The sequence below is a fragment of the Tachypleus tridentatus genome, chromosome 8, assembly GCF_004210375.1.
Source record: "Tachypleus tridentatus isolate NWPU-2018 chromosome 8, ASM421037v1, whole genome shotgun sequence".
NCBI lineage: Eukaryota > Metazoa > Arthropoda > Merostomata > Xiphosura > Limulidae > Tachypleus > Tachypleus tridentatus.
The window spans coordinates 6,443,114-6,587,292 of record NC_134832.1 but is presented as its reverse complement, the minus strand read 5'-3'; the positions used below and the strand labels follow the sequence as shown (position 1 = coordinate 6,587,292).

General features: G+C 33.8%; 2 protein-coding genes and 1 long non-coding RNA gene across 8 annotated transcripts; 2 read left to right on the top strand and 1 right to left on the bottom strand.

Annotated features, from left to right (window-relative positions):
- Positions 1-23,781: 23,781 nt before the first annotated feature.
- LOC143258467 (uncharacterized) lies at positions 23,782-44,418 on the top strand. Of its 2 annotated transcripts, none has more exons than XM_076517482.1 (2): positions 23,782-24,042; positions 43,907-44,418. In XM_076517482.1, exons 1-2 carry the CDS (start codon positions 23,785-23,787, stop codon positions 43,964-43,966), a joined length of 318 nt encoding a protein of 105 aa, XP_076373597.1. In that variant the 5' UTR covers positions 23,782-23,784; the 3' UTR covers positions 43,967-44,418. The 2 variants fall into 2 exon arrangements, 1 of the variants encoding a protein (XP_076373597.1); XR_013032299.1 differs by lacking the exon at positions 23,782-24,042 and adding an exon at positions 40,936-41,095.
- Positions 44,419-53,614: 9,196 nt separating this feature from the next.
- LOC143258461 (uncharacterized) lies at positions 53,615-133,075 on the bottom strand. Of its 5 annotated transcripts, XM_076517470.1 has the most exons (4): positions 132,865-133,075; positions 84,314-84,684; positions 63,228-63,727; positions 53,616-55,561 (listed from the first exon to the last, which is right to left on the bottom strand). In XM_076517470.1, the coding sequence occupies exons 3-4, from the start codon at positions 63,257-63,259 to the stop codon at positions 53,989-53,991; spliced, it is 1,605 nt and encodes a 534-aa protein (XP_076373585.1). In that variant the 5' UTR covers positions 63,260-63,727; positions 84,314-84,684; positions 132,865-133,075; the 3' UTR covers positions 53,616-53,988. The 5 variants fall into 5 exon arrangements, with proteins under 5 accessions (XP_076373588.1, XP_076373589.1, XP_076373585.1 ...); XM_076517472.1 differs by lacking the exon at positions 84,314-84,684; XM_076517471.1 differs by lacking the exons at positions 84,314-84,684; positions 132,865-133,075 and adding an exon at positions 108,211-108,308.
- On the top strand, positions 64,611-70,566 carry LOC143258466 (uncharacterized). The gene is made up of 3 exons (XR_013032297.1): positions 64,611-64,954; positions 65,167-66,876; positions 68,685-70,566. It is a non-coding gene; the product is annotated as an uncharacterized LOC143258466 (long non-coding RNA).
- Positions 133,076-144,179: the final 11,104 nt, after the last annotated feature.

Here is a 144,179-nt window from a genome sequence, read left to right as displayed (position 1 = left end):
CTGTGAGAGTAGTGAAAGAGGGTTAGTTGGCTAGATTCAGCTTCCACCCGGGAACATGGATCGGGTGGCATCGGCCACAGCCAGTCTCTTTTAAAATGATAGGAAAATGATCACTGCCTCGTGGGTTACTGCCTAGGGCAGCAAACTGAGAGATCATAAACAGTAAAGGACTGACTAGGTGCATGAAAATAAGTATAAGAACCAGTACTGAAAGAGAAGGGATGTGATCTGAGAGCATACGTTCTATGGAGCTACCCCTCTTATCAATATCAGCACTTTCCCAGAGAGGAAAGTCCCCTAGGATTGAAAAGGGAGATGGCAACTGTTCAAGGGGATAATAAAGGTTTGATTGTTCATAGATCTATTCAGGAGACAGATAGAGTGAATAAACAGTGATGGCACAACCCAAGAAAACATGGATGGCTAGACCCTTCAAGAGTGTGTCGAGTGGCAAAGACAGGGTGAGCACATACCGATCATTCAACAGTGCCACCCCTCCATGCACTTGTCCATCACACAATCTGCCATTTCTGTACAAAGAAATCTGCCGAAAGATTACTGTATTGGCAGGTTTGAGAAATGTTTCCTGTAAGGAAAGACATACAGAATGGTAGGATGTAATTAGTGCTTTGATGTCATTCAGATTAGAACGTAAACCTCGACAGTTTCATTGTATCAAACTGTCCATTTTTATTCATGTGTAGGCAAATTGGATGGAAAGCCATTCTGTTTACAACTACGTCTTTTTTCTTCATTCGAAGGAGGACTATCGACCTCCACAGATCTTTTCCTGGGTCGATTGGACAGGTGTCTGTTGTTGGAAGAGAATTCCACCGATGAGAATGTAAACGAATGATCGTTTTGCATCTTGGGGGTAGAGAAAAAGATGTAGCCGAAGAAATGCCTGTACCCGGAAACAAAGGAAGTGGATCTTGGGGTTTGCTGGAATGAATGTAAGAGACAGAGACGAGTGTTGACATTTATTCACCAACTTTCTAAACCATGGAGGTCAAAAGACTTTTTATATGGTTTGAGAATGATTCTTTCAGAGGCAAGGAGAGATCCGTCTGCACCTCCACCGTAGTAGTGGACTGTAATGCAGCAGCATATGTTCGAGGTGAAGTGGTGGACAGTAACTCTCGAGCTTCAGTATAAGTAATGTCTTGAATCGTTTTCAAACGCTGCAACTCTTTTTCTTCCAACTACTTAGGGCAAGGACGAAAGAAGGATGGGTGAGACCCATTACAATTAACGCAATGAGGGTCTGTTTCACACTCATAGGCATCATGGTCTTTGCCACCACAACGAGTACACGTCAAGGAATCACGTCTTCAAGTGACAAAATCGCTGACATTGGAAATGTCTGAGATAGTTTGGAATATTTAGCCGTACCTTGCAATTAAGATAACCTGCCTTGATGGTGGCAGGTGGACGCAGTGATGTAAATGTTAAAATAACATTGGTCAGCATCATAATTTCATCTTTGCGAGTGGCGATACATCTCACTCCAGAAACTCTTTTGGGTGGAGAAACCAGCGAGAATCTCCGACTCGGGGATGTTCTTCAAATCCCTCTCAACAGTAACTCCTCGTGACAAATTCAAAGTAGCATGTAGATAACCTCAATGGATGTATCCTCAATCACCTTGGAATGTAAGAGAAGTTTATTGTGTTTAGATGTGAATGTTTCAACCAATATGTCACCAGAGCGAAGCTTTTTGATGGACTTTGGAGAGACAGCAAGTTCCCTTCTGAATAAAAATGAGAGACGTTTGCCCTAAAGGTTTGTTTGAAAGAGAATGTAATATAAGAAAATGCTGATGCTGAAGATTGCTGCTCAGAATCTTCAAGACGTGATCGTTTACCTGTGAACTGTTTCTCACTGTTTCATTTAAGTTTTTATTTGGGGGATCCATAATAAAGAATGTTTCGTTGCCTACTGACCCCACCCACCATGGGGACTCACTACAATGCCAAATAAGGACACTGCTGTAACGCCAGGGTTTCGTGAGCACTATACCCAAACACCAGCATCAGATAGAGTGTCCACAACATCCTTTGAAAACATCCAACACTGGTACTTGGTTGACCCTAGCCCAAGTGGACCAGCCGATTGACCTTAGAGGGGCCATCCCAAGGCCGCCCATCTACAGGAATTCAAGGCCAAAGTCGTGTGTTAGAGTTGGACTCCTCAACCACCAGCATCTTCTCTTTCCCTTCAAGGGTCGCCACGCACGGCAAACACGTAGGTGGGTGTTTAGGTTCAAGAGGAGGTAAACTGAAAGAACAGAACCTTCTCTGGGAGGTCCCCTTATCACGTACAAGAATCCACATCGAGGGGATTTATAGGAAACCCATTCAACGCACATTACCTCAGAATGTAAATAATAAGTTTTGAAATAATACATAACTAATACACAACTATATCAAAAGCACACAGTGCAAAAATCCACAATATTATAAATAGGAAGGCCTGAAATCCATATATAATATTCAGCTATATTTAAATTATACTACACGTATTCATAAAATGTACAATATAAAGCATTAAAACAGATAGATAATTGATACACAGATATAATGAAAATCCTTGATATACATATCCACAGTATCTACAACAGGGATTTCTGAAATACATGTAATATTAATAAATAAAACACATATCCAGAAAATATACAATACAGAGATCTGAAATAGATCGATAACTGATACACAGCTATAACGAAACCACACCTTGCATGTATGTATATTGATAGGAACTTTCGAAACAGATGTTCGTAAACTTAAAGTAAATTAGTTTTAAATATGTCTTGAAAGCCACATTAAAAATAAAATTCATGTCAAAGGGTAAGAAATAAATAGCAGTAGATATGTAAATACTGATACTTATGAAGCGCCTGTTATGAAAGACATTAACAAGTGTTTAAGCTGATATTTTGTAATTATTTCACGCGAGACAAAAACGCGTATGACAGCGTTAGACGAGTTCCTGGTCGCTGTCTGTATTAAGAAGCTAGACACGAAGAACACATTGTATATCTTATACATGTAAAAACGGTTGGTTTTTACATATATATTTTTCTCTACAAGTGGGTTTTCTCGTCATCACATTGTATATCTTATATCTGGTAGTGTTTTTCACTTCCGCTCGTGTTTATCAGCGAGTTGGTTCACCTAATAATTTCTTCTGTTTTGCACTTTTCATAACCATTAATATTTCTATAGAAAGAAAGTTACGACGAACTAGAGCTTTATTACAAACCCAGTTAACGAAAAAACACGAAGAATAAACAAGCTAAAGAAAGTGTATATCTTTTCCTCCTTTATTTATATACACCAAGACTATCTTTGAGGTTATTAGATATACATATCAATAACCTAATGAAGTCTTTGTCTTGTGTTTAATTTTGGTGTTTATCATACTTCTTTTAAAGAAGAAAACAAAACAACGTCTAAATTGATCATAGTTAATTTTCAACGTGTTTTAAAACCTATTAATACATACACTTAACTCTTAACATTTACATTAATGCTGGAACCTTTCTAAAATTAAAATAGAGGACGCTCTGCGTCCTCGACTCGAATAATAAGGGTAGCACCCAAGGATGTTATGAAGCCCACGGGTGTTTAGTATAATTAAAATAAGATAATTTAAAATAGGAATTTTTTTCTGATGTACTTTAACAAAACGTCAGAGAACAAAAAAATAAAACAACATGTACTGAATAATCATCTTCTGATATAGAATACAGATGGTGTCAAGTTTTTATGTAAGGAAAGGATTCTTTCCATGATGCCCGTGACTTGTTGGCGATACATTTCAGTAATAAACAAAGAGCACACACAATCCACTTGTTTTAAAATAATATATTAACATAATTGTATCCAGAGCTTTAAATAATTGTCTGTTTTTTGTCAAAGTCTACACAGGTTGTTTCAGTTACTTTAAAACACAATTTGATAAGATAAACGATTCTTATCTGTTCTGTTCACTTTAACACTCGCCACTGTACGCTCTTTATGGCTAAACTCACAATCACATAGTCTAGAACTATCTATCTATCTAGTTATATAACTGACTCGAACTACATTTTATATGCGTATTTATTGTCTAACAACGAAAAAACTTTAAAAAAAGTTCTAGCAACATGACGCAGTAATACAACAAGCACCAATTCACAACAATTGAACTAAATAAAATATGATTCATACATAGTTACGCAAAGAAACCTGCGATAATCTGTTGCTTCTAAAATAACCAAAATTAACAATCATGCTATACTTAAATTATTTAACTCCTAACGCTTGTTTTTTTTTTTAATTTCGCGCAAAGCTACTTGAGGGCTATCTGCGCTAGCCGTCCCTGATTTAACAGTGTAAGATTAGAGGAAAGGCAGCTAGTCATCACCCCCCACCGCCAACTCTTGGGCTACTCTTTTACCAACGAATAGTGGGATTGACCGTCACATTATAACGCCACCACGGCTGAAAAGGCGAGCATGTTTGGTGCAACGGAGATGCGAACCCGGGACCCTCAGATTACGAGTCGCATGCCTTAACCCACCTGGCCGTGCTGGGCAAAATTCTAACCCTCGCATTAACTTAGGCAGTCGTGTATAACTCAGACAGTAACCCTAGTCTAGATACTGAATGCTTTTCACTGGTATTACAAAGAAAGCTGTGTTGTTCACATAATGATTTTCAACGATTACAAATAAAGTAGAATAGTAACACGACATTGTTTTAATCACTCCTATAACTTTATTCAAGAGCATTTATTTCGAAGTATTAAATACATACTTTTGGCTTATCAAATTTTTCTCCAAATTAAATGTGGAATGATTTTTGTTGAGTGCCGAGAGTGGCTTAGTAGTTTGTATGTCTGGAGTTGCCACTGAACATGTTCTAAAATTTCAGATGTGGGCATATTATAATTGTGACAGTCAACTTCGTTGTTAAGCTCAAAGTCCCTGTAGAAACGGATGTTGCTAATTGGTTGTCTTTGTTTTAAACAGTGGTTTCAAAATTAAAGATTGTCTTTTCTGCGCTTATGTATCTCTGACCTGATTGTTTAATCTATCGGCCCATAAGCTATTGTTCACGATAAAAAATTCTAATTTCTTTTATTTAGTTTCTCTTTAGTTATTATGCCCCCATTGATTTAGCGGTAGATCTCATTACTTATAGTGCTAAAAACTGGGTTTCAGCACCGCTGGTGGGCACAGAACAGACAGTTTCTTGCATTTTTGTACTTACCAAAAAGAAACAAACAAACAAATTAAAACGAAATAGTCGTTAAATGAATTAATTTGAAGCTCATTGGACACATCCGATTTTGATAAAAAAATCATGGACCATACGAGGCTGCTTGTATCAGGGCAGTTTCTCGTAACCTGACCCATAGTGGTACATGGACTTACAACGCTAGAAACTGGGTTTTCATACCCGTGGTGGGCAGAGCACAGGTCGCCCATATGTGTAGCTTTGATCTTAATTACAAACTAACTGGGACAGCTGTAAATCTTCGGATTTACACCACTAAAATCAGGGGTTCGATTCCCCTCAATAGACACAGTAAATAGCCTGATGTAACTTTGCTATAAGCAAAATACACGCATAAATAAGCATAACTAATAGAAGAGACTTAGAGAACACTACAACAAAGAAAACATATATTGATTTGTTTTGAATTTCGCGCAGAGCGACATGAGAGCTTCTTGCGCTATCTGTCGATAATTTTGCGCTAATAGACAAGAGAAAAGGCAGTAGTCAACACCACTCACCGCTTGGACTACGTTTTACTAATAAATAATGGAGTTTACTCTTACATTATAGCCCCAACCCCATATGGATGAAAAGGCGAGTCTGTTCGGTGACGAAGATTCGAACCTGCAATTCTCAGATTGCTAGTTTAGAGCCCTAATCACAAGGCCATTCCAGGCCTATGTACATGTATTAATAATAACGACTCCAACAATAGAATATTTTGTTGGGCTAAGTATACTTACAAGTTTGTACATATTCCAGAGAAGTACTTAGATTTCTCCTTCAATCTGTAGATAAAATGAATTTAGAAAACTGTTTAATAAAGGTGTCAATGTACTTTCCAAATAGGATCGCTTAAATAGTGACATATTGGCAAAGTGACAGTGAAAATAAAATTCACAATTTATGCATAAAATGTTGAAAAGCTAGATTAAAAGGCCCAAACAATTACTTCAACGTTTTTATTCTTTATTGCAAATTTTCAGATGCGTTTATATCAAAGTTTAGTTACAGTATAAACACGAAAGAGAGGCATCATTATAACAAATCACGTGCTCTATGTACTAGCGTTTTGAAGATTCGGTACGGCCAGGTGCTTTGGGCACTCGACTCGTAATCTGAGGGTCAAGGGTTCGAATCCCCGTCGTATTAAACATGCTCGCCCTTTCAGCCATGGGGGCATTGTAATGCGACGGTTAATTCCACTATTCGTTGGTAAAAGAGTAAGTCGTTCAAGTATTGACGGTGGATACTGGTGATGATTAGTTGCTTTCCCTCTAGCCTTACACTGCTAAATTAAGGACTGCTAATTTAGCAGTGTAATACTAGAGGAAAGGTAGCTAGTCATCACCAACCACCGCCAACTCATGGGCTAATATTTTACCAACGAATAGTGGGATTGATCATAACATTATAACGCCCCCACGGCTGAAAGGGCGAGCATATTTGGTATGACGGGTATTTGAACCCGCGACCCGTAACCACCTGGCCATGCTAGGCCTTTCACTGAAGTAGAAAAGTGAGAAGAAAATTGATGTTCGATTCATTAAGAGCAATAAAAGTTATATATAAATGTATTTCATACTTATAATACTATCAATCATGTCTCAACATCTTAATAGGTACAGAACAGATAGCCAATTGTGTATCTTTGTGCTTAACAACAAACAAAGAGATTTACTTTTTAAGTACATTTGTTTCTCTTTCATAACTTGCCTCCCGCTAGTACAACGGCAAGTCTACGGATTTACAACGCTGATGTGGTTTTGCTATATGAAAAAAACACACACTTTCATTATTTAAAATTTGTAAATAATACACATTATTGCTTTATGGCATTGCTTGACACCTGGTGGTTCGGCGGTAAGCACGGGGTAAAATTCGAGGCTCGATCCATGCACTGGGCACAGTGCACCTAGCCCATTGGGATGGTTTGCCCTTAAATAAAAATGTTAATGCAAGATACAAACTTGACATATGCATTCTTAAAAATAACTTTGGATAACTGAAGTCGAATTACTGAGGTAATCAAATTTATACATGTGATAATTGCCAAAGTCTTTGCTGTAATCCATTTTAGCCATTTATTCTAAACTGACCAACATATGACTTACCACACGAAATAAGTACTACAAAAATAGACGGTTTTTCAACTCCAGCACTGTATTGCTATACTGGCGCCATTCCAGCAAGATATTGAAGGTAGAGTAGGTGCTGAAAATTGAACCCTAATACATAAGCTTTTGACAAATGGGCACATTTAGGAACTCATACTTTAACTGTAATAATTACGGAAGAGCCAGTGAGTTACGAGAAAGAAAAACATCAACCAAAAGTTAGCAATTTCGACTTTGTATTTCGTATATACTATATATTAGTGATTTCCCATAAACAGCAGCGTCAAGAACCAGCACAGAATCTGGGAGAAACATTGTAGCTGGAACCTTGTCTCATTTTAAATAACTGAACTAAAAAGAAAATCCTAAATTAGTACAGCCACGAGATCACGAACAGGTAAATCATAACAGTAGCCATTTTTATCTCTCAGTGTAAACCTGAAAGCCTCAATAAAGTAACAACAAATATCTATTTAAATCTATAAAGTAACAAATACACATTAATTATTACTCAAATTATTGTCTCAATTATTCTTAATTATCAGACATCTATACATATAAAGAAAAGCCAAAACCTTTGCTTTTAATGATTAAATGAAGATACTAAAAGGGGCTTTGGGAACTTTAAAGCATAATCATGTTTAATTCATTTGGGGTTCTGGTCGGTTGCTTCATTTGCTCTCCTCTGTTGGCGACCCTGCCCATGAAAATAGCACATTAACCAGACATTTGACATTTCTTTCTCTCTCTCTCTCTCACACACAGAAAGATTAGTGTGGGGCGGATCCAAATACACTGTCAGTTTTATTGTTGTCGATAAGAAATGAGTTTCAGTTTTAGTGCCATAAAAAGCAACGTGAATATAAAGTTATGAAGAGGCTTAACTAATCAGATTTAACTCATTAGTTTCCTTAGACGCAGTAATTACACCTATATTTTTAAATACAATAGATGAGTTTCGTTTATGTTTAGTAGAGTTACTCAAGACATTCGAAGTATGAACTATTTTAAATTATTTACGGGTTAGGCAGCCTACGCAAGAATATTAATCAGAGGTTGACTGAAGGTGTTTTAACCACATAGTAAACGAAACGTGTCTGTTTCACGTCTGGTTCTCTCAACCCTTACTTGACGTTACTGGCTCGTCTTCTCACATGCAGTTTGATAACTTATTATGTACAAATAGACTGAATTAGGGTTCTAAGAAGATGCTAGTACAAAAACTAAACAATCAAAGAGGAATAAATTACCAAGACCACATAGAAGCATATCAATCTCAAAATTGTGATAAGATTTATATAATAACGTTTTTGTGTACTTACACAATACTGTGCAATAGACGTGATAAACATATATATATAAAGACACACACACACTCACATATGAGATGACTCCCTGGTGGCTGTTTAAGTGAAAACAATAAAAACATTAACTTGCACAACACATGGAATTGCATGGGTTTGTCCAGGATCTTTCGTAAACCGGTATACATGACTGAAATGTATTATCGAATCACATGTATTGTTGGGATTCGCGGATGTCTAATTAAAGTATAACTTTTAAAGTTATAAATATGGTAATACATAACATTTGTACAAATACTTAATGAGAAATGAATCCGTACTGATTTATCCCCCAGTAACACAGAGGTATGTCTGCTGACTCAAACCGCTAGAAACTGGGTTTTGATACCCGTGATGGGCAGAGTACAGATAGCCCATTGTGTAGATTTGTGCTTAATTCTAAAGAAACAAAAACCATACTTATTTAGAACTGTATTATTGTGTCTAAGATCACATGTGTCTTGTTACTAATCAAAGAAAAGAAATGACGCTGTATTGACTTAGATTCGGCTGTACAAAATTTCTATTAATTTTCGAAAACAATATATACACAATATAAAACTGTTTTGACAAATGTTTTTACTTTTACTTATTAAGCGGAAGCGATGTTTTAAAATGTGCATAGCAGTTTTTACAAGTATAATTTCAACAAACCATTTTTTCTATTCATTATAAAAAATACGCATTTCACTGTTTGATTTACCCTATTTTATATATCGTTATGGATGATAGAATTTTGTCATACGGAACAAGCTTTCTTACACCATGCTATTGATAGTCTCACAAGTTCTCAAAGAAGCAACTAGCTCGGGTTGATTGCTTGGTGAAGGTAGAGATTTGTTTCCTTATCCTCACCTAAAATTTAGTTTATTAATTCTCTACTTAGTCTGACACACCCTCATTCCCTTCGGTTGAGGGCTGTGGAGTTTCTAGATCGTAGTCTCCCCTTGTACTTCTCCCAGGCTCTCTCTTTTTTTGGAAACGTGGACTTCTCTGGAAGCCCTCATATCTCATGACCGTACTCAGATGCGTCGCCTTTCCCGAACTTTGGTTACATTTTAGTTATGATCATAAAAGTTTCACATAATAAATACAAATTATGTTCACATGATTCACAAATTGCTTTTAATACATCCTAATACATATAGTTTTTCACAACTTCACTAGATGACGAAGTATGCCCTACTTTGAAAACAATCCAAAAAGTTGTCGAGAAGCTTTTGACTTTCCCTGAACACTAATTATAGATTTTACATAGCGGGTTTTGACAGGTAGGCTTATAACAGGGTAAAGAAATACGATAACGGCTATCTTATCGTGCCTGTATGGAATCGTTATACTTCAAACAGATGGCCTGATTTACATTGTATGAAATTAACAACCCAGACAATTAACCACGTTGCAATGTTTACTTTAATTAGGGACGCTATGAAATACAATATCTTGGTTGTAGAGTATACAGTTATATCCGTCTCATTCCATGGTCGCTCAGTGTAACCTTGAAGACTTTTAACTTTGAAAATTGGGGTTCGATCCATGCGGAGTAGATAATATGCTTAAAAATAAATAACAAACAATCTTTTTGTTTACTTCTTAAAATTTTATCATAAAAATGAAGAATAAAGCTTTAGTTTTAAGTGTTTTATTATTTGTACATTTATTAAAGTCCCCGTCTTTCTGAAGGCTTAAAACACTAAGGATCAATATTTTGAAATCTGTGGCGAACACAGCACACACTACGTATCTTTATTCTTAACTACCAATAAAAAAAAAAAAAATTATAATGCACACTATCCAGAATATTTAAACTGCGATTTATTTTTCCCATCCCCGTCACACCAAACATGATCGGCCTTTTAGCCATTGGGGCGTTATAATATGATAGCCAATTCCACTATTGGTTGATAAAAGAGTAGCTTAAGAGTTGGCATTGGGCGGTGATGACTAGTTGCCTTCCCTCTAGTCTTACATTTCTAAATTAGGGACCGCTAGTGCAGATAGTCCTCGTGTAGCTTTGCGCAATATTCAAAAACAAACAAACCAATCTGTTAAATCGACAAAACAAATTCAGCTGTTTCACTTAGCATTGCAAGTGAACAAAATTCTAAGACGTTATATAGTTAACTGTTTGTTGTTTTGTTTATATATATCTATATTCAGGAAGTGTTTATAAACTGTGGTATTTTAAACTATGATTTGATAAGACACTCAACTTATCAATTGTTGGACAATGTTTAAAAATGTGATTCAGGACACCGACTACACTGTATGAAGATTGTGTACATTTTACAGATCATACGGATATTCTACAATACATTCGATGAGTGCTTGAAATACGAACAGTTTCAGCCAGTCACCCTCATCTACGTGGGTTATTCTTATCGTCTATAATAGTGGGATTTCATGTTTATCCTTCTTATAGCATCCAGGGACCAAAAGTACGTAGGGAATTATTTGCAACGACGAGTGGCGAACCAGATGTCATGCTTTTATCCAGTGTTGTTGTTGTTTTGAATTTCACCTTCAATAGTACAAACACTTTCATCTCATATTCTATAGTAAGGCATAGAATAGCTCGTTAGTAGTGGGAATAATAACTTTTATTCCAGATATTCCATGGATCACGCACAAAAAAACAAAGAAAGGACTCTTAACTTAAAATTACTCTAAATGAGAGGTGGATATTGGGTCCTCTGATGAACTAACCTATTCAGAGGAAGTTCTTCGTTGGTGAACGACCCAAAGTTCATCTATTTTAGAGAGTATCGGACATATCGTTTATATACTTCATTCTGCAAGACGAATGTTTCCGTTTTATGCTGTCGATACGACAAATACGTTTTCTACTTCGTTTGTTCTTAATTATTGTTTTATGAAATATTTAAAATAGTTTCAAGTAACAATGGATAAGAATTGCTAATAAAAAGGCTATTCCTTTTTCACGTCTAGCTGAGCTGCGGATCGGAAGGTCCAAGGCTCGAGACGCGCGGTGACGAGCCTCATAAGATACGTTACAGGTCTAAAACGTAAAACTTAATTTTTGTTACTCTGATCACAAAATGTATTATGTTCGATAAAGTATCTTACCTACTTCTGAATTTGTTTTCCTTATAACTCACACTGGGCGTGTTTCAAATATTTATTGTGTTGGGCTGTGACTCAAATAGTCCAAAGTTCAAGACGTGATGCCATTAAACATGCTCCACACTGTTAGCGTTATAAAATTGTCAGTCAACCCTTTATTTGGTTCATAGATCCAATGTCTATGTCGTGAATAGTGGTACTAGTTTTCTGCCTCCTCCCATATCCACGTTTCAAAAGTTATAGCTGTACTGTATAAATCTTTGTCCTGGTCGTTTAGACCAGGGGTTCCCAAACTTTTCATAACAAATGCGGAGCTTCGCATCAAAAAGAAAAAAAAAATACCGGAGCTTTAATAAAAAATACACTAAAATCGAAACAATCGGTCACTAGCACCAGATAAAGTTTACTTCAAACTTTCAGAACATAAATTTATTAAAAATTTCAAAGCCCTGCTACTTATTTGTGTAATTTCTTCCTGCTGAAATATTGTCTTTAGGGTGTAATCAGTTGAAATTTCTATAACCTGTTCTTTCTCTTTCAAAGACAAATCGTTGGTATTTGTAGAGTCAACAAAGAGATTTTGAATCCACAGTAATTTTTCTAAATGAGGAAGGAAGTACTCCCCAGTAGTTGTACACAAATCAGATATGTGCTGCAAGACTGAAACTTTACCAACCTCACTTAAGGAAATTTCATTCATAAGTAAAAAAAATCACTGAAATTTTCAAAGCAATCGAGTTCTTCCATAAGTATACATCCATCCCAAAGTTTTAACTTAGGTTGAAGCGCTTCCATTTTACTCTGAGCTTTAAAGTACGTTACCATTGTACCCTGCATTGTAGCATTCACTTCATTTAGATAAGGCAAATACGTCCGAAAGGTAAACCACTTTCTGTATTCAGCATTTGTCCCTTAACTTGTATACAAGTTCAAAATGGCATTCAGACAAAAGGAAACCTATCTCCTCACGCCAGTTAGTAAAACTGAGCAAGTCATCGGACTTCAGTTAGAAGCAGCAAATTTTTATAAAAACTTCCAATATCCTCAGAATAAACTGAAGATCCTCGCATTGAGTGGTCTTGATTTTATAAAATTAACTATTTCATCACATCACCCGATACCTCTTTTAAATCTTCTGGCATTCGTTTCATTGCAAGTGCATGACGATGAAGACAGCAGTGAATACTCTCGATGTCCGGATTTTTCTTTTCTATGCGAGCCACTGCGCCTGAAAATTTTCCAATCATAGTTGCAGCCCCATCAGTACAAATACTTGAGCAAAACTTTCATTGCATCTAATGTTCTTCCATAAATAAATCGATCACTTTAAATAGTTCTTTGCCTGTTGTTTGAGTGGGTAAAGGTTTGCAAATTAGCATGTCTTCTTCAAAATTAGCTTCGTGAGTACAGCGAACAAATACAAGCAACATTACATAACCTACTGCATCTGTTGATTCATCCGTCTGAAGCAAAAACGTTTAACTCGCTTTTATTCGCCTTATTAACTCCGTTAAGCAATTTGCTGACACATCCTTGATTTGTCAGAAAGGGGCACAGAGTTAATGTTTTTTAAGAAATTTCTCATCAATCGTACAATCTACCAAACATTTTGCGCATAACTTTGGTAAATCTTCTGCAATTGTATGAGTTTCACCTGCTTTTGCAATACAGTAACTAACACGATATGAAGGAATAAGAGCACCTTTGTTGTCCTGATAAACAAACGAATGAATGTATCTTTCCTTGCATTTATTGCAAACACTTTCTTTTAGAATACTCGGAAATTAGATTTTTTTAATTGGGAGTGTTAAGTTTCTAGATGTCGTTTTATTTTTGCTGGATGCAAACTACTGTTACTCAACGCTGTTCCACATTCAACACACAATCCACTAGGTCCATGTTCATTACCTGTTCATGTAAAACCGTACACAATAAAACTTTCATCAAAATTTCTTTTCTTTCTTGTTGCGGTACTTCTTGCATCATCCTGCGTTGAAGTGCTTGCACACGACGATGACGCCGATGAATTCATATTAGGCCTAGGCCCAGGAAGATTTTTACTCGTATCATATTTATTACTGATATTCAGCCACTTATCCATTATAATGGTGACACCTAATTATCAATTTGTCTAAAAATGTATTCATATATCTTTGACACTTCAAAAGTATTTTTACGGACACAAATTAACTTTTTAATGGAAACTCGTTCAAGCGCTTGGGTTTTATCATCATACAATGCAATGCTGACCAAAGATCAGTGTTGCCATAACTAAGTCAGAAATAAAGATTTGTGGAAAAATGTTAGTCCGCTAGAATAATATATTTTTCTGAAGAAAAAGGGTAACCTATTATTTTAAAATTTTCTTTTTTTTTAAAGAAAATTTTAAGCCAAATAACAAAATGTTAAGCCAGATCTGAAGTGCGTCTAAATCTCGAACAAATTGAAACATGACGTCATGCGATCGTATGACGTCATAGAGCTCATTGGTACCAAGTTTGTACGATGAATCTAACCTAACCTAACAATTACCGATTATAATTATCATAAATATAATTATACTTCATATAAGTATACTATGAAATTTAAACAATTGATACTGCATCTAATTGCATCACAATGTTTCAGATTTGGGCAAGGCTAAGCTATGACGTCATGTTTCATTTTGTTTCATTTCGTTGGGCATTTAACCGCTAATCCAGATCTGGCTTTTAAAAGACAGTTGGCATCACTACCCAGAGTTGACTGATGTTTCATACGAAAATTACTAGACTATCTTGTATCTCCAATGACGCATGCGATCTTGAAATGGTTCTATATCTACTAGCAACCAGTGGTGCCTCTGTCAAAGTTAATCGAGATTGTATTAGTACTTTCACTGTGAGAACTTCCCCTGAGCTAAGTAAAATCGTCTGGAGTTAGGTAGAATAAAATATTAAAAGGCCCAATACACGATAAACATGTTATATTAGAAATATGTTTTACTTTTTATGTTTTTGTACAGCGTATTCTGATTAAATTTTATAGTTTTAGGAAAAAAATATTAACATAATAAAATTTCCTCGCGGAGCCCCAAATAACTATGGCTGAGCCCAAGGGCTCCGCAAAGCATAGTTTGAAAAACCATGGTTTATACCACATGCGTATGAGTTGATCTCAGGTTGAAACTTTGAATGCATTTACACTTAGGAAGTATTTAATTTGCAAATAAATGTTTAATATCAAGTATAAACATGCAACTTCTTGTATCCAAGAAGGAAACACTTGTTGAATGTTCGTAACATCACGTCCCCTAGTGGCATAAGAGTATGCTTGCGGACTCACACCGCTAAAAACCAGGTTTCGATATTTGTGGTTGGCAGAGCACAGATAGTCCATTGTGTAGCTTCGTGCTTAATTCTAAATAAACCAACAATCATATCATTAGATAATTTACAGTTAACGGAACCTCAAAACAATTTATAAATATATGAGGCCCGGCATGGCCAAGCGTGTTAAGGCGTGCGACCTTGTAATCTGAGGGCCGTGGGTTCGCATCCCCGTCGCGCCAAACATGCTTGCCCTTTCAGCCGTGGGGGCGTTATAATGTTACGGTCAATCCCACTATTCGTTGGTAAACGAGTAGCCCAAGAGTTGGCGATGGGTGGTGATGACTAGCTGCCTTCCCTTTAGTCTTACACTGCTAAATTAGGGACGGCTAGCACAGATAGCCCTCGAGTAGCTTTGTGCGAAATTAAAACAAAACAAAACAAACAAAAACAATAAATATATGAATTCCAATTGTTACAAAGTTTTACACAAGTGATTAAAATTCTATTTTTATCGAGCCTGAAGGAAATACGTGTGTGCATGTATGTTTTTCTTTTTTTTGCGTATAACGAAGCCACATTGAGCTATTGGCTGTGGTCACCAAAGAGAATCGAACTCGTAATTTGAGACTTGAACGAAATAACTGTGGGAAATAATCGAGCAGAATAATTTAGGTTCTGAGAGAAAAACAACAACACTTCCTTTTAGAATAAATATTAAACCCATCAGTATAACTCCAACATTTTTTTTTAGTTAAGCTGTAAGTCACAGTAAATTGAGTGAAATACTGTTCTAAATGCTACATGATTCATTTGAATAAACTGAGTGACAGCAAAATTCGGGCTTCGATACCTCTGATTGGCAGTGAACAAATAAGTCATTGTGTAGCTTTGTTCTTAATAAACATAATGAAGAGATTTAATCTCGAACTGTAACGCTTCTCAATGACACGGCAAAAATTTCACTATGAAGACTCCGTTTGTTAATAAAGATCTCTCACCTTTCAAAACATATTTATATATCAGTTTACCTCAAATAAGGTGAGAAGCAATTAAAGTTACAACCCGTCAGTTTGAGTCCAACGTATAGTTATGAATCATCATAATTGAATTTGTTTTTTTTTAAAGACGAGATGAACTTAGGAGAACGACAAATCAACATTATAAGGAATTTTAACAAAACAATATGTCCTTTAAACGTTAATAAATTTTTTATAGTAAACTCTCTGTCAGATCATTCATCTAGATAATTATGTACCAAGTTCTAAGTAAATCCAACCAAGAAATGGATCAAAGTAAAGGATTTTTCAAGTTATAATGGAATGAAATGAACACAATGAATAATGTTTAAAGAAATCTTAAGGTTAAATAAGAGTTAAAGTGACTTTATGATAAAGCTTTAGAACTTGAACTTTAATTTCAAGTCATATTTCGAACGTTCTATTCTCTCCATCCAATAAAAACACGTTATAAGTTATTTACTTCTTCTTATTTGACTAGAGTGCTAATAATAAAACTGTAATATTTTTATGTGAAATAAGGATCTGTTGAGCCCATGAAACTTTATATGTATATATATATTAAAAATTTCTCTCTCATCCATTTAATACACTATTGTTAAACATACAAACTGGAGAAAACCCGTAATATTTGAAATAACCGTAAAATAAATAAAGTCGTAATAATTGGAACCAGGTGTGACCAGTGTTGGGTGTGCTCAGATTGTGAATATTTTCTTCCATTATGCACACATACATTTATACACGTGTATACATATCTGTGAAACATTGAGCCTCTTTGTCTAGTACGTTCCAGTGTTTGGTTCCATTGTTTAATGAGATAAAGATACGTCATACATTAACACTTAATTGAAGAATGAATGAAATCATGATATTTGTTCACACATACTAATGCTGCTACAGTCTGGTGATTGTACGGGGAAGTGCCGATATAGCTGTCATTTGTAATCCAATAACGCTCACTAAATCAGCGTTTCACAGAACTGCTAAGACTTCATGAAACTACAGATTCATTTATAACTTGTTTAAACTCGGTTTACTTGCAACTGAGACTTGTTGATATTTACAGGAAATTAGGTAACTTTACAATTTATCTGTTAAATCTAATCAACGGAACGTCTCCCAAGACACTGCCTAACGGGATAATATTAACGCACATCCAAATTCATCACATCTCTAGATACCAAAATCACACTTACTAAGCGTAACATCTTCCGACCGGAACCATGTTTTGAAAGTACGTTTTACTAACAAGGCTAGAAATTCTTCATGGAATTAAGTTAACGATGATGAGTGAAAAGTCTCTCATCAACATTCCAGATGAATTACTTGTCGCGTAGAGTTGTATTAGCACAGGTGTCACGAAGTTGAAATGTAACAGTGTTAAGGGTGGATTCCACTGTAGCGTTTTCGTAAGCTTTTAAACGCAAATACTTGAAGTAACATTATCGGAAAAGGAAGATCGATTTCTTTGTAAATCAATACGACATCTGAGGTACCTTAATTAGTAGCCAATCACCCGTTTCTTTTGGATCAATCGTTACTATTAGAGAACCAATGAAACTATTTCTTCTAATCGTAAGTAGCATGCACTGAGCGAGTTAAAAAATTCTAAAACAGAACGCTTGAGTCATATTAACATATTCTAGAATAAAATAGTTCATTACGAACTCATTACTTCACTTCAAAATATATTCTAAATTAACATAAGTTATTGAGTATGGTACTTTGAAACTGCTTTAACATAATTTTTCTTATTATGTTTAACGTAAACATAAATTATAATACTAATTATATTTATAATACATGTATATTGTGCAAAATGGGAGTAGAGTTTGCATAATTTAACTCTCAGTGAACCTTAAAGGATTGAGTATTTAAATCAGTGATGTCGAGAAACCCACTTGTTGAGAAATATATATGCAAAAACGGCTCTATGTAAAATATTTTCTCAACCCAAACGAGCCGTTTTTGCATATATATGAGTATTTAAATGTATGAATGTGTTTAATATACACTCTCAATAAAAGTTGTTCATTACGACTACCAGGGCATAGTCACGTTTATTTTCTGCTTTAGAGATATCGTGGTCGCTGTCAAATTGACTATCTAAAATGTATCAATAAACAAGATGAATATCATTTTGTAGTCCTGGATATGAAATTGACTATTAAGTAGTAACGATGATCTAATACTAGTCAGTTTGACTGATTCTTAGTCAGTTTAAGCAATTAGTCAGTTTGACTGATTCTTAGTCAATTTAAGCAATTAGTCAGTTTGACTACCTCCCAATCAGAATGACCATGTCCCAGTCTGTTTGATTACTTCCCAGTCAGAATGACCATGTCCCAGTCTGTTTGACTACTTCATAGCAGCACTGCTATGCTAGGCTTAAGGACTACTTTGTGGTCAGGAAGACCAACACCATAGTAAGCATTAACTCATGAATTGACACTCTTGATTTTTCTTATAGTATTAAGGTGCAGTTCAAACAGATGATTGTATACATGCATTTTGTTCCAGAAATGCAACAATTGAAACGTGACCAGGGCTAAACTATGCAAGAATTTATTTATTTACTTTTATTTTTATGGGGGAGGGAATAAATTTCTTTAATACAAAATAAATCCTACCTAAATAAATCTTATTTATTGACCACTATTATTTCTTTTCTGTTTTATTTGACAATTGTGTTTTTATATTGTTGCGTGCGTGTGTTGGAATATTCGAATATGAAATCCAATAATCAATACATTTATTATTACAATCCACAATGATCTAAGTTATGACTGAAATAAGCTTTCCCCACGTGATTAACACTCGCGCTGACACTACAAGTCCTGAAAATGCATCCGATTCGTCTAGTGGTCCGCAGCGCAAATCGAGTACAAATGGAAAGTAGCTACATTAGGCGCGAGCGAGACTATCTCTTTTCCAGAGGGGTGTACCAGGTCGAGTTTATTTGAAGGCGAAAGTTCCTTGTGCAAGGAGGATTGTAGCATTTATTTGTGGAGAGAGGTTGATCATTCCTCAAGGTGGTCGAAGGGGGGATTTAGGGGCTCACATGCAACAATACATACACAGGGGGGGGGAGTGAAGACGGCACGGTCCACTCCTTAGCGGCAGCCGAAAGTAGGGATGACACTAGAAACCCAAAGGGGGCGGGGGTGAGAAATCACACACAGCAATATTTTGTCGCACATTGGAGAATTACATATGACGTTTATAGAATTTATAATGACCGAAACTTGTACTGACATTGCACAATTGCCATGCAACAGCGCAGATGACGGAAAGAAGTAATCCAGGTAAATATTAATCGTTTATGTCTTATTTTCCTCTACTATGTTTTAATAAAACAATATAAGAAAACGAATGTTTAACTTTCTAGATTAGCTGAAGTGAATCCATCCGTATGTTTTTGTACAACTCGTTATGTGTAAACAAGGATGGTTGCCCGTTACATTGTGTAGGTCTGTACTACTATAGTCTAGTAGTAGTAGAGTAGGAATATTTAAATTTAGGTAATTCTTTGAAGCAAGTATGAAATCGAAAACATTCCCCAGTCTTGACATCACAAATGCACATATTTGGTATCTTGAATGCATATCCTGTGGTAGAATCAAAAGCCCGCAATGATCCATGTTGCTGTTCTGTTAAATTTAGCGCCAACTACACCGCTGCTAAAAAGATTTGCTACGGCCACCGCTACACAGATGAAAGTTGTATACTCATTAAAAGGGACCTCGTCTGTTATTATTTTATAGACCTTTGATCATGAAAGATGACATATGATAATACGTGAATAATAAATCCTTATTTTTAATAAATCAGCAAGAGCTACAAATGCTGAAGCGTACACACTTCACGCGACGTGTGTATTATGGCGGGATCCACTGACACAGCCAACAATGGAGTTACAAATAGGGGCGGCAAGGTAAATCATTGAAAACAGCGAAAAAGTGAAACATATATTGTGTTTAATATGTGTTTTTTTAATTTAATATTAGAAACTATCTAAAAATCTCTTTAGGTACAAAATGTATTTAAATTTTTAAACTCTATACTTTGAAATCGAATGGTGCGAGATAGGAGCCAGCGCTAGACCGTACACTATGAAGAGAAGGCCTGTGATCCTGCAAAATATTCCCCCAATCCCTCTTCTTTCTTTGCTCCCAGGGAACTTTCTCAGACTTTGGGTCCCTCCCATAATCCATACCACATCCATACCGATGAGAGAAATGTAAGATCCGGGGTATATTGCATCGAGTTATGAGCAATCGAGTTGTGTAGTTAAAATAACAAAAATTGTATACCCTTACGAAAATCAGGGGATACTATGGATCACGCATCAGCATGCGTATGCGTCTGCAGAGATTTTCTTGTGTTCACTCTACAGTCCACAATTCCTTTCGGATTTCTGTCCAGTTTGGTGAATATGTTAGTTAGGTTGAGGTCTGTTGAGAAATGTTTTTGGCCACCCCCAATTTTTTTTTTTGGGAGTTGTGGCAAGAATTTGCATTTTTAAGTATGTTTTTATTCGCTAGATTGAAGGCAAGTAAGAGGATACACCGTCGGTTCGCGGGCGACCGAGATTTGCTAGTTGTTATTGTTGAAATTTATCATTAAATTTAGTTAAATAAATGATACATTTTGCATTCCAGAATGAAAACCCGTGACATTTGGATGCATGTCTTGCATGATATTTATTAATAGACACTGTGAAGTTTGGTAAAATTTGGAGTTAAACATGGCAGAACAGTTAGAAGTTTTCAATATTTTCCCTTGCTTTAAATGTGATTATAAGGTTAGGCATTTTAGCAAGCTTCTTTCACATTTTTCTTTGGTTCATGAGCATGAGCCTTGATTTGTTGTCCCATGTGGGGTTAATGGATGTGAAAGACCATTCAAAAGCATCAGATATTTGAAAATACATATAAATAAAAGGCATGGATGGTTTGCTACTACCAGTATGCATGATAATGAAGCTGGTGGTGAATGTGCCGAGTACTTTATGGAACAGAGGTATAAGAACTCTGACAGTGATGAGGCAGTTGATGGTAATAAGGAGATGGTTGTCACAGACAAGCGAAGAACCTTAGCTAAAGCAATTCTGCAGCTGCGTGAAAATGAAAAAATTACTTATAAAACTACAAGTAATTTTCTTTTAATTTGTCCTGTTCTATTATGGCTGCCAAAGATGAACATTTATTCCAAACCATAAAAGGAACATTGTTCAGTGAAGGGGTTCTTAGAAATAGTATAGTTGCAGTGATGGAAGCTTGCAAGAAAGAAAGTCTTGATTTTCATTCCATAATTGAAAATGTCACTGATCACAATAATTTCCAGTCTTACATTGAAGGTAATTTGGCATTTGTAAAACCTGATGAGTATTACCTGGGAATTGCTGGTGATGGGAAACATGACACAATGCAGTATGTTTCTTTATTAGATACTCTGAAGTGTTTGCTCAAACATGATGATATTTTTAGCCAGGTTGTTTATCCTCGTCAGTCAGCTGATGATTGTCTTAGAGATATCGTTGATGGTGAACATTTCAAAAACCATTTATTCTGGCAAGAAACTCCCCGTGCCCTTCAAATCATTCTCTATTTCGATGAGTTTACAGCTGTGAACCAGGCTGGAATACGAGCTCCTGTTCACAATTATTCTGCTTTCTACTATCAGTTAGGCAATATTAAACCTGCTTTGAGATCTCAGCTTCATTGTATATTCTTAGCAATCTTGGTGAAGAGCCAAAATGTAAAAAAAACATGGGCTAAATACAGTGATGAGACCTATGATTGAAGAACTATCTGTTTTTGAAAACATTGGTATTGACATTGTCAAACCAGAGGGAACATTCAAATTCAGAGGTGCATCTGTAGTTGTTGTTGCAGGTAATTTGGGAAGCCATGCTATTGGAGGGTTTCTTGAATCATTTACTGCTCTTAGCTCATGTAGATTCTGCATGGTAACTCGGGATGATTTAAGAAAGCTGACTGATATTTCAAAATGTCCAGAGAGATCTATTGCATCCTATAATTACCAAGTTTCAATGGTCGAAACTGAATCGACTTTGTCAAGTACATATGGGATTAAAAAAAGATCGCCTCTGAACGTTCTGCAGTAATTTCATGTGGCAAATGCTCTACCACCTGATATATTACATGACCTTTTTGAATCTGGTTTGGTGTCAGAAATTTTAGTTTCATTCGTATATCAGTATGTCTTGTCTGAATACTTCAGTCTTCAGTACCTTGCAGGCAGAGTGAAGGAGTTCCACAACAAAGGAACTGATAAAATCAATAGGTCTTAACTTGTTATTTTGAGGGGGTTTGTACACATTAAGCACAAAGCTGTGCAAGTTTGGTGTCTCTTAAGGTTATTTCTATTACTGGTGAGTGATGCAGTGCCAGAAGGCAACAACAAACGGGAAGTTCTGTTGGCTCTGCTGGATATGGTAGAATTGATAATGTGTCCATCAATGTCATATGCAAGCATTAAATTCTTAAATGATGTGATACAACAGTTCCATTCTCTTTATGAAAAATAATTTCCAAATAGAACTCTCAAGCCAAAGGGAGATTTTACTTTGCATTACCCAAAGATGACCCTCAGATTTGGTCCACTGAGGAATGTGTGGACCATGAGATTTGAGGCCAAACATAGTTTTTAGTTGATGTTGCAAGACGTACCAAAAACAGGAGGAATCTAGCCAAAACAATGGCAATGAGACACCAGAATAAACTCTGTTCACATTTGGAAAGCAATGGAGTTCTTGGAAAAGATGCCTTTAACCTGACTAATCCTGTCAGATTGCCTGACCTCGGAAAAGAGAGAAACCTTGTCAGTGCATTTGTTGGGGAAAGCGATTTTGTCACTAAAGCATCAGGTTGTGCAGTCATCTGCCTCACATACAACACAGGGACAATGGTTGTCAGTGGCTATGAATTCGATAGTCTTCAATTTTCTTCAGTGATCTGTTGCTTTGTTCTTTCGGGAAAACCTTTTTTGTAGTGTCAAAGATACCAAACTGTGGATTATCACAGACATCTTCATGCTTACATTGCAGAGCCAATGAGAAGTTATGAACTCCTGAGCATTCCAGATCTTTATGATCATTACCCATTGCCTTGGTATGTAAACAAAGATGAAAATATGATCATCCTACATCACTACATTAGTGGCGACTGAATAATGATAAATTTCAAACAGAACTCTGTAATCAATTAATATTTTAACCTATTTTATGTAACTTGGTGTGTACCTTTCAGTGACAAATTTCATCAAAAGATTTGACATATTTTATGTAAATTTGTTTCTGCCTTTTTGTGACACATTTCATCAAAATTTTCAAACAGAGAGAACTTGTGTCATATTAATATGTGTCATGCATATTTGCACCAAAATCACCACTATCATCACCATCTATTGAGGTCAGACTACTTTTATATTTGCTTTCACCTCTTAAAGGCTGCTATTTGTTAGGGAAAAAACCAAATTACTTTATTTAACTGATTTATACCAGTTCTGCTGGAAATGTAATATATCTTTTTGGTGTTTTGTAGTTGTTCTTCAATGACAACTTTTCTGCATGTGTATGCATATAAATCATTTTTGATCAGTACCATACTTTTAGATTCCAGATGGCTTTATCCTACCACATTACCTACAAGGGAAAAAAAATTGTGGTGTCAGTGGATGATCTGGAATTGTTGCCCAGTAAGATGTCTGACAACGTAAATCTGGATGTAGATGCTACCAACTTGTCAGCTCAAGTGTACATGGAAGACTGGCAGGACTGGGTGGATGTTCAATGGTTTGACATTCCAAAACCACGAGCAAAGTTGCGCGTTTCTCTGGTTTCTAATGCTGGGGCCTCTGACGGAGAGATAGCTGTTGTGGTAAGTCGTTTGTAAGAATGCGCAACCCATTTAAATTTGAGTGATTATAATCTTTTATGTAGTCATTGGAAATCACTCTGCGGAAACTTTATTCCGAAGAAAAGAAGTAAAATTGTTCAATATACATTATTGAACATAACACAATTATTGTTGTTAATTTTTTATTACAAATTTAGACCTGTTAAGAATTTATTTTTGACCAGAATCCACCGAACTCTGAAGTGCCTTTAAGCAAGCAGAGTGCATCTTCACCCGGTCCCAGTACTGAACAAATTCAGTCCATATCATCATGGTAGGATATGTGCTAATGAATGTCAAACAGATCTTTCAATCTGTTGGAGAAACAGTTTCATCTTTCACTTGGGACAATGAGACCTTAGTTAGTATTTCATTGCAATCAGTCAACCCCAATTTGTAAGTGTTTTGAACTATTTGATATTTCTTTGGTCAGCATCTAAGCATTCAAGCCTTGGCCGGTACCCTTTAAACTGGAAAAATTATCAAGTCTGCCTAGATCTGCTGCTTTGCTGTTGTCGCAAGGGAAGCCTGTTGAGAAAGAAGGTCGCTTTCATTTGCTGGATGCAGTCTACACTGAGGTTTCCAACTATACCTTTTAAGTGCTGTGCAGTGAATACCATGTGTACCATTTCTGATTACAAGCGTGTAATTATATCTCTTCAGATGTCTTCATCTGTACTTGATAGCCTGCCCAACCTCTATTTTCCAGATATCCCACTTCAAGGCAGTATGACCAAGTAGTGGATGAAATATTTAAGTGCTACCCTCAGCTGTCAAATGCCCCAAACCTAACACTTGAAGGTGTTCGTGTAAGTACTATCCACATGTGCATTATGTTATATTTGTTGTGAAATATATTTTCATCACAAATATATTCTTTTATCTATACATTTGACTTTATGAGCCCAAAAGCCAATGAGCCCAATAAAATTCGCCCTAAAGTGCATAACAGGAATGACCATATCACCACTTGTAAGGATGTAAATGTATTCTGCAAGAAATATGTTCATTAGTAACAAAATAAATTAAATGACATTTTTTGTAATGCGTAATATTAGTGAAGAATTTTGTTTGTTTGTTTTTGAATTTCGCACAAAGCTACTCGAGGGCTATCTGTGCTAGCCGTCCCTAATTTAGCAGTGTAAGACTAGAGGGAAGGCAGCTAAATCATCACCACCCACCGCCAACTCTTGGGCTACTCTTTTACCAACGAATAGTGGGATTGACCGTTACATTATAATGCTCCCACGGCTAAAAGGGCGAGCATGTTTGGCGCGACAGGGATGCGAACCCGCGACTCTCAGATTACGAGTCGCACGCCTTAACGCGCTTGACCATGCCGGGCCAGTCAAAAAACATTGCAGCGGGAAATCTGTCAAGACGTCCAAAGGTAAAGAAAGAGGAAAGTGTTCAAAGCCATAAGGTTATATTAGATCTGGTAATAGTAACTTGTCATGTGTGAATTTGCAAAAACCAAGTGTAAAGTTCAGTTGTTTATTTTCAAATTGTTGCTGCATTTTGAATTTTATTTTCGTACATGTATATTGATATACACTTCTGTTCAGTTTGGAATAAAAATGGTGCTGCTAAAATGCATTATATATTTTTCAGGATGGTGGCAGGTTACTGGGACTTAGATTAAATCATCAGATGGCAGCAGGGTTGACTGCTCAGTGATGGTTCTGCTGACCACTACTGACTGACGATGGTCTCTTTGCCTAACAGTAACATTGCAGAGGTGGTCCTGACCGGGTCAACATGACTTATCTTCCATGGTCGTTGGATAGTCATAATGACAACAGTCCATTGTTAATGGATGGTCATAATGACAACCGCTCCTTGGACGAATAGGGCCACACTGACTATGTCATGACTACTCTGTAGTGGTTTGCAGGTAGGCAATGAGATTATTGTCAGGTAGTCAGAATTGGTCAGAATGACTACCTAACGAAAGTCATAACGACTATCAGAGAGCAGTCAAATTTATTACCTGCCAGGTATCCCTGCCACCATCACCAGACTATTTTCCGACTACACAATAGTAAAAATGACTAATATTTAATGGTCATGTTAGGTAGTCATTGATTTTAGCGAATACTTGGAGAGTCTTTTTTTTGGCACCGCTTGACTAACTGATTTATTATTCAAAAGTCGCTGCCTTGACTAGTTCTTATTTTGAGGTATATATGAGTGTGTTTTTTTTATTTTATATATGAATATGTTTAATATATATAGTATGTTATTATTAATAATATTAAGCGTTATGGCTTTCGTTATTATTAAAAGCCCTAATTTGTAAACTACTGAACGTTAAGTCAGTTACACTTGTTAAAACTATCCTTACATTACTCTTCATAAAATGACCTTACGTTTAATAGCTCATTCAAGGGCAAGTTGAACCTTTCTCATTCAATATTATACTAATCTTAGACTATAATCCATTTAGGCAAGCGTATGGATCGAATATAATTTGCAACTGACATTATTAGTGGTTACTCGGCAGTTTCATTACGACAACTAGATATAATCGTATGAGTTCAATTGTTGTGAATATAAACTAATTTAAATTATGTTAACATAAAACATTGTGTAGAAAGAGAAAAATGTTTCTTAAAAATTTTGTTTGAGACCAATTGACATCAGTGAGAGAAACTAGAATTGTAGAGCTTTGACGTTGGCAAAAGTGTGAACAAACTTTTGACTTTGTTTTTATTGAATTACAACATCTTCAAGGTTCAAAAACTCCACAAAAGCGTAAATATTTAAGGCGTTTTATAAAATACTTTATTTTAGACATTACGCCCGATGCATGGTATGTGATATCCTATCTGGGTTGTTGATATTTAGAATCTTATCTTTATTATTGCTTGATGATGGAGATCTCATCTTGTTTGATACTTGTTGACATGTGACATCCTATCTTGATTATTGTTATTTGGTATCTTACCTTTATTGATGTTTGATATATTGTCTTAGCTAATACTCAATATTTCACCTTTGGTGATATCTAATCTCCATTACTGTTGATACTCAATATCCTACATTTTTTGACACCTGAGGTTCCATCCCTTACAAACAAGTGAACCACTCTGGCGATTAGGAAAAATACTAAACTAAACGACCACCTGTTTATGAAGAAGTTAAGTAAATTTTCTTCCTAGTAAAATATCTTCTCAAGTGTGTCTGTCCTCTGGTAAAGAGAAGCAAAACATTTACTTAGTGTTCTGTTACGTGTGACATCCTTAATATGAAGTCATTTTACGTACTTACGGTAAGATTGTAACGATGGGATATCAGCTGTTGTCATGGTTAGTAGCCCGTACTTAAGACGAATTAATTAGTTACATTTTTATTACTAATTATTAAGTAGTTGATACCTTATGTTTATACTGTTAATCTTTCATTTCATTTTTATAAAGGAAGGCCTTAAAAGAGTTGTATGTGATGTTTGGGGACGATACTCTTCTTCTTGTTACAAAGGCTAAGTTGCTGACAACTATATTAAACAATGTGTTATATAAACAACTATATTAAATCTTTCATGGTGTAGAAACATAATGAACCGTGAAAATGGCAATTTATAATAAAGTAAATGTGAGGCTGGGACAGTGATAGATTATTGTATTAATATAGATAGCCACATGAACAGGTCTTCAGGTACTGGGATAGCCACATGAACAGGTCTTCAGGTACTGGGATAGCCAAATGGACATGTCATTAGTTATTGGGATAGTCACATGAACAGGTCTTCAGGTACTGGGATAGTCACATTTATATGTCATTAGTTATTGGGATAGTCACATTGACATGTCATTAGTTATTGGGATAGTCACATTGACATATCGCCAGGTGTTTGAATAACCACATGAACAGGTTATTAGATATGGGAACAGAAACATGAACACGGTGCTACCTATTTGAATAGTCACATGAACAGAGCACCAGTTATTAACTGGAATAGTCATTTCAATAGTCAGAAAGGTAGTGATGTAAACGTCACTCAACTATTTGGGATAGCCATATGAGCAGTTCTCCTGATACTAATTAATTGGAATAGTCAACTGAATATCACGATATTCATTTTTTGTTAAAGAGTCGCAGAAGGGCCATAAAAGTGAAACTGGGTATGACATTTTTTTTAAAAAAAAACCTCAAGTATTTTTAAAAGAAAATGTTATTGAGGATAATAAATTAAATTCAAGCCTAATCTGACTTCACTGATGACACACATAGAAAAATATTAGATGTATTTGATAGTTTTACGCGTTAAAAGAATACGTTGGCCCTGTTTGTACAAATGTTTCATACGTTTAAATTCCTCATTTCAAAGACAGGATATGTGAAACCATCCTTTCTTTCATTAACTCCAAGAAAGTCAGTTAATTACGATATCATAACAAAAATACTTGCAACTCGAAAGAGTAGAGACAGGTGAAAAACAAAAGTTCGATCACTGAACACCTTACGAAAGTTTTAGTTCTAATTTCTAGTTATAAGTTTGTGCGAACTTATGTCATTTACTGAACTTAATATCCGATCGTTCTATTTCTATTTTTTCTCGTAAGTAAAGTTGAACCGAAATCCCATAAGCTGAATGTCAAATAAAAAATCCCACAATCCGAATGCTTTCGAAAGGTGGACTTTTCTTCATTAGGGGAAAACTGAGAACGATGGCGCAAAATCCGCAAAATAATGATAGTAATTTTGATTTGAAACACTTAACCGGAGGAGAAGATATTAAAAAAAAACCTTTTCTTCATCCCCGCCTAGCATAGTCAGGCGATTAGGGTCGCAGATTCGAATCCCCGTCCCACCAAACATGCTTTCCCTTTCAGCCGTGGGGGTCTTATAACGTTTCGGTCAATCCCACTATTTGTTAGCAATGGATGGTAATGACTAGTTGCCTTTCCTCTAGTCTTGCACTTGGATGACTAGTGCAGATATCCCTCGTGTAGCTTCGCGAGAGATTTAATAGACAAACAACGTCTTCGTCCCCACTCACGATAAAAAATATTTTGGAACAGCTACGCGAAAAAAAAAAAAAAAAAAAAAATAAACGAATGACAAAATAATTTTGAGGAAGCGAGTGGAGGTTTGGCGGCAAGCAAAAGGCCGCGGACGGACTGTAAAAAACACAAAAAATACTCACGGATGTATGACTTAAGGTACAATGGAATGAGTGATATATAAAGAGAGTTGAATGACATCATGAAGGTTATCAGGTCTTCCAAGGAATGTTTAGCACATTTTTCCATGCGGCGTTGTGTGTTTTCAGTATATTGTGACCGGCGACGAGAGTGTTATATAATAAAGATTATAGTGATATTTTGCTTTAATTTTTTTTAACATAAAAAAACACACAAACAAACTGTGCTCTAATGTTTACGTAAAATAAAGCTGACACCTGGAGACTGATTAAAAAAGATATGCTGAGCTAATTAATTTATACAAAGAGATATGGAAAATTATCTTAAATAAATAGTAAGTTCCAGAAAATTTAAAGGTCGCACTACATGAAAGAAATAAGCAAATAATAAAAAACTATTTTTTCTGATGTAACGATACAGCTATTCTAAAGAATGTTGTGATTGTATCAGTGTATAAAAGAGCAAAAATCATGAATTTTCTGTCTGTGACTATTGAAATCTTTTTCATTAGGAAAAACAAAACGTGTTTATACTAATCAAGATTTTTTGCCTTCGTACAATGTATCTTTTCGACAAATAACAAACAGTATTAAAATAATACACGTATCAAACTGAGTTACTGCCATGTTGTTGCCATGAGCACAATTTGTTTGCACTTACTAAGACCTATTGTTTGATGGTCCATCTATCGGGTGTAATTTGAGTCCAATTTTCTAATTTTTATTTCTATTTTTCAACTGATATGGTTTGTTGGAATACAATTATTACCTAATAGTGATTATCTTTGTATTTATAATGTTGATTATTCACGAATTAAAATATCGGAATATAAAGAAATTAATTGTTTATCTGTTCAGCTACTTAGTTATGTTAAATGTGGCACTAGTTTTTATCAATTTGATGTCGCTTAAATTCTAATTTGTCTGACCAACAGAAAAATTCATCTACAAAAATGTATTTTTAAAGTATTATCAGCATCTAAACATCTACGATTTTTTAAGTGACGCTCATAACTTCTTTGCAATTTACATTTTTTATGATTTTAATGATTTTCTTTATCAACATAATCTCAAGTTTCCTTGGCAGCTTTCCTTATTTCTTTCTGCTATACTTTCTGCAGGAGGTCAATATTTGTGATTGTTACATTTATTGTAAGTTGCATTCTTATAGTTAATAGTCAGAAGTTACGTATGAAAGAATATTTGTGTTTGTAATGGTGGTGTTTTTCTTAAAGATATAATTTTTGCTGTATCAATCTTTTGTAAACGTAATATTTTTTTATTATTCCGACTTTTTAAAGATTAGAATGTCTACGGCTGCCGAAAATTTGTTTCTGAACAGAATATTTTTTTGGTTATCGTTATTTCCATATTATCTGAATATTTGCTATAAACCCAATCTTTTCTCTTTTTTTTTTACAATTTCCATAAAATATCAAGAGGCTGATGTAATTAGAAACGAAAAGATAGTTTTAAAAGATAAATATTTGAGTTCTTATAACTACAATATTTTTCGAAACGTCGTAAACTAGTTGAAATATTATTCGGAACTTTAGATTAAATTCAACTTCTTTATTTCAAACACTACCTACTCATCTGCATAACTATAGCATTCCTTATAAAGTTAGTGGTTCATCACTTGCAGCACCTGCGCTTTTATTTTTCGAACTTACCACTCACTCACGGACTACTTTTACACTATGCTATATTCATTTATCACGGCATTCTGCTACTAGGATCAGCAAAATGTAATGACCCATCCATAATATGTTTAGTTTTACACACAGCATTTCAAGCTAATAAAGCTATGAACATGGTACATATTGTAGGCATGTCGTGACCATTACCACTTCAGTCAGCCTGTAATGAACCACGTTTCAATAAATAACTTTCCTGTCTGTATGAATAAGACTAGTCATTTCTATTGACCTTTTTTTTTTATCATATCCAAGGTAAATAATAGAATTCTAGCGAAAATAATATTTATTAGCATGAGATATGTTATTATTTGAACCTTAAAGTTCAATACTGCGATTTCGTGTCTAATATATTTATTATTATAATCATTTTGTACATATAACCTGTTGTTTAGGTACGTAAATAACTTTGGACTGCTGTTTAACATTGATTAATAATTGTTATCCACTGTTTCATGCGTTTCAAATTGTTCTTAAAATATTTGTCATTGTGATAACTGTTTAATACGGTTTTTGGTGTGATCCAGTGTTTAATATACTGCTGCTGTTATTCCAGTATTTGTATGTGCCATTAGATTCTATTTTATACCCCTGTATATACAGCATTTATTCCACAAACGATTCTGTTAAACAACAATATATTAAAACTTAGATGCCATTTATATGGATATACTGTTAGCGCTTTTTCAGTTGTGCCTTAATCGATTCAGTACTATACAACAATGGTAAGGAACAACATATAATGTAGAAAGCAAATCAATAGATTTCACCTTTTGTATGGTGACCTGACTTGAAGAGTCGGAACTTGGTATTATAATATTTGTACATAGTTGTATAAAAACAATAAACAATAAGTCACTCGAAAAAAACACACAACAAAAACTTATAGAAGCTAGACTGGTTAAATGTTTGTAAAACGAATGACAGAGACAAAATGAGACTAAATAAAAGTTTTGGCGTGGCCCAATAGTTATTGTACCGAGCTATGGGTCTGACGGTCCAAGGTTCGCGTTTCTTTGTTGCAAAATTACTCTACGCACTTGGATGCCGTAGTTGCGTTATAAGAGTGACAGTCGAGTACTACTATTCAATTAGTATTCCCAGAGTTGGCGGTGGGTTTTAATTGTTAAGTGCCGAAAACAATACGTCGAGTTACAATAAAATGATAAATTTTATTGTAAAAATCTATGGAACCCTATGCGAGTGGTGAAATAAAACATGCCATGCACAAATAATTTGTACTTCCTGTTCAGTGTTCATATACAAATGTTTCAATATTGCAACACGATCCTTCGGCATTAAAACTCACGCATCAATATCTTTAGAGATACGTTTCTACTACATATATATATATATATACATGGATTCGTCAGTTTATTCGCTCTCATACATCTTGTTTTTACACACTATTGTCTTTGATATTACGGTTTCTTTCAATAAAAACCTTACAGCAAACACGATCCATAAGAAGACGGCTTAAGTCGTGCTCCAGAGAGACTAAGAATAATCAGTCAATCAACTGGGTATCAAAGCGTCATGGTGTTATCTTATCCTTATAAATCCACACTTGCTCCTGTCGATGAAAATATAGTCTTCCAATCTTTCAACTAATCTGAACTTTTTTTTATCCGTCCGTTTTTTTCTATAACGAAAGGTCGCAGAAAACTAAAACGACACTACGTGTTTTGTTTAAGCTGTATCAAAAAAGGAGGTAGCGCTGAAATCGTATCAATGATATTGATACAACGTGTTATATAATGTAAACAATGTTTACAGCGTAATTCATTCAAAATTATTGTTTGTTGTAAAGTACATTCTACGCAACGGTGACATGTGTTTTGTCTATAACGAGTATCGAAACCCGATTTTTTTGCTTTATAAGTTCTTTGACTTACTATTGAACTAGCAGGATACATTGATTTAAAAGGAATAAGTTGTGCTCTTTTTCCAATAAAAAATACATAGATTTTATTATTTTTTCAACATTGATCCACAAAATATAAACAAGAACCCCAGACTGTTCTGTTGTCGGTAAGAATATATTTTTTGAGAACATTGAAACAACAGACATTATTTTTTTCTCTCTCTCTTTAGCTACTTATCTGTAAAATAAGGTTCCTAATCTTTTTCCTGATTCCTTTATTTGTTTGTAAAATAATTACACAAAGTTTCAATCCAGTTATTCACTTTATAGTTAATAAACCTTAGCCAAAATTTCAATTCAATCACTCACATAATAGTTAATAAATGTTAGCCAAAGTTCCAACCTGACTACTCACTTTATAGTTAATAAATGCAGCCAAAGGTCCAATCCATTTACTTACCATATACTTGATAAATACAATCTGTTGTCTGGCAACTTTGAAAATTTAAGTGTTTTTCTGGCGGCTTCCTTATGAATTGAAATTATCGTATGTTTTTCTGTTATATGACTCTTGGAATTTCAAAGCTATTTGAAATATACAAATCCTTATGAATATAGTGATAGAAACAATAATGAAAATTTTTGTTGTGAGGTTACATCTGTAAGTATTAACCGTTATTTTTCTTGTAAAAATATTTACTATGTACTTTTTATCATCTTATAAAATAATTCAATGATCTTTACATTCTATTAGTAATATTACTTTCGGTTTTGTTTACTGGAGTTATCCCGGATAAAAGTTTTCTTAATGCGTAAAATACAACTAAATATGTTTTAAAGGACCCAGCATATTCTGATAATAAGAACACTAAACTAAAAAAAATTGCGTTTCCTCGTCACCTGACATTGTCGTCCCTTTTATGCGCAGACGTTATAATTTGACACCTCTATCCATTCATAATAAAAATTATCCAAGAATTGGTGGTGGTTGGTCTGAACTAGTTGCTTTCCCTACTTCAAAATTATAGACGTTTAGCACAGATAGGCCTCGAGTAACTTGAGCGAAATTCAGCAAACAAACGAATAAATATACTTTTAAATACCGTGTTTTATAAAATAAAAGCCTACTTAGTTGAAACATTAAACAAATATCAATGGAAGTAAAAACAAACAAACAAAAAGTACTTAAAACCACATGAAGCTTTATTTATAATTAGACTTTTGATGACCAAGTAAGCTTTCGTTCTACCAAAGTTATTTTAGAAGGGTACGAAATGTATATGATATTACGGAGTTTATCAAACTATCACTGGCTACTGGCTAATCTCTTTAAAAGAGTATCTGCATAGTTTCGGTCATCGATGGCTCTCTGGCGAATCTCTAAGCTTCTAGTACTAGAATTCGGGGTTATATCCCAACAATATTTATACCTATGTACCCGACAGTGAAAATGTGAAGCTTGGCGCAGTGCCTAACCCACTAGATAGTTTCATACAGATAATAAAAAATCACCCCTTGTTCGATACATCTAGCTAGATTCTTAACTGGTGGCTGACCTTTCTCCACACAAGGCAACTTTTATTTTAACCACGAAAAACTTATGTTAAAAGAAACAAAATACTGTATATTTTTAATAATCTAATATATTTCTGACTAGCATAAGGAAAATAATGGCTTAATATTTTGTGATTATATTCGAATTCCCTTTTGTTGTTACATAATGTTAAAGTTTGCGCCCATCATTAAACAACAACAAAACAACAGAAGTTAAGAGTTTGCTAACATAAAGCGTTATAAAGAGCTAAAAAGAAATTTAAATTTTTCTTCTGACTCTGATACAATGGAGACAAAAATAGCAACTTATTTGAACTTAAATATCCCTTAATAATTTCATTCATACAATAAATCCAAAGCTCACTGATTTAAGGTAAACTCAAATCCGAAGACGCCAGTCAATTCTTGCGAGTTGTCGATATAAAAAATAAATAGCTATTACGGTACAAGAAAAGCATGTTGTCCTTTAACCATTGATTTGAATGTTCAATGCACGTGCTTGTTTTTCGATCAATATTTTGTGCTACGTTCCTGCGATATCATCCAAGTAATTTTCACACAGATCACGAACCAACAGCACACGTGTTTCTCCGGTGATGAAGTTAATAATATTTCGTCCCTGTTTTTACCAAACGTATTATTATGTATATATATAACTATATATATATTCTATTCTATATATTCTATTAATTAGCTAATGATTTATTTTATTAGGAGTTTTAGAGGCATGGGATAAAGAATGCTTTTCTCATATTGAATTATTTGGGGCACTATTACTGACTGTCTATGCAGAGCGTACAAAACTGTGGGACAGCAGTAAATACAATGTTAAAATTAGGAGTTTGACTCCTCTCTGTAGGCCCCTCAGTGGCACAGCGGTATGTCTGCGGACTTACAACGCTGGAAGCCGGGTTTCGATACTCATGTTGGGTAGAGGACAGATGGTCCATTGTGTAGCTTTGTGCTCAACCTCAAACAAACATATTTCTCTGTGAACACAGCAGATAGCTCGACGTGAATTTGGTATTAGAAAAAAACATACGAGTAAGTACTTAAGAAAATATGACCCTGAGATAAATGCACACGATATAAGTACCCTTTTGTAAATTGGTTTGTTTTGAAGTTCGCACAAAGCTAAACGAAGGCTATCTGCGCTAGCCGTCCCTAATTTAGCACCAACCACCGCCAACTCTTGAGTTACTCTTCTACCAAGAATAATGGGATTCACCGTAACATATAATGGCCCCACGGCTGAAAGGGCGAGCATGTTCGGTGTGACGAGGATTTGAACCCGCAACCTTCAGATTACGAGTCGAGTGTCCTAACCAACAGGCCATACGGGGCCGAGTAGTTTAGTAACACACAATGCATAGATTTTTTATGATTTTCAGAGTAGTGTTAGGGCGGCAACACGAAACGGCTTTGCCTTGCGTTTTAAGAAATGTAACTTTGTATAAATAATTGCAAATTTATAAATACGGTTACTTAAAGAGTGGTCTAACAAAAATAGTAATCCTTAAGTTAATTCTAATACCAATATATATATTTTAGTTGGTATTTTCGAATTTGTAACTAGATTGATAGTCTAAAAGAATGTTCGAATGAGGTAGTGCATGTATAGTATGTAAGAAAATTATTACTCTGTGTTTTTAAACTTCACACAGATCATCCAAAGCTCATACGCGATCCAGCTGATGTTCTTCGAGTTGCTATACATCGTTTGTTTGCATTTTTTTATGGCAACGCCACATGGGGCTATCCGCTGAATCCACCGAGGGGAATCGAACCCCTGATTTGAGCGTTGTAAATCCTAAGACTTAACACTGTGCCAGGGGGTGACTACATCATTCCACGAGAACAAAAGCTTAAACTTTCGTTTCGGTTCTCTACACCTACAACGTGTAAAATAGGGGGCGCTGATATCTGTATATTCTACATTACAGCTTAATTGTCAGTTTCATGGCTTTAATAAGTTTTGTACGTCACCACGTTTAGTCCTTATGCAAATTGATCATTATGCACAATTTTAATATAAAAACTTTTAACGAACTTTGTTATAGAAACAATAAAGCTGTGTTTAAAAATGTTCTTGACTTATTACGAGAGGAGATAGTTCACAATGGGAGGAAGGGTTTATAGTAATTTTGAGTGAGATGATGAAACATTTCCGGTTTATTGTTTGTTTGTTTTTGAATTTCGCGCAAAGCTACACTAGTAGTCCCTAATTTAGCAGTGTAAAACTAGAGGGAAAGCAGCTAGTCATCACCACCTACCACCCCTTGGGCTACTTTTTAACAATGAACAGTTGGATTGAACGTTACATTACAACGCACCCACGACTGAAAAGGCGAGCATATTTGGCATGATAAGGTTTCGAACCTGCGTCCCTCAGGTTACGAGTTTAGCGCCATAACCAGCTGGCCATGCCGGGCCTTTCCGGATTAAAACCCTAAACGTTTTCATGTATGGAAATGTGTGTGTGTGTGTAAATATATAGAGATATATAGTGTTTTTTCTTCATTTTCGTTTTTGGTCAAATTAACAATTTTTTTTAGTTCAACGTATAGAAAACTATTTCGAACATGATACTTAATTAAAAAGTAAAATTTTTAAATACAAAGTGTGAAAACCAAGACCGTTGCCATAGAGGAATGAGCTTGGAGGACTTTACTCCTGAAGATTAGGTCCTGTGTCTCCCTCCAGTTCCAGATTCCAGTTACATATAAAGCAAAAGCGTAATACATATGTAAAAGGCAGTGTCTGTCTTTTCTTAACTTTGCATTTCAACAAAGTCTTTTATATTATGTTTCTTAGCAACAAAAGTGGTTTTCGTAAATATTAAGGAGTATTAGAGTGCTTTAATCATTGTGATATGCTACTTAATGGTTTTAACAATTACTGGATGTTATAGAGTGTTTTCGACTAGCATGGGATGTTATAGAGTGTATTTTAATAACCATGGGATGTCACAGGTTGTTTATAACTATTATGGGATGTTATAGAGTGTATTTTAATTAACAGGGATGTTATAGAGTGTTTTGACTATTATGGAATGTTATAGAGTGGATTTTAAAATTATTGTACAATATTATTTGAATGTTTTCTGAACTGTTATAGGATGTCATAGAGTGGTTTTGGAAATTATTATAGGATGTTATAGCGTTGCTAATTTAGAGACGACCTGTTATTGTTAGTCTATGTACTGAGAGTATAAAACGAAATGCTTAGACAGCGAAAGTGAAAAATAAAATCTATTAACTATTTGCTAATTTCTCAATTTATTGTGTGCGTTGATCAAAATTTTTGTTTTATTTTTTAATTTTTTTCAGAAATGACTCAGGTTTAAGACTGAATTAACATATTTTATTTCCTGAAAGACTTTAGGCACTTGGTCCTAGACTATGTGATTCGACACTACGTCTTAATTTTAGGCTTAATTAGAAAAAAAGTATTACCTCAGGCTTATTTATTGCACCGCGATAAAGTTACTTAAGATTTTGTTATTTATATTTGTACATTTGTTTGATGAAGAGCTTATGAGTTATAAACAAAATTAAAATAAATATTACCAAAAATTAAATGAAGTAATGCTATTTGTAAGAAAAAATGCATTGATTTTATTTTCAAGCAAGACAAGACAATACAAAACGGAATACGATGCATTGTTGGAAAATTTTTTAGTTTTTTTTATGTAATGAGAGAATCCAGAGACAAAAATCCTGGTGGCTACTTAGCAAAGGTGAGCACACTACTGTGTGTACACCCACTGAATAAATACTCAAACATTTTTCCTAACAGTGCCTTGTATTCAGTTTTATTTGCTTAAAAGCAGATGCAGTGCAATTCCTTTTTGGAGTGAAATGACAAAACACAACAAACAAAATCGGTTGTAAACGGCCCATTAGACAATTATATTGTATATGCGTTATTATCCAAACATTGGATTGACTGTACATTTTTTATTTATTTATCATTATTTCAAAGAAAATTACCTTTAAATTCTTTCAACAGGCATCTGCGAGTAATAATGATAATGAGTAGTTCAGAGTTCAACTTCAGACGCAAAGGTTTCTAATGACTTAATAATAATACTGATTTAAAAACAAATCTGGGAAAACTACATTTGTGTAGATGTTTCAGAATAATGTGACGTAATAGGGCTTATAGTTTAATGTGCAGTGAGTGTAACAGCAATGATCGCGAGGCGATTGATTTCCATTACTGTTTCAGAATCTGTCTCTTATCAATCCACATACCAATCCATAGAGCACATGTTACTGTCGGAAACGGAACACACAAAGATCAGGATTGTACTGAAGTATAGCTACACCTTTGTGCAAATTAATTGAAACAAGACGGAAAATTACGATTTTTTTTCAATTTTTTGCGTTTTATTTCTGAGAATCCAAAAATTACTCACAAATTAATACATGATATGACCGTCTTTATATTTCAGAAGATCATTAATCCGCTTTGACATCAAGTCCACAAGTTGACTGCAATCTTTACTAATTTTTGGATCGCGGTACCACACCTCAATAAGCTTATCTTTCGTAGTACAGTCTTTTCCCCGAAGTCTTTCTTAACAAATCGCCCAAAGATTTTCAATAGGATTTAAGTCCGGAGAGTTTCCAGGCCAGTCCAGCACCTTTATTCGCGTTGTAGTCATAAAATTCTTCACAAGTTTCAGATCTTGCTGAAAAATGCCAGATCCATCTGGAAATCTCTTTTTCAATTCTGGAACGACTCTTCTTTGCAAAACTTCGATGTACTGTGGTCCTCGCATCATACCTCCGACGCTATAGTAGCTGAAAATGCCCCAAAACATCTTCTTTAAGGGATGTTTTACGAACTGATTGATGTGAGATTCTCGAAGTTTTTCACATGGAGATCTGCAAACATGCAGACTTCTTTTACCCTGTACGAAGAAATGAGTCTCGTCACTGAATAACACCTTCCTCCATTGTTCTTGCGTCCAGTTCTTGTATTTCAGACCTCATTGATACCGTTTTTTCTTCATTGAGTTGGTAAGAAGTTGTTTTTTGACTGGTCTCCTTGCCATTCTAATGCAATTTTGAATGACGTAATATTCCTCAAAATTTCGTCATATATCCCAAAAATAGATCGACGATACTGCAAAACACAGTTAATGACGCCGTCTGTGTGAAAAAATGAATATTGAAGGAAATCAGCGGGTCCAGCAAGCCTACACCGGCTGCCATGCTGAAAATATTGTAAAATGACCATTTGTTTCAATTAATTTGCACAAGGGTGTACTTTCTGAAAATTTCACTGGGCTGATTGAGACTTAATTAGAAGTATATGTGAACAACAAAAGGCGCAAGGAAAAAACGTCCTAGGTTGTTTTAATAAAAGTGTTGTGATAGAGACCTCAAAGTGTTCTAATTTTTATGGTTAATTGAATATATTTTACACTTTCCGTGTTAAAAAGTGAAATGTTAGAATTATATAAGTAAGTAATTAAGATTCCACAGTTTAATAATAGTTTGCCGTTTTGTGCTCGTTAATTAACGAAGGCGATACAAGTATAATTTTGCAAAAATGTTTTTTGTTGGTGTGCCTTACTAATTTTTTATAACTGTGCGATTTTTTGAATTAGGTTAAGATGGACATTGTGTGCAGCAGAGAAACTGTTAAGCCTACATTGAAACAGCTAAGGTATTCGGGAAATGCGGTATACAGTATGGAAGCTACTAAGCCTACATTGAATCATGATTATGACATAGAATAGAACAATCTTCCGCGGGGAAGATATTTGGCTTACAGTGCCATGAGATTAACTAAGACAGGTTAAATATTACGCCATGTTAGCAAGCTGCTCGCCCTAGAATGTAACAGAATTAAGGTATTGGACGGACATTGTGACAAAGGAAAACTTGTAGGTCTACATTTCCACAGGATTAAGCTATGAGACGGGAAGTGTGTACCGCATGAAACCTTCAAGACTTACAATGTAATAGGAGTGGCATGACAGTGAAGTAGGTATAACTGGATCAGTTACTAGAAGGCCACGACGAACGAAGGTTTTCAAAGGCTTACCAAACTTTGTACAGGAATTATATACAAAAATGATATTAAGAAAATAACAAGGTTTGGCAAGGATAGGAAATAACAAACACTTATTCCTACATTAGAGCTTCTTTAGAGCAAACGAATGCGAAATGAACATTTTTAGAACATACTACTACGAATGCGCGTCAAGGACGTATTTTGAAAATAATTATGTCACTAAAACTATATAATAGTTTAATACAACGTAATATATCCAATTATATTTTCTATAAGACATTAGTATTAGGCCTATTATTATACATCTTTAACATTACATTCTTTATCTAGTCCCTTAGCGATTTTGAAAAATTAGAAAAGTGTATAATAATATTATTTTTATTAAACTACGTTCGCTGTATTCATTGCTGATAACATATTTCATTCAATCCAGAGGTCATAAGGGCAGCAGGAACACAACCAACACAGCAGTTATCGAAACGCTTTTTATATAAGCCATTTGTTAGAACAACAACTGATAATGGTTAAACGTCTTTCTCCAGCTGGCGAAGCATGATTATAATTAATCATACTTGTGATAATACATTAGTAGCAGGCTTATAACATTTTAACGCAGAGTTATTTACTTTCTCTTAGGGGTGTTCAAGAATTAGTAGAAGAGTGTGTGATAACAGTGTTTCAACCACTCTATGTTCGCTACGTATATTGTCGACGAAACGTATTGCTTAATCCAGAGCTCATCAGGTGAACATAGCGTATCATTTTTAGTTTACTCTTATTTTTACATTCTGAGACTATGGGAGAACTAGTATTAAAGTTTTTTTCTGACTTCATTTTCATACGTTATTTATCAAGTTTTCACGAAGTTATTAAGTATTTATTTGGTTGAAAAAAGTGGCGAAAGATATTGAAGAAATAAGTGGGAACTTAAAGCATTAGAAATAAATAGGGTAAAGATGAGAATTAAAGTACGTTAGAAAGATATAAAACAAATTAGTAACTTTCATATTCAAAATGTTTTGTTGATAATGTATAACTTATCAACATCGCTATATTTAACTATAAGAATTTTTTCAAGTGTTTAATGAACCAAAATTAAAAACATTTATTTATTATATGATATGTAATGCATATTGACGCACATCCAATGATGTAACTACTGACTAGGAAAATATCTTTCCTGGTTAACTTGGAAACACTGACGTAAAATCCATCTTCATGAAGTTAACCTCTCTATGTATTACTAATATGGGTGCTTCAATACCACATACTTCATTTTGTCCCTTTGCCTCCAACTGATTTGTTTGGTTGATATATTTGACACCCGCGTTAATAAAATAGCAATCGCAGTGCCAATATTAGAGTTGCACATAAGAAAACAGAATATCGTAATTCTGTCCCGATCAAACACTTAATCTATAAAGTTACGATATTGATATATAATTGTCAACATTCAGTTAAAGATTTCTTTCAATGGATGTGTTGTTGAAATTGTTTTGGTTTTCTTTACCAACTAGACATCTATTCCGAATAGCCTTTCCACTTTAAGCTTTAGTTGTAAAAGAGGGAGAGAAAAAAAAAATAGTGTCCTGTTTCAGGTAATGTGCTACATAGCATAATAGTGCACCTGTAATCATTAACAGACTGTGTTTATTTGTTTTTGATTTGATTATTGTTAAAGTACAAAGCTACATAATGGGTTATCTGTGCTTTTCTTATCACGGGTATCAAAACCCGGCTTTTAGCGTTTTATTCAGATCCTGCTGTAGAAATTATTATGCAATAAATAAGTACCTGTCAAGTAAACAACAGAAGGCTGATGAAATCACAAATGGGCTTGTTGTATATATCGTGCTAAAGTGTGTAATAGCCTACGTTCAGTAAAATTAGAGGTGAAACGAAAAACAAATTGTAGAAATGAAACAACATGTCAAAAATCAAACACCTCTTAACTGAAGGGTATAAAATCAAACAAAAGACAATTGCATATTCAGTTTTAAGGTAATGTTGCTGTTGTTATTTAACTTCGCTGTGAAACGGGAGACGAAATGTTATCTAAGTAGAACTTTTAGGGAGTTACAAGAGTTTGATCATATCAATGACCCAACTTATAAAATAAAGTTTATTGTTTTATTATTTTTGTAGAGTTAAGAGTGAAATATGTGTGTGAATTATTTATTCTGAAGCGTCTCCCGATGGCTTAGCGGTAAGCCTGGTTTTTATGACGCTGAAAAATCGGGTTTTAATATTTTAATACCCGCAGAGGAGAGATAGTTCATTGTATAACTTTTTTGCATGTAACAAAAATAGAAATGTATTCTGACGTTTTGGTTCCCATTAACACATGACTAATACAACTAGTTAAAAAAACAATCGTCCTGAAGTCCGAACACGACTTTAATAATACTACTAGTGAAAATAAAAAGTACCGCTGTCTGATAACTTAAAAAAGAAAAACGTAGTATTAATATCATTGCTGGTGAAATTTAACAGATGTCCTGAATCTTGACCACAAATGAAAGGAAAAAACAGACAAAATAATGATTAAATTATTCTCACGGGCTCAAAATTTAACTTTTCATTAACGATGGAATACGCTTATAAGTTTCCAAACAGGGTAAAAAGAAAAAAGAAAAAATGGATTTTAATAATAAAGTCTGGATGAGCTAAAGATTTAGTTTATTTGAAGTGATTTATTGCATGTTTGCAAAGTTCACTCTAAAATGTGACTAACACATTAGTTTTCGTTACAAGAATTGCTAATATTATTAAATAATCATCGACTCCTCCTTCCCCAGTGGCGCAGTGGTAAGTCTGAAGGATTATGACACTAAAACAAAGTTCCGACATCTGTGCTAAGCACAAAAAGGACAGCCCATTTTGCAAATATATGCTAAATAAAGCAAATACACGTCAAAATACAGTCAGTTACATTATCATTTTGATTTGATTATTGTTAAAGCACAAAGCTACATAATGGGGTATATGTGCTTTTCTTACCACGGATATCAAAACCCTGCTTTTAGCGTTTTATTCAGCATTTTAAATTTAGGCACATAGAATTTGCGGAAGAAATAATACTGTGTTATAATACACGTAATAAATATTAATAAATATTTTCTACTTGTGATAGCATATTTAGTAGAAACCGTGTTGGTAATTGGAATTAAAGTTCTTCTTTTTTAATTTTTAAGTATTATCAAGTGATAGTTATAAACGGTGCAGTCAGTGTACTGAGTCGTTTGTATTTGAAATAATTCATATTTATAATTACTCTTCTTTTTCTAAAAAAACAGAAAGAGAAGCTCTCAAAACAAAATGTGTGGTTTTAAAGTGATTTGTTGATATAGTTTACGTTTATCATTTATGAAACTGCAGTTCGATAAGTTTTCTTATAATCGTTAAGTAGAAACAATAATGGACGGTAGGTATCCACCACAAGCTGGTACATACTGACGTCCTCTAAATATGTCACCTTCCATTGGGAAGGTTAAAATTTTTCGTGAAAGGCTATTCATCATTTTCTGTCTTTATGTTATCTTTGAAATTCTGTAGTGTTCATGGACTGTTGAGGACCTACTACTGCCATTATTGTTCGTACATTATGACAAGTGACGAAATCTCGTTGAAACCCCAGTTCCAGTTGATATGTTCAGAAGAAGCAACTTTAACACCAAGTTCACTTCTTTAAGCATGGAACACTCATGTTTGGTTTGTTCAACTGTTCACAATTGCAATTCGAATTCTTATTCTTCATTTTGAAGACGCTGGACAATATTTTTCATTAATATTAATTATTCTACCTATATGAAATCCCTACACTTATTTTGGAGAACTCTGTATTACCCTTTCTTAATTACTTTACTTGTAATCTTTAACCATTTAATTATACTTATACGAAATATTTGTGGAATATAGATACATGAAATTATTGTAGTCCATGTTTTTATTATTTTAAACGTTTGTAATGTTTTTGTTTTTTCATGGCTAGAGGAAGTTTTCAACAAAGTTATGAGATCGCAGCTTAATGATTAGGATCTTTTTTTTTTTTGAGAGTTTAGGTTGGTTTTTTGGAATTTCGCACAAAGCTACTCGAGGGCTATCTGTGCTAGCCGTCCCTAATTTAGCAGTGGGAAGGCAGCTAGTCATCACCACCCACCGCCAACTCTTGGGTTACTCTTTTACCAACGAATGGGATTGACCGTCACATTATAACGCCCCCCACGGCTGGGAGGGCAAGCATGTTTGGCGCGACTCGGGCGCGAACCCGCGACCCTCAGATTACGAAGCGCACGCCTTAACGCGCTAGGCCATGCCAGGCGAGAGTTTAGGAAACTGTTTATCACCATAAGAACGCGAGTTACGATGAAGTAGAGAATCACCGGTTATTCAGTTGGTGAGTATGGTTAATCAGTTTGTCCGTTACGGTTAGAAATGAATATTAACATTCAAGTGTGATAAAATAAAGGAATTACTTCTTCAATTATTACTGTCTGTTACAGTTAGTTATTTCAGTTTTATAAATTATGAATTTATGTTTACAACGAACAGCTGAAGATGTGAGACAGTACCGCGAACGAGAGAGGTTAATGTTTTTTTGTTTGTTTGGAATTTCGCACAAAGCTACTCGAGGGCTATCTGTGCAAGCCGTCCCTAATTTAGCAGTATAAGGCCAGAGGGAAGGCAGCTAGTCATCACCACCCACCGCCAACTCTTAAGCTACTCTTTTACCAACAAATAGTGGGATTGACTGTCACATTATAACGCCCCCACGGCTGAAAGGGCGAGCATGTTTGGTGCGACCGAGATGCGACTCCGCGACCCTCAGAGTACGAGTCGCACGCCTTAACACGCTTGGCCGTGCCGGGCCAAGAGAGAGGTTAACAAGTAAATGAAACCCTTCTTATTAACGACAACTGTGAGCTTAAGCCAATCAGCAAACATTAATTAAAGCAACAGGTAAAACTTGAAGTTGAAAATCAAACAAATGTTATTTATAATTACTTGTACTAAACTCTGCAAAAAGTTATAATACTTATTGTTAGCTCTGTCGTGAAATAATCTACGGCTTTACTTCTTTTTGATATCGAGGCCTGACATGGCCAGTTGGTTAAGGCGCTCCACTTGTGATCTGAGGGTAGCAGGTTCGAATTCCCGTCAAACCAAATACGCTCGCCCTTTCAGCCGTGGGGACGTTATAAGTAACGATCAATCCCGCTATTCGTTGGTAAAAGAGTAGCCCAAGAGTTGGCGGTGGGTGGTGATGACTAGCCGCCTTCCCTCTAGTTTTACACTGCCAAATTAGGGACGGGTAGCGCATATAGCCCTCGTGTAGCTTTGCGCGAAATTAAAATACAAACATTTGTATAAATTAATGCATACTTATCCATTTTTCAAGTACCTGCAACAAGAATACTAAATTAAGTATGAAGAATAGAAGAAACAACAGCTTCGTGACTTCCCTATTTCATTTTGTACAATTTAAACAGAAGGTTTTGAAACTTTTAAATAATGATTATTTGTTGATATGCTGGGTTTCCTAAGAGTTTAGTATTTCCCACAACGTAAAGGCAGACATAAATTTCTCTTAAATAGATGACTTTATTAAAAAAACTGTTTTCTTTGTTTTAACGTAATTTGAATAAACTTTTTATGCTCTTCAACAAACTAATATATATCAGTTTCAAAGTATATCGTCTCACGTGGTAAACATATTAATTTTATTTCGACATGGTTTTATGTTCGACTGTGTATTTTAGGTCTTCAAAATGGTTGACAATAGTATTAGGCTTACATGTGCTCAGCCTAGATAATATGTATTATAGAATTACTATCGTGGTTATTTTAATTTTATATGACAGACCAATTGTTATTAAGTCTTTAAGCATTTACTGCTAACCACTAAACGTCAACCGAATAAAGAAGTTAAATAGAAAAAAAAAATCAAATATATTATCTCTTATTAATTATACCCTCCCTGTGGCACAGAGGTATGTCTGCGTATTCAGAACGCTAAAATCTGGTTTCGACACCCGTAGTGGGCAGAGCACTGCTAACACGTTACGTAGCTTTGTGCTTAATTTCAAAACAAATTTATTAATTATAATCAGTGATGTCAAGAAACCCACTTGTTGAGAAATTTATATGCAAAAACGGCTTATTTGGGTTGAGAAAATATTTTACATAGAAGAGCGAACTATGTAAAATATTTTCTCAACCCAAACGAGCCGTTTTTGCATATAAACTTATTAATTACATGCTTTGTTTATTATAGTTTTTGGTTTTAATCTTCATATGGGCATTATTTATTTCTGCTTCGTATAGCATAAAGTTGCTTTTCAAATGCTTCATTTTCATCTGCCGTAAAGCCGTTGGTAATTGTATGGTATAAATTCCATGTTATATGAAAAGTCTTATTATTAAAGTTCATTACCTCTTTGGTAATACATGTATCGTATAATGTAGACTAGGTTGTTGTAAATTCTTTTTCAATCTCATTCAACGATAAATCATGCGCAATGTAATATAAAGTTGAGTTTTGTAAGTTTTCCTTTAAATTTCCATTTCTTTGAGTATGTTTTTGATGTTAAGTTTGATAATGTAACACGTTCAATTTTGTTTGTACGAAGGTAAGCACAAAGTTATACAATTAGTTGCCTCCTAGTGGTACAGCAGTATGTCTGCATACTCACAACGCTAGAATCTGGGTTTCTATACCCGTAGTAAGTAGAGCGCAAATAGTCCATTGTGTAACTATGTACTTAATTACAAACAAAACTAATGGGCTATCTGTGCTCTTCTCACACGGATATCGAAACTGTTTCTAGCTCGGTAAGCTTACAAACATTCCGCTATGCCTCTAGAGGGGGCTACACGTTAAATAATATTTCTTATCACTAAATTGTATTGAGTTGATAATAACACACATCTGGTTCAAATCTATTAACATTCATACACCTGGGGCTATTCTCACATTCATATGCATCTGTGAAACATAATCTCACATTTTGGTAAAATGAACAACTTTCTACAACACATTGTGGTTGGTTTACTGACTGGATCAAGCTCAAACTTAGCTTCACGTTGATCCTGGAAATGCACTAGGTTCATCAAATGCAAAATTAACAACACGTAAAATTCAACTCGTTTCAAAATAATCACTGAAACAGATCACTAAAAGTTGACAGTTCTGTACTAATTTTATGAGTAAAGTCTTATGCGAGTTTCCTTTTGTATTCAACGCTGTGGTAACAAGAAAGTAATTATTAACACATTCTGGTACATTTATTGTTTTCTAATCGGTCATTAGTTGTTAATTAATACATTGCAATAAAGTGAATAACTAATATTTGGTTTACAGAATGAGAAAAGAGATAGTATAAGTGACTTAAGAACGTAGATCTACCTTTATCAGGCAATGAATTGGAAGTGCAACGTGTGAAAGTTAGTGATCATCAATGGCGTTACAACACCACCATCACCATGACAACACAAAAATAAAAAGGTTGGCTTTCATTGGGAACGTTGCAGATGTGACTGATTTTCACACTTATAGTCCCAAAACTTCATTAGGAGATAAGGCAATACCGTACCAAAGCAGTTAAATCATTGGTAAAGAAATTATTAAATAGTCTCCCAGTGGTACAGTGATATATATGCGGACTTATACCACTATAAATCGAGTTTCGATAACAGTGGTGGGCAGAGAACAGATAACCCTTTGTGTTTAATAACAAACAAAAAATTACTAAATATACTCTTCAAAACAAGAAACGCAAAAGGGATATTTTTGTTATTTTAAAGATAAATATATGTAATAACGTTACAAGCTCAGAGAATGTGATGTTACACGTGTTTGCCCGGCATGGCCAAGCGTGTTAAGGCGTGCGACTTGTAATCTGAGGGTCGTGGGTTCGCATCCCGGTCGCGCCAAACATGCTCGCCCTTTCAGCCGTGGGGGCGTTATAATGTGACGGTCAATCCCATTATTCGTTGGTAAAAGAGTAGCCCAAGAGCTGGCGGTGGGTGGTGATGACTAGCTGCCTTCCCTCTAGTCTTACACTGCTAAATTAGGGACGGCTAGCACAGATAGCCCTCGTGTAGCTTTGTGCGAAATTCAAAAACAAACAAAAAACAAACAGTTACACGTGTTAAGGCACTGATTGTCAGACCAAAATGGCAATAAAAGTTGTGCACTTTGAAAACGGAGGAAAACATCGGATTTTTCGCCAAAACGCATGCGTGTCCAATAAATTTGTTTGAGAGATCTGCATGTTCTGCAAGTGCAACATGTGCAAAATCCCTATAAAAGTGACGGGTTTTCGGTTTACATAGCTCAGTGTTAAGCCACCGACAAACAATACAGTTACGCCAAGACTGACTGAAGCACAACGCAACAACGCCATTGGTCGTTTAGAAGCAGGCGAATCTCGATCAGATGTTGCCAGCGCTGTGAATGTCCACCCAAGCACCATCACAAGGCTTCGTCACCAACAACATGGAACAACTCGTGACCGTCCACGATCTGGCAGACCTCGTGTGACCACGCCCGCACAAGATCGCAACATCTGGTTACGTCACCTTCGGGATAGGACCACCACTGCGACATCTACTGCCTCAACCATACCAGGACTGCGAAGGATTTCCGATCAGACCGTACGCAACCGTCTACGAGATGCAGGAATCCGACCTCGACATCCAGTCAGAGGCGTCATCCTCACCCAACAACATCGTCAAGCACGGCTGAAGTGGACTCGGGCACATCGGGTATGGCCTCATCGACGATGGAGACATGTTTGGTTTAGCGGTGAATCACGTTTAATGTTTCGTAGGCAGGATGGAAGGACCCGTGTTTACCGTCGCCGAGGTGAAAGTTTTGCAGCAAACTGTGTGCAGGATGTTGACAGATTTGGTGGTGGCAGCGTCATGATGTGGGCTGCCATCGCCTACAATACCAGAACAGACCTTTTGCACATTCGAGGGAATCTTACGGCTCAAAGATACGTCGACGAGATTCTTAGGCCCCATGTGCAACCCATCATGGTGAACGTCAACGACGTTTTTCAACATGACAACGCCCGTCCTCACACAGCCCGACTCACCACTGTCTTCTTTAGACACCACAACATTAACGTTCTTCTCTGGCCCTCCAGATCACCAGATTTAAACCCCATCGAACATCTTTGGGACGAGTTGGACCAACATGGTGATAATATTGTCATCACCACCCACCGTCAACTCTTTTAGCAACGAATAATGGGATTGATCGTCACATTATAATATTAAAAATACACATTCGCTAAGAGTTTTTTTTTTTAATTTCGCGCAAAAATACGCAAGTGTCAATTGCACTAACCGTCCCTGAATTTTCTGTGATAAACTAGAGAGAAGGTAACTAGTCAATACTATTCATTGTCAACTCTTGGGCATCGCTTTTATCAACGAACAATGGGATTGACCCTCAAATTATAACTCCTACACGAATAAAAGTACGATCGTGTTCAGAAAGGAGATCTGAATCCCCGACCCTCACTGTGTGTGTATGTGGGAATGGGGGTGGACGAGCGTCCTAACCAGCAGTTCTTGTCAGGTCTCTAAAAGTTCGGGTTACAAAAAGTAGATGTTGAAGATGAAAAATAAATGAATAAAATAGGTTTTTAACTGTATATACCAGGATCTGTTGGTGATTGTTTTGACTACAGTTGCGATGCAACCATTTCCAACGTTACAGTCAATAAGAAGATGACAGTCACAGATATACGCTCACCTGTAGTTTTAATCCTCTGATGGAACTATATATTGACACACATTTCCACCAGTTTCACGGATTTAAAATAAGAGTTTTTTTTCTGCTTATTTATTTATTAACATTCTCATTTTACATGACGCATGCAGATATAGAGTACCTTTATATTAAATCGACTTTCGAGCCTCACCACGTCGTTACAGTCAATGTCATCATGTCAAGTCATGCTTTATCTGACAACCATGAATTTTGAAAATTGTTTTGCAGAGTAGTTTCCATTGCAAAAGTTTCGGGCAGTAAAACTGTCCTGTCTAAATCTCATCATATCTCCTTGCTTGCCATCTACATTACATCTGATGTACGAAGACTATGATTTTCAAGTTTCAACAGTCCGATTTCATAAAAAAACAACATAGACACTGCGTCCAGCGACATAACTAATGTCTTTGTACCGAAGAATTTGAGTATTTATTTTATTATCCAAATGTCATGGATGCAACATGGTGTACTCGTGGCTTATGTTGCCTTCTTTATTATGTTGTGTGTGGTTGTATGATGTGCACGGGTGCATTTTACTACTGATTTTTGTGTTTGTGGATTCTCACTTGTTGCACTGGGTAGTTCTAATGCCGCAAGCTAATTGATATTCTTTTATTTCCGAATGTCATTACAAATGACTAAACTGTATGTATATATATATATACGATATTAAAGTATGAATATGTTTCACAGGAAAGGCCTGTTACATATCCTCTTCAAAAACGACCAGTTGTCTGTAACATTAAATTATCTACATATTCCAAACAGTTTGAAAATGCAGATATGATTAATGCCTTCTTACTGTGACCTTGCATCACTTGGATTTATCAAGTGAATTTCTAATTTAATTTTCATACATACTCAGCTGTCTGTGTATTTTATATAGAAATTCTCAATTCACAGATTTCTGTTCTTTTTTTTTTCATAATGTATCATGACCAAAGGGTTTTGTAGATCTGAAACTAGTCTACTTTAATAGAAACAGAACAATAGGGATGGTCTAAGGACAAATTAGTAAAATTGTTATTCTCATGACGTTATTACGCAGTTGGTAGGCTCTTACTTGATAGTGCTTGTAGGTAAATTACTGGTTATTCTGTGATCTATGTATAAGTGTCAGGAAAGGGGCTTCAGGTGATATCGATTTCGAACAGCAGTTAAATATTGTGTGTATAAGGCAGGAACTTTAGGAAACTGGTGTAGTTCTTAAAGTGAGGTAATCCACCCACAGTCACAATGACACTATTTATTTTCTAGGTGTGTATTTTTCTCAATTTTAGAATCACGAAAAATTTCCAACAATTAGAGAACCAAAAAGGTACAAAGTCAGCATAAAATACTAAAACATACTGCTGTAAGTTGCTAATAAACTACTTTAAATGGGACAGTATTTAACTGCTGTATATAGCTAATAAACTAGGTAAATTAGGTAGCATCAGTTGTTTTGAAAAGTTAAGAAACTAAATGAAATGATATACTTTTATGCGTTGAGTTTGTTTTTTGGATATTCAGACGTCTTTAAAATTTAAACGATCGACTAGAGGAGACGTTTGTCAACAGCGCTCACCTCATACTATTGGACAACTGTAGTCAAATATTGAGATTTGACAGTCACTTTTATAATGGACCCACGGTCCCAAAGTGTGAGGCGTGAACCATGGACTCTTAGATTTGCAGCTCGGCAAGCTAAGCACTAGATGATGCCAAACCTACCAATGTGAAAGGATTTCTTGTGGGCCGCTGTTGAGATACTTGTTAAAAGGTAACACATGAAAATAGTTTTAAATAAGCACATAGTCATTCTTTGAAAGGTTTTAATGTGAAGAGTCACTCTCTGAAATGTTTTTTATGTAAAGAGTCACTCTGTGAAAGGGTTTGATATAAAAAGTCGCCCTGTAAAACGTTATGATCTGAAGAGTCTTTCTGTGAAAGGATTTGATGCAAAGATTATCAACAATGAACCAAAAAAAATGGTTCTGACCAAAAGATAACCAGGAATTATTCAGAAAGGCTTTTCTACTAAACCTTTTTGAGTAGTTCATGACCAGGAGTTAACCAGAACATCTAGTCACTTGAAGAAAAGATTTTGAAAAGCTTTAGTTTCTTGAAGAGTTAGAGTAATGTCACTGATAGGCCTCGTCTCAGTTCTGGTTACATTATAACTTAGTAAATACTTGTATGAAATATAGATTTCTCAAATGCCACTATTTCATTTTATTTTATGTTTATGTTTCTTTTTTTTTACGTAAGTGTGAAATTATGCTGCATAAGTTAAGTACACTTACTGTGAATATGATATATGGTTAATGTGTGTTCAGTATTATGATCAAACTTTAAAAGAAGACAGTGAGTACGTCCTTTGTTGTTGAAAATATGAGAATTCATATTGTTAAAAGTATAAAAGTAGAGGAAATAAAAATTCGTACTCTTGCTACACACATGTAAAGGTATTAATAGAATGTGAATTTGAATGAATTTATAAATAGATAGGAAATAATGTAAATAGTACGTGAAAGTGAAAAACAAAACCAAATTGAGAGAATCATGTATGTTAATTTATGGTTAAAATATAATTCTAACATACGGTTCATCGGTAATGTTTAAAGGACTATGCTACACGTCCTGTTATCATTCGTTTCATTTACACAAAGCTATATGTAGTTCTGTAACCAAAGCTAGGGATAGAAAAGTTAAAAAATCAATTTTCTTTATGTTGTTACGAATATATTATGTATAATTATGTGTGTTACGTAAGCACACGTACTATACGTTTAATGATGGCATGAGATTCGACAATGCAATGTTAATCATTTAGATTAAATAGAATGATATGGTCTTATTATAAAATGTGTTTTTGCAATTATCGAATATCAGTAGGATTTGAATTCATACATTTGTTGGGTTTGTTTGTTTTTTTAATTTCGCGCAGAGCTACACGAGGGCTATCTGCGCTAGCCGTCCCTAATTTAGCAGGGGAAGACTTGAGTGAAGGTAGCTAGTCATCACAACCCAAAGCCAGCTTTTAGGCTACTCTTTTACCAACAAATAGTGGGATTGATGGCCACATTATAGTTCCTTACGGCTGGAAGGGCAAGCATGTTTGGTGCGACGGGGATTCGAACCCGCGATCCTCAGATTATAAGTTCAACGCCCTAACCACCTGGCCATGTTTGTTGGGTGTAGCTCATGTATATGTGCATATTGTGTGTGGCTCCTGTATTAGTGCTTTACACCCTTTCAGAATAGTTTTAGAATACATATCCCAGTTTCTTATGGTAATATTGTTAGGATTTTAAGGTTCATATTTTGCTGGGAATGGAATGTACATGTTAATTTCCAAGTACAAACACGAATTTTAATAAAACATGTGCATATTAAAGCTTAGTATATCACACCTCGAAAACTAAGAAAATGCAGCATATAAGCGTTTTTCTATGCTGAAAAATATTACACTTCCACGTAAAGTAATACCTCTGTAATATTTAATTTACGCCTCATATATCATACAACCTTCATCATACACTTTTGAGAAAATTAATCATACGCAAGAATAAAAATATTTCACAAAACAGCGAATAAGTTTGGCCAAATTCGTTCGTTTTGTTTTTCTCTAGCGGTAAAAATCATATTTAAGCAAACTGAGTGTCGTGTTGTGTATGTAGTAATTACCTCATGTTCAAGTTGAACACTCTTTAATGATTTAGATATACAATTAATATATATATAAGTATATATATATATATATATACGTAACCAGGCTATTTTAATACACATTTCTATCCTAACTGAAACGTTTAATTTTCATATTTTGTCTCATTTTTTTCTGCATTATTGATTAGCAAAACCCTTCTCCCTAAGCCGAATGGAAATGAGTATTTGATGTGCGATGTTTGTTTTCTGTATCATCTTCTGACGAGTTGACGTTTCTCTTGCCTAATCCGAAGTGGTATCGCCGTTTCATGAACTCTTCTAGTTCAGGAAAGGCGCCCGTTTCAAGGAAGACTGGAGTTCTTTTTCCAAACTCAAAAGCGTAACCGAAGCGATCTGAGGAGTCCCTTTTTTCAAGTCCGAAAGCAAATCGGTTATCTGGTCTCTTTCCAAGGCCAAAGCCGAATTGGTGAATGTGCCTTTTAATCCTCTCCGTTGTGGTTTCAGGTTTTGATTGGTTATCGTTTTGAGACTTCTTGCCCAAGCCAAAGGCGAAACGACTATCTGGTCGCTTTCCTAAGCTTAAACTGAATTGGTGAGAAAGTTGCTTCTCTTCATCAAAGGGTGATTCTTGATAAGTGGGGTTATTTACTAAAGATTTTTTTCCCAAGCCAAAAGCGAAACGACTATTTGATCGCTTTCCTAGACCAAAACTAAATTGATGAGAATGTCGCTTGTCTTCCTCAACGTGTGAAATGTCAGCATTAGGGATATTCAGTGAGGACTTCTTGCCCAAGCCAAAGGAAAAACGACTATCTGTTCGTTTTCCCAAGCCGAAGCTAGATTGATGAGAATTTCGCTTATCTTCCAGAAAAATGGAGTCGTCATCATAATTAGGATCCCTCGGAGAGGATTTTTTGCCTAAACCAAAAGCAAAACGATTATCTAGTCGCCGATTTTTTAGTCGATTTTCTAAGCCGAAGCTAAACTGATGGGAATTTCGCTTGTCTTCGCCAAGTAGTTGATCATCAAACGATTGGGCATTCAGTGGTATTCTTTTTCCTAAACCAAATGCAAAACGACTGTCTGATTTTTTGCCTAATCTGAAACCGAATTGACGACCTTGTCTTTTAAATTTATGCAGTGCAGCGATGGCATCTTTATCTTCAAGGAACTCTCTTTTTCCTAAACCAAAGGTAAATTGATCGTCAGGTCCTTTACCAAGATCGAAAGCAAAACGACTATCAGCTTTTTTACCTAAGCCAAATGCAAATCGGCTGTCAGGTCTTTTGCCTAAGCCAAAAGCGAATCGGTTATCAGGTCTTTTACCTAAACCAAAAGCAAATCGGTTGTCAGGTCGTTTACCTAAGCCAAAAGCGAATCGGCTGTCAGGGCGTTTACCTAAGCCAAAAGCGAAACGGCTGTCAGGGCGTTTACCTAAGCCAAAAGCGAAACGGCTATCGAACCTTTTACCAATACCAAAGCCAAACTGCTCTGGATAATGCTTAAACTTGTCTGTAACCAAATTATGTTCTCGTTGCATTTCATTGTCTGTGGATTCAAATGGGTAGACGTCTCCTTTTTCGAAGCCCAAACTATAAACGTATGATATGGGTTTATCTGACTGTTCGTTCTCTGGTGTATCTAAGCTGTTAGAAGGGTTGTCTTCATAGGACGTATTTAAGTCTTGAGAGCTAGACACTCCAATAAATGTTAGGAAGCTCAATAGAATCAAAACTTTAGTCGTAGAATTGAAGTGAGTGTTGAAAGACATAATTCTGAAAGAAAGACAAGAAACCTTATGATAACTTAAGAGTATAACACTACATTAAACATGAAATAAAACTTTAATAGTACATGTTAAAATGTACTCGTCGTTAATATTGTAAAATAATTGACTAATGCCTCCGTTCTAAAGCAACACACTGCACTGCAGATGCAAAACGTTTTTAATTTAAAAATCTTAAGGTTTAATGGCATAAAGTATTCAGCTTAGAATAAACAATAAAGTTACTGAATGCGGTGGCTATAGTAAATAAATGCTACACACACATATTTAATTTTAACTGTTTTGTTCCTTTAATGCAGTTAGCCTAAGGAGGCGCTATATAATCTAATTTATCTTACTTTCATCAATACGAACGATACAAGTAAGGTAAACTGTTTTGGGGAAACTTTTAAAAATTTATTTGGAAAAAATATATCACTAGATGGCCACTCAGGGGCATAATCTCCGCCCCATACTTTTTTACTTTTTCAGTGAATAACCTAACATTTAAACCAAGGAATTTCTCTCCCCTACTTATATAGATATAGGTACAAAAATCCTTCTTGTATCACAATTTGTTACCGAGTTTGACTGTTTTTCAAAACCTCGGTTTGTTACAGTTATAACGAAAGTGAAATACCTCCACTCACTTTAACCTTGACATTTGAACTATATTAACTAGTATGTATATTTCGGGGACATTCAATCTTTATACTAAATTTGAGGAGTGAAAACAATACCGCTGTTCTCTGGGCAACAAAAGACGGAATAGTTTGTTAGTCTTATAGTTTTTGGGTAGAGCTACATTATTTTATCAATGATATTACATATCAGCTTTAAAGCTTTTACAAATTCATTTGCCAAAATTCAGTTTTAACTAAAAATATATAGATATTATATATATAAATGTTAAAGCTTTCATATATTCATTTGCCAAAATTCAGTTTTAATTAAAGATAATATATTAATTTAATGTCTATTTTAAACTGTGTGGTATCATCTTGAAAGTAACATTAACTATTTTGTTATTGTTATCTAACAACTGTTTATTGAATTGAAAGAAAAAACAACAACATCGTATTCACTCAAACCAAATTATTTTTCACCTTTCAAAATTATCTAAAGTGCAGCTACTGAAGAAAATACGCTCTGTATTTCCAGATAATTAAAAAAAAATAGTGTTTAAATGTTGATGAATTTAAGTGTTATATGTTTATGGTTATTTGGGTAAGCTTTTAGTCACTGTTGAATTTTACGAGTATCTATTTTATTTTAGAATAATTTTGTTGGAGTATCAAAATATCTTGCTTAAAGGTCGTGATGTTTGATGTTCATGTACCAAATGCTTTGAAGTTTATCAAGAAAGAGGAACAAGTTGACGGCTAATTTCGAAGTATTGCTAAACCATGTTCGTATTTTTACTTTTGTTTCTTTCGTTGGCTGAGTACGTATGAAACTTCACGAACAGAACTCTATCTAACCCCTAAATCCCTATATATTATCGCAAAGATACTTATATACACACCAAGACACCTTTGAACTTCCAGTCCACAGCATGGGGTCCCTAACCAATAGACACATGTAATGAAGTTTCTGTTTTAATAAAGTGTTTCGATTTCTAACCTAATATTTATCTGCTTTGTTGAAACAATATTAAGTAAATAAAGGCTCAAACTACACAACATGTACAAAATAACAATGATTAACATCAAATAAACCGCAGCGTATTGAAAAAATAAAACCTATTTTCTTTCAAAGTTGGTTCATGTTGTTTCCTGTTGTAATTTATTGTTCTCATTCATGTGTCTACTACAATAACAATATATCTTTCCTTACATGGTTACTTCATTAGACCTACACCCACCACTATACTAGTACAGGTGTGTTGATGATACAGTTTCTGGATTCACATCTACAGAACACACACTTAATTTTCTCAACCGCGTTAACTCGATACACCCCAACATTTAGTTCACCTGTGAACAGGAAAATACTATCCAAATAGCATTTTTAGTCTCAAGATCACAAAAACCGATACACAATTCAAAACAGAAATCCATAGAAAAATAAACAATACTGGATTATACATTACCCGGGACTGAGCGCATGAAACAAAACAAAAACTCAACATGTTAAGAAACCAAATAAACACAGCCACAAAACTATGTTCACGAGATAAAATTAATGATGAAATCAACAAAATAAAACAATACTTCATCAACATCAACAAATTTCCTCCATAAACTGTGGAAAAAAATTATACGCACATACCTAGACAAAACAACAAACAGGCAATAATAAATCCCAAGATACAACAAACTACAAAACCTTACACTGCTGCATACCATAATTAACCATTAGAAAAAACTTATAACAACACAAACTTTCCCGTAAACACCAAATTTATTCAAAAATCAGGTACAAAACTAAAGTCCATACTATGTAAAAACTACACTGACAAACACCACACCAACATAATTTATAAAGTACAATTAAACAACTGTCACGACTTCTATATTGGAGAAACAAACAGAAAAATGGAAACCAGATTCAAAGAAAAAAAACAAACACCATTACATGTTTTTGAACGCTTTAAATCAAATAAACACAGCATAACCATAGAAAACACCCAGATACCAAGTAGGAAAACAAATATAAACAAACACAAAATCAAAGAAGCCCTACCTAGATAGCAACTAAAACCAAAGTTAAAGCAATATAAAGGAACACCTCTATACCTATACTAATTAATAACCTAACATCCAATTGCAACGCCCCCAACAATACCGTACCCTTTTATATTCTCGTTCCCAAGGCATGTGGCCGGCAACGGTCAGTTGCAAACGATCTCTTTGTTAATCTGGAGCTGATTTAGGAAGGTCAAAACCTTGTTTTCTACTTATCAAAAAAGTGTTAATACCCATACTAGCTGTTCTGAGATACATTTTCACTAGATAAAGTTAAATTAATATTTTAAAGACTTCCTTTTCGTTTGACAGAAATGTTAGCGATAAAATACAATAAGCTTTGCTTTGTGGTAATATTAATTATGATACAAGTCTTGTGTGGTAATAATGTTACTTATATGAAGTATGGTACACCGCTAATTTAATAGGATGTTAGCTATAATAAATATAACAACTCTTCATAGGATCTTAATACTAGTTATAATAAGCATGATACACCACCTATCCAGTAGTTATATAAATTGGTTATGTTCAGTATGACACACACTTGTTCAATAATACCGGATATATTAAGCATTTTACACCTCTTGTCCAGTAACACCAGGACATGTTACGTATGACACATCACTTGTTCAGTAATACCAGTTACATTAAGTATGGTACACCACTTGTTCAATAATACTGATTATATTAAGTATGATACACTAATTGTCCAGTAATACTAGTTATATTAAGTATGATACACTACTTGTTCAGTAATATTAGTTATATTAAGTATGATACACTACTTGTTCAGTGATACCAGTTATATTAAGTATGATACACTACTTGTTCAGTAATATTAGTTATATTAAGTATGATACATCGCTTGTACAGTGACGTCAATTATATTAAGTATGATACATCACTTGTCCAGCACTATCGGTTATACTGAGTATAATACACCCTTTGTCTGGTAATTCCAGTTATACTGAGTGTAGTATATGTCCAGTAATACTAATTTTTTAAAGTGTAATTCATTTTCTGTCTGACGATATTACTAGTTATATACAGTAAAATACAGCAATTGCGTGGCGATACAAAATATATTTACTATAATACGTTTCTTCCCTGGTAATACTAATTTTGTAAATTATGTTACTAATGTTGTTTGGTAATGTTATTTCTGTGAAGTGTAATACACTCTGTGTATGGTACCACTATTTATATTAAATGTAATGCACCTCTTTCACGGTAATACCAGTCATATTACGTATGATGCAACATGTGTTTATTAAAGGATAAGGTATCTACCATTTTTAGTGTAAATGGTATTACTGTGTAAGTGGTGCATCATACGTAATATGATAAATATTATAAATAATGTATCATAAATACATTACGTCCGATGTTAATTTTGGAACAGTCTTTATCTAGTACGTGGAAATAACTTACACACGAACTTCTTTGTGCACTTGCCTTTATTATAAAAACTACGATATTGTGAGTAATGGGAACATTATAATTCTAGTGTAATGACTAAAATTTAAAATTACAGTGCCTGTTTACTTCAACTTAAAAGCAGATAATTTAATCAAGTGAAAAATCTAATTCTTAAGAGTTTGTGTACTTTTATGTTTTAACGTTCAAATGTAAGCTTAATTTGAGGGAGAGTTTTCTGAGATAAAAGAAATAAGTGGCTCGAAGTTTCGTTATGATGTAGAGCTATTATTAATATTAACTTTGACCAAAGATAGTTACTTACATAGATTAGAGCTTAAAATGTAGCCAGTAAATGAGCATAGCTAATTAGGTATGCTGTTCAAGTTATATTAATTTTAAAAATTTTAACTGATTGTTTCATTAGTTGAGTGCCATCGCTACTAACGATGTTTTCGGCCGTAAACCCAATAACATCTGAGGCTGATGTTAAATCAATATACTAAGCTAAGATACATATTAAATCATCATAATAAAAATAAAATTAAGGTTAATATAGCGTAGACTAATTATTATAATAAAATAATGAAGACAGAAATAAAATTAGAAATAATAAAAATAACAAATAAAAATAGCTATATAAAGTGTTCTACCAATCACTATATGTTCAAGTGGTATAGATTTCGGGTGTTTATACTGATAACTGACAATATAACTGTTCTAGATGATCTTTAGTCAATTAATAAGTTTTACTTTATTTTCTGCATTCGTCGGTAAGATGATTTGCTGAAAACGTCGATAAACACAGTAAATGTATTTTCCTTTAGGCATATTATAGCAAAATATTATTATGAAAGCAATATAATTACTTCTTATTCTTATTTTACTATGATCAGTGGGGCGTTATTATCAACTGTAATCGGCGTTAAAAACACCTACGCTAATTCTAAAACATAAAGCACCACGTTATATATTTTTTAATATACTAAATTGATAATAACATATTCTAATAAATTTTATGGCGTGTTTAGTATATCAAATTTGCTTCAAAATTAATTTTTTAATGTTACAGGTTTAAGAACCAACGGAGAACATGAACAACACTTGTTTGCATATTATCTATATAGACTAAACAATATTTTATTTAATCTATATTTTAAATTAATAACCTATTATACGAAGAATAAAATTCAATATATTGGGCTATTATAGGATTATACACGTAGGTCGGTGTATTTGTTCTTATCTTAACTAGAGTATGGTTCGAAAAATTTGATCCAAGTTCATTGGAATAATTGTTATCAATCGAAAATAAAGTGTTTGGCTTACGTGTACTTTAAGTTTAAATTAATTCGTTTGTTGTTGTTTGTTTTTAATATGGCAAGGATTTAGTTGTTATGGGAAAGGAATTTTCCCAACTGGGGTGTTATTGTTGCAATACAGTACTGTCGTACGACACAAACACCTATACAAGCGCTTCGCACTCTACTGTATGATAAACTACCACAGAATATGTATCTGACAGAATGTTAAAATAAAAAGCAAATAGAATACTGACTTTTTATTTGTACACATACGATAACTTGTGTTTCATGAATATGTACATATAATTCTGTATTTGGTCAGAGTAGAGCACGGCATTAGACCGAACATCATGTGCTATATTGCAGTAAATATTCATATATATACAGTGACTTGCATATTTAAATTTATACAGCTCTTGGTTTTAATATGTGATACTGAGGAAAAATATGCAATCTAGATATGCAATGTTTTCTTATATGTTCTATTTTATTTTTGTAAGCTTTTGCTTATCGCTTCTATTCAAATTATCGTCATTCCTAAAAGTAAAAATATTTAATGTGATGTTTCCAAAATTTACAAACGAACAAAACATTGAATTTAAACTTTCAAATACTCTCTTCTTTAATCTTTCATATTTACACAGGCAACTCCGTTTTATTACTAGCAGTATGCATCGAGAAAATGTCTCTGAATAGTCACGTTCCTAATTCTTTCAGAATTTATTGCTCTAACGATAAAGGATTTAGTAGCACTTTAAACTCTCCGTAGATTTAGGTGGGCTTGCTATAAGTATTAAATTATATATTTAAGCATATCGATATTTCACAGATAAAGCACGTGTAGATTTCAGAAGAGGACACTTCCTGTTGAATACGTTGCCATTTTATTTCTTCTGAACAATCAAACGAAGTAATATTGCTGTTTTTAAAGCTACATTCGGATATGAGAATACAACAAAGATAAAATTTAGTGTTAAAATAAGCCAACCTCGATAAAGAACAAGAAAACAAGTCTAGATGAATTTAATAATTTCATTACATGAGATTAGTTATGTACACATTAATATTCATAACAAACTGTCAATTTACTCGTAAGTGAAACATTTAATTTCCAGATATATTAATGGAAAACCTGCCTAATAATGATATATATTTCTTCGCTTTCGAAAATGTTAATTTTAAATCTGAAATACTTTAAACTCACCAACAAACACTTCAGGCTTCAAATGTCTTTCAGGACTAAACTAACATAAAGTTTTTTCGAATTTTCCTTCAAAGTTTTGTGAACTTGTTAGTTGCAAAGCGGCTATTAGATCTCTTAAAACTATATAAATATTATAATAATTTTAAAGTTAGTTCCAGCTGGAAGAGCACTCAGAGTAAGAATCAAAGGCATTGTACAGTTTTTAAATATGCATTCTTACTAAATCAAAGGCTATTGTATAAAGAACCCTGGATACCATGATATTCTTGCACTGTCATGAACTGTTCTTTGGTTTTAGTTAACATTTTTAAAATAGCATTTTCTGACATAAGGCGGCATTATTTTACATCTGTAATTGTTTTTATCTTTTCTAAATGAATGCTTTTGTATAGCTTGTCAACTGTTGTTTCGTAATAAATGTTTTTCTTCCAATATTTTTTAAAAGAAATGGAAATTATCTATGTATATTAATCACAGCGAACATGGAGAGAAGAATGCAAAGAGTTAATGACAGAAGTGTGATTGAAGATAATTTCATTCAGTTTTGAAAAACGTTGCTTTATGTCCTGTTATCTGTCTGTCTGTTTATTTATGAACAATATTTTAAAGTGATCCAAGGTTGGTTACTGTTTGAAAAGCTAATGCTCTTGATCGTTTTTTATTATTTTATTGCCTATTTTACGTAAACTGCTTTTAAGAAGTTGAGTATATATATATACATTCCACAGATTCAAATCGAGCTCGATTACAAAATCGAAGCTAACCTCAGTTCAAACCTCAGAAGCCATGGCTATTATTTCTCCCACATTTTATCATTATAACATAAATTAGTTGCTTAAAAGATATCTACAACATTTTCCTTTGTAAAAGAAATGTAAGAAACATATGTAACATATGTAAGAAATTTCATTACAACTAAATGTTTTATTAGTACATGAGTTATTAATACTTGTTTGCACTAATTCTAAATCTCACACTTACTGGTTTCATCACTGCCAGACAGTAATCGTTCTACTTACATCGCCTAAAAACAGTAGTGCTTTGGTTGCAAACTTCACTTACCTTATTTTCTTGTACACTGTTGCTAGTCTCATATATCGAAGACTCTGGATTCTATTACTTCTGGGGCTTCAGGATTATTGGATAGGCACTAATGCGCAAAGTATTTAAGTTCGTGTTCTAGTCCAGTGGGCGAGACTTCCTGACGTCACTACTCTCACGAACCAATCAAGGAAGCGCCTGTCACAACCATCAGAACTTTAGAAGATGTAGAATATTGAGTAGGCGTCGAGGCGTCAACAGGCTGAATTTTTCAGTCTGAAAGTTCGGTTTCTTCTCGAGTTTCACGTGTCCGTAATTTGTCTTTGTTCGAGATTTGTTATACTACTTCAATTAACATGGAACATAATTCATCCTATCAGAAAGTTTATCGAATGAATTGAATAGAATGACTTTAAACGTTTATTAAAATGTTGTTTTAATTCTTGAAATGAGATCGTTTCTGGGATTCCGATTCTCTGAATACAACATACAGAGAAAATAGATTCAGGAGCTCTGATTTGCTAGAAAAAAGAAAAAAAGAGACAAAATATGAAGAGATCTGAGTGTGTGAAAAACAAATTGCGGTGTGGTAGATGGCTGAATAATACGTTAAAACAACTAAACGTTTTGACGTATGTTACTTCAAAAGTTCAAAAACCTTGTAAATTTCTAATCCTTCCCATGTAATAGTTACCAACAGTTTCTTAAATGCCTCCTACCGCATTAAAATAGGATCGTAATGGTAAGAAGAGGCGAAAAGACGTTTCAGCGCTAAAAACAATTGCATCGGTTTCTTTTGAATTTTTGCACAACGTTACTTAAGCTTTGGTTTAGAGTTATTGGTAGTTTAATATAGCCTGTGAAAATGATTAATTATGAATATTTGTAATTTTTATTTTAAGCTGTTCAACAGGAAATGAGTTTTCTACTCTTCCTACTGATTTTTCTCGGCTTCGAGATAATGTTTGCAGATCTGTGCTGATTTTTGTTTACGTTTCTCATAAGTCTTAAATAAAAAGTCAGAAAGGCTCAAACGAAACAGTCGAGGCTGATAAAATAAAAAAAAAACATCACAACAATAAGGTTGTGGCATTCTTAGATCTAGAAGTTAAGCGTTTATACAGTTACGAATCTACAGTACTATGATATTACTGAAAGAAAAAAAAATTAAATGCATGCATAATTACAGATATGTAAGGATGTGATATTACTAAAAAACGAAATTAAACATTTGTACAGCTACGTGTATATAAGAATATGATATTACTAAAGGATGATGTTAAAGTTTGTGTAATTAGACTATGCAGCAAAAGATCTATTTTTCTTTTCAAACTTTGCTTTTGTGACCTCGTTAACGAAATTTTCAAATGTACCGATTTTCACGAATATTCCAGGTGGATTTTTTCGAAATTACAAGAATTTTCTAGAATGTTGTAGAACTCACGAGAATTTTCTAGAACATTCCATATACAGGGGCTCACCACTCACCATTTCAGTTTAGTTCTAGCTGCCTAAGTGAATACATAGACCTATCTGATTTTATCAGAGATGGCATCAAGAGGCTGCAAGCATTCTGCAGGCACATTCTGCAATGTATCTGGCCAATTTATTAAGACAAAAGCGAAAACATACTGTGTGACAGCGCCTGCTAAAATGTGTGAAGCCTACAAGACATATTTCGGCATGCCTGTTCAGGATCAATACAAACTCTGGGTACCTCATTTTTACCTGTAAAAAAACTGTAGAAGGTAAGACGGACAATTTTTGCTTGCTTAAATAGTAAGATTTTATATTATACAAATTTCAGACCTTTTAAAATTTAAATATCTTTTAATTTTTTAAATTTCCAATATTATAGAAAAAATATCACATATAAAATATTTTTCATGAACCTCTTACACATTAGTTGTGGATGAAATAAATTTATTTTTCATAATAATAATTTTATTTTGCTCTTCAGACTGGCAAGAATACATCTGTTATCATGTATTCGGACCTTCCATCATCCATTGCCCCAGTGCCACACTGCCCTGAACTCCCTGTACCCACTCCGCCAGAGAGAAAGCAGCCATCCTCAGAACAGAGCAGCAAATCAGAAGAGGAGGTAGACGTTGAAAATCCAGATTGCAATTTCAGAGGTGCAGCTGGTGAGAGAAACCCAAACTATCCCAACCAAAGAGACCTCAGCGACTTGATCAGAGATCTTGGTCTAACAAAGTCGAATGCCGAGCCTTCAATCACTTAATCCCAATCTATAGTTATCGATAACTTAAAAAGTATTGTGAAAACAATAATTATGATAATTTCTGCTTTTTATTTTGAGCTGTGACGACTAATACTTTATCCATGATTATAAGATCTGATAGCTTTAGTAATGTGAGTTAAACTTATAAGTATTTCACAGCTTTGGTAATGTGAGTTAAGCATATAAGGATTCCACAGCTTTGGTAATGTGAGTTAAAGCATATAAGGATTCCACAGCTTTGGTAATGTGAGTTAAACCATATAAGGATTTTACAGCTTTGGTAATGTGAGTTAAACATATAAGGATTCCACACCTTTGGTTTTGTGAGTTAAGCATATGAGGATTTCACAGCTTTGGCAATGTGAGTTAAGCATGTACCACACGTGTTGTTTTTTTATCTTTGTGTTTTTCAGAATTTTATGTTTTCAATCTAGCATATTCATTTCGTTTATCAAACACTGTTCCTACTCTAGTGCTTTAAATGTTTATAATCTATTTTCTAGTGTAACTTCAAGATAAAAAAGGATACAATATGATTTAAATCTTATCTTTCTAACGCTGTAAATCAAAGACCGGATGTAGCGTGAATGACTATAATTATGAGAGTTTATGGTCCAGTTGCTGTAAAAGTGTTGTGAGCTCTACTGCCAGACTATTAAATTAGGGATAACTAGCTCTGGATAAAATTAGGGGTAGCTAGCTCTTGGATAAAATTAGGGATAGCTAGCTCTTGTGTACTCTTGGACGAGAACTCTGAATAAATAAGCTATTAAACAAAACTCACTAACAAGGTTCTTATTGAATTTCTTTGAACATTTTTATTAGCCAAGAAGAAGGCATTTCCTGCACTCGTTAAACATTGTGGCTGCGAAAAGTGACTTGTAGTAGTAAGATGACTGAAATCTGTACTCGCATAGAGCTTAACGGTCAAGCACAAGAAGCATGGAAGTATCCAAATGATACACAGAGGTATTGAGAAACTATTTAGAACCGCCTTGTGCAGCAAGTCGAGTACAATATTATTCCTATAGTTATTTTCAAAGTGTTCCTGTCTGCTAATCCTACTGCTGACTATCGTGATGCTTCGACTTTCCCTATTGTATCTCAACTGAAAGCTAAATATCGAAAGCTGATAGCCGAAACTTAAAAGGATGACAATTACTTAATTAATGGTGCTGGGAAAATAGCTTTAATGATATATACTGAATTTACTCCCAGCGAGAGTACAACCTGGTATGAAGACTTGAGAATGACGTAGTTCACTTAAAAGGTTATCATTTAACAAATAAAAACTTGCCTCGAAGTTGTCTGAAAAAGATACGTCCAAAACAGCCCTCTTTGAGAGTTTGCGGATTGAGCTTACTTTTAACATTCAACAAGTTAACGTATAAAGATACACCCTGGCTCCTGAGGGACGTGCTAATGGTGAGCAAATTCTATACTATTTAAACATGTAACAATTTCACACTGGAATTAAAATTATTGTTTTAGGATTACTATTTTGGTCAAGGTTATAGGGTTTGGCAACTTTAGCAGTGTGAGTTAAACATATATCATTTGTTTGTTGGAATACAGCAAATCAACGAATAATGTTTTTTAACATTACTTTTGTGGCATACGTTCTACTATCACATAGAATATTCATGTTTAGCATAAATATTATTTATTTTATTTTATTAAAAACACAATATTTCTTACTAGGAGGCCTTACTAGTTCACTGAATAATGTGTGTACATTTTAAAGTATTTGAATTTTTTTATCGTAAGCTCTATCGTTGTTTCCTTCCTTAACTGATCTATTTTGCTAGTGTAGTGTTTTTATATCAAATGCGTGTTTTAATGCCTGTTCATCTCTGTCTTAAATGCTACAGTTTGTCGAACAGTCCAATATCTCTGTTTCTACAGTTTTTCTTTTTACAACCTAATATCTCCATTCTTTTCATCGAACAAGTTCTCTGTTTTACCATTTTTCTTTTTACAATCAATATATATATATCCATTCTTTTCATCGAACAAGTTCTCTGTTTTACCATTTTTCTTTTTACAATCAATATATATATATATCCATTCTTTTCATCGAACAAGTTCTCTGTTTTACCATTTTTCTTTTTACAATCAATATATATATATCCATTCTTTCTTATCGAACAGTTTTTCTATTTCTCCAGTTTTTCTCTTTGCAACCTAACACATCCGTTCTTTTTATCAAACATAATTTCTATTTCTACAGTTTTTATTTACAATGTAACAAATCTATTTTTTATCAAACATTGTTTCTCTAGTGTTGTAAATGCTATTAATCAGTTGTTTTTATTTTTCGTCTAATTCCTCAGTGGATCAGCGGTAACTACGAGTGTTATAATAACAAAACAAATAAACTAATAATCTTTCCTTCTAATGTGCTATTTTTTCATCTTTTAACTCCCTTCCTTTCTATCCCAACATTTGTCATTATTTAATATTCCTTACTTTAACTCCCTTCCTTTCTATCCCAACATTTGTCATTATTTAATATTCCTTATTTTAACTCCCTTCCTTTCTATCCCAACATTTGTCATTATTTAATATTCCTTATTTTAACTCCCTTCCTTTCTATCCCAACATTTGTCATTATTTAATATTCCTTATTTTAACTCCTTCCTTTCTATCCCAACATTTGTCATTATTTAATATTCTTATTTTAACTCCTTCCTTTCTATCAACATTTGTCATTATTTAATATTCCTTATTTTAACTCCCTTCCTTTCTATCCCAACATTTGTCATTATTTAATATTCCTTATTTTAACTCCCTTCCTTTCTATCCCAACATTTGTCATTATTTAATATTCCTTATTTTAACTCCCTTCCTTTCTATCCCAACATTTGTCATTATTTAATATGCCTTATTTTAACTCCCTTCCTTTCTATCCCAACATTTGTCATTATTTAATGTCTTATTTTCTGCTATCTTGGTTTCTCTGTCTTTCAAATGCATCTCATTCTTTACTTTCTCAGCTTTTACCATGAAATATTTATTGTTGTTGTATAAGTTTAATCGACTCTATAAAATTAATCTGTAACACGCAGTTTCTGGTTCCTAGACTGTTCTTAAGGAATGTATTGTATATATATTTGCATTACAGAGGGCGCATTTATGAACTTACTTGAAAATGTACGTAAAAAAAAAAATTAATAGTACGTCTTGTTATACATTATGATTTATTTACTTTTTCATTTTTCTTTGTTTTTTAGCTCAAAATCATCTGCCAAGTTATTACCCTTTCTCAGCGATTCCAAATTTCCTTTTTTTATACTCACAGTTCATAATTCAATAACCAGCTTCAGGGCACTAGTCATATGGCTCTGTTGTTATATCGGGTTTTTAACCAACACACTTTCTTTCCTTAACGATGGTCGAGAAATACGTTGTTGTTGTGTTTTCGTCACAGTTGTTCTGCCCTTGTTGAACTGTGCTGGAATTTTCCTTGTTTTTAACTTCCGAATACTGTCTTATTAGCTCTTTAAACACGTTATAGTGGAATTACTATAAAAACCTCTGTACGCAGGGAATTCATCATATAACACTTTGTAATTGTATAGATAGCAAAAAACAGCGTATTCGAGATTATAAAAATACGTCAAGTGATTAATAACAACAGGACAAAAACTAATGGTATACAGTGACGGAACGTGTCAAACTGTTAACGGTGGCTGAAGTAAGTATGGTTTTAACATACGAAAACTCGTAAAGTGATTCACGATGGTATACAGTGACGGAACGTGTCAAACTGTTAACGGTGGCTGAAGTAAGTATGGTTTTAACATACGAAAATTCGTAAAGTGATTCACGAGACAATAGAGCTAGAATCATTGTCCACTGTATCGGAAAACGTGAAGTAATTAACGAAAATAAGAGTAAGAGTCATTTTGTAATACGTCAAGTGATTAATGTTGAATGGGATAAGCATAATTATCTTACTGTATCATAAAACATTAATGATTACAAACTAATTTGTGGTTCTTTGTAACGTCATAAAAGACGGGTCTCATTTCAAAAAGCAATGGGGCATCATTTTGTGTGTTATGTTTTAATTATGAAATGCAACTGTGAAAATCACCTATCCTTAATAGTTATGAATCTCTTACTAAAGTTTTACTTACGGGCAACACAAGTAATAATATTTTAAAAATATTTCTAGTTTATTTTTGAAAAAATTAACGTTTTGCTAATTTTACTAGGAACCGACAGGTGAATACGTTTGAATAATTAAATAAAACTGTTAAATTCTAGTACCAAGGGAGATACTACATCGCTAAGCAAGTAAATAACTACGAATCAAATATAGTTGTTAATATACCTGAATGCTGGCTAATGTGAGGTTATATATATTAACTACGAATCAAATATAGTTGTTAATATATCTGAATGCTGGCTAATGTGAGGTTTTGTTGTGTTTTTTTAAATAAAGGAAACCTTCAATAATTTTTCTTCTATTTATTTTATATATCTCTTAATTTTTTAATATAAACAAATGTAAAAGTGGTATTATTTGGAGTCGTATGCTCAAATACAAAGGAAAGTGCTGTTAAGTGTTATTTAATCTTATAGAAACTGGAAGAGCGCTTTGTTCAAATATCATGCTCGCTATTTCAACCGTGAGGGGTATTATATAACGATAATTCCCACTATTCGTTGGTATAATAGTAACCCAAGAGTTGGTGGTGGGTGGGGATGACTTTCTTCACTGTTAAATTTGGGACAGCTAGCAGAGACAGCTCTCCTGTAGCTTTGCGCGAAATTCAAAACACAGCCTTCAAATATCTAAGGAAGCTCTTCGTACTTACCAAAGGTAAGCAAACATCTTGCCTAGCTGCGATGAAGATCAATATAAGACCTACAAAATAAGTTGTTCCGAAATGTTTTTTTCACCTTTTGACATTATTATAGCAACATAATAAAGCCACGAGAGCATCAGTGTAGCCGAACAAGAGTAAAATATTTTCAATCGCTGTTAATGCTATGTTTTAAAATTTAGAGTTTTTTTGTCTTGCAAAAAAGCTAGAGATTATGACTCAGTTCATTTTATACAGGGAAACCAAAGGTTATTACTGTATTTCTATTGTTTTTTCTTCGTTCTTTCTACAACAAATTTACCAATTGTAAAATGAAGAAAATAAAGATATTCTTCTTTAAAGGAACGACTTGTGTTGAGATAATTCTTTATTCTTATATTGTAAGTGGCAGTTTAGGAAGTTTCTACAGAATATAGCAGTACTATTCTTCTTTCTTATAAGTCAAGGTCTTCCAGTGGCGCGCTAGTATGTCTGTGGACTTACAAAGCTAAAATACCCGTTTCGATACCCTTTCGATGACAGATAACCCATTGTGTACCTTTCTGCTTAACTACAAACAAATAAATATCACCAATCAGCCACGTTCTTAGATAAGATAGCAGTATTCTTCTTCTTTTGTCACTAGTCAGAAAGTTTCTTCATAGAATAGCAGTAGCATTATAATTTTATTACCAGTCAGAAAGTTCTTGAATAAGATATCACTACCATTTTCTTTTCTAACTATAACTGACTTGAGTAAAGAGAGTACACCTTCTTCAATAAGCTTATTTTACAAATAATTATAACAATAACAACAGTTGAAATATGACTCCAAACATCAACTTGAAGAAATAAAGATGATTTTTGTTTTAGAAATAAACATGATACCTTGTTTTTTGGATTAAAATCCTTATCTCCTTTTCAAGTGTTTTAAGTGTTATTGGGTTTAGATCTTTGAAAATTAGGAAAAAACTATTAGCTTTTAGGAATAACTTTATAAGCAACTGTTTGTTTCAGTTGCATACGTTTCAGATCTTGGAAGAACAACTTTTTCATGATGCAAATATTTTCCCATGAAATCTTCAAAAGGTAAGGTAGATGAAATATTTATGACTGATAAAATCTTTCTGTATAGGTATTGCTGTCAAATGTGTATAATCTTGGAATGGAATGCAGTAAATTTGAAGATAATAGAAAAACAAAACATACAAAAAGATACAATTAATTTTAGTGGGGATATTGATAAATAAAACAAAATAATATATTTCCATCAGAAATTGTACAAAAAATCTCACTTTGGGGATGAACAACAAGCAACAAGATATTTGAATTGGCAAAAATCAAAAATAAATCCTATTTGAAAAGTTGAGTGGCAAACAACAATATACTTTCATTGCAGTATTGAAAAGTAAGCAGCAAAATGTTGCACTTGGAATGTTTTCCCGTAGGCAGCAGTATATTTCGTCCATTGTAAGTGTTCACTAAACACCAACGAGATATTTTAGGTAAGACTGTCTTTTTGTTGCTGTTTGTGGTGTTGTGAAATAGAGAGCCGCACAATTGGCTATCTCTGCTGTGCCCATCACAAGCATTGGATCTTTGTATTTAGTGGTGTGAGCTCTCACACATCCCGCTAATGCACTGAAGAAATACCTCACCTAAGAGGAGTTGTTGGATAAGAAACAGCGGAATGTTTCAGATGAAACGGTGACAAACAATTTATTGGGAAAAATATTATTAACTGCGAGTGCACCCAACTGATGAAATAATACATTCTATTTTTTATAAGCGGAGCATATTTAACTACTATTTATGCTCATTAGCAAGACAATCTTTAGCTTTAATCTTAGCTTGCTCTTACCAAATGTCAATTTGAATATGGTATTCCAAAATAGGCATTACTGTGAGACTGTCAGTCAAATTATTTGCGTGTAAAGAGTAGCCTGTCTAGTCTACTTCTTCGAATTATAGACATCTAACTCAGATAGGTCTCGATTACTTTTGTATTACATTCATTGAAAAAAACAAATCCTTTATGTGTGTTAATAAACAGGCATACTATACAGTGAAGACGGTTTTATATACTACAGAGGGTTAATCATACTTCATAAGAACGAATTGTATACGTAAATACAATGTCTTATATCGCGACATATGGGATCAATAACGAAATGAGCGACATTTTAAGCACATATATATTTATGGTGTTGAAGTTTTCACAATATGACCAAACAATGCCATCAAGGGTAGACTTATATCCTGAGAAAAAGATAAACATCGTTTCTGGGGAGAGATATTCATACAGTTAGATTGCTAAAGATGAAGGACACAACATTGGTAAATAAAAAAAATCTTCAATAATCTTTTTGGAAATGAAAAAAAAACATACAAACACTTGCTAACCAAAATGTTTAGGACAGTAATGGACTGCAAATTACTTCTCAAACTAATCCAAAACAACGTCTTTATCCAGCAAATGAAGACTGGTGTTACGATCAAGAAATACATTGCGATAAAGCTCATGTTATCTCCTGATGTTGTCAATAAGATAATGAACCAGGATTTGAAGTTGACGAAATTTCACGAATTAAAAGTGCAGATATTTTCGCGATATGTTGAAATAACGGCTACTTCAATTAAGGAAAAACGTAGTTAAGGCTAAAATCTCAGCAATCATATGTGATTACATTCATCAAGAGATCTGTATCTTTGGTCTATCTGAACTTTGTTTTGGAATACAATGGCTACATACAATGTAAAGCTTATGGAAACCTTCTCATGTGATATTTGAACTTGCTGACCGTACAGCAGCTTTTCACTATAAAAGTGAGGGACAACAGTACGTAAAAATGGTCATCAGATTGAGAAAATTGATGATATAGGCAGTAGGTATGAGATCACGAAGAAAACTGGAAAATTATACCTATAAAGTGCGATTAACTTCGGCATTTCACTTTCTAGCTGGCCTTAATTATAAAAATATTGCAATTCTAGAATTTTCAAAATAATTCAAATGACTTGTTTTACTTTACTAACATGTGGTTAGCTTACTTAAGAAATGAAACTGAAATTGTTTTGAAGTAAAAGTTATAACTTCGAAATCCAAACATGATTAATGGGTCATTTTAGTGCATATTTGTGTATTTATAGTTATGTGCATAATATGCCCAAATGAATACATATCTACATACATATAACATGCAAGTATATATATTTATATACACACATACACATTACATATAAGCCTGTATATATATACACACACATACATTTGCTCACCCCTGAATGGTAGTACCTTATTTTTATTTTTCAATTAATTTTTCGTCTTCTTTACTTTGGAGAGTAGTTACCTTCCCACAACTGTTTGCAGGCAGTGAAGGATGATATAGATGTGGGACGTTGTGGGCTTGGACACCCAATATCGCTCTCCCAGTTTCTAATTTTATATCTATTGCTACTCTTTTTTCTTATGTTAGACTGGCAAATGGAGGTTAAGAATGATAGAATGTATCCCCACCGCAATATGGGTCTTACTTCTCAATCACCTCCAAGACCTAGGATATATTTTATATCCGTGGGATCCTTTCAATTAGTAGAGAATTTTTCATTTCTTATTTTGTTCTTGTTTAAGTTTGTTTTTGGTTATAAAAACTGAGATATATATACACACACAAAAATACTTATATCATATAAGTTTATATATATATATGTAATACATAAAGTACTTTGCAAAAGTGAGCAGACCTAGGATTTGATGGATAAACAATTTGACAAATCAAGAGTTACTTCAAAAAGAAACTTTATGGGAGTATATTAGAGACGTCTGGAGTAAAATCCCAAAGGGCACTTTGATTAAATATGTTAAAACAATGCCTAGAAGACTTTTTGCAGTGGTTGAAATAAATGGGGGACAAACAAAATACTAACTGTTTGCTGAACTCAGGAGTTTCCACTGGGTGTCTGTTGTATTAATATTAATTCCCTTTTATACCTGTATCTTAAAGATATAGTGATATTTTTACAAGAACACTCATCTAGACGCTTTATTCTGATGGAGTTATATCTGATAGCTCTCTAGTTTGTATAAAAGTCGTAGTTCCTAGGGTTGTACTGATATCAGCACATTAGCTTGATGGTTTGAAAAGTTCATTGTGGTGAGTCTCTTAATTCTCTTGATGCTTAACTTTTCTTTATAGTCTAGTTTGCAATGACCATAAATGACTTGAAAAAAAACTTCTGGGACATGCTCTGTGTCATTTTTGAAACATTTGTACACCTGTAACGATAAAAAATTCTCAAAAATTTGCATACACTTAAACAGATGTGAATAGTCACATGCTTATATTTGTCACGTGCTAAGTACTGCTCTCGCAGCTATCTGCAATCAGTCTTCTCTTCAGCAGTGTTCCATAGAAGAAGCTTTTGTAAAAAGTTATTTTATTATCTTTGAACTTCTTGTTCATAGTTCCAAGATAATTTCTTTAACTATAATGGTGTGCTATGTTATGGGGTTACTTCTAGTGACAAGCCATTTCATTTTCTCAACTACTTCTGACATTATACAGTCTTGGAGTAGCGAGTCTTTTTTTGTTCTAGAACCACAAATACTTTTGTATTACGATACAGTTTAATTCTTTTTTATGTTAACATTTTTTCGCTCCTTCCTTGACTTTATAATGATGGAGCAAGAACACTTAGTGTGAACAAGTCCTGCAACGTAAAGTTGATATGAATAAAATTTTCAAAGTTAGGCGTTATTGCGTAATGGCCAATTATTCGTTGGTAAATAGTGACACAAGAGACGGCGGTGAGTAGTATTGACTAGCTGCCTACCCACTAGCCTTTCCCTTCAAAATTAGCTGCACTAGCTGTCCTTAATTTAGCAGTGAAAGACTAGAGAGTAGGCAATTAGTCATTACCGCCCAATGCCAACTCTTGGGCTACTCTTTTTCCAACGAATAGTGGGACTGATCGGTGCGTTGTAATGTCCCCACGGCTGAAAGGGCGAGCTTGTTTGGTGTAACATGGATTCAAACCCGCGACCCACATATTACGACTCGAGCGCTAACCACCTAGCCATGCCTGAGTTAAAACAAGATGTTCGAGCATTTAGTCTATTTAGAGCCACAGACTTTGAGGACTGGAAGCAAGAACTTGAACAACCTCTGCATATGTATACAAGTTTGCATGTATTAAAATATGTGTATGTGTTAAATAACCCTCTTATTACATTTGATTGATAAATGCCGTCGATTACATTAAGAAGATACGAGAAATAACGCGATTTAAATATTTAGAGAATACTTTAAAGCTAAGCAGGTTTACATCAATGCAACAATTTCTGGTATTCAACATTAAGTATTAGAACTTTGTTTTTCACGTAACTGTTAGGCTTAGATTAAGTATCGTACAGACAGCATTCAATAAAATTTTCGGTTTCACAAGAAAATAAATTATTAGATGAGTACAAGATTAAGATAAATATAGAGGTTAAAACGGCTATTCTGAACTTTAGAATCTACTTGGCAGTGGATTTGTTTGTTTTTTGAATTTCGCACAAAGCTAGTCGAGGGCTATCTGTGCTAGCTGTCCCTAATTTAGCAGTATAAGACTAGAGGGAAGGCAGCGAGTCATCACCACCCACCGCCAACTCTTGAGCTACTCTTTTACCAACGAATAGTGGGATTGATCGTTACATTATAACGCCCCCACAGCTGGGAGGGCGAGCATGTTTGGCGCTACGGGGATGTGAACCCGCGACTCTCAGATTACGAGTCGCACGCCTTAACACGCTTGGCCATGCCGGGCCGCTTAGCAGTGGAAACAGAGCTAAAACATATTGTACACTTTGGACAATAAGTATGTGGTAGTCTTACATTGGGTGTGTGTGTGTTTTCTTATAGCAAAGCCACATCGGGCTATCTGTTGAGTCCACCGAGGGGAATCGAACTCCTGATTTTAGCGTTGTAACTTCGTAGATTCGTCGCTGTACTAGCGGAGGACTCTCTTAAATTGGATTTACATTTTTTTTATTTTATCAGAGTAAAGTGTTAAACATTATTATATTTATTCTGTTGTTGGTTGCATTCTGATTGCTATTGGTGTTCTTTTTTTCTTTCAATCAGTGAACTAAGACTACTAATGGTCTGAATATAAAACGGGCAGAACATCGTTCCCGCCTAATTGAGACCCTGGAAAAATCGTTAAGAAACTGGAATTTAAGAAATTCTAAGTGAAAACATTAATAGCATAAGGCTTAGAATGACGCAAAATTTCAACATTAGATTTCCTAGGTCTTTTAAATAGTTATACACAGTGTTCAAAAGAATGCGATGATAACTAATTATAAATATGCATTGTCGGTTCTCATGAGTTTTAATGTTTAACTACTAGCATGCATAAGGTAATTACGTCAGTTTGTTTGTCAACCTGCCGTGACAAATGAAGGCTACAAATGTCCCTAGTTCACAGAATGAGCTATACCTTGTCGAGACTGACATATTGATCCACATAAACCATCTAGAATTATTCTCTCAAGATTAATACTTTTTGAAATTTTATAGCTAGTAAAATCAGTGCCATTTTGTGTCCGTGGTGAGTAATGTAATTTTCGCCATATTAGAAACTCGCATGCTTTCAAATAGCTCTAGAAGGTGTTCTAAGGATTCGGTTTCGTTATTCGTTGCTTGTTAAGTAGTCAAACAAAGGTCAACGTAACTAGTTGTTAATAATGTGTCCGTTTATAACGCAATTCGTGATTCTTAAACCGCAAAAGCGAAATATATTACTGCGATACGAGAGATTCGTCACTTGTTGTCTTCTGAACTCCGTGGATGAAATCAAGGGTGTTGGAGATAAAAACAAAAGCAGATATCTTAAGAAGCCTGGTGTAATTTGTTTAAAACGGGTGCAAATGGAGATTATCTTGGCTCATGCTGCTAAAGTTTCGAACATGTGCTTGGATTCGCTGTAGTGTCAGCATTTTTACTGTAGTGAAACGATTAACACAAATGTAACAGAAATTCTGATGATATTCCATGAGTAACGAGTAAAAGAATGGCCTATTGCAAAGAATAAAATTATATTAACTAATATTACACCAAAATTACGGATTATTACACTAGTTATGCTGGAAAAATAAGGGTTTCCAACAGTGTCTATCTTATGATTATACAGAGATATATAAATCTTTAAAATTTTTTATAAATTATAAAAAATAACTGAAATGTTTTCTCTAACAAACTGCAAATCTGGCGAGGTGGATGTCTAAGAACAAAGTTTTAAAACTTCGGTTCCATATACGCATTACTTGACGTTATTTGAGTTTAAATCATTTAGGCTGTTTGTTTTCGTTCATTCATCGTTTTAATTGCAACTAAAACTGGCGAAGAATTTTTACATCAAATAAAAAGTTACTTGGATATATCGGGGCTACGATTTTATCCAATTAATTATTTGGTTCCTTTAATATATACGACTAGCTATAATAGGCAATTTCATTAACGAGAAACGTATAATGATTGGAATTCAATTATATGCATTATATATATGTGTAATAAATATGTTATATATATATAATATATATTTAATATATATATATATATATATATTAAACGTTTTAATCAGTAACGTTAATGAAACTTACTTTAAAGAAAGAGTGGAATACTGATCGCAAGAAATGTATAATTACTTTCTTCCTTCATGTATCAGTTACAAAAATAAAATCAACATACAAAGATCTAAATATTAGATGTTTTAACAGGGTTCCGGAAAGTGTTCTGTTGCAAAAGTAAATAAAACCAGAATTAAAAATGACAAATATTTTTGACAGGTAAAACTGGAGCATATGGCGACATTATATATTATCGATTGTACATCAAAACGTGTTTTATTTAAAATCATGCATTGTTGATCGATTTTTAAACTTTAATGATCAAAGTAATTTTAAGAAAAGGCCAAATTTCGAATGAGCGTTTGTAAGTCGTCATATTTCAAAGTACATATCTTGTGTTTATTTTATATCTAGTACCATAAAGGTCCAGCTCTTTTCTTTGACAGTGAAACGTCAAATGAGTTTTACACACGATTAAGACGCTTTTCACTGAGATAGAATTTAGATAAAACAAACAACTATTCAGTTCGTATAATTAGATACACGCTTTATCACGAATAAATGTTAACCATACAGATAACATTTCATTTGTATTAATGTTCATTGACAAAATTTCTTTGAATATACAGAAAGAGTTATGTGTGGTAGTAACTGTGCACTGTGCAATGTTCATAAATATTATAATATCATCGACAACACTTCGTGACCAGAAATATAATGGAAATTCAATATTCCGCACGTTGATAACTTATGTAAATCGAGTGTAAGATAAAACCCGTGATACGTTCTTGAGAAATTCCTCTACATTTCAAGTTTAATTTAACTTCGCGTTTTCTTGGTAAGATTTGCAAAACGTTACCAAAATACTAATAGTCTAGTAAGCAATTTAAACTTTTATCTAACACCTTTGCATCAGAATTTTGTGCTTTGTCTCATAAGATGAAAAGCAATTGACATAGGAGTATTATTTAAATACTATATGCCACAAAAAGAGTCGATGTAATACGTTGTGAACGGAATATAATTTGTTTCAACGTAAAGTATTTTAAATTTTGAAGTTTTCTAAATGTCAATATACAGATATACACACACTAGCACTAATATGGAGTAAAGTATAGGGCTGCGAATGAAAGTGTCTTTTTGTGTGAGAACTTTGTGTTATTTATTGAAATCCAAGTGTAATGAAACAGATTATCAAACAATCATAGCGAAAGTTTGCATTTTGTTCAGGGCATATAATAGGTAACTAACTCAGTAGCCCGCTAGTGGCTAATAGGTAAATCTGCAGACTCATATCGCTTTAAAACCGGATTTCGATAATCGTGGTGAGTACAGCACGGGTAACTCATTGTGTAATTTTGCGCAAAACAAACAACCAAATAACTTAGTAATTTTTTTGTGAAGCTCTACACTTAAACAAACAGCTTCCATGCCTATCATCTTAATTATTTCTTAAGTATGTTATTGCAAAGCTTTCCTTTTCAAGAAGATCTGGTGATCGTATTATGGACCTGCTTTTAATGAATATATGGTAGTCATGTTTTAATTTGTACTGTCTTTCAACAAGACCTGTTGGTAGCATTTTGGACCTACGTTTAATGAATATCTGTTAGTTAATTTTGGTTTTACTGTATTTCAACAAAACCTGTTGGTCGTATTATTTCTCTACTGCATTTAGGGAAGATCTGAGGATTACAGTTTTTTGCACAGTTTTGTAAACAGTTGTTGGCTATACTTTTTTATACTGCCTTTACATGAAATCTCTTGGTCATATTTTGTCTGATCTATTTTTAAAGATTATTTGTTGGTGGTATATTTGATTTCATTCATGCTGTCCTTAAAGATTACCTGTTGGCCGTAATTTATTTGTACCGCCTCTACGTGGTTGTCCTGTTTTATTTGTACCGCCTCTACGTGGTTGTCCTGTTTTATTTGTACCGCTTCTACGTGGTTGTCCTGTTTTATTTGTACCGCCTCTACGTGGTTGTCCTGTTTTATTTGTACCGCTTCTACGTGGTTGTCCTGTTTTATTTGTACCGCCTCTACGTGGTTGTCCTGTTTTATTTGTACCGCTTCTACGTGGTTGTCCTGTTTTATTTGTACCGCTTCTACGTGGTTGTCCTGTTTTATTTGTACTGTCCTTCAAAGTTTGCTGACGATATTTTATTTACTATCTTCAAAGAAACTCCGCGTGTCGTATACTTCCAAGTTTAACATTGTGTTGTAATTATCTAGTTAAACGTTTATATGCCTAATTAATCTATTATTCATGAGGAAATTGCTCTTTCAATAATTTACAGATACTTTACGTGCAAGAAAATGTTCGAGTAGAAAACAACGCTTTAATATCACTAGAATTTCTTAACGGCAGCAGACATAATTTGTAATATGAAATATTAACACAAAGCAATTTTCGGGTTATAATAGTGTAAATATTTGTCTTAAATAACATTTTAAAGAAACCCATTATTGTGTCTTTCGTTTTCTTTCACTTTTTGCATCTTTATCATGTCAGAATAAAATCATTCCATGTTTTTTATTGCCTTCTAGTGGCACAGCAGCATGTCTGTGAATTTATATGACTAGAAACCGGCCTTCGATACCCGTGATGGGCGGAGCACAAATAACCATTTATGTAGCTTTGAACTTAATAGCAGACAACAACAAACAATCCATTTTTATATAATTATAGATATTTGTCACTTTTTGTTTTTCAAACATATCAACGTTATTTTTGTAACTTAGTTTTAAATGCATTAACTGTCTACCTGCCTGACTCATCATGTGTAGTAAGTTTCAAAGTTGAAGGTAAAATTTGGTTAACTATAGTTGTTTACTTTAAAATAAAGGTAAAAAAAAAAAAAAACACGTATTTTTCGATACCTTGCTCTTAAAATATATGAAATACATATATTTGGCAGGTTTTGCAAACTGTATTTTACACAGAGGAACTCTATTGGTTTGTTATGTATTTATTTGCACATGGCTAAATTACGGCAATGATCGCTAGCCAATCCTTATTTTGAAATGAAAATAGAGAAATATATTCTATCCTAAAACACTCGACGCCAACTCTCGGGTTACTCTAATCGAGTAGTTGGATTTAACCGTTACTGTTATAATTAACCCATAACAACCACAGTGTGGAGTACAATAATGCCGCAAAGAGACTTGAACCATAAACCTTAGTATTCACAGTCTGAAACATTTAACCACTTGTCCACAACTAGCGCAAGGAATTCTATACAGTTTAAAATTGACTAAGATATTTTTATTTAACACTTGTCATTCCCTCGATTAATTTACTGTCCACCTGCATTTAAAAATACGGAATAACATTCTAAATAATTTAAAATTCAAAACTAGTTCTTTTAAGAGATCTGAATTTCACTATAGTCATTTTAAGTCAGAAGTCTTATTTAGAAAAGTTTAAACGGAGCATATAATGTTTTCAAAACCGTCACAGAAAGTGTTCACATGCCTTCCATTTTTCTTAATCTCTGTATTAAGCCAATTCTTAAATGTAGCTAGTACAAGCATCATTAAATAATGTTCAATGGATCTTATAACATCCTATAAAGCGATACACATTTTACTCAACTCGCCAGTCTCGTATTGTCTCAAGAGAGAGAGGACGAAAAAAATAAATCGTCTTTTACGTTGTGCGAAAATTTTCGAATAAAACTTAAGATTCTCATGTTTTTAGTTACGCTTAGTTGCCTCAAGATAAGTGATGTTTAATGTTAATCATTCTAAATAATGGTTTTACTTTAAATAATCATGCATATGTTTGGAAAAGAAATCACACTGCTGATATGTTTTTGCCTCTATGTCGCCTGTCTTCGTGCCCATGTTGCATTTTAAAACAAATGCTTGCTAAAGTTGTGCCACTTTAAACTTACAATGGTTTCTGCAGTTACATTATTTTTCTTAGCAAGGCAATTTCTAGTATTTTTTTTTAAATAACTTAAACACGCGTAGTTTGTTTACTTGTTTTAGTGCAAAGCTACATAATGTACTCAGCGCAGACAGCCTTCGAGTAGCTTTGCGCGAAATTCAAAATGAAACCATATAATGTACTCTGCATATAATGAAGAATTGAGCTCGGACTTTAGCGTTGGAAGTCTGTAAACTTACTTCTGACACGCTTGGAAGCAATTTGAGTACAATAAAAACACAAAGTGAAAATTGTAATGTGTAAACAGAGATATGAGACTAACAGATGAAAACACTTTTACGAAATATTGAAATATACACAGCTAAATCCAACTCTGATGTGACAAGAAAAATGAAAATCTTTATTAGTCGATTACATCCAGAAAGTTAAAAATTAAACTTAACTTCAAGCATGTATAGACAGAGAGTACATATGAAATAAAAATCAAATTACTCTTTTAAAAACATGTACAATTTGACCCTTCCTAAAACCTTTTTAGAAGTACCCTTTTCTCGACAAGTTCAATTACATTATACTAGAAAGTGTCGCTCTTGGCACAACTTTGTGGAAGTTATATTGTTAACTGAAAGCTATATATTTCAGTAGAATAGGGGAATCAGACGCCAAATGATGAATATTTATTATACGACAAAAACATTAAACAATGCTCAATAAAGGTGAACTTTAAATAAAATAATAAAGCGACTACACTCTCCTTACATAAATCACATGTTACACAATAAAAAAGTTTTTCTTTACTTATACTTTTACAAATAAGTACGCTTTTGTCCTTTATTTTTACGTATCTTTACACTCTTTTAAATGTTGCATTTTTCACATCCAAAGCATGTGTATACCACAAATAGAACTCACTCAAAGCTACTATTCATCTTTCTTTGACAAAAACTGCATCCAATCTTTAAGGTTTAAAGTCCAGTCCCTATTCCAAAGTTGGAAATCGGGCTTAAGAGCCACTCTACCGCTAATACCATGTTTCTGTTTTAATTACGTGTCTCACGGTTAAAAGAGAACTTCGAATTCGACAAGTGAGGATCGTATTAATAAAGGGATTCTGGACCTACAGAATAATAGATTTAGCTAAGAAATTACACGTAAATTATAACAAGTTCTTTTAGCAATAAATTAACAGATAGAGATTTGCTACGCAAATGTATGAAGGCGTATTAATAACTTCAGTCGGACTGGTAACTACAAATCTAGCCTTTGTTTGTGAAATTATAACTAGTAAAAATAACAAATGAATCTTGGAGACAGAAACTCATAATATTGTACTGCTTCACATTTGAAACGATCCGAAACATTCTTGAAGAGTAATCGTGACTAGTTCAGAGTTGAGAGAGCCTAATGCTAATCACAGAAAAATTCCCTTTACATTCAGCTTACTTGGGCATATTAAAGCTAGATGTAAATTTCATTATGGCCCTACATTTTGAAGATGCCGTTTCACTTTAAAAGATTTCGGTTGACTTACGAATTATCAAACATGACAATATTTAATAACTTTGAAGAATCAACATGACTTCTAAAAAGATTTACCGGTGTTTTCCTTTTTAAAGCGGTAAGAGATTAAAGAAATAACATGAAAAACCAAAAGACATCAGAGATGGCTTGTTTCTAAAACTTAAAAATAATTGAAGTTCTTTAAAGGAATTTTTTTCTACAAATTGACTGGGCGTGAAATAGTGGTTATCATCCGAAATGCGAATTTAAGGGTTAGCGGTTCGCGTACCATTGGCGAAAACAAAAACAGCTCCGTACTTTGAAGTCGTGGGTGCTTTAAGACAGAAACTATTAAATGCTACTATTCGCTTAGAGTAGCTCAAGAGTTGGATGCTGTTGACTAGCCGTCTTCTCTCTAGTACAAGGATTCTGTCTTTATCTATTTATTTTTTGCTTGACCCCTTTTGAAAATATTTCAGGCAGTTTAGATCTTCCCCCAGAAACTGTTGTATGTACTCTAAAATATGCAGTATTTCAGTATTTATAATGATCTCACCCCACTCTACAATAACCTTGTGACCCTCTTTTGTGTCGAGACTCTCAGTTTTAGAAATGCTGCTCTAGTACATAAGTTAAACCTCAGAGACTGCTAGAGTAGTAATGATACTTTTTAACTTTTGATCTTGATATAACACGTGACATTTGACCTCAAATCTGATTGGTCTGATCTTTGATCATGATTTAACACTTGGTATTTGATTTCCGACATCAAATACGGCTGAAGATAGTATCCCATGGACGCAGCCATATTTGTTAACGACATTCATATTCATAATTACCTTCAGTATTACCTTCAATATAGTATTAATCCCTCTCCAACAACAGAAGAATTTCAAATATATTGGATAACCTCATTGATATCAACCATATAAACTAATGATACCCTCTGGATCAACACGATATTCTGACACCAGAACATCGTGCTAATAAACACAATTATGTATAGATAACGAATAATCAAAATCATCAGTCACTTACCGTTTCTGGATGACCTCATTATAACTGGCAGCATATCTACGAATTAGTCTTCATTTGTTTTGTATGACCAATTTGTTAACGAAGTTATTTTTGACATGGTGTGATGAATGTCAATATTATTGGATATTCCTATCTAAACTGTTTTAACACTTGGAAAAATTTATTAATATACGGAGCACTTAGAGTATATTTTCCTTAGATACATGGTCGTCAGTATTTGTTCTTGGCTCTGTTATAATATCAGCATCCATGACCTGTATATGCCAGATCAGGGACTGTTCTCGTAAGAATTCCTTGGTCTCTTCTTCTTTGAGATCCTTCATCTACATCAGATCTGTTACTTTCTTTGGAACTGGAGTCACTCAGCGCATCTTGAATCGAATAGAAACAAAATAATCGATAATACTGATGTTCGGGATTGGGGAAAATCTACAAAATCTTATCTGATTCGATCTGACTGCTCTCAAAACAAATAAGAATTTATCAAGGGTTTAACACCAGATGAAGTTCTATTATAATAAACATAACAGATTGTATTTACTTTTCAAGTCAGTACTATCGATTAAATTGTATCTGTTTTATAAATTCTGATTGCCTAGTGTCTCAAACAATCTATTACATTTGAATTTAAAGCTATTTCCTGTTGTACCTTCGATAAAGGTAATGTTTATAATGTTTGGAGTTATCAAATAAGTTTGTTGGGTTTGTTGTTTTTTTGCGCAAAGTTACAAATTTGACTACTAGCGCTCTGTCCACAGCAGGTTATCTAACCCATGGTTCTAGGATTGTAAGTCCGTAACCACTTTGGAACCTTTAAATTAATGATAAATGTATAACCATGTAATGCTAATAAACAGGGAACGATAATGGAGAGTTATTTTTGCTTGTTAATGAAAAGATTTGGGTGAAATAAAGCAACAGAAAATTATAGTTAAAGATTTTTACACCATTAAAATGAAAACAAACAATAACACCTTCCAATTAGTAACAATGTAATATATTTAGCTTTAACAGATTAGCAAAATCGTCGAGTGAATCTGATTATGTATTGATTTTATTGCTGCTAAATACACCTTCTATTCTATGTGAGTTGCTTTATGGTAAACAATCTTGTCTTAGAGTACTGTATGACGAAATTAAGGATGGTTGTAACTCCTACCAGGCAAGAATTGGTTTTAATAAAAAAATAATGCTTTATGACTAAATAAAAATACCCGCGAATAGCATATAAACATCTTGACTAATTTTACCCCAGTCTAAAACCAATGCTTAGAATAACTCTTATTAGTGACTTTCTTAATTTGAGTACACAGTAAGTCATTAAAGTATGTAAATGAACATAAAATTAGATTTACCTCCGCAGTATCCCCAAAAGAGTTCTGTTATAATAGTCATTAAAACCAATATTACTGATATTTTTATTTTTTGCATTTGAGGTTTGTATGTCATGCTGTGTTGTAGCCAACAGAGGGCATAATTCTTCTCATGATTCATAGCATGCGCACGTTTTACTGACGTCACAACAATATAAATTGCAATAACAAACGTTCCTTATGGGGCGTTATTTTAGTGTCTACTTAACTGAGTAACAGACATTACATTATTTTATAGTGAGGCGAATGATTAAAACAGTTACCACAGGCGGTCTTTGGCCCCTTTCGATGAAGTTAAGGTAAAAAATTGTTACATCTTTTTAAAATAATTCCAATTCTCGTGAGAAGGTCTTCTTGGTAATCAGATGATAGTTATAAACTTGAAACTAAACAGCAAATTGATGTTATGAGTATAATCGTGACATTTATATCTTAATTCAGTTACTGTACATTAGTCTAAGCTACCGGACATCTTATACTCTTGTTAAATTACAGAATATGAATGAAGTACTTTATACAAAAATTTAACTGTAAAACATACGGAAACATACTGACACATGGAATAGAAATACATGTTCCATTATAAATGACTTAATGAAAAAATAACACCACCAAAACAGATATTTTCGATAACGTAGCTGAAAAGGATACAATTTACTAGCTTTATGTTTCCGATGTAAATGAACTCGAAAATAAAGCTTCCATTAATGTTGCTCCAAGTGATATGAAGTCCAACGAAATAACATTTTGTAAAATAAGAAAATTAATACAAAATTAAAACGTTTGGCAAGACCAGGGTTCATCAGCGTCATCCAAAAAACTTGCAAGATTTGGAGGCCTTCTGTAAAGAAGAATGGAAGAAAATACCAGTCGAGTACTGTCAAACGATCATGGAGGGCTATGAGGAGAGATTGCGCCAAGTAATTCACCTGAAAGGCTACACAACTGACCATTAAAGTAGACGCACAAACACTTTCTGCCCCTCATATGTTTGGTTAATTGTTTATAGACAGTTTATTTGTCATTCAATTTACATAAAAATTTATGTAGATGTGTGTTAGTACAATATTTATAATATAGTATACTTTCATTATCCTAATCTTGATACTTTTTAAGTTATAAGAAAAAACTACTCATGACGCAGGGGTACGAACACTTTCTGTCGTAACTGTATAATAAATGCATTATGGTTATATCATTAATGATTAATATAACTGATACAGTAGTTAAAAAGGTAAACGTGTATTATAGTAAGTTATTGTTATTCTATCATTAGTGTTGAAAGAAAGTTTAAAGCTGAGTTTAGATTAAATATTTTGTTTGAATACGAGCACTTAAAATAACTATATATTTTGTAATTTCATCTTCACAAACCTTCTTATGTTTTTGTAGTGTTTCTTTTCCTGTGGTACTAATAGAGTGTTTTACAATTTTTCTCTTATTGTAATTAAAGTAATTTTGTTTTTTTACAAGTTTTAGCTCAAGAAAAGTTGCACTGGAAGAGTAGTAGCCCACATAAACGTTTTTTATTGATTGAGGGCTTTCATCAATGAATATAATATCTGTACATAATGATACATTAGTCAATACATTAATTGACTATTTTGAAGCCTACTATTTTATGTTTGATTGTTTAATCTTTTACTTTATATGGTAATACAGTAAATTACATCATATATCATTATTTTACTAGTTTAAAGTTGATTTAATCGTTTAGGGCATGGCATGGCCAGGCGGTTAAGGTACTCGACTCGTAATCTGAGGATCCGGGTTCGAATCCCTTTCACACCAAACATGCTCACTCTTTCAGCCGTAAGGGCGTTATAAAGTTACGGTCAATCTCACTGTTCGTTGGTAAAAGAGTAGCCCAAGGGTTGGCGGTGGGTGGTGATGACTAGCTGTCTTCCCCCTAGTCTTACCCTGCTAAATTAGGGAAGGCTAGCGCAGAGAGCCCGCGTGTAGCTTTGCGCGAAATTTAAAAACAGGCAATTTAATCGTTCAGGGGATAGAATACAAGTGAAGAGAAACATACTTCCCCAAGTTCGTACGTTTAGTTATGATGCATTCAAATCCTTAAAACTGTAAGGTACATCAGTCATTTACGTTCTTTAATAAACTTTGGAAAGACGCTTCATTCATGTTTTAAATCTTATTTTATTTCTTATAAAACGAACTTAAAACCAGATAAAATTATATGTACTAAATCCAGTTTTAAAGCTTCCGATGGCTTGGCAGTGGGGTTTATTATGCTAAAATTTGGGACTTGAACCTTTCAGAAGTCTCAGCACAGGTTACTCATTGTGCAAGTTTCTGTTTAATAAAAAAGAAAAAACGGAAGTTCTGGGCTTATAACACTAATATTAATTACTTTATGCCTTCAGGGGGCGCAGTGTAGACAATCCATTGTACAGTTCTGTGCTCAAAAACATGGAAACAAATCCGTTTTAAAATGTGTGGTGTTTCAAACGCACTTCATACATTTCCTGAACAAATATATTTTCACTAATGAATATTAAACTTTGTTTTTGTGATTATGATTTAAAGGATTTTTTTTTTTTGGACAACGGATTATCTGCGCTCTATCCACCGAAATGAATCAACCTTCGGATTTTAGAGTTGCAAGTCCTTAAGTTATCTCCCCCATCGAGACCCAACTATTAAAAATTAAGGAAAGTTTTGATAAACCAGTTAGATAGAAAGAAATACGGAATATTTACGTAACATTCATTTTCTACTATCGTTTCTTGTTTTAATATTTAAATGATATTTTGTATAATTATTAGTTCTCAGAGTGCGCCAGCTACAATAAGAATCATTGTTTTTATTTTCACTGATATTTATATTTTTCATGGCGCCTGACTGGCATGTTAAAGAAAAGCTGATGGTCTATTGGGGCGAACTTGGAGTATCATTCTCTAGACCTTAGCACCTAATAAAGAATAAACCTAAGTATCTAAAATGGCTTATGGGGAAATAGTTACGATCTTAAAAGAAAATATTTTTATCCATAAAACACGACTGTATTGTTGATGCATTGTATGTTCTGACTGCTCTCTGTTTAACAACTAAGATATTAAATATTTTAATTTAAGAAACCGTAAGATAACCAAATATAATTCTCGTATAAGCCGCTCATTTATTTTTCTTTTAGGAAAACAATTAGAAATACCCACATTGCAAATGCAATTAAGTAAATTTTATTCATAAGTATAATTTAAAATATTCTATTCAAGCCCGCGCAAAAAAATTGCTTTTAATAGAAGCCTTTCAAATATACGCAAATTATTGCTAAAGTTATAATCCGAAAACCACTTAAATACATCGGCCAGATTGTAAGGGACAAAGCTGTAGTGATTTTGATAGGTGGTTTACTTCTGCTAAAAAGACCCTCTCTAACACCAGGTGTGTCATCAAAAATGTCTGGGTATATAAAACATCGTAAAAATAATTATATAGCTCTTCAGAAACTATACCAGGTAATAGTTTGTAGTTTTAATTTCCACCAATAGTTGATTGGAGGATTTGACGTTCTTAGAGGTTTAGTTTGTTTTGAATTTCGCCCAAAGCTACAGAGGATTATTTGCGTTGGCCGTCTCTAATTTAATGGTGTAAAACTAGAGGGAAGGCAGGTAGCCATCATCACCCACCGCCAACTCTTGGGCTACTCTTTTACCAACGAATAGTTGGAATGAACGTTACATTATAACGCTCCCATAGCTGAAAGGGCGAGCGTGTTTGGTGCAACTGGGATTCGAACCCGCAACCCTCAGATTACGAGTCGCTGCCTTAACAACCTGGTTATGCCGAGCTGGTCTAAGTAAGACTGTCAACTAAAATAGTTCTTTTTTCTGTCTTTTTTATGAACGAAATGTGTTTATGGATATTTATCTAACTTTTTGGCTTCGTCCATAGTTTTGAAGAAAAAGGACCCTTGTCAGCAAGCAATGGCCACGCCTTATTTTTATTACACGGGTTTTAATATCTCATTAGTAAGTGTTCATTATTTTTCTTCCTTCCTTGGAATTGTAACTTAAAGTTCGTCAAGTATTTATGATGGAACATTTATATTGCCCAGTGTATCCGTCACCTAATCGATCGACCGTAGTAAGAAACTCAAACTCCTCGAAGAAATGTTTTATTAATTACTACAATAAATTGCTTTTGTCAGTTACTTCTCACTATCAAAACTCACACCGTAGATACTTATACATCTGCACGTGTATATAGAGAAGGAAAGTTAGTAAATTTACGAAACTTTAAGGCTGATTTTCATTGTTTTTCTTACACAAAATGTAATTATTCACAAATTAAATGTAAACGTCGTAAAACTAAACTTAATTATCATTTTAAGTCAGGCTAGCTGTTTATCGATTTAATCTAGTTGCTGATATCCACTTAGAAGAACTCTTTTGGACTTTGTACGAGAAGAAATGATGAACAGTATTTTGGTAAGCAGACTTTATCTGACGAGACACGAGATGACTCTGACAGAAGCTTTCATTAGATCTGCCAACCGTGATGGTAAGCCTGACGAAGAGACTGAGAAATTAGGCTTGAAGTAGTACTCCTGCTTGAAAACTGTACAGACAAGACTCACAGGTCCAATTAGGTAGTGTTGCCCTTTTAACATGAAAGAGAATCAGCCAGCTATGTTAATTTAGGATGATACATCGTCTGAGTATTATTATGGTCTGTTTGTATTCGCTAATTGGTTAAAATTAGAAACATGCCTTACCTTGATTGTAAAAATACGTGCTATCAGAAATAATATATAGAGCATTTCACTCTTGAGTACCAAACCTCTGTCGTTACACCTGTACGTACAATTGAACAAAAAAGTGATAACCTTAGTAACAGAAAAAATTGTACATGATTAATAAACTCGTGGAAAGACATTTCACAAAATCAACCGTTAGCAATACATTAATACTTGCTCTAACGTCTCAGCAGCTTTAATAATGAAGGAAGCTTCTATAAAACATTAATAATAAAATTTATTGTTATATGAAACATACTGTTATTATCTTCATAAGTATTAAATTTGGCAAAACGTTTATGTTTTTTTTAACGAGGGGTTATCTGTGCTTTTCCCACTGTGAGAATTGAAATCCAGTTGTTAGCGTTATTATAAGTCCTCAGACTTGCTTCTGAACTACCAAGGATGATGGACAATCCATGAATTGTCTCATATTTGCGATATTACCTTTATACATAACTCAGATTACGAGCTACCGACTGCTATATTATTGGTTTTATTTGTTTGTTTTTTTTTTAATTTCGCGCAAAGCAACACGAGGACTATCTGCGCTAGCCGTCCCTGATATAGCAGTGTAAGACTAGAAGGAAGGCAACTAGTCATCATAACCCACCGCTGACTCTTGGGATACTCTTTTACCTACAAATAGTAGGATTGACCATCACATTATAACGCTGAAAGAACGAGCATGTTTGATGTGACGAGGATTCGAATCCACGACCCTCAGACTACGAGTCGAGTGCCTTAACCACTTGGCCATGCCGGGCCTAGTTTTTAGCCACACCTGTACATCGATCTGTTTCAAAATAATAATTTATACTAAGGTCTCAGTCGTATTTTCCCTGTTGCATGAGTCCATGAGCACAAGCGTCACGTTTACACCAATCACGTAAGAAAAGTACTATTTATGGTCACGAATAAAGGATTATTCTAAGACTCTTTGTAATTTCTTTATGTTGCCTACAATCAAAAGAGAATATACAACCTTTATAAATACAGTTTGACATTTGATTACTTTTCAAAGTTTAGTTGTTCATGAATATTCTTCATATATATTTATTTATCAGGTATCCATTAAAGTAACGGAAGGAATTAGGTTTCCCATGCTTATTTCCTTTTAATTAAACACTGATCGATCATTTGTTAAAATATCATATTAGGATATTGAATAAAGCGTATTTTTTGTTTAAACCTAGGTTTACTAGCTATTTGTCTTAAGCAAAACCCACAGAGATTCAAACTAACACCAAGATATGTGTACATTTTCTTTTGTTATTACTTTACAGTTCTTAAGTACTTCATAATCTTGTAACGCAGATTACTCTTAGGTCCTTGTTCTTTGAAATTATAACTTAACATTAGTTTGAGAAGGAAATTTAATCTTCAATCGTAATAAAATTGATTGTAGGTATGTTTTGTGTAATTTGTGTATTCATTGGCAAAACAACGTAGTAAATTAATAAAGATCTCTTTTCTCTTCACACGCGTAAGAAAAATCCGGGCTTTCTCACTCATCAATGGTATGGCTTAGCGTTGATCAAAACTGGACTGCCTCAGTTTCCATGGGTAGTCTCAGAGGCGATGGAAACTGTTTGTTTGTTTTTGAAATTCGCACAAAGCTACTCGAGGGCTATCTGTCCCTAATTTAGCAGTGTAAGACTAGAGGAAAGGCAGCTAGTCATCACCACCCACCGCCAACTCTTGGGCTACTCTTTTACCAACGAATAATGGGATTGACCGTAACATTATAATGCCCCCACGGCTGAAAGGGCGAGCATGTTTGGCGCGACGGGGATGCGAACCCGCGACCCTCAAATTACGAGTCGCACGCCTTAACACGCTTGGCCATGCCGGGCCAACGATGGAAACTGAACTACCTCGGTCACCACGGGTGTGTCTCAGCATTAATAAAAAGTGGACTCCCTCAATCACCATACGTTTGCCTCACAGTTGATGAAAAGTGGACTACCTTAGTCACCATATGTTTGTCCCACGATTGACGAAAACTAGACTGCTCTAGTCATCACATGTTTGTTTCACCGTTTCAGAAAAGTGAACTACCTTATTCACCATATGTTTATGAAAATAGTTATATTTTATTTGAGAGAAACATTTCATCAAAATCAGTCAAAAACGCTTTTAAAAATATTTTAGCGAGTATCGAAACTTCACATTTATGTCAATACTGAAAGCTTCTGTTTGTTTTAATATAACAAGTATTTCACAACTAAACGTTCTTCTCTTGTTTTAGCACAAAATCTGGATCAGAAGTGTTTTACTATCACATGTAACTCATCAGTGAACTTTGTATTCTTACCTTAGATTCAAATATGAAGCTTTATTGAACTTATTTCTTATTTTAATATTCCACGTAGTTCATCACCAAATGTTTTTTGTTGTTTTAGCGTCAAAACCTGGCTTATGAAGTATTTTTATGTTGTTTTAATATTACATATAGCTCAATAGTGAACTCTTTTTGTTTTAATATTATATATAGCTTAAGAGTGAACTCTTTTTGTTTTAATATTACATATAGCTCAAGAGTGAACTCTTTTTGTTTTAATATTACATATAACTCAAGAGTGAACTCTTTTTGGTTTTAATATTACATATAGCTCAAGAGTGAACTCTTTTTGTTTTAATACTACATCACTAAATGTTTCTTATTTTAATAATTTAGAACGATAAATCGTTTGAGTTTTAGTACTGCATGAGTTATAAATTAAGAGACTTATTAATTCTATCAATAAATAATTTAAACTACACGTGCAACAAGTGAAAACATAATAATTTGGTTTTATAAGAGTATCAAAGAAGATAAATTAAACTATCAACGCCTAATGCTATCAGAAATATTTGATATAATTTGTGTACGAAACCTAACATCTGCAGGTCCCATTCAAACACAAAATGTTTATTTCAAATACTTACAGCAGTGAGAAGACGTGTTAAAAGTAATGTTTCTTATATTTAAACTAATATTCATAAATACCAATGTTAGGCTTAAAAAATAAAATATTTTCTATATTTACTATTTATGATACTCTATCCTTTTTCGTCCAATAATAACGATCGTTTTATTTTTCGTAGCATCTGCAAACCAGACTTTTTCCATTTATTAATGTTGTCTTCAAACCTGTTTTAATAATAATGAAGTAATCATTCACATTCCTTACAAATAAGGTGTAGTTCTTTGTTCCTTTGTAAATTAAATTCTTAAATTTTTTACACAGCTCTCAAAAATTCTTGTTCGCTGAAAAATACTGCAAGTTTTAACTTTTATTTAGGTTTATGATTGTATTATTTGATTATATACTTCATGAAACTATTATTCCGTCAATGTGTTAAATCTCTATATTCAATAATTAAACACAGCTTAAGTTTTACCATTTACACCTTATGTTCTGTTTATATTTCTGGCTGTCCCAGAAATCTTTAAACTATGCATTCAATAACTAAAAACCTAATAATATTGTTTTATAATTTCAAAGAAAAGAAATAAAACAATTAATGTTTATTATAAATATGCGAAATCCCGTATAAAGTTAAATTTTTATGGTATGATTTTCCAGTACACAATTCACGAACGTGATCTAGTAGTTAAAACGCCGGGCTAAAGATCGAGAAGTCCAAGATTCGAGACGTCACGCATTTTAAGTCGTGGGCAAATTATAAAAGAGTAACAGTGAATTACGATCTTTGAGTTAAAATACTCAGATAAATCTCGTATGACGAGTGTGCTGTTGGCTCCCCACCCTTCCTTTAGTCACTAAATAAAACGTAGAAGTGATTGTGCCTGAACATTAGGAACTCTAACCTTACCACAACTCTAACCACAATACCTCTAAGGTGCTCTTTAAGTTTAAAATTTCAGTTTCAAACACACAAAGGTGAATATATCACTTAAAAACAACTGTTTCTTTCTGTCGGGTTAGAGATAAAGAAATGTTAACAGAACTCATATATTACTCCAATGAATGGCATTGCACTGTTACATACATTTTCCATTTTTAAACAAAAATAAAATTTCCATATCACAACCTTCTTAAATTACTATACCTGTCATCGGACCTTTATCAGAAAATGTAATCTTACAATATTCAGTTGAAAGTTTGTTTGTTTGTTTTTGAATTTCGCACAAAGCTACTCGAGGGCTGTCTGTGCTAGCCGTCCCTAATTTAGCAGGGATGGCAGCTAGTCATCACCACCCACCGCCAACTCTTGAGCTACTCTTTTATCAACAAATAGTGGGATTGACCGTAACATTATAACGCCCCCACGGCTGAAAGGGCAAGCATATCTGGCGCGACGGGGATGCAAACCCGCGACCTTCAGCTTACGAGTATCACGCCTTAACACGCTTGACCATGCCGGGCATCAGTTGAGAGAGGTGACGAAATCAATGCTGCATAAGAACGCGTATAACTATAATTTTTTTTATATGAACAATAAATTAGTTAAATTTGATTTATGTTACTTTAAACCTGTCTTTGATTAAATATGCATATCCTTTTTTTTAAAGTCATTCCCATTTTCGATATACCAAATTAAAGGAAAACTGCGTTATCAACAGCATACAACAACCAAATAATACATTTCATAACGTTTTTACAAACTCATGTTATTTATAATCGACAATATAAATTAGTCATTGAATATCAATATTCTTCATTTATTTAAAATGCATTGAACCAGAGTATATATGTTTAAAATAGATACGTACCGAGACGTAATACCACTTTATAAGAATGACGTTTCATGCCCCGTTGGGCTCTTGGAACTCATTCATTATCGACCTGATGGCCACGATTGGACTAATTTAAAACAGCAATTCCCCTTATAACAGACACTCTACTGTACGTGAACGTCAGCTCTCAGAACCACGTTTCAGCAGACCAAAAACATAAAAGCACATTGGTGGAATCTTTTTGTTCTAACTTCAATTGCTTCAGGTATTTTTTCTCAAGAAATAAGCTGTTTATTTTGAAATGTCGCTGAAATTTTATGACTTTTTTGTTTGTTTGTATGCCTTCGTCAAAATCAAACACTTGTTTCTTATCTCGCAAACAGCGTTAGGGTGTATTCTTCATTGCAATGACGTTTGAGACAAAAGGTTCTCTTTCATAACCTTACCCCTCACTTTTTGAATAAGGACATTGATTTTTGTTAGCTTGGGATTTGGTTTAGACCTGTTTTAGTATTTTTCTGTCTCCTTTCCCCTTCTCAGCTATACTGTTTTCTATTTTATAATACAATAACAATTTACAGCTATAGTGTTTCTCTTACACAAAACAACACTAATTTTACAGCTATAGTGTTTTATCTTACAAGAAACAACAACAATTTGAGCCTACAGTGTTTCTCTTACAGAAAACAACAACAATTTACAGCTATACTGTTTTCTCTTTCATAATACAACAACAATTTTACAGCTATAGTGTTTTATCTTACAAGAAACAACAACAATTTGAGCCTACAGTGTTTCTCTTACAGAAAACAAAATAGTTTAAAGCGATAGTGTTTCTTTTACAGAAAACAAGAATTTAAATCTATACTGTTTCACTTACAGAAAACAACACTAATTTTATAGCTATAGTGTTTCTCTTACAAAAAACAACGATAATTTTACACCTATAATGTTTTCTCTTACAGAAAATGAAACAGTTTATAGCTATAATGTTTCTCTTACAGAAAACAACAACAATTTAAAGTTGTAGTGTTTTTTCTTACAGAAAACAATTTAAAGCTACAGTGTTTCTCTTAAAAAAAACACAAAAATTTACAGATATAGTGTTTCTATTACAGAAAACAACAACAATTTACAGCTATGGTGTTTCTCTTACAGAAAACAACAACAATTTACAGTTTTAGTGTTTCTATGAACAAGTGGGCGATTATCTAGAATCACACAATAATTGTTTCCAATCATGAGAAAGTAACAACTGGAGTACAACAGATAGTGTTAGAAAAAATACATATAACTGTATGAATACAGCAAAGTGAACGAGCAAGTTGATCTCTTAAAATGGGAAGACCAAGTATTATTTTCTCTTACTAGCAATTTGCATTTAAAACACGGAAAAGTATCAACTTTCAAGTAAGAAATGGATCAAAAATTAAAAACATTAGAAAGGAAGTGTGTGTTAAATTTTAAGAGTTGTTTGTATAAAAAAGCTGCTATTTCTACCCAGTGTTGTCCGCTATCACCATCTATCCACTCTGTTGCTCTCATAATTGACCTACGGCTCGAAATGCAAAAAAATATTTTGTGGATTTGAACCCAGCCCGCCAAGACTGAAGTACAGAGCTCTACCACAAGGTGTCGCTCGGTGTATATTGCAAAGTAAATGACATCGACATTGACAGAAACGTAGGTGCCTCAACATTCTGTGCTTGAATTTTCTTCAGTAGTTTTCGAAAATAGCGGGTAACTTCACTTCATATTAGTAGGGTTTTAAGATGTATTATACGGCACATTGTTCCGTATTTTGTCTGTGATCTCGTTAAAATAAAAAATTCCATCTAAAAAGCTATATTTTGTAAGCGCCAATAACCCCAACATTCACTATTAGAACTAATACTCGCTCGCCTCAACTGGTATTACCATAGCCACCAAAGAAGTTATTATCTCCTACGCACTGTTTAATGACAGCGGAAAGAAACATTTTCTTAGCAGAAAGGAAGCTAGTATCTCTACCGAAGTTGCACTAAAAAATAATTGTGAGTAATTCACCAAGTATTTATGCAGAGAATCAATTATGACCCTTTTGACTATTGCTTGTTTTTTTTTAAAGACGTAGAATGGGTTATTTACGCTGTGCCAAATACAGGGATATAACCACAAATTTTGACATTATAAGCCAATAAACATTGATGAGCCACCAGGAAGACATATTCTTAAAAAAAGACAACTTGTCATTTGTATCTGTTTTACATTTTATAAGAGCCCGGCATAGGCAGGCGGTTAGGGCGTTTGACTTGTAATCTGAGAATAGTTGATTCGAATCCCAGTCACACCAAACATGCTTGCTCTTTCAGCTGTGAGGGCGTTATAATGATACGGCCAATCCCATTATTCGTTGATAAAAAGAGTAGCCCAAGAGTTGGCGGTAGGTAGTAATAACTAGCTGCCTTCTCTCTAGTTTCACACTGCTAAATTAAGACAATTAGAGCAGATAGACTTCGCGTAGCTTTGTGCGAAATTAAAAAAAAAACAAATAAGTTTATAGCCAGTAAACGGTTTACACGTTAATAATTGTATAAAACGGAAAATAACGACATAAAGGTGATACGACACCTATGGGTCAAATTTCTTGTTTATTTTAGTGTTAAAGTTTGTGATACAATTCTAAAGTTCTATGTTATTCGTCTGGGTTTCAGCTTGTTTCTTTTTGCACGCTTTCTTCCTGGTGAAGCGTGTCCATTCTGTGTATAATTTCGTGTGACCATTTCTTTCCTCTCATATGATCGAATCATATTCTAAGAAGAAGTAACGAAACTATTCTGTGCTGTGGATGTGGTCAGTCCTTTCTGATTTCACCCCGATATAACCTAGTTTTCCAAGACAAAATGCCATTTTAATATCCAACCTTAGAAAGGTAAAACGTCTAAAGTGGTAATGTATGTTAAAACGTTTCGTTTCCACGCGTAATGCAAATTCATAATACATGTTATCTTGCTTTACTTTTCACACTCACTTTCATGTGGAGTTACAGTGTAGCGAGCTATGTTTCGGGTTAAGTCTGCAATATGGCAATGCTACTGAAAAGTGACAGTCGTTTCCAGGTCAGAATAACTATATAGGCAACGGATAGACCTTACTGGTTGTGTTTTATCTTGTCACCAGTTCTACATTTGGAGCTTCTATGTAAATCTCCTCTAACTGTTTAATCCGGTATAGTTTATAGTACGATACATTTAAACATTGAGTTTTACTTGAGGGAAAAAGGCAATCTATTGATTAAGTTTGCTTTGGCTTAACAGCAGCATAGATATTATGTCGTTACATAGTCCAGTTTAATCCAGATAATCGTGATAAAATATTTTATACTATATATTCATTAACTCTCAAGTATCGATATTACCCCCCTCTGCAGCATTGTTATTACATATAATATATAGTTAACCCCTCATTCTGAAATTTAACTGTCACTGTAGTAAGGTAAAACAACTAATATAATCAATATAAGTTTGTTTTCTTATATAAACTTGTAAATGACGCTACAAATGTACTATTTAGGTTTCATATTCAACGTTGAAATAGAAAATTACAAAATCGTGTTTGTCTCGTTTATTTACATACACACACACACAGATTAATTACACATATACATGAAGTGTGCAATGAGTTATCACGAACATTTTTGCTTCTTCGTTTCTAAGACACGTAGATCCTCGAATAATAATAAAAAATAATTAAATTAAAAAAATCAACGTTGGTATTGTTATATATATATATATATTCTCCATTGTAAAACAATTAGAAACGACCACAGTGTATAGAGCGAATTACCGAGTGAAGCCTTAGTAATAGAAAATTCTTAAATAGACGTTGAAAATTCCTTCTACAGTTAAAACTAAGACGAGATAAGGTTCCTTAACACACCAGTAAAGTGCAAAACTTGCCGACTTTAATTGAAAAACTGTCAAGCTGAAACTATGGCAACTTAAATCACCAAACGATCAAGTCTAGTGGTTTCATCAAAGAAACCGTGGCAATAAGACAATGGAATTAATAACCTTCCTTCGTTACAAGAGACAAATGCTGATAAAACTAATCCTTCATAAAGATGTTTCAAATAAACATCTGTCGAAGAAACACTTGTGCCATCTGATGGCATGCATATCAGAACCATTAAATGTTGGTAATATTCCTGCCATAATAAGAGAACATCAGTCCTATAGCCGTATACGTATATAATAATACTCAGAGTGTATATTCAATGAACGACCATGTTGTTTTAGCAATTAGTAGTTTTCTTGCGAGAAACATCGGTTGCTTGAAAAGAATTACAGGAATCATAAAAATGTAAAGAATTTTCCGATTTCTAGCAGATATATTTTCGAACAATAAAAGAAACCCAACGAAGAGGTTATTTAAAGTATTTCTCTATTTTGGATAAGTTCTGAAAAAAAAAAAACCCTGAAGAAAAACTCGTGTTATTCAATTTATTCCAGACATTTGTTTCGATTTTTATTTTTGTTGGCTCTAACGAAATGAAAAGTATTTTTTAAGAAATACTGTCGCTAGATCTGAATAGAATAAAAAATCTCGTGTTTATGTTCCTTGAAGTGATGGGAAAGAATAATAGTCCTAGGAAGTTCATTGACAAAAAAAGAGGAAAGAAATGGCTTTTATGGAAAGGTACTATTGTCTGTGTATTATTGTAACGTCGATTTTGTACGTCTTGGTTCTTAAGTGGTACTTTGAGTATGATATAATTAGTTTCTTCATGATTTTTCCTGTTTAGTTCACCAACTACCACGATGTTCATGAAGGTGAATGTTTATACTGGACGTCCAGTACACATATTCATCAGAACACTACCAGTTAATCTTGATCAGAACTATTTAACGTTCTTAAGCGTATGTGATATTTAGGCGTATTTGGAAACATGTTGAAGTACAGTCTGCGTTACTTATGCTTGCACCATTTATGCTTAGAACATGAAAGTCCGTGTTTCGTGCAGCATATTTCAGAGATAAAAAATTTCTGAACGTTAGAAAAAGTACACGAAGTAAAAGAACAAATCACTTTAGTTAATTAATGGCCTTCTTTCTTACTATAGACTTTCTCGTTATTACACGGGAAAATTATTCATACTTATTTCACAGATGTTATGTTGAAAATAGGACTAATGAAGTTTATACGCAACAATATGTACTAATTTAATAAAAAAATATTAAAGTAAGCTTCGAATAAAATTTTGGTATATTTTTGTTTTATTACAGTATTACATACTATATTCTTAACAAAACTTCAGTTGTGTATCCTTTATTTAAGAGAAACTTACCTAATTATATCAAAATTTCAAGAAATTCAAAATACATTTCGTAAATTATAGGTTTTTATGTGGTATGTTGTGGTATGAAAGGAATTATCTTATATACCAAACTTTTAAAATGGAAGCTACTTTAGTTTGGTCGTTTTCTATTTTGTTATTTATTATGGACCTCCAACAAACATTTCAGTATGTTCCACTTTAAATACTAACATTCAACTTGTATAAGGAATGAAAGAAATGAAACGTTCCATTTGATAATAATGTAAATGGATAATTATAAATAAAGAATAACTTTTGAAATGTGTAGAAAATAAACATACATACTTTAATCTTTAATAATTTTAGAATTAATTTTAAATTCCAAATCCTCAAAACATTCACGATATAAGACAATTAATCCAATACAGAACTGATACGTACAGCAAAACACTTACGCGCTGATAGAAATGTGAGGTACACTTAGTGTTTTCTTTTAGTTGTCTGTATCACATATTCTATTTATAGAGACGATAGTCACTTAACCAACTCAGAAAAAAAAAGCTCGATGGAGACTGAATAACCTTTGGCCAGGTTCGAAGATTTTCCACAGTTGTTTTAAATTAATATTAACTTTCAACCAGAGCGAGCTATCTATGTGGAGAAAAGTTAAAAGTCAACCTGGTAATAAGTAAGACTGGTTAAATGTACCTTTCTTGTCCTTTTACTTATAATGATTAGAATGCATTGTTAGATCATTTGGGTGGACTCGCTGTTCTACGTACTCGGCCGTAAAATGTTTCAGTGCTACCATATTATGTTTCTGAATAGAGACAAACATTCTTGTTGAGAAGGCAGAACATTCAGTAAACAAGGGAGTGAATACTATAATGCATTGTTAAAACTAATCTGAACTACAGCAGCTTCACAACTTTAGTATGTGTTAACGTTATTGATAATGTACTATTAAAATATTTTTCAACTTCAACAACTGTTAAAATTTGTAATAATATTGTCGAAAAGATAGCAGTACTAATAAACAGTATCTTTATTTTTATATTACCTTGATTAGACTAAAATACACCCAATAAAATCAATATAATTTATAAAGCAAAATTAATTAAATGCTTTTTCAGTTTAGATTAGCTGAGAAGACAAGTAAACAATTTGTTAAAAACAAGTTTTATATAAGTATAATGAATACATTATAATTAAAATCATGACTGGTCAATTTTTTTTGCTACTATTTTCTATTCCAGTTAAAAAGTAGAGGGGTCGCCCAGTTGTGTCTAGTTTAGCTTGAACACCTTAGCTCACTTATCTATTTATCTGTTTTGACTTTCGCGCAAAAGTTACAAGGACTACCTGCGCTAGCCGTCCTTAATTTAACAGTGTAAAGCAGTCAGTCATCACCACCAACCGCCAACTCTTAGGTTATTCTTTTACCTAGGAATAGTGGGATTAACCGTCGCATTATAACCCTTCTCGGCTGAAAGGAGAGCATGTTTAGTGTGATGGGGATTCGAACTCGCGACTCTCAGATTACGAGTCGAACACCTTAACCCACTTGGCCATGCCGGGTCATTTTTCTTATTCAGCTGTTTGTTTATTGTAAGTTGACTGTTTTTACATGTAAAGTATTGATGATATTTATAAGGGTGTACAATTAAAATTATTCAAGAAACTATTAGAAAATCAAATGAGAGCTAATACCCATGAATAAGACCTCTTCAGCGGGTTAGAAGTAAATTAAAGAACTTGAATCAGTAAAATTTGTGGTTCGATACCCGATGGTGTGTGGTGTAAATAAATCAAAATGATAAACTGCAATTTCAGTACTACTTAGAACACTAAAATAAAATATTTTTTCATTATGTAAAGAAATGATCAAAAAACATGTCGTTGGCCATAACTCAAGAATTTTAGTAGAAATATCACCGTTTTATTTTACATATAATGGTAAAAGAAAACAATGTTTACTTTCATCGTTATTCATTGCTGTGGAATAATTAATGAATATTTGTAAAATGGTTTATACTGGTACTATACAAACGGTTTTAAGCTATTTGTTAAATATGATATGTTTCGTATTATAATTTATCTCGGACAAGTCTCCAATTTATTATGTTAAGTATCACAATTTGAAATAGCTAAAACTGAGTTCAATTTTAATTTGGATTTGGAAGATAATTAAGTGTCGATATGTTTCAAATTTAAGATATTTATCAACAAGTTTGATACACACAATTTTCTTTCTTAACACAAATATATTTTAATATATACAGGTATTACTAATAGTTGTCTTAAATAATTAATTATATACAAAAATGTTACAAACTTACAAACATAACTGAATACTTTATCGATGGTTTACGATAAGCGAATTAATTATGTGTTGATACAGGCACACTCCACTTAACGCTAAGCTAGCTAGTTTCTTCACTGAGCACATGCGAGCTTCTCACCAACGAAGATATTGTAATATTCTCGTAGAAATACTAACGTCTGAGGTTAATTCACTAAAGTTAAAAATCTATAAAGATTCTTGGTCAGATATCTGTAAGTTTCCCGATTGATAAGCGTTAATCATAATTATAGCTTCCAAAGTCTACAGTTTACCAACTGTAGCAAACCAGCGACAATGGTATCTCTTGGCGCGTCGATTTATACTCTTTAAGGGGAGGTTCTAGAAATTTCAGTTGGTCTAAGCGGGAATTTCGCAATACACATTTAGCAGTATAAGGTATATGCATTTTAAAATATAAATTTTACTCACACAAATGTAGATATTTACAAAAATATATATATGAAAGTAAATTCGTTAGCTTTAAAAATGGAACAACATATCTTTAACTCAACTTTGTAACCTATCAATGTGCTATACCGTGGCTAGAGAAGGTCCGAGGTTTGAAACCTGATGCCTTTTAGTACGCTCCGCACTTTTATCAATGAAATATTGATATTTACATGCTATAATGAACCTGAATTACAACAGTTACATTCCTGTGAGTGCAGTGTGAGGAACTGGCTTATAACAACATGCAACTTAAGGTTTTTATTTGGATTTATACGTACACTTGCACATACCACTTGTATATCGTATGGTGTCTAGAATATGTTTTCTTTCGCCTTTTAACAGTTATCTTTTACCAATTCCATTTTATTCAGTAGTTGATAGCAGGAAACTGTTCATTGGAAAACTGGCGAATCGTTTGACAACAGCGTCAAGACAAGCTCACTTTGAAGAAGAAGACAGCATTGTGTATATTTTGTTACAAAATACACTGACTCTGTGTGTATTGTTACACAAAGTAAGGTCAGCTCTGATTTACAACTTACCCTCAACTTTACTGACAGTTTTTAATAACTCCTGATTAAAATAAGCTAAGAATATAGATTATAGCAAAAACGCAAAAATAAGCTATAACAAAAATAAACAAACTGACAAGAGGTATGTAATGATCAGGCCCTGTCTATATATGGATGGCTCTGATTTTAAATACCTTTTTAACATATCATCAAAGTTCTACAATACTACACAGTATTTATTTTCCTAATAATACCTATGTAATGACTTGTTTACCAGTTATGATAATGTCTGTAAATAACATAGTAAAAAGTTTGAATTTCTTGTTAACATTTCTTTGTTTCTTTTAATTACATGATAATTCAAAAATCAAAATAATGATGTCAACCAATTTTACTATAGTGACACAAGTTCATACGGAGTAGACACTTTTATAGTTGTTATTAATAATTAGCTATAATTTAAAAAATCATTATTCTGGTATAAACGATGCTATCATTAACCCTTCAAATTGGCTTCCTTACAGAAATGTACTGTTCTTTAAAAAACACAAGTACAGGGGAAAACAGGAATTATCAACCAATAATAGATAAACAATAAATATTGTATTTAGAACTTGGTCATAAATATAACCTTCGTATGTCTATTAAAATACTGAATAGCAAACAAAAACAAGTGAAGAAAAACTTTTCAAAAAAGGAAGTAAATGTAGTAATGGCTGATAAATGTAGTAATGGCTGATAAATGTAGTAATGGCTGATAAATAGGCACACAGTGAAGTAGAATGTTAACAAACAAAAAACAGGATAGATTAATTTCATTTGTGAGTTAGTAATTATATATGTTGTCATATGTCAGTTTTTGCCTGTGTCATTATATAGGAATGATGGAAATACCATCCCTGCAATTTTGTTTCTAATGTTTCTGAAAGATTGATATCAGCCATCCTTCCATTTACTTCCTTTTTTGAAATGTTTTCCTTCATTTGTTGAATAACCTTGATTCAGAAAGAAAACCCTAAACTGGTTATAAAAATATGTTTATAATTTTAAACATAATTGAGAAAAATGAACCTTGCCAGATTGAACTTTAGATTTGTATATATATAAGTATTTATTTAATGTCGGAGAGAACACAGTGCTGGTCTTTGATAGAGAAAGAGACAAAAAGACTGAATATATTTATCTTAAATATTGTTTTTAACTCATTCGTGTGAGACACTTGAAAGCCCAAAACCCCAAGAAATAGTTTGTTATGCTTATGATTAACGTCAATAATAGAGCATCTTTAAAGTTTGTTTCTTTGCACCGATCCCCCTCCTCTCTTAGTTCAGCGTAGGAACTAATTGAGGGCAATGAAGGAGTATGATCAATATAATAGTGTGAAGCATGAGGAGGACAAGGAGGACTGCAGTGGAGTGTTTGTTTGTTTTTGATAGCAATAATAAAGTGTTCTGCCATTAATTAAGCTACTTTCAGCTGTAAGGTCAGATGTTTTAAGGTTCGTGTTCCTATTCTACTTATACAACATTGTTCAACTGTGTTCAGATTTGATGAGTAACGGTATAATAAAGCTATCTTTCAGAGCATGTAATTATCTATATCTTTATCTATCTATATGATTACTGACACAGAACTGTATCTTAGTTTATGTACATTATCCAAATACCATTTGTATTTCGGTGTATACAGTTGTGATGTTAATAAAGACTTAAATTTTTACTTTTATTAAAACTATAAATGCGTGGTATACCATCACTAGCGACTTCTAGATTTTTCCTTCGCAAAACCTTTAATGAGTTATTTAATAATAAGGGTCGTAGACTAACCAATAGTTATAGTGACGAACATTCGATCTGAGGTTTAGTTGTTCGAACGCCGTTAGCGAAAAAAAAAAACAAACCTCGTCCCACTATTCGGTCTAACGAGAGTAATCCAATAGTTACCTATAGGTGTTGTTGACAGGAAGCTTTCCCTATAATCTATCACCTTCATATTAGGGGTGGGCAGCACAGATAGCCCTCTAGTAGTTTCGAGAGAAATTCAGCAAACAAACAAAAATTCTTGATTCAGAGGTTCTTAGTTTTCTTTTCTTGAACAAACCGTGGCCTGGTGTTAGCGCGCCAGACTGCGTATTGATAGGTTCGAGGTTAGAACCAACGTTACACTGATGAACACACTCCGCACTTGAGCTGTGAGTGCAATATAAAAATGTCAATAAATTATGTTATTGGGTAAAGAGCATTCGGATAGGTGGCAAGTGTTATTCACTTGTGAACAACTTCAAGTTAGAGACCTCTGTGTGAGACTTACGGTTGTGTCCTAACATCACGTAAGGTGTTATTCAGGTTGGATGCTCCAATTGTATCTGTCAGAAGAATTTAACTGCATAATTACCATCTCAGATAGTTGGTTAAGGAAGCACATTATGCTAATGTAATAAGGTAAGCAAGCAACGATTTCTAACAATAAGAAAGAATGTTATTGATGTTGAAACATACCAGATGTATCGACAGAACTCTGGTCTGAAGAAGACCTTGGTTACTTTGAGTTACTGAGTTAGATACGGTAATCTTTACTGTTTTAGTTTAAATTTGTTGTTGGTTTTTACGTTTCATTGAAAATTACAAATCTAAAGTTTTTCAAACAGATAGATAATCTGCAGATGGCAGAGTTTTCTTGTTTTGTAATCTATAATGGTTTTACAAGAGCTCAAAAAACTTCGTGTACCATGAGAAGGAAAAATTTCATTCAGTACTTATAAATTTATATCTGAACTTAAAGACTTCGAATAAACCTTAATTATACTTAAATTTGATTCCATAACTGTCCTTTAATGTAAGTCTTTACTAACGTTTAATCAAATAATAAAATTTATTAACGAAAAAGAAAACTACTCCTGAAAATAAAAATGAAATGTTATTATATGAAATGGTAGACGTTTGATGCAAACAAGAAAAGTATAAGATGACTGGAACGTTGTATTAAGATTCCATATGCCAGTACTGTAATATAAAATAATCAATATATATATATACTTATTTAAAAATCCATTTATTTCTGTGGTTATTTTGCACCTTAGCACTTGATTGTACCAGTCTTTTAAGTTAAACACTTTTGTATTTCGTATTTTTTACGATGTTCATACAAACTGGCCCCTGGCAGCCCAGTGGTAAGCTTATAGACTAATAACTCGATTTTTGCAGTGGCCACAATGAAGATAGATCATTGTGGAATTTTGCTCTTAAAAAAAACAAGTCATAGAACATGCTTTTTATATCCTAAAATTTAAATGCATACTTTTATGGAGAGAAGGAAAACTGACCCCGATTTATGAAGGTAATGACAGATTAGGCAAAATCTTTTTGTGATGTGGAACTGAAAATTTCAGTTCAGGATTTAAACTTTAAGTAAAAAAAATAGCATGTATGATTATTTTAATTATATCATTAGAAAACCGAATGCTATTGAGAATGAAAATCTTTAAATTCTTGATATGAAAACCATACGTTTTTTATGAACCTTCACTACTGTTATACTTTGTATTTTTGGTGTAATAACTGATTTCATCGTTTACATTATTTGTGTCTTAATTAACATAGAAGTTTAAAGTCTATAAAATTCGTTTTTTGAACACTTTTGTATCACGCCTGTCTAAAAACTATATCTAATTTTTTGTACAGAATTAGTCTGAAGTATAAACATTCTGAGAATATGAAACAACTGTTGATTGTCTTTTATTTTGTTTTCATTGACAAAAGCAGTATTTTTCTTTAGCATTCAAAACACGTGATGTACTATGGGTCAAAATAGACGCTTTGTTTTCTGTGCTTTTGTATCAAAGTCTATGATAATTCTCTTTTGATGTTTTTAATTGAAAGTACTGTAGGTTAAACAGAATTAAATAAAGAAGACAGTTTGGTTTGAATTTCGCTTAAAATTACTCTGAGGGCTGACTACGCCACTCACCCTTAATGTATAAGAAACAGAATATAGGGAACGCAACTAGCCAGCACCACCCAGTGCTAATTCTTGGACTACTTTTTTTACAAACGAAAAGTTGAATTGACTGTCACATCAGGGCTGAAAGATCGAACGTATTTGGTGAGGGAAATTTAAATTTGCGACTTGCAACTCAAGCGCCATGACCATCAAACTATATTAGGCCTAAGGTAAACGGAGTAAGTAAAAATGCAACACGTTTAAGTATCGTCAGCTGACATGTCGTTTTACCTCTTTGCTCTTTGCGTTAAAGATCAAACTATTTTACAAAGTTAAAACAAAAAGAGTAAAACTCGCAATGTTTCGTTTTAAGACCTTGAACGTTTAAAAGGGAAAACGATTGAAAAGATTGAAGATAGGATATGTGGAATGTTCGTTGTTTTCATACATAAAAGATTGAAGATAGGATATGTGGAATGTTCGTTGTTTTCATACATATGACTTTAAATTACTTTATATTTAAATTAAAAGTCAACTTACTGTTCAAGAGACATTCCAGGAACTGTATCTCTGCCACCACAGAAGTCTGTAACCTTTCCAGTTGGAGTTGAGGGTCAGAACACAAACCATTTATCGAAAAAAATGCATGCAAGCAACGTCGTATGATGGAAATTCTAATTAGCTTTCAGCGATCCGCGTGCTTAGTTTATTTAGGGCAGTACGGATATGCTAGTTAAAGCTGCTCATATTTGGTGACGTTACTGGAGGAAACCATTTAGTGATAGCTTTAAACTTAATAGTAATTAATGTGATACTCTAGACAAATTCCTAAGAACTTCTTCGAGCTCCAAGAGAAAGGATTGAGGTAATGTTTATCACTTGGCACCTTCCTTGTGTAACTTTTTACATTATTTGACTTACAAGAGGTTTTAAAATAGAATGACAACTTTTTGTTAGAGTGAGTATTACAGCTTCTACAAGTTGTCCTTAACTATTGTTTCGTTATAAGACAACGTAATTAAAGTTTACTTTCAGATTTATAATACACATGGATAATTTATGAAAGGCTCCGAAATTTATCTGCATCTAATCCTACTTATACATAACTTGTTCTATATAATCTTACTTAAACATGACTTGCTATATGTAATTCTATCTATATATAACTTGCTATATGTAATCCAACTAACATAACTTGCTCTCTCTAATCTTACTTATACATGGCTTGCTGTATGTAATCCAACGTATATATGACTTGCTCTATGTAATCTAACTTATATATGATTTGCTCCATGTAATCCTACATATACATGATTTGCTCTATGTAATCTTACTTATATCAAATATAAAATTTGAATATGTACTTAAAAATTAAATGCTATATTTCAATACGTTAAAAAACTCACCAACTCTAACATATAAAACATAGAAGCCATAGATACTCCAGAACTTAGCCGTACAAACAAATACCTAGATAACTTACACTGAACATTTTATTAAGAAAGCAACAAAGAAGTTCCGGTATGCAAGCATGACCAATTAACTTTGTTTGAATGAAATAGTGGGCGGTATAAACTTGTCAATCGATCCTCAGCCCGAAACGTTAACCGCTAGGCTACACTCGATTTCATTCTGTTGCTCAATGGTTGCGGTATTACTTCTCTTGCACATTTTAAGTATGTATAACGGAAGTATGAATTATGAAAACTGGACGATTTGGAATCTCTGAATTGAAACGAATATAAAATTATACACAGCATTTAATGGTATTCGACTTAAATCAATAGAGAAAAGATTTATTCTGCACAACCATTTATTAAGGCTGTTTTGATAAAGTGGTTGAAGTCTAAACTTACTTTGTATCTTACCTCATAAACATTTACCATTATAGTTTTTGATAATTTTAAAATAAAACCACCTGTAAACAATTCGCTTTTAATTATTATACTAGAACTGAAATCTTCAACCTAAAGAGCTTGGGCTAAGGGGCTAAGTGAGAGACTCTTAAGAAAGAAGTTTTATTTTTAATAAAGTCTCTAAAAGCACAAGCTTCTCGAGAAAGATGGGGATGTTGGGTCAAACTCGGCCCAATGGTTAACGATCTAGATATTGTATTGTTTATTGTCGAGTTTTGAGTGCAAAACTGCACAATAGCGTATCTGCACACTTTCCACTGAGGGGAATCTAACTCCGGATTTTTGCGTTGTAAATCAACAAGTGAGAAGGGTTAATGTTTTGGACAGTGGGACTGAGGTTCTAGAGTTCGTATTTCGTTATGGTCCTAAAAAAATCGCATCTGACACTTTCAAACTGTAGTGAATCGTGGTGATAATCGAGTCTAACCAGAGTAGCGTAAAAGTTGACGATGGATAGTATTACTGTCTGCCTACATCTTGCTTCAAAATTTAGGATTGCCAACACAGAAAGCCCTAGAGTAACTCTGTGCTAAACCCAACGAATAAAGAAGAACGTCTCAGAAAACCGAAATATCGTAAGGAATGAATCCTAGAATCGGGAAACATCTCACATATCACACCTGCAAGAAAGCGATCGAAGAAACGGGGTTATTATACGATCAAACTATGATTCCTTGCTATTACATCTGAAATATCTACAATACGTGCTTACCGGTCCCTTGCTATGCCCAGTGTTTAGCACGGCAATTGGCATGATATGAGAATAACTTACCAACAGCCGAGAGATTTGATCGAAAAAAACAATTCTTGAACAACCCGTTGTGATCGACAGATTCACCGAGAACTATTCTATGGGGATTTTACTGTTCTCTGATGTTTCTGTCATTTGTTGTTTTAAGATGCAAAGTGAAGAGTAGAAAAATAGCATCAAGATATAAGATTTCAGTTTTTGAAAGCTTTCATTGGGCATAAACGAAAGGTTGAAATAAATAAAAAAATTATATAGATAACAAACAAAATCGAGTCTATCATGTATTTAAAACCAGTCGTGTTGTAGCTCATTTCGTTGAGGTGATGTTCATTCAAACAAATCAAAATATTTTGTGAAATTCAAAGTAATGATATATACATGTGTTTTGAATAATTTTAGTGACATGATTTGCGTATGACCCTTAAGAAAAACATATTTGAGTTCAGTGACCTTTCTATGTCAATTGTATTATTATTTATGATTTCAAACAATAAACTTTTGGGAAAACGAAAACAAAACGTATTTTAACATTTAAGAAACAGTCTCCTGCATATATTATAGAAAGCCTAAAATCCATTAAAATAAGCAAGTTTTATTCGTATGTAAGATTTTTGGAGAGCTGTAAACGTCTAATGTCCATTTAAACAAGTGAGTTTTCATTCGTGTGTGGGATATTCAGAGATCTATAAAGATCTCAAGTCCATCAAAACAAGTAAGTTTAATTCGCATGTAAGATATATGGAGACCTGTAAACAGCTAAAGTCTATTAAAGTTGAATGTACTTCCGTTTCTGAAGTTCATGTGTTATGTTAGGTTGCAGCCTAGATATGTATAATCCTTTTTGAGATTCTTGGCATTGGCGCGTTTTACTTATGTCACGACAGAACAAACTGTAACGTTAAGCGTCCCTTATGTGACCTCATTTTAGTGTTTACTGACAGACAGACAGACAATACACTACAGTATAATGGCGCAAATGGTTAAAACAGGTAGCTCCTCCAGGAAGTCTTTGGCCCCCTTTCGGAGAACTAAATATGTTTCAATCAAGTGTAATATATTCAGTGCTCATCATTGTATTTCGAGTCAATTAAATCACCAGTTATTGAGGAGACTCAGTTAAGCATCAATAAAACTAAAATTGTAGAGAGTTCAAGTAGGAGTAATTGGTGTTTTCATTGTGAATGACACCTTATGTGTTAAAAACTCCAAAATTCAAATATACTCAACTCCAATTTAGAACTGTTGACAAGAGGAGAGGCAACCAGTCAACAGCACATCGCGCTCACACAGATGTTTTAGTTATTACTTTTAAAATGTTTTCACAGCTAAAAGTGTAGAGAGTATTCAGCGATATATCGCGGACTCGAACCTTTGACACACACTTACGCTAAACAGTAAGCCACCCTCTTCTTCACTGTTAGGCCATCGTATGCCTAAGTACTAACTCTAAATATACGTTTAGTTGTTTTTTTTTTGTTTTTGGAATTTCGCACAAAGCTACTCGAGGGCTATCTGTGCTAGCCGTCCCTAATTTAGTAGTGTAAGACTAGAGGGAAGGCAGCTAGTCATCACCACCCACCGCCAACTCTTGAGCTACTCTTTTACAACGAATAGTGGGATTGACAGTAACATTATAACGCCCCCACGGCTGGGAGGACGAGCATGTTTGGCGCGACTCGGGCGCGAACGCGCGACCTTCAGATTACGAAGCGCACGCCTTAACGCGCTAGGCCATGCCAGGCCAATACGTTTAGTAAAATTCAGCGAAATTTTCTATTGGATCTAAGGCGGAATGTCTTTCCAACTCACAGGGAGAAATACCAACAACCACATCAGTAGTTTCCATGTGTTTTTTTTAGAGTATTTCTTATAAGATTTTATGTAAACATTCACAATAATTTTAATTATTATCTTATTTTCTTTACACGCTTTCTTTATTTTTCGGTTTTTTTTTTCCTAATGGCTTTAGGAATCGTTTGAAAGTTAATTTCAATTAATAGAAAAAGTGGAAAGCAAATAGTCTCTCTTCTGAGTGACACACATACAAACACAAAAACAATTTTAAAGCCGAAGCATCGTTAACAAGCGCTCAAGGAACAGGGTTTCGAAACTAGCTTCTGTAATTTCACCGTTGCCGCTGCTAGGGCTAAGCGGCACTTCCTAACTATACATAAGAACTGTGAAATGGAGCACATTGTTAACAATAAACCTTTCGGGATGATGGCCGGCTATTATAGTTGTCGATAAATGTTATAGTATACTACAAATGTCAAGTACACCTGCCAAAAGCCGACAAACAAATAGGTTTAATAAGACTACAACCGACAAAGAGAAATATTTTTCGCAATAATTAGAAGCTTGCAGGAGCGCCTGTGTTCTTAACACTTCATTGTAGCGTTCCGATTCATGTTTCCATGCGTTACTTTGGCATTTATAATAGAACGTAAAATAATTTGGAAAGCAAATTTCTCTAGTAACCCAATTAGAAAGTTTTTTGTTATTTTTCGGTTTTCAGGGAGGTTAGTTAACTCTCATCCAATTCTAAGCTTTTATAATTGATAATTGGTACTTGAATCTGAGATTTCCTTACGTGACATATGGACTAAGCGATCATGCCAGAAACCACAAGTTTTAAGCATAACCATCTCTTGTTTAGAAACAACGGTCAGCAACACTCGCAGTTTATGTGGTTACACTTAACTAAGCACCCATTTGGACCACCAATGAGTTTCCAGCACTATAACGCTGAAATCCGGGTTTCGATCCCACGCGGTAAAAATAGTGCAGATAGACTATGTAACAATTAATAACCGAACAGAGAAATTGACTGCCACAATTACAACGCCCCATGGTTAAAAGTGCAGAACGTGTTTAGAGCAATAGCGCATTTTTGACCTTGGGCCTTCCATTTCGCATCCCTTATGCTAGCACTAAACCATAATTCAGTCCATTTTATAATTATAAATATGCATGTAATAACGACACTTCGAATTTCCTGTTTTCATAAACCACATCAAAACAGAAATCACCTTTTAATAATTTAAAGATACATGACTCGATGCTGTTGGTCAAAACGTTGTAATTATTGAAATCAGTAGTTTCCTTCTCTAAACGTTGTAATTATTGAAATAAGCACTTATCTACTCTACACGTTGTAATTATTGTATTTTTGAGTTCAGTTTTGTAGGTTCTTTACTAAATGTTAAGAAAGCTTTCGATTACCCTTCTCCCAGTGGCACAGCGTTATATCTGCGAACTTACATCGCTAAAAACCGCATTTTGATTTTGATACCCGTGATGGGCAGAACACAGAAAGCCCATTGTGTAGCTTTGTGCTTAATTTCAAACAATTGATCTTTCTTTCTTATACGTTATTTGTAATTTGTAAATGTGAATTCACACTTCATTTAGATTTATTATAATGTTTTCATAAGATGAACGTTTACTTTGGTTTTCCTTTCAAAGTCTCAGACAATTCTGGCTTCAAATGAATATATGTAGAGATTGATATATACATATACGGAGTGCTGATTTGGAAGACAACAAGAGACTAAGTCCATCATGGTTGTCTCACTCTCTGAGCCAATCTAAAAATATTAAGTAAAAAGAATTTAAAGCCAGTTCTTATCATTCATGCATCTATGAAGTTTTCTTTTTTTTTTCTGTTATCTTTTCTGTTTACAAGTCAAACAGATAACGTTTAACAAAAAGTAGAAATATAAAACCATGATGAAAGCTTTGAACATAGCCTGAATGTATATTCACAAAATAATATTACTATACTCATTGCTAATATGTATTGTATTTAAACATTCTTAAATGTAGTTCTCAATGAATAAAATAAAGTTACTAAAGAAATACTGCTAATTTACAAGATATATAAGAACATTTTGAATAATTTTTAACATAACTAGAAACCGATAGGTGATCAGCAATTCTCAACATGAACCTGACGGTGACCGAAGAAGGTCGAAACGTTGTTCGCTCCTCTACGTAAAATATTTTCTCAACCCAAACGAGCCGTTTTTACATATATAATTCTCAACATGATTTTGAGAACTAATTTCGTCAAATTACTCAGAACGAGTTGTGTGTTTTTTATAGTAAAGGAGAAATGTTTTTGTGCCTGGTGTAATTTGACCTATACAACATAGTTTAGGATTAAATAGTACAGATATTTCTTTATTTGTTTTGGATCTTCACAAAAAGTTACACAAGGGCTAGCTTTCCCCAGCCTTGAGCTGATAGGTTATAGAAGGAATACAAGTTTCTGATCCAATAGTGGGGCCGTCACTCTTATAACGTAAGCATGGCTCAAAGATCACTGAATAATTGGATTTGGAAAGCTACACGTTTTTACGCTGATTTCTCCAAGCCCGTTCCCTTGGCTGTGGTTTCGCTAGATAATAGATAGGGACAGTGGGAACAATTTTGGAACAAGCCCACTAATTTCGTCTTCTCGTCAGTATGCTCAAACGAACTGGATAACAGGCCGATAATACACTACATAAACATTCTTCAGTAAAATAACCCAACTTTCCAGCATTTATTCTTAGGGAAAACATTTGAGTATTATGACGGTCAAGGTACACTGACAACTTGTTAAATGTTTAAGTTACTATGTAAAAATTACGAAACAAGCAATAGGCGACATAGAAAACAATAAAGATAAACAGCTTACCAATTATATTTTTTTATGAAGTAAATGATGATGTTTCGAGTATCTGTTCGATAATTCCGTTGTATCACACACTGTACCTTATCCTCAGTGTTAGCACACGAAACACTAATAGTGGTTCTTTATTATATCACACACTGTACCTTATCCTTAGTTTTAGCACACGAGACACTTTTAGAGATTCTTTGTTATGTCACACACTGTATTTTATCCTCAGTGTTAGCACACGAAACACTAATAGTGGTTATTTATTATATCACACATTGTACTTTGCTCCTAGTGTTAGCATACGAGACACTAGTCGTGATTTTTGTTATATCACATACTAGTTATTCCATATTAGATCAAACACTAGTTTATTTTTAGTGCTAGCACATGCGACACTTTCAATGATTGTGCATTCTTGCATAAACTGTTTTTTCTTATCTGTGATACATGGATTACTTGTACAAACTTTATGTTACTGTTTATTGTCTATATCTACAGAAAATTCAACGATAAGCTTGATGGCTTATATATGTTAGTATTAAGGGTTTGATCCTCGCAGTGGACACAGCGCAGATGTAGATTGTGAAACTTTGAGCTTAACAACAACACATAAACTGTCCTCATATACTTGGCGAACGGATTACGCCAACTGATCCTATGTTACCATCTAGATTCTACTCATCTCCTTGTTTTAGTACTTAATGTTTTTTTTTAATTCTATGGGTTAGATGTTAGGTGTTCGGACTCATAAAAATACAAAATATATCTTTTATATGCATTTCAAATTTTCACATTTCAATCATAGTTTGACGTTAATTAACCAATGAATATTAAGACTTTCCTTTAGTTCACATATGATATTTTGACTCACTAAAACACGATTTGCCACTTGTTCGTTTCTATTTATCAATAACTTCTGACCATAAGTAAGCTAACTTTGTAGATTTGAACCAAAAAGTAACTTTCAAATGAAACTAATTTCTTACAACAAACTTTATAAACCAATAAACAAGAAAAATATAAACATCTGTAGTTATTCAAATGCATAATTCATTAGTTTTTACTCTATAGTTTCAGGTGTCAAACCAACATTATGTTTTATCTAGGTGTTAAAGATAAGCTTGTTTCTTGTAGTGCAGAGAAATACAATATTTTTTGCCGTCAATGCTTGGACTACTCTTGTCTGGTTGAATACCGAGATTTAGCCATCTCGGTGCTTAAAGCGCACTCACGCCACCAGGGTGCAGAGGGTGTCTTGGCACAAGAAAATGCTAACCATGAAATAAAATATATATTGTTTCATCATCGTATCTTTATTTTCCGACTGTTGTATAGGTTAGACGTTTATTATAGTGCTATATTATATCAACTAGTGTACTTTTATTGTCTGAATATTAAAGGTGAAACGTTCGTTATAATGCTATATCATCTAATGTAACTTTATTGTCTAAATATTAAAGGTGAGACATTCATTACAATGCTATATAATGTCCTCAGTGTACTATTTTTCTTAAGTGTTAGAACATGAAATCCTCGCAGTAATTATGTTTTATACCTTTTTTATTTAATAATATGTAGATTATTTTCTCCAAACAAAGTGTAGAGAGACAATGAAGAACATTATCTGTATAATTGCTGTACAATGTTGAGTTTACAAAAGAAAACAATAAATAAACATAGTTTATTAATTTATTTCCACTATAATGCTTCAGAACATAAAACATGAACCAAGACATATTCAACAGTCATACATTATACAATGGAAAAATTCTTACAAGGAGGAAAAGCGAATACATACTTTTTGTATTAATTTTCTTTTTTCTTAGTTAGCTCCATTTCATTTAATTCGCCTGAATCTGATATCAATGTTTAGAAGTCGTTCAAAGTCTTAACTAGGACTGCAACACATTGACTTATACTGTTTGTATCTCTGATTGCGTTTGATTTGATTCGAATTTTTATCGCGTTTCTACCTTTTCTCGGTAACATTTTATTTACTTCTCAAATTTTGTTTTTACCATATCCTTTCGTTATACCTTTCTATTGATAATTCCAGGGTCGAGAGACTTCTTCAGATATGTGGTTGATTCGAAAAATACACTTGTTTATCTTCAGAATAAATCATATATATGTGTGCGTATTTATCTTTAATTTTTATTTCTAGGAAAGTAGTTCCAATGTGTGACAGATTCCAACCACTCTTCATAATCTAGTTGCTTCATAGTTTATTGCTTTATTCTAATAAAAAATAAATAAAAGGGTCAAAATCTTCTATTGAGTAAAGAAGAATTAGGAGAAATCAGGAGTCAGTACCGTTTACATTCTTCACGTCTTCTCACGTGTCCCGAACATAACTATCCATTAGAGCAACTTCATCATATGTTAGCTCACGAAATACTTGTAACATATATTACATACGCTGTAAAGACTGTATATTGTTTCTAATGTATTAGTACATACGCTGCCTGTACTGATCCTCCTTTATCTTTTGTGTTGTATGTTACTCTTCATTTCAACAGTTGGTGAACAGGGTTCGAAATCGTACAATATCATAAAAAGCTCCCACACCTTAAGTTGTGGGCGCGTTATAAGAGTGACGGTCAGTTCCTAAGCATGGATGGTGGGTAGTACGGTGCAGGTAACTGGTCACCTTCCTTCTGGTCAATATTTTATAATTAAGAAACGGCGATAGCTAGACTTACTAGCTTTGTCATAAACACAAAATTACAATAAGATCCTTACGGTGTATAGTCGAGAATTATGGAAAGAGTGTTTTATAACAAAAATATATAATCCAGATCATATTAAAATAAATGAAGTGTTTGGCAAATTCCACGCGAATAACTAAGCTGTAGTAGGAGTGATTGTCCTGTAGAGAAGAGTGGCTCTTATCTGCAGAGACCTCTCTCCCAAGAGAGAAATAATTATTATACAATCTAGTGGCTATTGTTTTGCTTGGCCTCCTAGCGACAGTAAAACAAGTCATCAGTCACACTGTGCGATGTGAGATTACTCACACATTAAATAAAGAAACAAGAATCTGATACGGCTCAGAACAATCAACCATTGTTTTCTCAAGAAGGTATGGTATATCAGAATAGTAGAGGCGATGCTCTTACATTAAGGTAGAAATCAGTAAAAATAGAATCTTTCCTAATGTAGATGATATCAGAATGTGGAAAGATGTTTTATATCGCTATCTTAAGGGATTTCTCTGGATTTATTAACCAACATCGTAGACATAATTTTCTTTACGTTTTCTAGATGGATTCTTTTTTGGACATATTGCAGTCTTATTCTGAAGGAAGTGTAGAGACTGTCAAGAAACTAGTTAATTAATCAGTTTCCTTAAAAGGTCATTCTTAGGCCTATAAAACCCAGTATATATCAGTTTTGTAATTTATTTCACAACCTATATTGGTATTGTACATTAAAGCATGTATATATTATTAATAATATTCCTTGGTACGGTGTTCTGCATGAAAGTAATTATCCCCATAACAGTTGTTTACAAAACAGCCTCGTGATAACACAGCAGTTTAGAATAATTGGCGGGAATAGCAAGGTGCGAGAAAAGATATTAATTAACATTTAATTTGATAAACAGTTCTTCAATAACAGTGAATGGAGTTCTGTTTATAGACCTGCGCAGTAGAAGAAAATATTAAGAAAGAGAATTGTGACTCATATTTGACTCATTTTTTCGTCTCTGCAAGTTTTACCTCAATCAAAAGCGATGTGGTTATCAGTGGATTTATCAGTTGAGCCCTAAAAATAGAGGATATCCCAATGATAATTTACTATTAGCTGAGCATCCAAAAATACAGCGTACTCCAAAATCGATTGCCATTGTAACTTTGAGAACTTTAATATTGCTTTTACTGTTTATTTTCAGATTTTTTTAGATAATGGCACTGAACATTGGAGAGAACCTATCGGTCCTCCAAATTGAATGTCTTCGCACAGTATAGTTCGTACAATATGTTCTATATAGACATTTAGGGTATAACAATCAGCTTTGGGAAAACCTGTATATCAGAAGTTGATTCAGTAAACCTTATGAAATGCGCGACTGTGTACTCCTTTTTAAATAACGAAACAGTGTATTTTGTCTTTGGCGAAAAATATAATATACGCAAAATGTATTGCAGAGAATTTGGAAGAAACAGTTGTTGTTAAAGAAAGAAATTTAAGTTTAAAACTATTACATCTAAACTACATGTTATGTCAGATAAAGGTGTTGGATTAGAGTGAATGAGAATCAGATATAAACATCAAAGGTTCTGCTACATATTACAATTTCAAATAGCTTGAAATTGAGTTAAATTGTAATTTAGATTTAGAAGTTAAATAAAAGTCCATATCCAATTTACGACACTTGCTAGTAATATTGATAAACACAGTTTGTGTTTTTTAGTATATATATATATGTATGTATATTTTAATATATAAACAATAACACAATTTACAATAATGTTTCTTACAAATAATGAGCTGCAGTTAAAAAGTTTTACAAATTTAGAAACAATATCAGATTTTCTTTCTGATCTGGAACTTTCCTGCTGTTTTATTGAATGTTTGGGCCTGGCATGGCCAGGTGGTTAGGGCGCTCTACTCATAATTTCAAGGTCGCGAGTGTGAATCCCTGTCACACAAAACATTTTCGCCCTTTCAGCAGTAGGGGCGTTATAAATTCGGTAAATTGCATTATTCTTTGGTAAAAGAGTAACCCAAGAGTTGGCGGTGGGTGGTGATTACTACTAGCTGCCTTCCCTTTAGTCTTATATTACTAAATTAGGGACGACTAGCTCAGATGGCCTTCGTGTAGCTTTGCGCAAAATGCAAAAACCAAACCAAACCAATCAAAATGAGCGAGTTAATTTGCATTTGATGTATGTATAAATAATTCACTTAACAGGAAGCTAGCTAGCTAGCTCTACGTTCTTCGGTCTTCAATTATCATACGTCGAAGTTTAAGCCACTGAAGTTATATAATGTCTTCGTAAAATTGCTAATATCTGATGTGAATCCACTGAAATTAAACGGTTTGTATTGTTCGAAATTTATAAACACTTCTGATCAAATATCTAAAGTTTCACTATGAGCGTTATTCACAGTTATAGTTTTCAATGTTTATAGTACACCACCTGTAGCAAACAAATAATATACACTGTATCTTGGCGCATTGCGTTCGTTACATATGTAGGTGTAGGGAGAGTTTGTAGGAATTTCAACTTGCTCAACAATATAGACTATACACTTGTGTAACGTACACACATATATTGTTGATTCTTACACTCAAAACTCTTGTGCAACTTTGGTGAAAGCCAGGAATTTCATAACACAGATTTAATAGTATAAATTATGAACATTTCTAAATATCCATTTAACTTAAACAACATCGGTACTAAAATAGATGTATAATATTAAATTCATCACAGTTTCTGACTCTAGAGAGTTACTAACTACAGCGTACGTTTTCATCTCGACTGTAGCAGTTGTTGACCTTGGAAGTTCACGTTCTGTCTGCGACAGTGCTTATTTATACTTTGATGCGGTAGCTTTATATGTAATAAATAAAATGTTAGTTATGAATAATTAATATTATTTAAAATGAATTGCAAGGAAAAGAACGCGTGTGCTTAATACAGTTAAATTCATCTTAAATTTTACAGTGTTATAATTCTTAATTCTTGATTTCTGTGCAAAAGATTGTGGAGTTTTAAAGAAGTTATAACATGAATGAAGTTGGAACTAAAACACAGATTATAGTAGGTGTAATCCGGAATGGAGAGGATGATATATTAATGTAGGAACAACACGGGGAAGCTCAGAACTAAAACTCAGCTTATAGTAGGTGTAATCCGGAATGGAGATGATGATATATTAATGTAGGAACAACACGGGGAAGCTCAGAACTAAAACACAGATTATAGTAGGTGTAATCCGGAATGGAGATGATGATATATTAATGTAGGAACAACACGGGGAAGCTCAGAACTAAAACTCAGCTTATAGTAGGTGTAATCCGGAATAGAGATGATGATATATTAATGTAGGAACAACACGGGGAAGCTCAGAACTAAAACTCAGCTTATAGTAGGTGTAATCCGGAATGGAAATGATGATATATTAATGTAGGAACAACACGGGGAAGCTCAGAACTAAAACTCAGCTTATAGTAGGTGTAATCCGGAATAGAGATGATGATATATTAATGTAGGAACAACACGGGGAAGCTCAGAACTAAAACTCAGCTTATAGTAGGTGTAATCCGGAATGGAGATGATGATATATTAATGTAGGGACAACACGGGGAAGCTCAGAACTAAAACTAAGCTTATAGTAGGTGTAATCCGGAATAGAGATGATGATATATTAATGTAGGAACAACACGGGGAAGCTCAGAACTGAAACAAAGATCATACCTGATGCAAATGTATGAAAAAAGTGGTTGTTTGTATTTATTATATCGAAGCAAGTGATTTATATTCTATGTTCGCCATAATTCTATATCTTTAATAACTGTAATACCAGATGTAAGTTATTATAACGACTGTTTTATGGATACTTATTTTAAAGCAGGGTTTTACGCTTTAACGAATATTTATTGCCCAGTACATTGCTGCCCAATGAAGACTGCGGTACAATGTCGAAAGCTTAGAGTTAAAAGCATTTTAAAGTCAGTGTGTAATCCGACATCAGACAAAACTTTGGTGTATTTCTTGCAAGTATAATATGAGAGGATATGGTGCTTCTAACCTGTCGTAACGTTTAAGGCTTAGTAGACCTAGATGCTATTTTAATAGAACACACGAGAAACAACAACAGCTAAAGTGGCCAGTAATGAAAACAGAAGCTTATTACATACAAATACTTTTACTTCGAAACTGAGAAGGAAGAAACTGAGTTTATTGAGGTATGTGAACACTTTCTTTCTTAAGCACATGGTAAGGAATTTAAATTGTTAGCTGGCTATAAACTTTTGAAGTTCATTGACAAGCACAAGTCAAGAAATTCTGCACGAATCAAGTTACGAATTTTGTGAATGTAATTTTAAAAATTTAGGTGAAAAATTAGCAGTGCTTCTCTATCGTTTAAAAATAAAGGTACAAATAAAATACACAAAGAGATGTGTGTGTATATATGTATTTGTATAATTGAAAATGCTTTAGTAAATGTGATGTAAGCTCGCAGACATACCGCTGTGTCACTTGTGGGGAGGCGGAAAAATAAACCCCTCACCATTCTGAATTTTATCTTTATGTATTAAAAGAAGCGTAGAGAAATATTCAGTCAGAATAAAGTAAAGGTCACTCAATGTATCTGTGCAGTGCATATAGAAACCCACTTTTTAGCATCATAAGTTTAGATACTCACCTTTGGTGGGACATCAAGAGAAAAAGGAAAACTTTTAAAACGTCGTTATTTTAATGAAGTTTTGAATTCTGTTTTCAAGGGTGTAGAAGATCATTGTCACCTTGTTTTATAAGTTGCTGTAATATTTTTGATATTTATTTGCTTTAAATTAAGCAGAAAACTACACAATGGAATGTATGTGCTTTGCCCACCACGGGTATCAAAATCCGGCGGATTTCTGCTGTTGTAAGTCTGCAGACATACCGTTGTGCCACGGTGGGGAGAATTTTCAATATTACTACATCGTATTGCACAATGTAAATTTATATTAAATCATTAATAAAATACACTCCTACAACACTTCAATGTTACTTGCAATAACGTAAATATATGCATTATTATATTACTATAAAATCATTAACAGTCTGCTTTACAACAACGTATCAGTCATTAATAATATAGGCTACTACAACTCTTGCCCCAAAGTGGCACAGCGGTATATTTGCGGACTCCCATTGTTAAAAACCGGGTTTCGATCGATACCCGTGGTGGGCAGAGCACAGATAACCCATTGTGTAGCTTTGTGCTTAATTCCAAATAATCGGTAAAACTACTACAACTCTTCTTGTGCAGTAAAACACAGTTATCAATCTACATTTATCCACTGTTCACTCTGTAAGATCCCCGCTAGTACAGCGGTAAGTCTACGGATTCACAACGCTAAAATCAGGGGTTTGATTCCCCTCGGCGAACTCAGCAGATAGCCCAATGTGGTTTTGCTATAAGAGAACACACAAACACTCAGTCAGAAAATTACGTCGTTCGAAACTGCTACTTAAACATTATCCCATACGCTATTGTATCGTTTAGGCTAATATTATATTATCTTCAACCCACGTTATTGTACTACTAAATATATAAAAAAAAAACTTTTACATTACCACTGTCACACTGTGAGCTATAGAGGTAAAACTGTTGATTCATACTGTACTCCGTACAGCATGATCTAAATAATGTTTTACACATTTTTACACTTGCCAGTTTTCTTGTTCAGTACAACTAACACAAACTGCGTAATTCGAAATACAGATTAGACGAGTTTTTATGAATGTTAGAGGACATTCCAGTGGTTATACCAAAGCAACAGTTTTCAATCATAAGTACATTTTTCTTCTTTAAAGCTATAGTGTTTAAAATAAAAATAAATACAATTCAACAGTATTCGTACGAATATTAAAAAAGTCGTTTTTAACTTTTTTTTACTTTGTGCTAAAAGTCATGCAATCAGAAAAATGTGTTCAACTCCAGGTAACCAAGAGGGATATTGAAAACCGACTCACGACGTTATCTCAGCAAATAGGAACATTACCCTCTGCTACTCTTCACTTGCGATCAATACCTATAATATATAAGTATGTACCAGACTTAGCTGCCTCTCTCTTTCGTCACCTATTTTCTCTGATGTACTTTCTGTCGTATTTTTTATAGCCTCTCTTAAGAAATACATGATCAAATAGTAATTTTTAAGTCAATAAGGGATCATAAAAAAACCTTAATGGCCATGCGCATAAATTTGATTAATTTGGAAATTGTAATGCACATCCTACTTTGCCAGAGTAATTGTTAGGAGAACGGGGACAGTTCCTTACTCAGAAAACTATAGACTTGAATCTCAATGAAAGCCTCTGTGAAGCTATATAAGCCAGAACACTGTAATTAACTTATTTTGTACCCACGATGAAGGGTGTTTAAAACGTTTTACAGTGAGTTAGTTTAACAATGCACTTTCTTTCTTTTTATTACCAGCAACTACTTATCAGTAAAGCCATTACTCTCCTAGGTATTCTTTTATGAATATAAATTACGGCAGTGCTAAAAGTCACAAATTGAAACTTAAAAACTCTAACTGTTTTATGCGGAATCTTCGTTTGATGTTACTCAAAAACAACTTTACCTTTTTACCTTTCATACTAGTAGTAACGCTAGAATAAGTGCCGTGAAAAAAGAATTCACACGTATAATTTGGAGATGCTTTTAATTGTCATTGTTGTTGTTTTTCTTCTAGAAAAGTTGAAGCTAATATATTTTTATGATTTCGTACAGTAGCAATTGGAAAAAATAATATAGCTAAGCAAGTACAATTTAGAATATATGAGTATAATAAGAAAATGATATTTTTTAGCTGCTTTTTCTCAAAATGTTGTCTAAACATATTATATTCATCCACAACTTCCAACTTTAGCGTACTTTATGCCAATGCAAACAAAATCTGAGTTTGTTTTTTGAATTTCGCACAAAGCTCCACGAGGGCTATCAGCGCTAGCCGTCCCTAACTGAGCAGTGTATAGACTAAAGGGAAGACAGCTAGTCATCACTACCCACCGCCAACTACTGGGCTACTCTTTTACCAACGAATAATGGGATTGACCATCACATTATAAAGTCCCCACGGCTGAAAGGGCGAGCATGTTTTGTGTGACGGGGATTCGAACCCGCGAACCTCAGATTACGAGCCGAGTGCCTTAATCACCTGGCCATGCTGGGCCCGCAGTTTATATCATGGATTTCCTTGACAAAATTTAAGCAAAACTTTCGTATTAATTTATTCAGCGATGCAGTACAGCTTTAGGATTTTTCTCTGTTACACTCTGAAAAAATAATTTTCAAAGATGTAAATAATTACTATAAAATATGTAAGGCCACAATCTTAATGCGATTAATTTCAAATAGAAACGAATACTTCAATTAATTAAACTACGTTTTTTTTTTTCCAAATACTGCTGATGTACATTGGTTTTAGTGAATTTAACAGAAGGACATTCTTATTGAATTATGAAATACCATCCTCTTAATACTTTATATCTAACTTTATTTCATTATTACTATTGAAATTAATGATGGAAAGAAAAAAACACAACAATAAGATTTGATCGCATAATTTCATTGATAAAATTTAAAGTTTTCGTAAATACATAATTTATACGCAACAGTTTCAGCACTCCCTACACAATTATTATACATACAGCTCGTGCGAATTGGAATAAAATATTAATTTACATGGAAAAGTTTCATCAGCATTTGCGTAACATTATTAACTTCTGAACAAAACCATGAACTAAAATTAACCCGGTAATGAACATAGGTAATTCAATGTACTAATCTTGCTTATAATTACTGGAATGCCGCTATTGTTTGAGTTTGGGGAATTTCGCACAATGTTATTGATAGACCATCTACGCTAGCTGTTCCTGATTTGGAAGTGATAAAATAGAGGAAACGTAGGTAGTCAACACTATAAACCACCAACTCGAAAGTATTCTAACATATTGAAATGTACTGATTCATCAGCTGGATTACCTCGTCGCACCTTAGCGATATTTTCTGTCGTAATTCCAATAACATCTTACGAGGTACAGTCAGCTTTGAAGATATAGGTTATATCTAAATCCATATTTTAAGTTAAAAATGCAAAATAATTCTTGTATATTTCCGTCCATTATAAGTATGGCTGTTAGTTTAAAGTTATGAAAAAGAGATATACTGTTTCAGACATACAAGTACTCAAAGACCCATGAAAAGTTAAATATGCACTTGAATAAATAAACAAATGTTGATCATAATAGATTAAATAACGGCAAGTGAACCAGAGAGATAGTGTGCTAAAAATTAACAAGAACAAAAAAACTTATGAAGCATATTGTACTTTATATGCTTACTTATTACATCAAAATTGCTTGATGATGTAACGTAACCATTTCACTTAATAACCACTTACTCTTATATTGAATTAATTTAACTCAATCACTACCATGGAAAATATACTTTAATAGATTCGGTTCATTCTACTGGTAATCTGAACGTTTTTATCAGGTATTGTAAACTGTGCTTGTAGCCTATACTTTATGCTTCAGATTAATATACTTTTCCTTCTTATACGTCATCGGGAACCTAAGATCCTCATAAAATTTGGAGAGAGGAATAAACTAACGAAATATCTTTGTAGATTACTTTTCTTTCCGTTGCAACTATGCCCATTAGTTTAAAGTAATGTTAGTAACGAGATATAGCCCTTCAGAAATAAGGGTCAAAGACCCTTCAAAGGCGAACTGTGTGCGACAGAAATGATAATTAAATCCTTCGATCAGTCATGTAAAACAGCCATCTTTTAGATGAGTTTCGCAAAGTCGAGATCCTATCATTAAGTGAGTTTGACAAATGCTGGTTGTCTTAATAAGCAGGAAATTGGATTGAGTTTTATATGAGTTATTTATACCATAATGGGAAGAGTTCATTATCATACCCATGTAATTACCAGCTTCTTATTTATGATACTCAAGCGTTCTTTCACTAGTAAATGTTAAATGTATCTGCACATTGCTTACGTTTAGTTAAATCGTAGAACCTTACAAAATGTACGAGCCCAACTTGATTTCTTAACCTTCAGGGTAACAATTGTACTTCCTTTAGGCTATTTGTCAAAAGTTGGAGTTACTTCGTATAGAACTAGAAACATAATTCTGTTTGTCATGAGTTTGTTCGTGTCCACGCACACATAACCACAAATTTTAGGAACATACATGAAATAGAAAATAGAAAAATTAGGCACATATATGAAATATAAACAGAATTCTTAGAAAAATAAATTAATTACTGAGTGTTCGAAGTTTTCTCGTCTCGGTTAGCTATTTTCAAGGGCAATACTCAAAAACAGTTGTAATAAAATTGTGTATTTTTTTCTTATGTGTAACTAACAACTCACCCTCTGTTATTTATATAATTATCTTTATTTGTTTCTTATTGAAGATGGGACTGGAGATATTCCGGTTTGATACATCCGTAAACAGCTGGAAGCTCACGGAGTTTTCAACTGATGAAGGTCTGTTTGCCTTCTCGACAGAAACTTCCTGCTAACGAAATGAACAAACTACCTTCTGATTGTGCAGAGTGTTTTCCTGCTAAAAACACATGTGATTCATTCACATTATTAGCCCAGTGAAGAGGGTTTAGTGAAAAGAAAGTGTTGACTCTTTCTGCTTTGATGTTTACCCAATTCAGCTATTAAAGTTTTCCATTTTATCAATGACTAAAATATTCAATATAAAGTATATTCCCTATGTGAAGAACTGCAAAAATAAACCGTGTTCTTTTAAATACAACATTCTAAGTTGGATAACTTTCAGATGCATCTATAATTTTAACGCTTCTGCATTCGATAATCCCAATTAATAAGATATCAATTCTTTCAAAATCTTCCAGCCACATCTCGAAATCAGTAGTTGTTTTTTAGAAATTTCGAATGGCGAAAAAATGGAATCATAGCAATCCCAGTCAGACACATACCTGTTTTTTTTTTACCTTTTTTTTGCAAATCCAGTGGATTCGGTGCCTTTAATACACTTAGACGTCGTATTCTAATTGTCATCCAAGAGAGAGAGGACTTGGGGAATGAGTGTTAATATATTTGATCCAAGAATGATCTCGTTGGCTTTGGCAGGATCCTGATAGGATAGAAATTGTGTTACGGAGGTCAAAACGTTGTTCTCTACTTTATTTTAATAAACGTTTTAATACCCATACCAGCCTTCTTAAGATACATTTTTACTTTGAGTGGGTTTCTCGTCATCACGAAAATTGTGTTACGCAGTAGTGAATATTCATGAATATTGAACTATAGACAGCTGACAACATAAAACGTTATAGAATGTGATTAGCTATCAACATTTTCTTTGTAACGTATTTGTGAATTTAGATTTATCGCATTTTAAAGTAAACTTAACGCTAGTATTTCTATGATTAAGGCACGTTTGTATTTTGTAGTATCTTATACTGTACGTTACCTGAATTTTTTAAAAAGTAACTTTCTCTTCCGTTTACCGACGCAAGATAATCTGACGAGTCAGCACAGTTAAGATGGTGATCCAGAGCCCTCTGTCTGTGATGTTTGTTAGAGATTACTTCTTATAGGCCTGAGAAGGTCAGGTGCTTTTTTTTTTATCTTCCTCTCATCCTGTCATTTATAGCTTATCGAAAATTTTGCGTTTTAAAGCAGATAAAGAAAAAAACATATATAATAACATTTCCATTTAGACTGCTTTCTTTATCCAGCGTTAAGTTCGACCCCTGGAGAGTGGAATAAAGTAAAATTATTTTTTGAACTTTTGCAAAACAAGTCTCACGCGTTTGTACCTTCGTGACCCAAAACTACGTAGGTTTTCTTGGTTCAAACGTTGTGGATGACTAAGCAGATAAAACAGTTCTTAAATAGCTGTACAAAGATTTGGACTTTATTTTAAATTTTAGCCTACGTTGACTTAGTTGAACTATAATATTATTAGCAACGTTTTAGTGACCTTCTCTAAGCGTGTTTTTTGTATTTGAAAGTGCAAAATCCAGAAGATTATAGTTCTACTAGATTCGCACTTAATATGTTTTCCAAATGAATTGTGCACTTAGAGACCTACCAGTCTGAGTACTAGAGATCTGCGCGTGTAAGAAAATTTCTTTACAACATAATACACATTCACAAAAATCCAAGAAAACATTTTACTGAATTATCTGACTTCAATATGAAGAAGCCATTTTCGTAAGCCTTTTGATTTCGAGTATCAAATGACAGTTACCGTGAATAATAAAGACTTTGCTCAGCAAAGAGATAAATACATCAGTCGATTTGTCTTGATTTTAAAGTAAGAGGAAGTTTTGAAAATTTATTTCTAGTTAGATTTTTTGTTATATTGCAGGCAAGTAATTGTTAAAAGATTATTTACTTAAATACACGATATAAGACCCAGGAACTTTAAAATTTACTTTTTTATATCGCTAGGTGTGACTAAAGAATTACCGTCTTCGGACTGTGTATTGAAACTGCGAGTTGTTGGTAATTGTGTGTTTTTTCATAGTAAAGCCACATCGAGCTATCTGTTGAATCGAACCCCTGATTTTAGCGTTACAAATTCGTAAACTTACTGCTGTACCCTCGGGGAACGAGTTGTTGGTAAAAATGTTCCGTATATTGGCACAGTAGGTACGTTTGAAAAATGACAATCAAATCGCACTATTCGAGTGAACAAGAATAACCTAAAAATTGGAAGTTATTACACATTGTAGCAGAAATTTGGTAAAACAATTATTTAATACGTAAACAGTCTACAACAGATGTATTTAAATATTCAAAAGAATGCCCGACATATTTATAAATTTTACGAATGTGAAAACAAAGTATTTCTACTGACGTACATCACTAGAAACAAGATTTCTATACCCGTAGTTGGCAAGCACTGACAGACTATTTTATGCTTAACTAACAAACAATATCTTAAGTTAGTTATAAACAAGTTTGATTTTGGATTAAATTTAATTACATTATTTCTAGTATCTAGTAACTCTTATAATCCATCAGACTAAATGTGCAAGTTACAAGTTTCGGAATTCTTCGTTCCTTCAGCTGCAAGAGCGTTCGTTATAATGTGACAGTAAATACACTCTTTGTTTGTTACTAACTAAAGAGTTAACGGTTGAAGGTGTCAACTGTCTGTGCTCCCCTACACCCATCATTCTTAATTAGTGACATCTAGCGTAGATAGGTCTCGAGTAGCTTTATGCGAAATACAGCAAACAATTAAAACAAGGTGAATGTATTAAACCCAACATTTACAGCATTATCGTCCCTCAGTTGGTCAACAGTAAGCAAGCAAATTTACAACAATAAATACTGAGTTTTAATACCCGTGGTGAGCAGAGCAATATGTAGCTTTAGGCTTTGAAACAACCAAACCCACACAACACTATCCAAAATTATTAAATATTATCAATATTTCAAAAACTTTGATATGTTTATATTAATAAAATAGTACTTAAAGTCACATGAGTTTTAATTAATTTTGCTAACCCTAAATTGAACCACTTGTTTTTATACCGTTTATTAGCGGTGGAGTTTTCATATTGGTGTGAAGGTATTTTATGCGTCGAGCTGTTGAAACATTCATTGTCAAACAACAATGAATGAAAGCACACATTTTTTTGTGTAAAAGAAATAAAAAAAACAATAAATAGTTGGAGTAATTTAGATGCAGGTAATATTTTTGTTTAAAGTGTTAGTGTGTGTGTTATAGCAAAGTCACATCGAGCTATCTGCTCAGCTCACCGAGGAGAATCGAACCCCTGATTTTAGCGTTGTAAATCCGGAGACTTACCGCTGTACTAGCGAGGGGCAAAGTGTTAGTGTGAATATATGTTATCAGGAATCCTGTAGCTAACAAAGTAATGGACCCATAAACAACTTGTAAAAAAAAATGTGTTAAATATAGTTAATTTTAAAGTTAACCTGTTTTTGGGGTTGTTTCAGCTACAAGTCGGAAAAAAATAAAGCCATAATAATAAAAGAAACCAAACATTATCACCGTGGTGATAGGGTTAACGTCACTACATCATATTTAGTGAACATGAGATAGGATTTAGGCGTATGTCATTAGGCTTAAGAAAACTATAAGTAAAATACGTATACGTGTCTAATTTTTGTCTGGCTTTTCTGCTGCTAAATTTCATTAGTATAAAACTGGTGATATTTTTAATCTGGTTACAACTAAATTTATAACCAGATACGAGAAAAGATTATGAACTATTTGGTGAACTAATTACCAATCCAGTACTGTATTAATTTATGTAATTCCTCTTTTACGTTCTCCATGAGAAGTCAACAGTAAGTGAAGCATGTCCTTCGTGAGCTGCAACTCAATATAACTTCCAGAGAATTACGTTAACAAACTTAAACTATTTTGCTAAATTCTTTATAAAATTTAATTTCTACGACTTCTGCTTGTATTATGATTAATTTCAAACACAGCTCAGCAGGTTCACACAGTTCGTCAATATAGCAGGTTCACACAGTTCGTCAATATAAATAAATTACTGTAATTTGATAAGGTACTTCAGGTGCTGTGGTGGTTGTCGTTTTCTCTCGTGTTACCTTCACGTACAAAATGTTGTAAATGTAGGTTCTTAACATACAGGGTAGAAGGAGCATTTGCTCCCCTAACTCGCACTTCTGCAACTGGCGTACATATACTATTTTTAACAACCGTGATAGATTGACTTAGTTTTCAGGTTTGGCATGGCCAAGCGTGCTATGGCGTGCGACTCGTAATCTGAGGGTCGCGAGTTCGCATCCCCGTCGCGCTAAACATGCTCGCCCTTTAAGCCGTGGGGGCGTTATAATGTGACGGTCAATCCTACTATTCGTTGGCAAAAGAGTAGTCCAAGAGTTGGCGGTGGGTGGTGATGACTAGCTGTCTTCCCTCTAGTCTTACACTGCTAAATTATGGACGGCTAGCACAGATAGCCCTCGAGTAGCTTTGTGCGAAATTAAAAAAAAACACCAAAAGCCTTAGTTTTCTTTAGTTTTTTACCTCTCTCTACTTTCAAAGTTAAGCAACCATGCTTACTAAAACATTTCAAAGATATATTCAGTGAATAAAAGAAAAAATAAAGATACATTTTACACCTTATTATACACACACACATTTTCAACTACACGACTTACATTCGAAATAAAAAACAACACGGATTCTTCTTATCTGGACCTTACATCACAGATGTGATAATTACTTTTTGTCACTCAAAAATCGAACTAGTGTGTTTGACTTGTGTCAAGTTTTAAAGGAAAGAGTTTATGTTTGTATATGACTAGAATAAAATTTAATAGAATCCTGTTCGAAATTAATATAGTGTTCCAGATCAAATGGTTTTAAATGTGTATATGATTTGAGTAACAATGAATAAAGTCCCATCCAAAAAACTGTGGTCCAAAACAAATAGCTTTCACGTATACTTTACTTGAGTAAGATTCAGTAGATCCCTGTTTAAAAGGCTTTGTTTGAAAGAATAACAAACTGTAGTTATTGATTTAAATTAATAAGTTTAATTTCTATAAGTTATTTATCTTCAATACAACTTAGTTCTGTTTTTGCGAACTTTTCTATCTATCTTTACCTTATCTATCTTTCATCAGATTGCATCACCGTCCTCTACATTCTGCCACCTGATAGCTGAAGGGTAATCCACAGGATTTATAAAACTAAAACTTAGGTTTCGATACACGCGATGGGCACAACACAAATATCCCATTGTACTTGACAACATACAAACGAATCACCTCTACATTCTAAATTATTTTTATAATTGTGTGGCAGGTTCTCTTTTTTATTCAAGAAAGTTTTAAACATTTTAATTCGTAAGTTATGAGCTGCGTATTCAACGAACTAAAGTTTTAATGTAGAAATCATTATTACTTGTGGCATATCCTATTCTAACGACCGACAACAGAGCAAGAATTTCTGAGATTATCCAGAATACATGTTCAAAATTATACACGTTGTTTTAAAACGTAAACAATAAACTAGTTATGAATTTTTCATTATCAAAACTGACAGCAATGCTTTGTTAAGTTTTTCTTGATAGAAAATTAAAAATGTTTCACAACCCATATAAAGGAATAGAATAATTACCATTAATCTTATCAACAGCTTTTCACACCTTTCCATTGGAACTTGCTATAACAGTGTCCCAGTTGTCATCTGTTACGTCACATTTACAAAAAATATTTGTTATTGCGAACCTTTTACGACTGTAGCCAAACACATAGAACTATGTAACTAATGGACGCCATGAGGAAAACGTTTTTACTTTTCCTTAAACGAAAAAAGGTGCTGGTTAGTAACTGGAACTTCTTCGGCTTTTGATCGAGTGTGGTCAAAAATATGATTTGTATATTTATTTAAAAACTGCACACTGTAGTATATTTTCTTAATTCGTATGCGTCAACACTTCTGAGTTCAAAGATAAACAGCAACTCATGTTTCAGTGAATTTTTTTTTTAGGAATACGCATATCTTAAACAAACTTCGCATGTCAGCGTCTACTTTAAAAAAATATTTATGTTCTATATCAAATAGACAGCTGAGAAACATTTAACATGGAAGAACTTGCTTCTTTACCAGAGAATTTCGGGGTAATTCTTGTGATCCTAAAAATGTGATTTTATGAGTAAATATGAAAACATTGCTCTCTAGTCATATCACAATTTTAAACCAAAACTTTTTTCCTCAGAAGTGAAACTTGAAAAAATTGATTAAAAATATAGCATTAATAAAAATGCAAATAAAATTACAAATATTAAATTATAAACATTGTACCTGATTAATAAAAAATATTTGATTTAACATATCTTAGTTGAATAACAAAAACATTTTTTAATTTTAATATATTTTATTAATGATAACCTGTGCTGGATGTTTAATACATTATATGATCAGTAAAAATATCACTTTAGGTTTAATATGTGTTATTTGATTGGTGGAAAAAGATACTCGAATTTTAACAAATCGCACTTAGTTGGTGATAAAATATCTTGCATCATATTATTTAAACAAAACTATTTCTCAGGTTAATTTCTAAAGACATTTTAGTTGAAGTAATGCACGTTGAAATTATGTTATTTTAAGTAAATTTACACTGTATAACACTATTATAATCTTTAATATGTGCTGTTATGTCATTTCTCCCATAACAAACAACTGTGTAGATCGTGGAAAGTTGATTTACATTTTCGTATTTTCTTGGTACGTTGACGAATAAAATGTGCATTAAATGTGTAATTCCGAATTCCTTCTGGATTGAATATTTGAAGTGTTTGTAACTGTTGTTAAGTAGGAGTATGACAACACTTAGGTATTTCATCCAGTGATACAAAATGAATTAACTGTATTCTCATTTTAAAAATATTTCGTTTTTAATATTCAAAAGGCATGAAAAAAGGCTAACGATTTGTGTTTGTTATTAAACGAGATATATACAATGGGCTACCTGGGCTGTGCCAACCACGAGTATCCAACATGGATTGTAGCATTTTAAGCCTTCAGAGCTACTGTTAAGCCACTGGGTAGAAGGGACAAACGTGTGGTGATTAGGAACAAGGAATTATTTTTATTTGAAACTAATAAATTATCCAAAATTAACAACAACTGCAGATTAACAGCACCAGAAACCGGGGTTTCGAGACTCATGGTGGACAGAAAACAGGTTATCCATTCTATAGCTTTATGTTTAACTACAAATAAATAAAATATTATTATAATTTTCTTTTGCTCATATTTAGTAGTTACAATTATAAAATGCGAAATTACTGGGATAAAAATGAATCTGTAAAAATGGGCTATTATATATTACTTAAGCCCCATTAGTTTCCTTATATGCATCTTCGTTGATTATTAGATATAACTGTAAATGTTTTGGTAGATCGTGTTTGAAACAAAACAAAAGGATACAAATAAATGTATTATTTATGTTTAATGCCAAAGACACTTGGGTTTATTTACTGTGTCCACCGAAGAAAAGCAAACCTTTGATTTTTGCGTTCTAAGTCGTTCCACTGAAACACAAAAGCGACACAAGTAAAAGTAATAGCTTTTGGTTATTTGAATTTCGCGCAAAGATACTCGAGGGCTATCTGCGCTAGCCGTCCCTAATTTAGCAATGTAAGACTGGAGGGAAGACAGCTAGTCATCACCACCCACCGCCAACTCTTGAGCTACTCTTTTACCAACGAATAGTGGGATTGACCGTTACATTATAACGTCCCCACGGCTGGGAGGGCAAGCATGTTTGGTGCAACCGGGATTCGAACCCGCCACCCTCGGATTACGGGTCGAACGCCTTAACACGCTTGGCCATGCTGAGCCGAAAGTAATAGCTATATTCTTTATAAAGTTAATGGAAGGAAAATAAACAAATAATTCAAAATGATATATAACCTGATTTGTACTTATTACGTTAAGAACATTTATAAGTTAATGTTTATGGTAATGATATAAATATCTATAAGTTATTTTTATGGTAATGATATATATATCTGCTTTCAAATCCACATTTTAAGTCATCCCGCGACATGATTTTTGTATTGTATTGTATTGTATAAAATTTTATTTATGATATTAAATATGTTTAATTTGTCGACATATGCTAAATAAATTAAGGCACATAAATTCAAAATAGCCTAGCTAGAAACCTAACATCACGTTGAATGATTATACTGAATATCTAATATTTCGTTAAATTAATAATTGAAAATATTTAGTATCATAATTAAAAGTTTATAAAATATGATATTCCTCCATCTAAGTCTGTTTGCTTGTTGTTAATCGTAAACCTGTATGATTGACTACCTGAGCTGTGCCACTGCAGAAATCGAATCCAAATTTTAACGTTATAAGTCTCAAGCAGCTAAGACATTGAGGGCGCTTTATTTAAGAATTAAAATAGCTAAAATCATCATTGGAAAAATTTATCTTACAGTTATCAGTTCATTAGCATAGAGGTTTTATCTTATAATTCTGTGTATCACTACTTCCGAATGGATATCCGACAGTAGATCAGCAAGTTTACAGACTTACACGGATTTTATCTGGGGTTCGATTTCTCGCGGTAGACACAACATATAGCCTAATGTGGTTTTTGCTCTTTAAAAAACAAATAAACATTTTCTTGGGTCAAATCTCTACTTTTTAGTGACTTAACAGTAAGCTCAAGAGGTTATAACATTGAATATCAAGTTTGGATCCCTGCAGCGACATATCTGTCGAATATCAACTCCGTTTAAAAAAATGTGAAATAATAGATGCCTCTTAGCATGGTTAAGTAATTATAATAACAACAATAAATATCGTTGAAATCAACTTCGCAAAACAAAAGGACTGTAAAGTGATACTGTGAAATAAATGAGGACCGGTTCCACTAACGTTCAAAACATCACTCGTGGCGCGTTCATGCACTCAAAATGCGTTAGGTTTACGTCTCAGAAAAATACAGTATTGATGTGATCCGTATTTATATTTTGTTATTCTCGGAAATAAAACAAGTTCGTTTGTTTTTTAACATACCTATTCTTGTTTTTCATTAGCACTGAACCAATGTGAAATAATCTTAATGAAAGCATACAAAATTAATCATTAATAATTTTCATTTTACTTAAATTGTGATACAAATCGAAAAAATACAGAATAAAGACATTGTAAAAAATCAGCCTAAACACCTTTTTTGTGGAAAAAAATGTCTGATTCATAATATTCAAAGTACATCGAGACTGTTAAACTGGTTAAGGCGTCATTTTGTAAGTGTGGTAATTTTCAAGTTTAAGAAATATGTTAATATTATGATATTTCTTTCGTCCTTCGTTGTAGACGTCGCGGAGAATAATGCATCAAGTCGTGAATGTTTGCATTTCGGTTTTATTAAATGGAGAAAGAATGCTTAAAACACAAACAACAACGAGAAATCTGAATTAAAGTATTAAGAATTGAGAGTGACCAGAGCTTACAAACACTTTGTGTACCAGATGTTTGTCGATCAGCTTATGATAAATGTTATTGCATGCCTGCGTCTGGTACAAAGAAATCAACGACTGTAAATTTTCTAGAGGTATCGCAAGCGAAAGATAAAAATACTTGTATTTACTGAACACTTCACTTCATTTAAGTTAAAAGCAATGCAAGCAAGAAAAATCTACTCGTACATATATCATCCAACAATCTGAAAGTTCCTCAGCAACAGAATGTATTCATATCTAATAAAGGTCAACATATATGCTGTTCCACGAAGCTTGCTATATATATATGTAATATGGCCTACTTATCTGTTTGTTAGCTCATTCATTCATCTATCTTTATATATTTGTCAAAGATACAGTTAAAACGTATTGTTAGGATTATTGTCAGGGTCACATTAGTGAAACGTCTAAAACATTTCTCCTGACGACTGATAACGCAAACATTCGATCCTTGTAGTGAGCACAGTACAAATGCCTCATTGTGCAGCTTTGTGCTTATTAAGCAGACACTCTTGCAAAATTCCTGGTGGCTAGGACACTTATCTCACAATCTGACAGTCACGGGATCGAATCATGTCCCTGAGCACGCTCACTCTTTTAGCCTTGGGGACGTTATAATGTGACTGTCATTCTATGTATTCGTTGGCAAAATTGTTTCACAAGAGTTGGCGGTGGATGATGTCCTTTAGCTGCCATTCCTCTAGTTTATCACTTCAAAAATAGGGACGGCTAGCGCAGATGACTCTCGAGTAGCTATTCACGAAATTTAAAAATAAACGAACAAACACACAAACATGACTGGTAAATTACTGTATATTACATGATTTAATAACATATTTAGTAATATTTAAAAGTACACGAGAGTTAATATCGTGCTTTTATAATTATCCAAAAATGTACATCGTACACTGGATAAAACATAAATTATCAAGTTTTACAAAAACCTTAATGTTACACTAGAACTGAGTTTCGAGACGTACTTAAGCTAACATACGTTTCAGCCATAGAAATGCTTCATAAGTCGAGAATAGTTCTATATGCAAACATAACTTTAAAGTACTGTTATACTAATTAACGTTGATATTAAAATATTTCTTTCTACGTGTATTAGTAAACAGTGATTCTATCACAAAGTCATGTGTTAAAAATGATGCCACGCATATACACACTTCACACAACTCTCCTAGAGGGCGCAACAAACCAAATTAACCAAACAAGTATAGCCAGTGGCTAATGATTTTGTCTCGAATTAATGTTAAAGTGTTATCTTAAATTACATGTTAAAGTAATATCGTGCAGTAATATATATGTAGATGTTTACAATCCTCCCAGAGGGCGCCACATATCGAATTAATATAATTGGTCTTATCATACTTACTCGAGATTGGATAATCAAATGTGGCTGCGTATTTTGAACAGGACTACGAAAACTGATAGAACATTTTCTTGCAGGTTGTGTTATAGACTAACAAAACTGAAAACTGTCTAGCCTCACTGGAAGTGAAGAGGCTCACAAACAGAATTTTGTTAATCCCTGAATATTTCAAAATATAAAAGAATAAAATAAGTTATAATTTGATAAAAGGTCGCACTAAACTAAACTCGCACGTAGAGTTTCATAAAGGTCACACCGATGTACTTGAATGTATAACTTGGTAAATGTCGAACTAATCAACTTGACTGTAAAGTTTGACTGATCCACTTGAATATAGTTTTTGATTTAAAAGTGTGTTTACACTTGCATGATATTTATTTACTTGGTAATGAACATTAGTAAATATAATTTGAGTAGGAAGTTTCTTATATCTGATTAAATAAGATTAAAACATCTTTCGACTAACAATACATTTGCGCAAGTTAGGATAAAAAGTGGAAGTAGTCCACAAACACACGAGATAAAATAAAAACGTAGTAATGAAGCTAGCCGTAACACATACAACACGTAAAGGGAAATGAAAGTACACAAATTAAGTAGCTGCAGATAAAAATCACTTAGCCGAATAATTAGTGAACCATTGGAACGTTATGAATTTATGTACCAAGTGTGGGTGCAAAACTTTCGTGAATAAGCTCCTTGTATTTTTCTTAATAACATTAATTACAAACGTTCATGTATACTTTTTGTGTCTCCAGGTTTTCAAAAATAAAATAGGGAACATGATTTTGGACCTGTACTTGTGTTTTCGTAAAAACGAAAGCAGTCGTAGCATCCTTTGCACAAAGTGTTCTGTAGTATGAGAAAGCAATCAGATTGTAAGTGTTATAACGCTACAAGTGTCGTATAACTTGGTATACATAGACGTTTAACCGCCAAATTACCGAGTTGTTTTCATACCACTCCAGATGGGATTTATATATTTCATCACAGTGAATATTTTTTGTGACATAACTGGTAAATGAAAATTTTTTAACACCCATTCTGTGAGTTAAAGAGAACTAATTCTAAATATTGGATATTTTTTTACCCAAAATGTTGATTTTTTTCTTTGCCTTTTGCTGAGATTGATTCGGAAAATCTCATAATATTTTCTATATTAATGTTATTTTTTAAACATATGCTAAACCTAATCTTCCAAGATAGTTTATAGTTTGCAAAAATTTCGCAAGTATTGTAGTATTTCTTTATACGCTGAGAATAAAAGGTTCTGGATTAATTTGTATTCCAATAATATAACGAGCCTATCCGCAAGTTCCAATAATCTTTCATTGCTTCAAACTTTTTATTCGCTCTGGATACAACAAACTGACCCTCTAATAACACAACAGTATGTCTGCGGTCTTACAACGTTAGAAACCTGGTTTCAATACCCGTAATGGGTAGTACATAGTAATTAAAGTTTACTTGCATTCTCAAATTAAAACTCTTTTTTTTTCTATATTTTTGGTACCCCAATGTGTCACTAGTACATATTTGGAGTTATAATGCTAAAGTCCAGGGTTAGATCCCCCGGTGGGGCAGCGGTAAGTCTACGAATATACAACACTAGAAACATGGCTTCGATTGCTTTAGGTGGACACAGCAGATAGTCCGATGTAGCTTTGCTATAAGAAAAAACACACACACATACTTCTGGGTCAGATATATTGTTATTAGTTACAAATTTCATGTAGAATGAATTACTTGTCGTTGTTACAACTGTGTTTTTTATGTTCAAATTACTTAAAAGTTATTGTTTCTCTGATATCAGTTTTTAATCTGAAAGTAAGAAAAAATCAGGTGTAACTGACAACTTCTAGTTTCTTCAGACATAGATTTTTCTTAGTAATTGTTTTGAATATTTTTGGGTTTTCGAAAACAATCCACTCAAATGAAAGTCAACATAAACCATGAAAAGTCTGTTTCTATTTGTGAAACAACAAGATTAACGGAGAAATATAGTTGCTGTTATTTTCAACGATCTATGTACAAACCGTAAAAGCCCATTTCCAGAGAGCGAGGAATTCTGTTCACCTCTCTCTCTCTGTGATCAATCACAATTGTTAATCCTTACGTTAATCCTCTCGAGGTGTTCGAATGTTCTTCTTAAATTTATCTCAGTATAAGGTAAAAATAATCTTCGACAAATATATTGTTTGTGATATGTATTAAACTCTAATCCAGGCCTACAAACTCATATTTTATGCTATTTTAGGAATTATCCTAAACAAGTAATTTCAATATTTGATCTTGTAAACTAGGAAACAAGTCATTATGTATGTACATAGATGCACATAATATTTACATTTTCGTAAATGTTTTTACACCGATTTAATAAATATTCCGCGAGCGAGACGAAAACGGTTCTGGTTTGTTTCGAATTTTGCGTAAAGCTATACGAGGGCTATCTGCGCCACCCGTCCCTAATTTAGTAGTGTAGGACTAGAGGGAAGGCAGCTAGTCATCACCACTCACCGCTAACTCTTTGGCTATTCTTCTACCAACTAATAGTGGGATTGTTCGTACATTATAACGCCCCGACGGCTGAAAGGACGACCATGTTTGGTGCAATGGGGATTCGAGCGCCTTAACCACCTTGCCATCTCGAGCCAGTTTTAATGTTCTGCGAGATTTGAAATTTTAACAACAGTTAGCCTGGATAGTTTGAACAGTTTTCAACATTTCAAAAGATCCTCAGAACAACTGTTATCATCCTATGAGATTCACAGAACAAACTTGATGGGAGTGGAGCATAATTTCACAAAATGTGTAGCTTCTTAATGTATTTGTAGGAACACACCACGTTGTAATGAAGCTTATAACTTGTTAGAGAAGTCTTGATAAAGAAAGACGTACTGGGATGCACATTGCATATATTAATAAAGTAGTGTAGGAATGAGAACATGCTGTGGATTTTGATACATGTAGTGGACAGAAGAAAGATTATCATCGCGTAGCTTTGTGCTTAACCAAGTAAGTTAGTAGGAGGTCACTTTAATAGTTTGTTACATCTTTGTTAAAAAGGATCACATAGTATTAATTTTGTTGTTGTTGTTATTAGGCGCTAATCTATCTTGTGCCAATAATGGGACATCAAAACTCTATTGTTTTTGGCATCGTAAGATCTTGCACTATTGCTTCCCATTGAGTCAGTATTGCGTCTAAGTATTGGTTGGAGTGAACACTGTGATAAGGATGGTAGCTTGTTTAGGGGTGTTGTGATAAAGTTTGTAATTTGTTAATTGTATTGTTTTGATGATGTTCATAACCGAGACTGTTAACGAGCTAGATATTAAGTATCGCTGTTTTCATGTTTAGATTCTTCATGAGGTCTATTAGAAATATAGGTTTCCTTCCTTCTTATGTGACGCTTGTGTGAAAGGGAAAAGTGCAGTTTTATTGATTTTTTTTTAATTCTACTTTTAAAAAGTACAGTCGTATGTCATTCGTTCATTGGTATCAGTTTCATTTTTCGGATAATTATTTTTCTGTTTTAGTTTCCATGACAACACAAATAATTGATATCCTCATTCTAACAAAAATTCTGATTGGTTAACAAATTAGTGGCAGCTTGTATCGTGGACTGAGTTAGTAAATATCCTCGGTTCTTTCGATGAAAAACTGATTTGCAAGCTAAAAGAGGTATACACTGCTGGCCCAAAAAATTAAGGCCAATGAACATAAAGAAAAAAATATGCATTTTGCGTTGTTCGACTCAACCACTTATTTGAGTAGAGCGTCAAAAGAAGAAAATAAGAAAAGGGAAAATAAAAATAAAAAACCTTTTAGCATTTAATAGGGAAAATGTGAACACTAAGAAATTAGCCTAAATACTAGCTGGTCAAAAGTTTAAGACAATACTGAAACGAAGCTTTAATCGGTAAACACGTAACGAAATTTAGTCATTTGTGTTTAAGCATTAGCGTTGTCAACATTTCCCACTGACATCTCCTGTGCTACATTGGGTAAAAACATGGCAAAGGTTAAAAAGTTAACAGAGTTTGAACGTGACAGAATTGTCGAGCTGCAAAAGCAAGGTCTCTCTCAACGTGCCATCGCTGGTGCGATTGGGCGTAGTGAAACTTCTGTTGCAAATTTCTTAAAAGACTCTAAGGGATACGGAACGACAATTTCAGGTTAGTGGCCCAAGAAAATTTCGCCGGCGTTGATAAGAGGATTCGACGGGTTGTCCGGCAAGACACCAACCGATCGTCGACCAGATTAAGGCCCTTACGGACGTAGAGTGCAGCTCAAGAACAATAAGACGGCATCTACGAGAGAAAGTTTTTTAAAACTGTAAACGTCTTGAAAGCCACTCATCCTTCCACACCACGAAACAGCTCGGTTAAACTTTGCTTAGAAGCACCATGGGACGTAGAAAAGTGGAAGAAGGTTTTGTTCTCTGATGAGAAAAAATTAACTTGGCTGGTCCAGAGGGCTTCCAACGATACTGGCACGATAAGGATATCCCACCGGAGACATTTTCTACGCGACACAGTGGAGGAGGCTCCATCATGATCTAGGGTGCTTTCTCTTTCCGTGGAACAATGGAGCTTCAGGTTATACAGGGGCGTCAAACAGCAGCTGGCTACATTGGCATGTTGAAGAGAGCATCCTTATTGACTGAAGGCCCTCGCTTGTGTGGAAATGACTGGATATTTCAGCAGAAGAACGCTACAATCCACAATGCCCGCAGGACAAAGGACTTTTTCATGGCGAATAGCGTAATTCTTTTGGACCATCCAGCGTGTTCGCCCGAACTGAACCCCATTAAAAAGGTTTGGGGTGGATAGCAAGGAAAGTCTATAGAAATAGACGTCAATTCCAAACAGTGCATGATCTTCGTGAAGCCATCTCCACCACTTGTAATAACATTTCAGCCAGCTTTCTGCAAACGCTTATATGGACAATGCTAAAGTGAATGTTTGCAGTTATTCGCAATGACAGCCGTACAACTCACTACTGAGACCTCTTGTTGGACATTTCCTACCCTGTTTAGGTCTTCTTTTTTTCGTATAATCTTAAACTTTTGACCAGCTAGTATTTAGGCTACTTTCATAGTGTTCACATTTTCCCTATTAAATGATAGAAAGTTTTTATTTTTATTTTTCCTTTTCTTATTTTCATCTTTCGAAGCTCTACTCAAATAAGTGGTTGAGTCGAACAAAGCAAAATGCATATTTTTTTCTTTATGTTCAATGGCCTTAAGATTTGGGCCAGCAGTGAATGTCTTTTACTTTTCTTAGCAAATAACTGTAAATCCAATTATTTGGTTACGTTGACATTTCTCGGAGAGCTGTTACTACATCAACTAACAACTCATGTGATTCTTGAATGAGATCGTTAAGCTGCACATTTTAGCCCATTTATTTTATTTAGGTAAACCAATTGTTTGTGTGATTCATAAAGTGACGTAAGAATCTGAAATCTTTTTTTTTTGTTTGTTTGTTTGTTTGTTTTGGGATTTCGCACAAAGCTACTCGAGGTCTATCTGTGCTAGCCGTCCCTAATTTCGCAGTGTAAGACTAGACTGTCACTAGAGGGAAGGCAGCTAGTCATCACCACCCACCGTCAACTCTTGGGCTACTCTTTTACCAACGAATAGTGGGATTGACCGTCACATTATAACGCCCCCACGGCTGGGAGGGCGAGCATGTTTGGCACGACTCGGGCGCGAACCCGCGACCCTCAGATTACGAAGCACACGCCTTAACGCGCTAGGCCATGCCAGGCCCTCAATCTGAAATCAATTCATTATCAGGAAAGTTTAGTGCTTCCATCTATGTGCTTTTAAACGAACTACAAAATATTTTGTTATGCACATACATCTTAATAACCTTTTACGCCGAAATTCTATCAAAGTTTCTGTGCACAAAAATATTGTTTCTACTTAATAAATTCTCATTTCTTTATGTTACTCAAATCATAAATACAAATATTTCAGATGTACTGTGCTTTATAATACTAGATGTCGCCAGTATAAACTTAGATTGCAGACAGATAGTAGTTATATTCAGTTAAAT

Bases quoted from the DNA above. Each gene is read 5' to 3' on its own strand.
- LOC143258467 (XM_076517482.1), top strand. From the start codon at position 23,785: ATGGCTTTATCCTACCACATTACCTACAAGGGAAAAAAAATTGTGGTG. The intron at 24,043-43,906 runs GTAAGTCGTTTG...GAAATTCTGTAG, and splicing joins ACGGAGAGATAGCTGTTGTG to TGTTCATGGACTGTTGAGGA.
- LOC143258461 (XM_076517470.1), bottom strand. From the start codon at position 63,259: ATGAGACTAGCAACAGTGTACAAGAAAATAAG. The intron at 55,562-63,227 runs GTAAGTGAAGTT...TCTTTCTTTCAG, and splicing joins ACAGTGTACAAGAAAATAAG to AATTATGTCTTTCAACACTC.